The 122,130-nt window shown below is 38.8% G+C and overlaps 1 protein-coding gene across 1 annotated transcript; it reads left to right on the forward strand.

The window, feature by feature from the left end:
- Positions 1-32,274: 32,274 nt before the first annotated feature.
- LOC118837130 (solute carrier family 15 member 2-like) lies at positions 32,275-103,669 on the forward strand (the record flags this gene model as incomplete). Its single annotated transcript, XM_036744105.1, is given in 23 exon segments — positions 32,275-32,338; positions 40,343-40,484; positions 42,084-42,176; positions 44,662-44,761; positions 48,376-48,488; positions 57,214-57,224; positions 58,478-58,531; positions 58,534-58,556; positions 59,210-59,296; positions 60,152-60,241; positions 61,696-61,731; positions 64,841-64,873; positions 65,753-65,841; positions 68,739-68,820; positions 78,739-78,979; positions 83,588-83,592; positions 90,100-90,264; positions 93,520-93,566; positions 97,613-97,723; positions 97,932-98,028; positions 99,658-99,792; positions 100,097-100,201; positions 103,508-103,669. Coding segments are annotated over 23 exon segments (2,085 nt in total), but the record flags the coding sequence as incomplete, so codon positions are not given.
- Between the last annotated feature and the right edge of the window lie 18,461 nt (positions 103,670-122,130).

Below are 122,130 nucleotides of genomic sequence, written 5' to 3' on the forward strand. Positions count from 1 at the left end.
GTGGGGACATGCTGATGTGTAAGAGTTCACTACATATAGCCAGTCAATCCCAGTCATTCCACTATGTTCCTGCCATTACTTCTGTGCTTTGGTTCCCCCAACTCCTCATACTTCCACCTCTGGTTCTGGGTACAGTAATCAAATCAATACTTCCACTGGTACTCAAAATCATACATCTTTCCATTGCCTTTGGCTCCACTCATTATCCCTGTGACTTCACTACTTCCTAGTCATAACTTCCCTATATGTATTGTCTGAGGGAATGCAAGTTCCTTGAAAGCCAGATCAGTCTCTCTTTTGTATTTGTATCTCCCAATGTTTAGCATGGGATTTTTTTCCATGTATTTGCTCATTCATTCAAACATGGTTGCATGGCAGTTTGTCTGAAAGAGATCTGGGTGTTTCACCGGACTGCAAGTTCAACACAAGTTTTTAGTGTTATTTGGGAGTTAAAAAAGCCGTTGTGATCTTGGGCATCAAGAAAAGCATAGCTTCAAGGTGTAAGGTGGAGATAACCACAATACAATGCCCTGGCATACTTCATCTGGAACATGGTATTTACTTCTCCGAGGCCATTGTTAGGAGGGACATTGAAAAGCTACCGAGTATTCAGAATACAGCAACCTTGATGGTGAACGCATGTCATATGAGTTCCGGTTGAAGGAAGTGGGGATGTTCAGACTACAGAAGATTAAAGTTAGAGGGGACATGATAGCTGCTTTCAGGGGTTTGAAGGGCTTTCATGTAGAAGAGAGATGAGACTTGTTCTCTGGCCCCAAAGGACAGAACAATGAATGGAAGTTACAAAGAGGTTTTATGTCAGGAAAAACTTCCTGACAAATAGAACCATTCATAAGTGGAATGGACTTCCTCAAGGGTTAACTGTTCATTTTTTCTCACAGTCTTTCAGTCCCCAAGCAGTCTCTCTCTTTGCATTTTATTCCAAATAACCCCACCACCACCCCTGGCCAATTCATGCTGCCTGATCTGAAAGACTGATCCTCCCTTTCCTAGACAACCTTCTAACAAAAACTATCTATACCTGATGCCTCTACTTCCTCACCACTTACTCCTTAATCCTTTGTGACTTGGATTTTGAACTTATCACTCTGCTGAAATTGCTCTCTCCAAATTTATCAACAATCTCCCCTGGCTGGCACAAGTCATGACCCCCCAGACACAGTGGAATAAATGGCACCTTGGGCTAACTTCCCTGGCGTCACTTTCCTCAGGCCCCTTAGCAAGCTTGTCCCCAAAGCTCTGAAAGAGACTCACTGGTAGAAGGAAGCACTGTGCTGTCAAGGTTGGGCCGGGCTTTTCTTGGGGTCTCCGGCCATGTCTAAATCTAGAAAGAGAGAAAAGGAGGGAGAGCAATCACAACCATGGGAAAGCAGGATTCCTCCATCTCTAGGGGCAACTTAATTGTTTCTGACTGGTGCATGTCTTCTTGTTGTTCAGTCATTTTTCAGTTACATATGTCCAACCCTTTGTGACCCCATTTTGGGTTTTCTTGGCAAAGATACTGGAGCGGTTTGCCATTTCCTTCTCCAACTCATTTGACAGATGAGGAAGTGAAGCAAACAGGGTCAAGTGACTTGCCCAGGGTCACACAGCTAATAAGGGTCTGAGGCCAGATTTGGACTCATCTTCCTGACTTCAGGCCCAGTGTTCCACAAAATTTAACTCCAACTCAACCAATCAAAGAACAAAATTTTTAAAGTACCAACCTTGTGCCAGGCATTCCTGCCCTCAAGGAACTCATTATCTAATGGAGGGAAGATTTATTGTTGATGGTGGTCATTTCAGTTATATCTCTTTGTGACCCCATTTTGGGGTTTTCTTAGCAATGATGCTGGAGTGTTTGCCATTTCCTTCTCTAGCTCATTCCACAGATGAGGAACTGAGGCAAAGAGGGTTAAAAGACTTGCCCAGAGTCACACAGCTGCTAAGTGTCTGAGGCCAGATATGAATTCATGAAAATGATTCCTCCTGATACCAAGCCCAGTGTTCTGTCCACTGTGCCACTTAGTTGTCTCATGGGGGAGAGAACATGCAAACCAATATACACAAACAAGCTATAGTCAGGATAAATAGAAAATAATGTAGGGAAGGCATGAGCATTAAGAGGGGGATTGGGAAAGTTTTCCTGTAAAACATGGGATTTTAGTTGGGACTTAAAGGAAGCCAGGGACATCAGAAGGCAAAGTTGAGGAGGAAAAGCATTGCAGGTATGACAGCCAGTCAAAGAAAATGCCTGGAGCCAAGAAATACAGTGTCTTGTTTATAGAATAGCCAGGAGACCAATGTCAATGATTTAAACAAAAATTGTAGTGGGGAGTAATAGATGAGAGGTCTGGAAAGACAGAAAGGAGCTAAGTTATAAAAAGCCTTGAATGCCAAAACAGAGGGTTTTGTAAGGCAATAGAGAGACTCAGAGCTTATTGAAGGGGGTGGGGGTGGGGTAGGGTGACAAGGTTGGACCTGAGATTACCTGAGGTAACGTTGGCAGCTGAATGGGGGATGGATTGGAATGGGGAGGGATCTGAGGCAGGCTGACAATAGGATAAATATTCTAAATAAAAGGTCACATCATAAAGGGGAAAAGAATAAGCATTTATATAGTGCCTTCTGTATGCCAGGCACTGTGCTGAGCACAAATATCTCAACAAAAACTCTTCGAGGTAGATGCTGTTACTCTTCCCTTTTTACAGTTGAGGAAACTGAGGCAGGGGTCACAAGGCTGATAAGTATATGAGGGAGGATTTGAACTCAAAGTCTTTCTGACTTGAAGCCCACTGCTCTGGTAACTGTGCCACCTACCAGCCTCCGTAAACAAATCATACACAAATCAGAGGAGCATAGAAGAGATTACCTTTCAGATCTATAAATAGGGGAAGAGTTCATAACAAAACAAGGATGCAGGAGATCACAGATAATTTTGATTATATTAAAGTAAAAGGTTTTAAACAAACAAATCCAATATAGCTAAGACTAGAAGTAAAGCATCTATAGACATATACAAATACGTATAAAGATTCTGTAGTTTTAGAGATCTTGTATATACATACATATACATATATGTAAAGAGAGAGAGAGAGAGAGAGAGAGAGAGAGTGAGAGAGAGAGAGAGCGAGAGAGAGAGAGAGAGAGAGAGGGAGAGAGAAAGAACTGATTCAAATATGAAACAAGGGCCAATTTCCAATAGGTAAATGATCAGAAAATGTGAGCAGCTGGTTTTCAAAGGTTGAAAATCAAGCTATCAACAAATATGAAAATATGTTCCACATAACTAAGAATCAGAGAAATAAAATAAAGACAACTCTGAACTTCTACCTCACAGCCATTAGATTGGCAAAACTAACAAAAAAGAAAAATGATAAATATTGGAGAACTAATTGTATCTATATCCTATTCTTCCTTTGTTAAGTATGAAGAGGTTCCACTGATGGAATTGTCAAGACAACTGGTCATTGGCTGACCAAAGATTGCCCATGTCCCTGAAGGCTTTTAAAATTATGCCTATGAAGGACATATAGAGGAAAACACTACCTGCACCCAGAGAAAGAATCTATAGAACGATTTTACATGTATACATTCTTCTATCTAATGGTAGCTATCTCTAGGGCTGTGGAGAGGGGAGGGAAGAAAAAAAAGAAAAAAAAAGAAAAAAATTTACATGGTAACTTTATTATATATTTAAAAGGAATAGCAAATTGTACACAATAGAGTTGCAGTTTCATGTGTATTCAGCTTTTTATTATACTAAGTTATGGAAATGCTTGTTTTATTCCATAAATTAAAAAAAAGTAAGCTGGCCAATCCTGATGGACAGAGTTGAATCACAGTCCAGATAGACAGCAGCTTTGTGTAGTGGGACCCTGGCAGTTCTACTAGCAGATAGCAGGTAGCAAAGAGGGGATAGCTCTCTTTCTCTCTCTCTACCTGCCTGCCCCGCCGCTCCCCCCATCAGCCTTGGTGTCTTACAATAGAGTTACTTGTTCAGTAGGAGACACCATATCCAGCAGGGAGCAGCAGACAGACCGACAGACAGACACATATACATAGAGTGAGGAGCAATTAAATAATTTCAATGAGTGTGACCTCTGGAAGCAGAGAAGGGAACCAACTATGGATTTAAAGGGGAACTAGCCCTGGAAATTGAAAATCAATCTGAAGAGAAGAACATACCTGGGGATCCCAGCAGAGACACTATGTCCATGAGGACACCACTTAACTAGAAAGGACATTGGGAACCTATAGTACTTGAGGAGTGTGTTGCCTTGGCCACATATGGTACCTACATAGGTACTTCACTACTAGTATTCTCTAAGTTGGTGCATGCTCTTCTCACTGGCGTGGTGTGTATTTATGTGAGATTGTTTCCTGGATTCATGGGAGAAATGCTTTGTGGCTACTGTTCCCACTGTGCCTTCAGAATAAATGCCTTTATTTGGAGCTAATTGTGTCTACTGGCTGTGGGGGTTTGTGACTTATAGTTTGGGGAATTTAGACCTATAGAATAATACTTGATCTTGGAAATATTTGCCCCTGGGGGACTCAATCTGCTAACTTGTGAGTGACAATTTGAAGGGATCATATCCTATATATTGTCTCGCTTGAGCGTCACAACATCCCTGTGAGGTAGGTATTATAAGTACCCTAACCCCCATTTTACAAATGAACCTCAGAGAGGTTAAGTGACTTGCTTATGATTATAGCTAGTCATCATCAAAGATAAAATTTAAATCTAGATCTCCTGGCTCCAAGTTTAGCATATGTGATTCATTATATCACCTTGCCTCTCAATAATAATTCCCTGAATAAATGCATCAAGTATTTTTTAGATTTTCCTCCCCATTAAAACACTGGGCTTTATCATTATTAATATCAGAAGGGGCACCTATGAAGTAATTTAGCAAGATTAAAAAAAACACCTTAAGGTGCATCCAAGACTGGCTATGCCTTTTGAAACAGTTCCTTTAGAAGGTTATACTTAACTAGTATAGGGCATTCTAGGAGAATCACTTGCTATGACAGATTAGAAATTCAGATCAAAGTTCTTAAGACATTTTTTTGGCAGAAGTGAACAAATACTTAGAAGAGCTCTGCAAGTAAATTTCTCATGCAACAAGTAAGATAAGGGATATGTCTGAAACATATGATTCAAAATTCCAGTGTGGATCTTTAGTTTCTACCCTAAATCTTAGAAAATTGTTTCCTTAACTATTGGTACAAATTACTTTTAGATAACAAGATTGATTGTGTTCAGAAAATTTAAAGAAAATTGGTTATTATGTCCTAGGGAAATATGCAAGTATTTCCAATAATTCACCCCAAAAATGAGCAAACTAATAAATCTGGAATTTATTACATTAGAAAAAACATGTTCTTATTTTTACTTAAATTATTATTATAAATGTATCAGTGATCAATACAAACTTGCTTTGCATCTCTTTATATTTAAATAAATGAATTTCAACTCATAAAATGTCATAACTTTTCAAACACTCTTATTAATTCTCCATAAGATTTCTTAATTTGTCCACTCTTTCCCATTAATATTTTTTATACAAGGTATCTCAAAAGTCTTCATGTCCTCGTAAGCTATTAAAGCTATTAGAGCTTGAAACTGCAGGGAGACTTTTGGGATAGCCTGTATGGTTGTAGTTAGGATGTGCTTTATTCTTGGTTGGGGGAAGGAGGAATGTGTGTAGATTATATGTTTTTTTCTAATTAGAAATAATAAATTCTTAAAAACAGACATTTATATGGCCTTGACTATCATAAGGAACCAGATTTTTGTCCCCAAACTGTGCAGCAATGATACAGAACAGTTCGTTTGAAAAACTTGTGAGATGCTCAGAGGCATCCTTAGAAAGAAAACACAAAGAAATAGAAATTTGCATAAGGAGACTGGGCATTTCCAAGAATCTCCCCAAATGGGAGGTAGGCCCTGCAGTTACTATACCTGGGCACCAAATTAAGTGAATTAAAATGAACCCTGGAGCAAGGAGGACCCGAATTCAAATCCAGCCTCAGACACTTGACACGCTTACTAGCTGTGTGACCTTGGGCAATTCACTGAACCCTAATTGCCCTGCCTTCCCCCCTGCAAAAAAAAAAAAAACAAACTTCAATGCTCATATGTTTTGTGCAGGTGGAGCAGAAGTATTACATATCCTGGCACCAAAGCAAAAACAAAAAACCTGAGGTGAAGAACAAATAATTGGAGTAGAAATCCAAGTTGGGAATAAATGTCCACATCAGAAAAAGTGATAATTAGAACTAGATAGAGTAAGGTCCCATACAACTTTGAATAGGAGATTTCAAGAAATGAATGGTTTGAAAATTTACCACATCTAATTCGTACAAAACTATATGCCCCTCAAACTGAAGTTATCATTAAAATGGCAGTTAGAAAATGTAACCTCTTCGAGGTCAAGGACCATTTCTTGTTTCATCTTTATATCCTCAGAGCTTAGTATGGCGTCTTGCATATGGTAGGTACACCTTGAATGATTTTTGCATTGAATTAAATACTAAATCTCACATTCCCATTTCTAGGTACCTAATCTAGGTTCAGAATAGTGAATCCAAATACATATTGGATAGAACTAATTGTCCTATGGCAAGATGATAATCCAACTTCATTTTTTCTTTGGTCCGTCCTTCCTTCTTCTTGGTCTCTGGTTTGGAGCTTCAAGGTTTTTGACAAGGGAGAACACATCCTGAGGGCAACTAAGGTAGGAAGAGTCCTGGAGGCCATAGTGGAAAGATTAGCTGAGGACTAGAGGAGTTTAGCTTGAAGACAAGAAACCTGGGGGTGAGATAGTGGTAGTGAAAAAGGATTTAGCTTTGTCCTGCTGAACCTTGTAGGGTGAAGACTAGGACCAATGAGAGGCTGCCTATAAGTGGATAGACTCCACAGCTCAACAAAAGGAAAAATTCCCCAGCAATGAAAATTGTTCAGAAGTGGAATAAGCTGTTGGTTTCAATCAAGTATTTGTTGTGTTTACTTCAAGTGAACTAAGCACTTACTAGGGCAGTCAGGTGGCACAGTGGATACAGCGCTAGGCCTGAAGTCAGGAAGACTCTTCTTCCTGAGTTTAAATCCAGCCTCAGACACTTACTTACTGTACAACCCTGGGCTAGTCAACTAACCCTGTTTTCCTCAAAATGACCTGGAAGAGAAAATGGCAAACCACTCTAGTATCTCTACCAAGAAAACACCAAATGGGGTCATGAAGAGTTGGACACATCTGAAAAACTACTCAACAATAACAATATTCACCCTGTGCTATTTCACAATAGTGAATTCCTTTTCAGTGGAGATCTTTCAGAGATGCTAGATGACCACTTTTTGGAGATTAATGATTTGAATATTGGCTGTACTGGATGATCTCTGAGGCCCTTTCCAACCTTGTCTGTGACTCTTTCAGCAAGGTGACTATTGCCACAGTATTGTTAGGATAATAACTAAACCTGCTAGGTTGCTAAGTGGAGTAGTGGATAGAAGACTGCACCTAGAGTCAGAAAGACCTGGGTTCAAATTCAGCCTCAGTTAACAGCAATATTGTTCAACGAGTAACTGTGAATGACTAAGTTACTCTGAATAATATGATACATTTAGTTGTATGTCCTTGAACAAATCACAATCTTTGTCTACCTCAGTTTCTTTATTTGTAAAATCAACACAATAACCTACTTCCTAGGGTTGTTGTGAGGAAAAAATGGGATATTTAATATTTAAGCCTTACAGAAGCTTAAATATGAGCTATTATTATTATTATAAAACTGGAATTGGCTACTTTGATAATGGTCACTTAAGTGTTCAAGTAGTAACTGAATTATAACTTACTTGGGGATGATGTCCATGAGAACCATGCTTTAGATAATGACCTCTAAGTTTCTTTCCAACTCTCAGATTCTATTAAATTCTTTGGATTATTCTCAGCAGTAGAAAATATTGGTCCTTTGAGGAAAGCCTTTATTTTTTAAACAGCCAAAAATTATTTGGACCCAAGTCTGGTGAGTAAACTGCATGATCAAGTTGAATAATAGCATTTCTGATATGCCTTATAACTTGAGGAATTTGGTACAATTGCTATTAACAAGGAATGAATAAAAGGATTACTCAGCACAGAGAAAACCTAGTGCAAATGTGTATCAATTTGCAATGGGTCATATCTATGAGCATTTTTGGTGTTTTGTCTCTAGCAAAATAGGAACAGTAATGGAAAAAGTAGATGTTGGTACCCAGGGCTGGGGGCTGACATAAAGGGGATGGCTGAAGGTCACCAGGATGCTAGAAGAAGGCACAAATTAAATAGCTGACTATGAGGTCCAGGCTAAATAGGGAGACAAGTAAAGTCAGATTAGAAAAATATTCTCACACCATTAATGTGAATGTGTGTGAAGACTGTGTTCAGAGCACATCCTTCTCCTAAACCTATTCCTCTTTCTATCTTTCCTATTAGAATCAAGGACATCACCAGCTTCCCAGGCACTCTGGCTCCCAAAGTAGATATCATTCTCAACTTCTCAATCTCTTTCACCCTCATAGCCCGTTGCCAATGTCTATGAATCTTACCTTTGTAACATCTCTCACATATGCCCCTTTCTTTCCTCTGATACTGCCACCACCCTGGTGCAGGCCCTCCTGGATTACTGGAGATAACTGAAAATACCATATTCTCAAGGCTATAACCACAAGAAGGAACCCTAAGCCCTCAGGTGATGACAGCACAGGAAATAAACTCTGCTTTGCCATCAATAAATGCTATCAGTGAGGTATAGTCAAGGTAGATGCAAAGTTCCAAGGTTTTGCAAGCTAGTTGCTGACTATGCCCTGGCTGTCAGGAAGGGAGCGTGACTCCTCCATCTAACATGTTGTCTGTTCCAGTGTTTCTGTCCTCATTGTGTCAACTCTTATTACCCTTTCCAGATGGTCTTTCTCCAAAGAAAAAAAAAGAAATTCCACAGTTATGTACAGATTCACTGATGAGTAATTATTTGGGAGGCTAGAGATCAAACATAGGAGTTTCAAATACATGTTTTGATAAATACCTTTATAAGAACAGATCTCACCTTTTTTTTAAAAGAAATCCTGTAATAGTTTATTTGCCTGCAAAATGTGTGGAGATAGATGATATGTCTATATGGTCTTCCATTATGTACAGATGAATGCATTGTTCCAGCACAGTCCTAGCACACAATACACAGGCACTTGAATAATCTTAATGAACTTATTGTGAAAGTGTTATGGGAAAGGCACCCTCATGTCACCTCCAGACTTTCCCAGTTCCAGAAAACTAAAGACTGAGAACAGCCCAAAGTGAAGCCAGGCTACCACTATAGCAGCATCTTCCACAGCATCTCATTCAAACACCAAATAACTAATTGGTAAAGGTGATTGGATCAGAATGTTTTTGTGTCTTGTCTTCTTATCTTTTTCTGTACAACTTTATAGTTAACCAGAAGGCAATTTTACATATGTGAGCTCATTGCCTCCCAACTCTAGGAAAATAGGAAGAGTGATGGAAAAAGTGGGTGTTGGTGGAACAGAGTTGGAGACTGATATAATGTAGGGAATGTTTTAAAGTAAAAAGAAGGGGGTCTAGAATGCTAGGGAAATGGTGGGTCATGAAGCCCGGGCTAGGTATGAGGAAGTGAAGTCACTGAAGTAATTCAATACAATTCAACAGAACAAGTATTTATTAAGTGTCTACTATGTGCCCAGGGTCAGGCACTGTGCTAGAAGCTAGGGATACAAAGACAAAAACAAAAGTCCCTACCCCTAGGTCAAGAATCACTTATCAAGTACTTACTACGCTCCAGGCACTGTGCTTAAGCATTAAGCCCTCAAGGAACTTATACTGTACCAGAGGGAAAAAACATGGTAAGTAAATACAAAATATATGCTGTGTGAATCCAAATTCAAGATAATTTTGTGGATAGAAAGGAAGCATGAGGAGGAGGGGAAGGATAAAGTAGATATTATAAAATAGATTATTTACTCCTCCTTTTACTTACAGAAAAACCAAAGATCTGCTGAGAACAGATTTACTTCCTTTGGAATATTAGAAATCCTACCAAAGCACAGGAGGCAGGTCCTGAAATTCATTTAAGTGCATTTCCAATCAGTGAATCAATCAATAAACATTTATTAAGTGCATACTATGTGCCAAGCATTGTGCTAAGTGATGAGGATGCAAAAAGTGGCAAAAGATAACCCTCTGCCCTCAAGGAGCTTACAATCTAATGGGCGAGACAATGTGGAAACAAATATATCCCAAGTGAGCAATGTACAGGATAAATAGGAAATAATTAACAGAAGGAAGGCACTGGAATTCAGAGGAGTTGGGGAAGTCTTCCTGTAGAAGGTGGGACAGCATTCCAAGCATGGAGAGAAAATTGATAATAAAATAATCTCAAGCTAATCTTCTTAATGCCATTAATGGTCTAAAGATATTTCCCCAACCCATCAGTCTCCTTCTGAAGTGTGGCTTCACTTGACTCTCTACTTAGTCTGAACTCCCAATCTTCCTGCTCATGACCAGACTAGGGAAACACCCAAGGAAATTTATCTCAACATTTTCATTGATTTAAGAAATATATACATTCATTATTGACAATACAACATTATTGACAAAGTAACATTATTAACAAAACAAAACAATAAAGGCTTTGGCATTTTTGGTCCTTATCTGTGATTTTATCTTTGTAGGGAGCTTCTCTCTGAAGAATTCCCTCTACAAATACACCGTGTCTGAGACATCCTCTTAGAGAAGGAGGGATTGGTGTAGGGAGTGGTACATAAGAGTTTGTCTAACTTTCCAAGGATCACATCAATATATGTCAGAGGTGAGATTTGAATTCAAATATTGTTCATTTTCTCAGGCAAACAGAGCCCTGGGCTTGAAGTCTGGAAGAGTTCAAGTCTGTTCTCAGACACTTACTAGCTGTGTGACCCCAGGCAAGTCACTTAACTCTGTTTGCCTAAATCTGCTGGAGAAGGAAATGGCAAACCACACCAGTGGTTTCTTAGCCAAGAAAATGCCATGGACGGTATGGTTCATGGGGTCATGAAGAGTCAGACATGACTGAACTACTGAACAACAATTCTTCATTTCTGGGCTAGGCCAGTTCTCCATTCAGTTCACTGTATTGCTTTTCAAGGACTTCTGCATGGTGCCTGAAAAGTATGCATGCACACATCCACATTTCCACAGCAGGGAAGGTAAGTCAACCTTCATTATAGTCAAGAGGGAATCAACCCTATAGAGATGGCCTACAGCCTTTCTACAGTCTTCAAAATATTCCTGGGAATGGAGTCCTTTAAGGCAAAGAGTTTGCCAAGGTGGACCATGCACCATGTTGCTTCAGCCTCTGAAGTTGTGATTATAGCCATGTAAGCCCTTCTGATTTTTTTGCCTTTATTTATTTCTTATGTGGAAGATCTTTCAGAGAAGGCATTGGGTCTTTTTTTTCTCCTTTCCTTTAAATTCCTCATGCTGTGCCAGAAAAAATGCAGATCAATAGGTTTGCCAACGAGTGAATGAACGAATGAACTGCACTGCTATCTGCAGAGGTGTTTCTGTAACATATGGAATGCTGAAGACATGCCCCACAATTCCAGATTCTGTTTTCTTTAGCCTCTTTGATGACAAAACAATAATAAGTATTTAAGGACTTGCTGTGTGCAAAGGCATTGTACTAGGTAGGGGAGATGAAAACATAAAAAACGTGATATTGGATCCACTGACACATTGAAGAATATGGAAGAATAAGTCCTACCCTCTAGGAGCTTACAAATAATTAACAAGGGGAAGAAGGGAACTTACATTTATTAAGTATTTACTATGTACCAGCACTGTATTTAGCACTTTACAGATATTGTTTCATTTGATCGTTAAAATAGCTCCTTGAGGTAGGTGCTATTACAATCCCCATTTGACAATTGAGGAGCCTGAGGGAGACAGAGGTCACACACAGCTAGTAAGCATTTGAGGCTGGATTCGAACTCAAGTCTTCCTGATTCCAGGCCTATCGCTCTATCCACTGTGCCACCTAACTGCCTACCAAATAGTCAAATAAATATAAGATTGGATATGATAAGAGGAAAAGAGTGATGCAGACAAAGCACTCTAAGAAAATATGAGGAAAGTGTGATTGTGCTCTTCAAAGAAAAAAAAAACTACCAAAACCCATCAAACCAACCAGTAATTGTCATAGGTTTTTCCTAGAGGATCTCTGTCTATGGAAAGATCTGGGCCAGGCCACCAGGATTAACTACTGAGCAACTTTACCATCTATATAGTCCCGGAATTTTAATAATTCAATTTATTTTTAACACAAATGCATTAAACAACTATGTACTAGGTACCTGGGGATATGAAAATACAACAGTACCTTGTCCTCAAGGAACTTAATCACAACACCCTATAGCCAACAGGTGTTGTTATTGTCTTTTTACAAGGAAATAAATGAAGAATTCTAATATTGCTTTGACAGATCTCATAAAAGTGTTTCTTCCAGGACCAGATCTGGCCTCTTAGGGGTGCAACATACGTTTGAATAATTTTTTCTCTATTCTCACTAATAAGCCTAATCATCGACTGGGGTCAGAGTAGACGGTGTCCTTCTGACTCCATTCTGTTACCAGTGAAGTAAAGAGAAGTATATATTAATTTATTCCTTGAAACCATGCTTGAGAATATAGACTACAAACTGCTATCATTCACTTGTTTATTTTTTCCACATTTTAATTTATTTTTAAAATAAATTTTATTTTTTTTATTCTGAGGTTAACAAACACCAAAAAAGGAAAAAATTCCACATATAAATTTTATATTTACATATGTGGTTTTCTAAATCAATATGCAGTCTGCAGGGATCCATATGTACAGTTCAGTGGTTACTGTTTCTATTTGATTTTTACACCGCTGATATACAGCTTGTTTTTTAAAAAGTATATAATGATGTGATGGAATACTACTGTGCTATTAGAAATGATGAGCAGGTTCATTTTAGAAAAACATGGAAAGATTTGCCTGACATAATGCCAAGTGAAATGAGCAAAACCAAGAGAACATTGCATATAGTAACAGTAATATTGTTCAAAGAGTAACTGTGAATGACTAAGTTACTCTGAATAATATGATCATTCAAAATAACCCCTAAGGATTTATGGAGGAAAATACTATCCACCTCCAGAGAAAGAACTGATCTATGGAATATATATGGAATATATGGACATATTGTGTGGTTCCACATATCTATCTATATCAAATATTGGCCCTTTCTAATGTGGGCTTGGGAGGGAGGTTCAAAGGAGACAACTCAGGACTCAAAATGTAACCAAAAAAAAATTTTTAAGGTATGTAATAAATTTACCATGTTACTTTCATAGCTGTTCTGTTTGTACTCCTTGTCTGAATGTCTATTCTCTTTTATACATTTTTTAAAAATGCTTCCAGGTCCCTTTCATTTCTTTCTTTTTTTTGGCAATATTATCACTAGTTTCTCTCTCCTTTTCAAATCTTTCCTCTTCAAGTGAAAAAAAATACAAATCTTGTAACAAGCATAGTCAAGTAAAATGAATCCACGGTTTGCTGTATCCAAAAATATATGTCTCATTCTGTTATGTTAGGCCTATCTATCATTACTCTGCCAGGAGGTAGGTGTAATGTTTTATCATCAGTCCTCAGGAATTGTAGTTGGTTATTACTTTAATGAGAGTTCCGAAGTCCTTCAAAGTTTTCTTTATTTATAATGTCAACAAGAATTTATCAAGTATTTCCTTTGTCCCAAGCACTATGATAAGGGCTGGCAATAAAACAGCTCCTGACTTTAAGTAGCTTAGAATCTCTTGGGTAGAAATGACATGCACACATATAATAAAATATGTAGCATATACAAAGTAAATACAAAGGAATCTTGGGGTAACACACTTGGATATTGCATCCCAGATTACGTATGCTTGGAGAAATTCTTCCTGTTCATTGGGAATCCATACAATCCACAAAGGATTCTACTTTCTCTGATTTACATTTGGTCAGCATATGTCAGGCACCAGTGGGTAGTAAATGTTCTTTGATGTTGTTGTTGGGATTGTGTAATGGGACAGAGGCCTATTTCTTTGGGCTGAGTTTGGAGTCTGAGGCTGGATAAGATGAGCAACAGAAGACCCTTCCAGCTCTAGAATCCAATTACTTCAGAGTGTGGGGCTCTGGCAGTTAGAAGTTGTTAGGGACAGTCTCTAAGGGAAAGTCACAACAAGGCCACTGTTGTTGCCTCCAGTCCTGAAGGTCAATAAGAACAGAGACTGTCCAGGAATCATTTCCTAAGGTATTTCCAAACTGTTCTTTTGTGGGAAATTAAACTGGTAGAGTCAGGGGTAGGGGGGGATGCAGGGGCAGAAAGGCTAGTGACTAAGTGATGACAGCTTTCTGGCAAGTGAAGAGGCTGTTGAGGAGGTAGGGAGGGTGATGGATACTTCACAACATTTTATGTTTTTCCCATTGGGGTAAGTGTGGCTCTCTCTCAATACTAGAGGTTGAGGGGTAGTAGAGGAGAGAACTTTGGTCCTACCACCTCTTTTCCTGATCTTTCATATGCTTATCCAAAGAAGAAGATGAAGGGAAGGCTTGAGACAGGGTGAGGTGAGGCCAGATCATGGGTGTCTCTATTGTCTTTCTGTAGTGGCTCTTACAGCCTCTTCTAGTGTTTAGTGGGGAGTCCCTCCAAATGAAAAGTATTCCTGAAGAAAATGTTTAGGACTGTCCAATCCAACCTAATCCAATCCAACAAGCATTTAAGTGCTCACCATATGCAAGGTCAAAGAAGAGGCCCTGTCGTCAAAGAACTCATATTTTGTTGGAGGAATGTGAATAGATGGAGAGGGGAGATATTTTGAATATCAAATGGCTATGGGTCCCTTATGATCCCAGGGGGTGAAGAAAGGTCCAAGTTCAATTTTTATATGCATATGCACTAAGGAAATAAAGTCAGACTTCATTTTTGAAAGCTTCTTGCTCAATTCTGGATTCATACCTATAGCAGACCATATCATGACTTCTGAGCACATAGTACTTTCAAGTCAAAGCTGGTCTTAAGGGTTGTCTTAAGTCACTAATACGATTTGGGGGGTACCAAGAAGACAGTCACCAAATAGTAATCTCTGCTTCCCACTTGTCTATTATTTATGCCTGAAACTACACCATTAGGAATTTATGTGAGGAGCAACACATTCAGAATAGGGCTTTTAATGAGCTGATCATATAGAATACTCTGATGTTACAATATCACAGAACTCAGTTATAACATCACAGAATAAAACCCAAAATATGTTTAAATAGATGTGGGTAGGCAGGGGAAATATATTTGTCTCTTAAAAATGTTTTACTGTAGTTCTTGCTCTAATTTGAGTATCTTTGAAGTGAATTAGTCCATAGCACTGTGACAACATTCCCATCTGATACAAAATTTAGGTTTTGGTATTTCTGTCTCGTGCTTTGCCTGTAATTAGGGTAAGCTGAAGTTTCCTCTATGAACACATGGATCGTTAACATTCCCTTCCCCTTCCTCAGACTTACAGTCAACAGTTGATTCAGATATCAGAGGTATTCAATAGGATCTGAGCTCCCATTAGTCTTTGCATGGAAAAGAGAACACCCAAGGGATGGGCTACGAACATTTGAGCATGACTCTAAGTGAGTCTAGGTCAGGATTACCGATTTCCACAGTGGAGGCGGTTCCTTCTTCTGGCAGGATTGGTGTGGGCGGTACAGAATCTAGGCATCAACTGTGTCAACTCCAGGCTGTATTTGCACATTTGAGAACTCATAAAGAGGCAGAATCACCTGGGGACAAAGCTTTTATAGACCCTTTGAAATAATTTTTATATATGAATCACATTCATCAAAGGTCGTAAAGAACCATCCTGCTTGGAATTTTTCATTATCTCACAATGAGTCTCTAGGGATAAGATCATTCTTAGTTCTAAGTTCCATTCCAAAAGACAAACGGGAAACCCAATTGAAATGAATCAATAGAGAAATATTGGATCACACTCACCAAACCCTTCTTTCGCCTCTAAAGTCTGGATTATGGGTGGCAAGTGAATACCACAAGTTCAAAGTGGTGAGGCAGGATTGGGGAAGGTGGTGTAGAATCTGGAGGGGGTAGGAAAATAAAAGGATTCAGATAGGTATAGATGAATAATAAGTTCAGGACAAAGGTAGGTCAGAATTACATAGATTTGGAAAAAGTAAAGCAGTATTCGTAAATCAAGCAGGAAGGAGATACATCCAGGATACAGACAAAGGGTCAGGAACCAGGAGTGCAAGCGTAGGAGTGTGTCAGGGCCGCATGACCCCCAAGTGGGGACAGGCACACCTGAAAATAGAGGGAAAGGCTCACATAGTAGGTGCTTAATAAATGTTTACTGAATGAATAAATGAGAGCATGATCACTGATCTTGTGACAGTTGTCATCTCAGCCCCTGAAGTCCTTTGTTATGTGAGGTGCCCTAGGATCTTTAGAAGCCTCCAGAATAGCACTCTATGCAAGATTTCCAGAGGCATTACCACAGTGGAACACAAACACAAACACTGAGGAAAAGACATTCAGATAACTGGGCTCTCACAACTGAACTTTCTGCCACACAGGTTTTCTTCTGGCTCATTTGTCTTCTTCCTTGACAACACATTCTACTCTGGAGTATGAGGAACAGTTTAAAAGTCTGAGATGGCCTTAGGGATAATGCTTGTATAAGCTGGCTAGCAGCTGCCTTAGAGAAGGAAAAAGGCTGGTGCTCTAATCAGAGTTTTTTTGGCAACAGTTTATACTTTCTGTTCCAGACAGTAATTGTCCTGCTTCCTGGTTATGGTAACAGTGTTCCCACTCTGAGACCCAGTTTCCTCTACCTACTTATGTTGGGAAGGAAGCATTTGATTTAGTTTGTTTACATATACATTGGAGGAATTGGCACCCTTCTTGTGTATTGCTATCCTACGTATTTGCCTGGGTCTCTACTATCATCTGCTGTTGGTTGGCCCCTTCCTTTGTATCACAGCACAACTGAAAGCCAGCACCACACATCTCAGTGCACTGACATCCAGCATTCTCTTCCTCTGTCTTTTCCTTATTGCCTTTCTTGTGAGGTCTTGTTTAGTGCTAATGTTTTTACCCATCATTCCTTCTTTCCCTTTTGTTCTTTTAGGGTTGTCTGCCAAAAGTGCAAAACTGTTGGTCCTCACACCTTCCTTTTTTCTTGTTTCTTCCCAGTTTGTTGCAGAAGCTTAAATTTAAAATTCCTGTCTACCTAGACCAGGATTGGAGAACCTATGGCCTCGAGGCCACATGTGGCCTTCTAGGTCCTTGTGTGCAGCCTTTTGACTGAGTCCAAGTTTTATAGAAAAAATCCTTTTAAGGGTATTTGTTCTGTGAAGTTTGGATTCAGTCAAAGTGCTGCACCTGAGGAACTAGAGGGCAGGCTGCAGGTTCCCCAGGCCTAATCTAGACCTTCTCTTTAGAACAAGACTGTTCTCTTCATGCCAAGACAAGTTGAACAAACCCTCTCTTCAGTTTACTTTGTATCATAACCCCAACTATTATTTGAGAGGGTCTTTGAGGGAAGGTAAATTGACCAAGCTGTGGATGATAATAATTTCTTTTAGCCCCCAAATCAAAAAAGTGTTGTGTCTATCCAGTCTGCCCTAATTTCTGACCCTATGTAAATATTTCTAAAATGCAATAAAAGAGACTTGCATAGCCTTCCAAATATATATGTTGTTCCCTCTTTATCCCATTCTCATTAGACTCCCTTCTATACCCCCCATCCTATTCCCTCACCCTCTTATTTCTTTATAAATTTAGAAGATTTTTACTCTCTTCTGAATATATATGTTATTTCTTTAACCCAGATCTGACGTAAATTGGTTCCCTCTAAAAATCCCTTCCTTATCCTCTCCCCTCTCCCTATCCCCTTAGTCTTTTATTTTTTTTTAATTTAGAAGACTTTTATACCCATCTATCTATATCTATATCTAATCTATATCTATATCTATATCTATGTATTGTTCCCTCTTTAATTCATTCCCAATGAGAGTAGGGTTCCAGAACTACCTGCCCTCCTCCCCCACCCAATTACTCTATGTCAGTTCTTTTTCTCGCCAATCTTGTATAGGATAATTATTCTTTTTACCTTTTCCTAGATGGTATTACTTTTTAGAATCACATTATACTCACCTCTACCCCAATCTTTCTTCCAAACTACTCAATTACTAATTACAATCTTAGACATACAGCTTACATTTCCTTGTATAAAAAGTAAACAGTCTATCCTTATTCAGTCCCTTATAATTAGTCTTTGATGTTTACCTTATATATCTCTTAGATCTTGTATGTCAAATTTTCTATTGAGTTCAGGTCTTCTAAATTCAGATAGAAACAAGAGGGCCTGGGGAAAGAGTGGGGAGAAGAGGATAAGGGAGGAATCTTTGTGGGGGGCATGGTTAAGTAATAGGAGGGCAAGGTAGTGGGTAGAAATAAAGCAGAAGAGTCAGGAGAGATAGGAAATAAGAGATACATACAAACATAAAATACAGATCAGAAGTAGAATTTGTTAGGGAAAAAAACCAGGGGTAGTAATCATAATCTCAGACAAAATTAAAGCTAAAATAGATTTAATCAAAAGAGAAAATAGGGAAAATACACTACACATCAGCCACATTAATCAATATTGTTTTAGACTTTTTAAAATAACTAGACAGTATAAGGTTGGAATATGGCTGTGGTGTAGAAAATGATGAGTTGGTGGACTTAGAAAAATATGGAAAGACTTGGACATATGAAGGCAGATGTTATCCACCCTCAGAGAAACAGAGGACAAACAAGTATAGTATGGTCTTACATAGATGCATATGAATGTATGTCTATATATGAGTATGATTATAGATATCTAAGTCTGTGTGTGTACTTAATTGTAGCCTTCTTGGGGGAGGAAGGAGGTAAAAAGAACAAAGTAAAAAAGTGCACAGTAGAGAACAAAAGAAAACTCACAAGGAAGCAAAGGAAAGATGGACAGCTCTGTACATAATGTATAGTATTTATTATATGGGCTTTCTTGAGGAGGAAATTTATTGCTGCATATTTCGAATACTCTCTTATGTTCTGTTGTGCACATGGTGATGCTTTTTTCTTGTTTTGTATTTGTTTTAGTATTTAAATTTGTGTTTCTTTTTATTTTCTTATTGTGTATTTACATTTTAGTATTCAAATTTAAAATAAATTAATAAAAAGAAACCTTAAAAAATCTTTAAAAAAATAAAATGTGATAAAGGCAGAATCTTTCTCTCCTGTTAGTGGGACTCATCCCTTTGGTTTCTTTCAGCTGAGATCAAGTGAGTGGGACTTTCATATTGAAAACACCTACCCTGATGAGTCCATACTATTTGTCCAGACTATTTGAAGTCTCTGAATGGCCTCTTCACTGTCCAGTCTTAGGAATCCCTTGCCTTTATATGGACCTCTTCTTATTGTTCTTAGTCCAGACCACTATTCTGGTATAGCTAGATAATCAGAGGTACCATATCAGACGTATAGCATATGGTAGCCCCAGTAATGCTACACTTCAAGGGACTAAAATCTCCAATTGACCCCCAGAAACATAGAGAATTTATGCAATTCATGGACAAGAAACCCACAAGATAAGAAAACATGTATAATTTACAAGCTGCACAAGTGAGACAGTGCTTACATTTATGAGATCCCAGATTAGAGAGAGGATAAATTAGAAGCAAGAAGACTGTGGCTGGAGGGCTGGGGAACCTGTAGATTCAGTCAAAGGGCCTCACTTGAAGACCTAGAGAGCTACATGTGGCCTCAAGGCCACAGGTTCCCCTGTGGGACCCTGTGGTTTCCCTTGGGCATAGGAATAGTCCAGGAAAGAGGTAATACAGGACTGAGGTGGAGTATTGATAATGGGAACGGGGAGGAAGGAGTGTATTTTTGAGAGATATTCTGTAGATATACCAATCAGGTCATGGAACATTGTTGGATGTATGGGATAAGGAGAGAAAAGGGTCAAATATGTCAAGACTGGATGACTATTAACATTAATAGGAACACAAATGCTAGAAGTTTTGTTTTAGATATATTGAATTTAATGTCCAGTAAGTTATCTAAGAGGAAATGTCTGGTAGTCTATTAGAAATTTGGAACTGAAACACAGGACAAAAGTCAAGCTGGACATATAGATCTGGGAATCATCTCTATACAGGTCACTGTTGAAGCCAAGGAAGTGAGTACAATTGCCAAGGGAAAACATAACAAAAAAGGAAACTTTCCACAATTTATGGTAGTAAGAGGAAAAGAAGCCATCTAAGGAGACTGAGAAGGAGTGTTCAGACAGGCCATTGTTATAGAATCCAAGTTTTTAGATGCAATGGGAAAGACACTGAAGAAAAGTTGAGCAAGATAAATATTCAAAAAAGGATATAGAATTTGACAAGAAAAGATTATAATTGGAATGTTGTCACGTTTTGAAGGGTAGAAGATATATTTTTATATTAATTATATTTTTATCATATGGACTTAGAATTTACAGTTGAAAACTACATTTTTTTCTCCCATGTTACTCCCTGCTACATATAGGCATAGGAAGAGATAAAGAATGAAGATAAAGAAATATGTATTTGAATAGCTTCTGACTCAGGATAAACCACTTGAATATGAATAAAAAAGATTCATATGGTTTTCATTGATAGATATATTGACTTTGTCATTCTTAGCATTACTATTTTTAAAAAAATTATTTATTTTTAACAGTCATTTAAAAAAATTTTGAGTTCCAAATTTTCTTCCTCCCTCTAGCCTTTCCCACACCCATTGAGAAGGCAAGCAATACAATATCAATTATGCATGTGAAATCATTAGTGTTACTATCTCAAAGGATCTTGAATTACTCTGGCAATTGTCTAACTTCTTTTAGTGGCTAGAAACTTCTTTGCACTTTTCTAAATGTACAGCTGCAAATGTGTGACGTTAACACTGGGAAGAGTTGGGCTCTATGACTATTAACCTGCTTATAATGATTTTCTCCTCTTTCCTCACAGATTTTTATTGTTTTCATGTTGAACGATTTCTAATTTTTAAAGATTTGGATAACTTATAAAAAGTGCTTTCATTACTTTGTCATATACGTACCAAACTTACTTATATGCCTATATAACTAATACTTTATTCCACTTGACTTCTGAAATGCAGTTAGATGAAGTTTCCATCTTCCCAAGATTTCTGTTGTGGAAGTAATATGACTGACCTAGTATTTAACATTATTATGCATTAAGTACAGTACTGTATTTGCTTCTATTTCCCCCACCAGGAGAGAAAGTCAATTATTTATTTCTTTGATATGGTAATTTATTTGTCAACACATAGCACTTGCTGATGCAATTAGTGAGTAAAATTGTGTATTATAGTTATCTATATTGGGATCTTATTTCCCTACTTGACTACAGGTTTCTAGCGGACAGAGACTATGTCGGATCCAAACTTTCTATCTCTCTGAACACCTAGCAGGGTTATGCACATGGTTGGTGCTTCAGCGAATGTTTATTGTATTTATAATAGAGGGACATCAGGTTGCACACTATGAAGGAGTCCTCTTTGGCTTCCCATGACCACAGTAGCAAGGCAAGGGAAGTTCCAGGACTTCATAATCCCATGGGACCAGGGATTGTGTAAGGAGTTATGAATTTTGAAGAAAAGACGGTGAACTATATGGCCAAGGGAGTCTGGGTATGCTCTTGAGCTGCTATGGAGAGAGACCTAAAGTGGGGAAATCTGATGTTATGGAAGGGTGTCTAATGAATAGCAGTCATGGGCACTACAGATGGCACTCAGCACATCAGGGCTCCAGAAACTGTGGAGGGTGTGAAGCCTGAAGAATGAGTCCCCATAGAAGCTGACAGCCCAGAGCTGGAGCTGGAGTGAATTATGCCCCAAGGGACTACAGCAGATCTCCATGCTGGTCACTAAGAGCATGCTGCCATAATTTAGTTCATCTGTGTGCTTAAGCACGTCTAGAATAGATAGGAAGTTGGATTCAAGTACCAGCAATAGGCAAATTGAAGAAAAACCAGAACTAATAGGTATGTAAGTATAATAAAGGTGTTTCCAGGGTGCTTTTCATGTGTTAGTGTGCTGCCTAATTCTCAGCAATTTTTCCAGAGCATTGTTTCATCTCTAATCTCTAAATGCAGACCACCATAGCACCTGAAATTTTTTGCAACTACCCCTCTAGGAGTGGGGAGATGGGTTGAGGTTCCTGGAGTACTTATAGACTCTCATAGGCTTCAACTACTTTATCAGAACCCACCTGCAAAGTCTAGCATACCAACAGATGTCTCTCTCCAGTTTCATATTTCCAAATACCTATAAGACGTTTCCATTTAGATGCCTCCAAGACACTTGGTACTGAGCAAATAAAAAATGAACTCATCATTGCCCCTTCAAACTAGCATCTTCTTTCCAACCTCATTACTCTCAATGATGCCAGCAGCAATCCAGTGCCTGTTTTAATGAAGCATCAATATGGGCTTTGAGAGATTTAAGATAAACTGCTTTGTTTTCATAACCTAAGGTACAAATAGACAAAAATCACCTAAGAAGTGAGAGCATTTCCGAAGATCACTCTTGTTATTGGGAGTTGGAGAGTGTAGTGCATAGCACTATACTAGGTCACCAGAACTGGAGACAAATACAAAAAGAATTAAAAGATATAATCTTGAGCCTGAGAATTTTGTGATCTATTTACACATAAACTATATGAGAAACAGTTAGAGGATCATTAGGCAGGACCAATGATATCTTAGTACTATTGAATACAAAGCAAAGAAATAATTATGACAGGTTCAGACTGATTAAGTAAGATTGTTTGAAGGAAAAAGTGAGCACAGATTTTCAGAGAGGAAAGAATGCAGGGAAGACATTCCAGGCATGGATTAAGATAGGATTTCTAGCACTTAAGAAATAGCTTTGCTTTATACCCTGTTACAAAATCGTGTCCTTGATATACCAATGTGTATTTATCCAATGTAGGCAGTATATATACACAGAAACCCCATGAAACAAAACAACTGCAACATTAAGTAAATTTACATGGATAGATAGATTCCAGTCCTCCAACTCCATATGACTGGATATCCCCTCCTACATGTTCCATAGGCATCTCAAACATTTCTCAAAAGAGAAATTCATTTTTTTTCCTCTAAACCCAATGCCCCTCCTAATTTTTCTATTTCTGTTGATGCCATAACCCAAGGGTGGGGAACCTGTGGCCTTGAGACCACATGTGGCCATCTAGGTCCTTGGGGGTGGCCTTTTGACTGAGTCCAAGTATTACAGAGCAAATCCTTTTATTAAGGGAATTTTTTCTGTGAAGTTTGGAGTCAGCCAAGGGGCCACACTTGAGGACCTAGACGGCCGCACGCGGCCTCAAGGCCACAGGGTCCCCACACCATAACTAATCTTCTAGTCACCCCACCGGGGAGAAGGGGAGCTTACTAGCATCCAGCTTCCTAGAGCAATCATTCCATCTCACCCTCTGAGATGTCTTACAATTTCACCTCCATTTGTCACCTAGCCTGAGCATACCCTAGTCAATGGTATCTCCTCCCTCACCTCCCCTTGCAGCTTTCCAGTTGCACACAGCCTTATGAGGTCTTGGAAAGAGTCCGCCTCAAGGCCACACTCATAGTGATGATGATAACCTACCTGAACTCATTCTTCAATGTTTAACAAACTCCCATACCACCATACCTTCCCTTTCCCTGTAATTTTGAACTCCAGACTGTTATTATTCAAACCCCGTTCTCTATCTCCCACTGAACTCTTTTGTTCCCATCTGCCTCAACCTGACATCCTTAAGATCTGACTCTAAAGCTCCCCACCGCTTCCATTTTGCATTTTGAAGTGCCTGCTCTGTAGGAAACAAACTTGCTTTCATTGTAGACCTTTTCTTTTCTCATTCCCTCCATCTTCTTGGACTCACTGAGACCTGACTTCCCTAGCTATACTTTTTAGCACTGGTTGCATTTTCACTAATACTAATGATGTGGAGGAGTTGGAATATTCCTTGTTCCTCATTGCTACTGCCAAGCTCTCTCTCTACCACCACGCTCCTTCGAGGTTCACTCAATCCTTATTTATCACCCAATCAAGATTCTGGTATCTATTGTCCACCAACCTATAGGATACTGCCCTTCCTCAATGAGTTCAATGCCTGCCTGGCTCATAATCTTTTTCTCCTCCCCAGCTCCTTCTCTCATACTATGGGACATCTCCCCTCAAATATCCGAAATTCCTAGTTTCTCAAAGTATTTATTTCCTATTACCTACTCCTATATCCTATCTCAGCTTCCTACTGAGATGGTCATATCCCTGATCTTGCCATCTGTGTTAATGACTTCTAAAGTTCCTTTATCTGATCATAATCTTTTGTCATTCCATCTTTCCCTCTGTTTTACAATCTCTAACCCTGTTCTTCATTTTCATCACAACTTCTAAACCATCCACCTCTTATTTCTTTTCCCCATGTCATCCCTCTGTATTGGCTGTACTCTGCTCCCTTCCCTTCTTGACCCATTGGTGAACCAGTTCAACTCCAGAGTGTCCTCTTATGCCCAGTTTCTTAGTATACTTTTTAGGCTATTAAAGCTTTAAACTGTATACATGTACGTGTATGTGTTTGTGTGTGTATGTATATAAAATATGTGTATGCATGTGAATATATCTGTGTATACATACATGTATGTACACATTTATAAGTATATATATATACATATACATTTTTTTTACTAGACCCCTGCTTTCTTTAGTGTAGGGAGCTCTTGATATGGAACTTCTTTTACTAGTATAGATACATAAATAGGCATATTTACACATACACACACATATACATATTTGTATGTCAGGAAGTGGTCTTTGAAAGCCTGGGTTCTAATAGAAAAAGGAGGACAAAAATGTTTGTTTAAGCTAATTGTAAAAGATATACCCTGGCCAAGACAGATGATCTCTTTATGAGATGAAAATTAAACTCCTTGAATGAGTCAGGAAGTAAACAACAGAGTTGTTAAAAAGATGCCAACCTGTGTGGATAGAAGAAGTTTCAACAGCTGGGAAATTTCTGTTTCAATGAATTTGTTATTCCAGTCCTTGATCCCAATCCCTGAGTCCAGGACATACACTCAAAAATGAATACAGATGCATATATACATACATACATACAGATAGGTTGATAAAGCATTTATTAATAATAAGTTTGGCAGAGCACTTTACAGGATCTCATGTTCTCCATACAACAACCCTTAGAGGTAAGTGCTAACATTTATCTCCATTTTACAGCTGTGGAAGCCAGAATAAGACTTGCCCCGGGGTTTTAGGCTGGATTTGAATTTGTCTTCTTGACTCCAGTGCAGGCACCTAGCAGCCTCCTGTGGGATAGAAATATAAGGAAGCAAGACAATCTCATCCTCTCAAAGAATTTACATGGGAATGAGGAAAGACAACCCATGAAAGGGAATTAGGATGGGGTGGGGTACAGAGCTTAGAGACCCGGAGAGAGATGGACTGGAAATGGACTAAAAGCCTGAGGAAAAATTTAGCTCCTTTGGCTAAGAGACCCAAGGGTGGAGTTCTAAGGTTGCAGGTGCATGGGGGGTGGGGGTGGGGCGGGTTAGAGGGAGAAGAATGAAGGAAGGCCTGAATAAAAGCAGCATGGTGAGGAACTGAGTGGGAAGTGTTAGACCTGCATAATAGAGATGTAATTTATTTATTTTAATTTACAGTTCTAGCTGCTTTGTTTTATGGCTTTCGTATGGGCCTCCGATGAAGGGCAACAGTTTTTTGCAATTTTCCCGACAAAGACTGGGCTCACAGCAATGATATTTTCGTGGAGGGGGCGGGGCGCGGGGGTGCGTGGGAAGCTCGGAGAAGATGGTGGAGTGAAGGCTCCTCCTCGCTTCCACGCACCTACAAGTAAAAAGCCTTAAGGAGTTCGCAGACAACCAGAAGATAAGGGAGAGAACCTTCTTCCATAAGATAGTTTTAGCAATACAAACGGCCGGACCAGAGTGGTTGTGGTCGCCCGCGCTGCCCGCCTCTCCTGCTCCCTTCCCCTGCCTGACGCTTTCTTACCCTCATCCCTACCTCCAGCAGCCCTATGAATCAGACATTTGGCTTTTGGGGTGAAGCCCCTTTCAGTTTCTCAGAGAGGGTACGCGACGTGGCAGCTGGAGGAGAGGCGGGGCCGCTCTTCTGCGCAAACCTGAGATTGCAGACTACACTCCCTACCCCCCCAGTACTAATTCTGACCCTGGAGTGGCTGTCCGGGCTCAAGCCTAGTGCAGTGTGGGGGAGCCCCGCCCTCAGGGTGAGTGGAGGCCCCTAAGAAGGGATAGGTGAAGGAGGAGAGGGGATGGCCCAGGAGAGGACAGGCAGCCACCGCAGCCCCTCTTAACGGTGTCTGGGGAGGCCGTTCCCTGTCTTCTGGCATGAACATAACCCAGCACGATCCACCGCAGTGGAGGGCAGATGGCAAGCAGCGTGCTCTTTAAACCTCGGTAAGGTGGGAGCCTGGACAAGGGCGCAGAGGGCACGGGAAAGCGCGAGCTTGCTTCCAAAGGCAGCGTTACCCATCCTCATCTTGCTAGCTCAGAAGGAAAATCTGGATCTGGCTTGGCCCCAGGGCCAGAGATCCCCTGGAGCCGCAATGTGTACGATCACCTGTGAGGTGTTAGCCACAGTGAACACACACCCCTCCCACTTGTGACTGGGCCTCCCAGCTAAGTTTGAGGAAGAGTTAGCTATCTAGGGCTGCAGCTGAAAAAGTAGGCAGAAGATTTGGGGGGTGGGGTGGGAGGAGGCGTCATCTGCCTGGCCTAAAGTTGGGCAGATAGGGAGACTTCTACTCTGTGGTTTTCCATTTGTTTGGAGGTTCTGTCCTTTGGCTCCTCTCTGCTTGGGGCTGGACCTCACCATTAACAGGTCAGACATCTGGGCCAGCAGACAGAGATAGGGGTGATGAAGGGGATAGGTTGATAGGCGGAGAAGGATATGGACCCAACCCTCTTCCCATATCAGCCATCTCCTGGGATCCTATCTATCCTTGCACAGCATAACTAGCAACTAGTTAGCAAGAACTGGTTGAAATGGGAAGTTATTCTATAATTCTCCTCTGTCAGAAACTCCTAGGAAAATAACTCTTTGCTTCTCTACTTCCTTTCTTCCCACTCCTTACCCCAACCATCAAATTTCACTGAAACTGGTCTTTATCTATTACTTGTTAAATCCTATAGTGTTTTCTCAGTTGTCATCCTTCTTGATCTCTCTGCAGATTTTGATCACCCTTCTCTCTTGGAGGCTGCCTCTTCCCTTCATTTTGGTGACACTGCTCTCCTGGTTCTCTTACACAATTGACTTCTCACACTCTTTTATGACATCATCACCGAAAATCCAACTGTTGGTATCTACCAAAGGATATTTCCCAGGCCACTTTTATCTGGCTACACTATCTCTTGATGATTTTATCACCTCCCATGGGTCCAATTATCTTTCTTTGAAAAATGACTCCCAAGAATTTATGACCAAACAAGAGAGAAAGGATAATGGGAAGTAAAATGGATAATTTTGATTACATAAAATTAAAAAGGTTTTACACAAATAAAAGTAACATAGACAAAATTAGAAGGAAAACAGGAAACTGGGGAAAATTTTTGACAACAAATTTTTCTGATAAAGACCTCTTTTCTCAAATGTATACAGAACAAAACTGAGCAAATTTATAAAAATCAAACCATTCCCCCAATTGAAAAAATGGTCAAAGGATATGAACACACAGTTTTCAGAAGAAGAAATCAAAGCTATCAATAAACATATAGAAAAACCGCTCTATATCACTATTTTTAGGCTAGAGAAATTTTTAGATTAGAGAAATAGAAATTAAAACAACTTTGAGATACTACCTCACATCTCTCAGATTGGCTAACATGACAGAAAAGGAAAATGACAAATGCTGGAGGGAATGTGGAAAAATTGGGACATTAATGTGGAGAGAACAATTTGGAACTCTGCCCAAAGGGCTATAAAACTCTGCATGCCTTTTAACTCAGTTATGCCACTGTTAGATCTCTATCCCAAAGATATCGAAGAAAAGGGAAAAGGACCTACATGTACAAAACTATAGCAGCTCTTTTTGTAGTAGGAAAGAATTGAAAATTGAGGGGTTGCCCATCAATTGGGGGATGGTTAAACAAGTTGTGGTATATGATTGTGATAAAATACCTTTGTACTATAAGAAATGACAAGCAGGATGGTCTCAGAAAAACCAGGGAAGACATATATGAACTGATGCAAAGTGAAGTGAGCAGAACCAGGAGAACATTGGACACAGTAACAGCAATAGTTTAAGTCTGATCAACTGTCAAAGACTTCGGTACTCTTATTAAGACAATGATCCAAGATAATTCCAAAGGAGCCATGATGAAAAATGCTATCTACCTCCAGAGAGAGAACTGGTGAACTACTGAGTGTAGATAGAAGCATATTTTTTTAATTTTCTTTATTTTTCGTGTGTGTGTGTGTGTGTGTGTGTGTGTGTGTGTGTGTTTTCTTTTGCAATATGGCTAATATGGAAATATATTTTGCATGACTTCACATGTATCATCAATATCCTATCGCTTGCTTGCCTTCTCAGTGGGTGGGGAGGGGCTTAAGGGAAGGAGAGAATTTGGAACCAAAAATTTTCAAAAATGAATGTTAAAAATTTTTGACATGTAACTTGGAAATATTTACTGAAATTAAAAAATATTTTAAAAAAGAAAGACAATGACTCCCAGATCTTTAGAGACATCTATAATTCCTTTTACTTCAGCTCCAGTTCTACATTATCAACTGATTATTAGATATTTCCAACTAGATGTCTCAGGAAGATCTCAAATTTAACATATCTAGAAAGGAACTCATTATCTTCTATTCTAAACTCCACTGCTTCTTCATACTATCCTATTTCTGTTAGGGGAAATACCTTCTTTCTAGTGTCACAGGTTCATGACCTCAGAAGCATCCTCAACTTTTCCTTCTTCATTCCCCACATCGTCAGTTGCCAAATCTTTTTAATTTCATCTCAACATATCTTATATCTGTCCCGTTTTCTCCTTTAATGGAGCCACCATCTTAGATCAGAGTATTACCTCTTGACTACACTATTGCAACGGTTTCCTACATGGATTCCCCACCTTCTAATTTTCCCCTTTGTAATTCATCATCCACACAGCTGGCAAAATAATCTTCCTAAAGCACAAGTCTTGCCATGTCCCTTCCCCTACTCAGTAATTTTCAGTGGCCCCCTATTACTCTTGAATAACATATAAATTCTTTGCTTGGCATTTAAAGCCCTTCTCATTATGATTCCAGGCTACCTTTCAGGCTCGCTTGACATTATTCCTCTTCCTATACTCAACAATACATTCAAACTAGCTTACTTCCTTTTTTTCTTTTCTAAACTCAATATTCCATTTCTTGCCTGTGCAGCCTCTTTCTTCTCTGAACTTAATATGCCATCTCATAACTAGGTGGCACAGCGGATAGAGCACTGGGCTTGGAGTCAGGATGACCTCAGTTTAAATACAACCTCAGACGCTAACTCTGTGACCCAGGACAAGTCACTTAACTTTTCCTCAACTATAAAATGTGAATGATAATAACACCTATGTCTCCTAGTTATTGTGAGGATCAAATAAAATAATATTTGTAAAAGAATACTTAGTATAGTGCCTGGCACATAGTAGGTACCTAATAAATGCTTGTTCCCTTCCCCTCCTCTCTACCTTTGCACAGATTGTCCAGTGTGCCTTACTTCTTCCTTTGTCTCATCTTTAGTGCCTCCATCTATGGCAAGCCTTTCTTAATGCCCATGGTTGTAAGTGTTCTCCCCCTCCTCAAATTATCTTGCATTTATCTCTCTGTGTAAAGATTATATTCTTCTAGTACAATGTAAGCTCCCTAGTGGTAGAGACTGTTGCTTTTCCTTTTGATTTGTATGCAAAATGACTTGTGCCTTGCACATTGTAGTTATTTAATGTTTGTTGAATTCAACTGTTGGGTTTTTTTTGTAAATAATATTTTTTTTCCAATTACATGTAAAGATAGTTTTCAACATTCATTTTTTGGTAAGATTTCGAGTTCCAAATTTTTCTCCCTCTTTCCCTCCCTCCTTTGTCCCATCTTCAAGATGGCAAGCAATCTGACATAGGTTATACATGTGCAATCATGTTAAACATATTTCCACATTGGTTGCTATCCTTTGTTCTCAGAGAGGACCAAGACAACATCACTGTATTAGAGTCAAGTTGTAATGCCTCCTACTGTGGCTGATCAGACCAATATGAGCTTGAAATGCTCTACCACAGGTCAGGCACAAATAGTCCATGTGAACATTTGGGGTGGATTCTCTAAATTTCCACATCTTGCATTTCTTTTGAGTTATATATTTCTACATTAGTCAGGTTGTGAAAGAAGAAACAGAACAAAAGGGAAAAACCATGAAAACAAGAAAAAATGAAAATAGTGTGCTTCAATCTGCATTCAGACTCCACAGTTCTTTCTCTGGATGTGGATAGTATTTTCTGTCATGAGTCTTTTGGAATTGTCTTTGATCATTGTATTGCTGAGAAGAGCTAAGTCTATCATAGTTGATCATCCCACAATGTTGATGTTACTGTGTACTATGCTCTTCTGGTTCTGCTAATTTCACTCAGCATCAGTTCATATGTGTCTTTTCAGGTTTTTTTCTGAAATCCACCTGCTCATTGTTTCTTATAGCGTAATAGTGTTCCATGACATTCATATACTACGACATGTTCAACCATTCCCCAATTGATGGGCATTCCATCAATTTCCAATTCTTCTCCACCACAAAAAGAGCTGCTATAAATATTTTTGTACATATAGGTCCTTTTCTCTTTTTATGAAATCTTTGGTATACAGATCCAGTAGTGGCATTGCTGGATCAAAGGATATGCACAGTTTGATTGCCCTTTGAGTTACAAGTTTGTTTTTTAAAAGAAATCAACTGCCCAAGTCCAGGATGAGGGAGTCATAGCTAGATAACTTTATGTGGCAAAAAGCTGGGCATATACATGAACTACAAGTTCAAAATTAGTTAAAAAAAAGATATGCCATCCAAACAACCCTCAAACCCAATGTAATTTTAGACTGCATTCAGAGATGTATGGTATCCATAAGAAGGGAAAAGATAGTTGCCCTGAACTCTGCTCTGGTCAGGCCACATTTGGAGTACTGTGTTCAGTTCCGGGTGCCATATTTAGGAAGAATATTGTCAAGTTGGAGTGCATCCAGCTGAATGTAGTCAGGATGGTGAAGGGACTAAAAACCATACTATATGAGGAACAATAGAAGGAACTAGGGATATTTAACTTGGAGAAGAGAATACTTGAAGGCAACATGAACTTTTATTCAAATATTTGAAAGACTGTCATGTGGAAGAGAGATTTAACTTGTTTTTCTTGGCCCCAAAGGACTGAGCTAGAAAGAAGGGGTGTACATTTCAGAGACAAATTTAAGCTTAAATATTAATAAGTTGTATATTTAATAACTGCATACTAATTATGTGTAATTTATAAATTTTATATTACTAACTACATACAATTATATATTTAAGCTTAACGTAAGTCAAAATAACTCCTAACAATTAGAAAGTGGAATGGGCTGTCTTGGGAGACAGAGGCAGTCCCTTCTCCGGAGATCTTCAAGTAACACCTGGATAACCATTTGTTAGAGGTTTTGAAGTGGAGATTACTGTTCAGGGATGGGCTGCCCTACATGGCTTCTGAGCATCCTTCCAACCCTAAGATTCTGTGATTGTGTAGGATTGAAGATAAAATCTGAAGATCCTCACCATTACCTCTGTATTTCTGCTACCCAGAGAAGTTGTCATACCCAACACCTCTGTAAAAGGAAAAAAAAATCAATTGGCATATTTTCAAAATTCCATCACAATTTCATTTATCAATCATGACAGACTTTGAGGTGATGCCAGGATTTCCAAGTGGAGATGTGTTGTAATCAGTTGGAAACATAGAACTATAGTCAATAGAGAGGTATTAAAGTGAAAAGAAAAGATTATCTGTAACTTTCCCCAACCTCTCACCTTTTGTCCTTTTGTTTTCTACAGAAAATCTCTGACACCAACTACCAGTTGACTTCACCTTGATTAATGAGTTCTGTGAATGTTTCTTTACTGGTGGCACAACAGGTACTCCTGTTAAGGAAAGATGAGCTATTTTAGGGTCCTTATTCAAAACCTCTTTACATCATTTCCTTTCTGGTAATGGGCCGATTCTTCCATTCCTACCATGATACTCCTTCTCTGTGGGGCTATGCCTTCCCTCCATCTACTGAGGAGCCAGGCAAACACTTCTGAAGCTTTACATTTTCTTTGAAGCTTATGCCAATTAGCTCTGCCGATTAGTTCATGGTAGCTAGGAACTGCAGTGGATGAAGCGCCAGCCCTAGAGTCAGGAGGAGCTCTCTTCCACGTGACAGCTCTTCAAAATAGTGTTCTCTCTAAGTATTCTTTTCTCCAAGTTAAATATTCCTAGTTCCTGTATGGTTTCTTATGTGGCATGGATTTTAGTCTTTTCACCATACTGACTACATTCAGCTGGATGCACTCCAACTTGACAATATCCTTCCTAAATCAGCCTCAGACATTTACTAACTGTGTGACCCTGGGCGAGTCACTTAACCCTGTTTGTCTCAGTTCCTTCAGTTGTAAAATGGGGATAATGAAAACACCTGCCTCCCAGGGTTATTGTGAAGATAAAATGAGGTAGATTGTAAAGTACTTAGCACAGTGCCTGGGCAAGTCACTTAAAGCTGTTTGCCTTAGTTTCCTCATTTGTAAAATGAGCTGGAGAAAGGAGTGGTGAATCACTCTAGTATCTTTGCCAAGAAAACCCCAAAACGGGGTCAGGAAGAGTCAGATACGACTGAAACAACTGAATAACAACAAATTAGCTCGAAGGCCAAAGGCCTAAAGGAGATTAGGCTGTGCACATTTGAGTAAAATGGAAATTCCATCTTTCTTCTGTTGTGCTCCCTATTCCTTGGATTCATTTCACCTCCTTTTCTTCTCCCTTTTGATAAGTTATGGGCAAATTACTGTGCGCCAGTTCACTTTACGAACATTCTGCTCTTCTCAAAAAATAAAAGCATCATTATATAAATTTGTCAGCTCTGGAGATGCCTAGAGGGATTTGGAGAAATCTAAATCTCAAAACACTTAAATTAAGTATCCCTATCCCTGATAGGAAAATTGGTATCAATCAATCAGCAAGCATTGATTAAGAAAAATATAAGCCATTATATCAGCCATTCACCAATTGATGGGCATTCCATCAATTTCCAATTGTTTACCACCACAAAAAGCTGCTATAAATATTTTTGTACATATAGGTCTTTTTTCCTATGTGCTTGCCCTCAAATAGTTTGCATTCTGTAGGGAAAAGCAACATGTATGATGACATTATAAAATATAAAACCAACCAGAAGCCAGGAAAAAATAAAGCTATAACTAAAGGTAACCCAGCATATTAGACAGAGGGATGGCCTTATAGTGAGAAAGACCTGTATTCAAGCCCTGCCCCTGACACAGACTAGCTATGGGACCTGGACAATTCGATTACACTCTCATATATTGAGAAAATCTCTCTAAAATGATTGTTGATGTCTTGACTCTCAAGTGAAACAACAACAGCAATCTAAAATGATAAATATCAGCTGAATTGCTGATATGCCTCAGATTCCCTGTAACAAAGAAATCAAAGAATTATAGATCTGGAACTGAAAGGGACGCTGGGGCCTATCTAGTTGAGCCCCTTCATTTTACATGTGACTATAGTGGGTGGGGGGTGAATAAAGCTTTGGACTTGGAGTCAGGAAGAGCCTGTCTTGAATCTGTCCTCAATCATTTATTAACCGTGTGACCTTAGGCAAGTCACTTGACCTCATTGAGCCTCCGTTTCCCCATCTGTAAAATGGGGATAATAGCATCTACTACCTAGAGTGGTTTTAAGCACCAACTGAGATATAGAAAGCACTTTACAAACCTTAAAGTGCTATACAAATATAAGCTATCATCATCATCATCACCATCATCACCATCATCATCATCATCATCACCATCACCATCATCATCATCATCACCACCATCATTATCATCATCATCGTCACCACAGTCACTGAGTGAACACTGCGCTGGACCTAAGATCTGTACCTATCTTGACCTTTGGATAACTTTTGAGTCACTCAGCTAGCTTGTGTCAGAGGCAGGACTCTAACTATACCTTTGAACCCAATCTCACTTACCCCACCCCCTCCCTAATACCAAATCCAGTACTCTTTCTACCACTATACCATGCTCCTTCTAGACCAAAAAAGGTCACATTTTATTTTGGTTTTATTAGTACCAGAATAACTATGAAAACCTTATATGAGAGAGGTCATTGTAGGAGAAATATGGCTGTCCTTTATATATATATATGTATATATATATATATATATATATATGTATGTATGTATGTATGTGTGTGTGTGTGTGTGTGTGTGTGTGTGTGTGTGATATCACTGACCAAACATCAGTACCATTGCTAGGCTTTGAAACGTTTTAGTGTTGCAGTTTTTTGGGGTTTTTTTAGAAGTGGTAATGAAATCACAGGGCCAACTAGGTGGCATAGTGAATAGAATACCAGGCCTGGAGTCAGGAAGACTCATCTTCCTGAGTTCAAATCCGGCCTCAGACACTTACTAGCTGTGTGACCCTGGGCAAGTCACTTAACCCTGTTTGTCTCACTTTCCTCATTTGTAAATGAGCTGGAGAAGGAAATGGGGAACCACTCTGGTATTGTTGCCAAGAAAACCCCAAATGGGGTTACGTAGAGTTGGACACTATTGAACAACAAAACAACGATGAAATTACACATATCTACCTTTTGATTCTCCGAGTCACTCCTTATGACCAGAGAATATGCATTTTTAAGTGAGATGATCAGGTTTAAGCATAGTGTGTAGCTTAGGAAGAGGCCCATTTCTCAGAAGTGAGCTAAAGGAGGGAGAGCAGGGAAGTTCACGTTCAGTTCATAGTGTCTATGCTGAGCACAACAGCTAGGAGCATGGTGAAAAGATGGCAGAAAGAGAGAGCAAATACCTCCACCACATTACTTTTAAAGAGGCAGGCAGCCAGTCAAGGAAACTGCCCCCACCCCTCGAGGTGAGGACCCAGCAGGCTCTGGCAAACTAGGCATGCTCAAAAGCCAGGTCACAGATATAATAACGCAGTGAATTTGTGCACTGTCCTGATAGCTCAGTAGCAAAAAAAAAATACATTTAACCCCTTTGAGCTTTAGTTTCATCATTTGTAAAATGAGAAGGTGGGATTAAATAATCCCTGAATTCCTTTCTCTCTCTATCTTTAAGCCTATGATTCAATGCTTATACTTAAAGTATTTAAAATTCAATCACAAAATTCTTGCATTTTTTCATGGTTTCTTCAACTTAGATCAAATTATATCATTGTAAAAAGTTAGCTGAAATTCAGGCAGATCCAGTAAGCATTCATCATATACTAAATATTCTGTGCTTAGGATAAAGACAAATTAAAAAAAATATCTCCTCCCCTTAAGCAGCTTAGATCTCTATTGGGGTATTACAACATGCAAAGAGATAAGTTTATATGAAATAATTTGTAGAGGGAGAGACAACACTAACCTAGAAGAAGTTCAAGAAAAACTTCCTGGAGGAGGAGGCTCCTCAGCTAAGCTATGAAGGAAGGCAGAGATTCTATTCATTCTGTTAATTAGCCACAGTAAGAAACTTGTGGTGCCCCAGGGCCACCATGAGAGTGCTGGGCTTGTCAGTTAGCCAGTCAACATAATTTATTAAGTGTTATCCATGTGCCAGGCACTGTGCTAAGTGGTAGAGCTACAGACAGGAAAGAGTGTTTGCCCTCAAGGAATTTGCGGTGGGAGCGGGGAAGATAACACAAGACCAGATGACCCACATTAAATGGAGGTTTTAGGAAGAGCTCATCACTCTGGCTTCCAGCCAGCAATCAGAGGGACAGAGGGCACTGATGAGGCGTGAGTACCAAGGCTGATTGGATCTTGTAGCATGGTGAGATTTCTGATGAGGAGGTTCCTGGGGCCATGATGGAAAAGTTCCAGAGGAGTGCAGCTGGGTGCGAAATGAAGACTACCGGGATAGGGAGGTGGAGAGAAGAAAAAGGAGAATTAATAAGTGAAAGGGTGCGAAGACTTGGAATAGGACATAGAGATACAGCAATACCAAAGACAAGTTTGCTTATTTCAAAATGTTGCCTAGGTCTGGCCCTACCCCTCCAGCCAACTCATTCTCTCTTTCTTCCTTCCTCTCCGTCCTGACCTGGTAACCTGAATGATGAAGGTAGCTAGTGGTGAGACCTGGAGTCAAGAATACCTGAGTTCAAATCTTGCCTCAGACACTTAGTAGCTATGTGATCCTGGGGAAGTCACTTAACCCTTGTTTGTCTCAGTTTCTTCAGCTATAAAACGGGAATAATGATAACCCCTACCTCCCAGGGCTGTTGTGAGGATCCAATGAGATAATCATTGTAAAGTGCTCAGCACAGCACCTGGCATATAGTGAGTGCTACATATAGGTTAGCTGTAACTATTACCAAGAGGGGTAGAGACAGGGGTTAGATGCTTAGAAGTGAAAGGCCAGGACTGACTGACTATATGCGAACAGTTGTCTCCAGGCTATATTATTTTAATAATAACTTTTATGAAATTAAGACAATTTGTCGTTTCATCATTACAGTCATGTCTGACTCTTGGTGACATCATTTGGGGTTTTCTTGGAAAAGAAACTGGAGTGGTTTGTCATTTCCTTCTCCAGCTCATTTGACAGATGAGGGAACTAGGGCAAACAGGGTTAAGGGACTTGCTCAGGGCCTCACAGCTAGTAAGGGTCTGAGGCCAGATTCAAATTCAGGGAGATGGGTCTTCCTGACTTCAGGCCTGGCACACTATCCACTGCACCACTTAGCTACCCCCTTATCTGGGTTATTTTACACTATACCCAAGTGCAGCATAATGAGAACTACAGAAGAAATAGCCAGAGACCCTTAGGCAGTAAGATAGAGAAGGCAAATCTTCTCTTCTTGCTTAAAACTTCAGCCTGAAACTTGAAAGGTAGAGGAATTCTAAATGTAAACACCAACATTTCTCAGTCAATTGCACTTTAACCTTTCTGCCCTCGTTCCCTTCCTCACTTTTTCCTTTAAACACATATGCAATCTTGTGGTCTTGCTCCATTTATCGCTATCAAAAAGCAACGTCTTTTAAAAACAAAACAAGACACAGATTTACAAAGGTTAAATTCCATCATTTTCAGTTCCCCTGGGTTTTTCAAGGCATGCGGCGACTTGATCACATTAACCAGATACATACATGGATACCAAGCAGAAAAACCAAACTACATTGTGCCAGAGTTGCTCAAAATATGCACATTTGTCACTTGAGAACCTAAACGGAAAAACCAAGCAAACAAACAAAACCCCCATTAAACCTTCTGAAGAGAGTTCAAAACTTTTTCAGTCATTTCACAATGTTCTAAGGACTTGGGCCAGGCAGGAGTTATTGCCAATGGCTTATTTTAAAAAGTAGATTAAAAGTAACTGGAGATACCAGCCTATGGGTAGCTAGCTATCTCCTGTCCAAGAAATACTTTGGGGTGGATTGTTCAAAGTTTCTTTGGAGGGTTAAGAAAAAATGCTTTGGAATTATGGGATGAAAGAGGTTTGTTTTAGATTATATCGTGCAAAGAAAACTGATCTGTACTAGAAAACCCTCCTACCATCCCCCAAATGGATAATAAAGCTTTTCTTTCTTTTAAGATAAGACTTTAGCTCCTGACAGGGATTAATAAAACCGTCTGAAAGCGGAATAGAAGGAACTGAGTTTCAGCCATTGACTTGGAATGCTATGGAACTACATTTCCTTTGTAATTTAGAGAGGAAAGGAGTGAAGGGATGGGATAAGGTGTTAGTGGTGACAAGATACCCTTTGACAAACAACCAGACAAAAAAACTGCTAGCAGGGAAGAATGAAATCATTTGGCAATTGGAAGGGTAGACTGAAGCAATCTATTTCACTCTCCCACCCTGCTCCCATTTCTTTTTTAAAACTAGAAGGGATCTCAGAGGTCATCTAAGCCAACCCATTTATTTTATTTCTTTTAAAATTAAGCATTTTATGGAAAACTTGAACATCAGTACAAACAAATCATCTTGCTTTGTGGCTATTTATGTTGAAATGGCTAAATTTTAATGTGTAAAAGAACATTTTTTTTCTTCTACCTGAGTCTTCATCAGAATTCTTTATTTGCCTATTCTCATTTTCTTTTTCTCTTATATGATCATAGTTAGTGTATCCTACATACTCCTGTTTCTACTTTTGTTATTTTAGTAAAGCACATCTATCTTGTACCCACTAATTCCTTCTATTTGTTAAACTGGAAAAAATAATCTCCCTTCCACAATTGAGATCTTATGTTTAACTCTCTCATCCAGCTGGAATTCACTGAGACATATGGTTTAACATGTGGCTCTAAATCTCTTTTCTGCTTTCTCAGTCAATTGCCAAATAGTTTTCCCAAACTCATTGGCCAAATAATGAAGCCTCCTCATTTTCTATAGCTTTATCAAACAATAATATTTTGTCTACTTTTGAATGGATGTTCTATTCCATTCATCTATTTGGTCTACATCCCTTCCAGTACTATAAAGTTTTTTTTTAATTTTATTTTATGGTAACTCTTTTATAATATGTTTTAAAATTTAGGATTGTAAGACCATCCTCATCTATATTTTCTTTCAGTGTGACCCTTGATATTTTTAATATAAATTTCATTTAATTTGGTTCTATAAAGAAGCCCCACTGGTATTTTGGCTTATATTACATTAAATATATAAATTAATTTATAGAGTATTATTCTTTTTATTAATCTAGTCCATTCACAAACAATGAATTTTTCCCTAGTTGTTTAGGTTCTTGTTTATTTTGGTCATTATATAGTTTTATCATTCTTATACAAGTCCTGAGCATAAACATTAACTTAATTGTTGCTACTTTATAATAGGCAGGTAGGTTAATTCGCTATTTTCTGTTATTATTGCAAAAGAGGTTTTCAAATTATGTTTTCTTGGTCTTGGTTCTTAGTAGTTTATTTTTATGGGTTAATGTTGTGTCCTGCAACTTTACTAAGCTCATTTATTATCCCCATAAAGTTGTTTGTTGAGACATTTAGAATTTCTAGATAGACTATCATGTTTTATGAAATCTTCATTTCCAGTGTTAATCCCTCTAATACATTCTTCGGTCTTATTGCAGTTCCTAAAATATCCAACACCACTGATTCCAGACCCTCATCTACATTTAAATTGGAATTCAGTAAAGGATTGTAAGAGGATGACTGACATGTTCAAAATGAGCAGCTAAGAAGACACCTTAAAAGTATTAACAACCGATAAAAGCGGGATGTTGGCAGAGAAGGAAGGGCAAGTGACATAATGTTACAGTAGCCAGTATGAAAGATGGACAACCCCTGTATTAAATCCATGGCTACAAGAATTCAGAGGACGGGATAGATTTGAAAGATTCATAATGCAAGCTCCTGGAGGGCAGGGGCTGTCTCACTTTTGTAGGGTGTCTAGCACAATACTTGGCACGTAGTTGGTACTTAATAAATGCCTTTTGACTGATACATTTTTAAAAGTCAATAAGGTTAAAGTAATCTGGATGAGTGGAGTGAAGGGACATAATAAATTGACAGTCTCTTCAAGGTTTCTTGCTTGGGAAATTAATGATATGGCGGTATTTTGGCCTCATTGTTGAGTTGATTCAGTTGTGTCTGAATCGTCATGACCCCATTTGGGGTTTTCTTGGCAGAAAGATCGGAGTTGTTTGCCATTTCCTTCTCCAGATCATTTGACAGATGAGAAAACTCAGGCAAATCGGGTTAAGTGACTTGCCCAAGGTCTCACAGCTAGGAAGTGTCTGAGGTGGGATTTGAACTCAGGTCTTCCTGACTCCAAACCTGGTGCTCTCTCCACTGCGCCCCCTAGCTGCCCTTCTGTTATTGCCCACTCAGTGGAAAAGGTAGATGTGGGGAGGGTGTTACAGGCAAGTCGAATAGCTTTGTCTTTGTCTTTTTCCTCCAGCTGTGATCACCTTGTACATGGTCTACTTCCTCCAATGGAATGAAAACACCTCTACTGCCACTTACCATCTCTGTAATGGCTTAAACTTTTTAGTCAGCATCACAGAAGCTATCCTTGCTGACTCTTGGTTGGAACATTACAAGTAAGGAAGAAATGCCTTCCATTTCCATAAGGCCAGAATATGTAACCAAGGAAATTAGATAATATTTGATTCAAGAACTTGAAATTAAATAGTAAATGAAGTGGATTGGGATCAAAGTCCAAGGAAATTCTGTGTGCGGTTGACAAAGATGCTTGAGCATCTTTTACCGAGCAGGAAGTGAGGTTGTTCTATGATTTTGGGGGGTTTAGTTTTAGAACTTTCCCATTTGTCCTGAAAATATTGAGATCCCTCCAGTGTACCAAGACACATGGGGGCTCCCTCCAAAGTCTCTGGTAGTCATTTAGGAGAAAGTCAAATAGCAACAGCTAAGGTATCTCCTGCCCAGAAATCAGCCAGTGGTGGGAAGAGTCCAGGGGATTTCAGGTGCCAGATTCTCTTTGCTTTCCTCAGCTACTATTATTTAACTCTGCTCCTGCTTCATTTTTTTTCCAGTGGGGTTTGGAGATACTACATTGACATGCACTAAATTTACTGCAGCAATATTACTCTCATAATGGGAAGTTTTGTCAAGGCTGTGGACCAGTGCCCAACTGTCCTTCTGATCAGGCTCTTGGGGTTTTCAAGAGCAGCAATCTTGGACCCTATCAGAGCATCTGAATGCTTTTATAAGTATATCTGAAGAGTCTGGAGAAATGCAGTTCATAGAATGCCAATGCTTCATTAGAGCCATGAACTTTAGACCTCTCACCAAATCACCACATCTTTTAGCTAAGTTAACTAGGATCCCCTTTCCTGATCACTGGCTCTTGGTTAAAGTGCTGGTGAACAGGCACTCAGTCAAAAGCAGATAATAAGAGCTGGTTTGCATAATTGGCACTAGGTTAAAGAGATGATTTCTCATGATGTCCTTAATATGTTAATATTAGTTCTATTGCTTTAGTACAAAATCCTTATGAATTAGTTTGAATTTATGCATTCTCCTGAGGGGTTTTAGGTTCTATATTTATGTTCTCAAGTCTGACTCTCTGTGTGACCATGGACAAGTTACTCAACCTCCTTTGGCCTCAGGTGACACTCTGGGACTCATGTACTAAGTTATAAATGGTTTTGATTTCGGTCTGTGATGATGAACTTCCCACATATCACAATCCCAAACACCACAGATTACAGAAATTTGATGGATTGATATTGATAAGGTCACAGTTCCACACATATACAAATTGCCTCAAATTCTTTTCCAGCAGTTTCTATTTCTGGACCTTCCTTGGAAAGTTAGGGTGTGTTGTGATAGCTTTGGACTCATGAAGACCTGGGTTCAAAACTGGCCTCACACACTTACTACTTTGTGTGATATTGGACAAGTCAGTTTCCATGAGCCTTAATTTTCTCATCTGTAGAGTGAGGATAATGGTAGCACCAACGTCAAAGGACTATTGTGAAGATCACATTAGAATAATGTATGTGAAGCGCTTTTTTATCTCAAAATGCTACATAAATGGCAGCTGTTATTCCTTCTACTCTTTACACTCTTTGTTTGTATGTTTAAGGGCACCTAAGTATTTAGTTAATATTATGCCATTCACTGATAATTGCTTCCAGTGCTTAATTGAACATTGCCTTTTTCCCCTCCCTCTACAGCACAATCATGATGGGCCACATTTTGTGTATGATGGGTCACATGATCCTAATACTCAGTTCAGTGCCTGTGAAGGGAGAACAGTTGATTCATCTGTAAGTACTGGATATTGTCAACTAAACATATGCCCACATCATCCTACAGCTAGCTCTTCTCACAGCATCCCAGGAACATTGCCCTTGTCCTTTGGTTTGTAGATATCTGGTGATTTTAGGCATTTGCTCACTCATTTAGTTCGGCTTTGCAGCTGGATGAGTGAACAGTTTCTCACTTGAATTTTTTACATTACCCCTTGATGAACCTTTGGCACTGTAAGCATAAAGCAAGACTTCTCTCCCTTTTCCCAGTCCCTTTTTCTGACCTTATTATTCATCTTCTCCCTCTAGCTTAATTCTTACTTCTGGACTTTTCTATCTTCCCCTGGGAGCAGGAAAGGTGACCTACTGATCCATTAATTTTCTTCTCTGATGATCTCACTTATAAGGAGCATATTTCTGTCCTGAGCTGTGAAATGGAAGATGAGGGAGAAAGAGGGGGGCTAGGGAATGGAGAGGGAATTATGAGGATTTTTGGAGGTCTTAAAAGGTTGTGAAACCTTCATCCCTAACCCCCAGGAGGTCTATCATTTCCTTTGTGGATGGGAAGAAAGCTGGTATACTAGAGCACAGTCTCAAGCAAGAATTGAATGGTAGCACCTACATATCAGAAAAGGAAGCACTGAAAGAACTTTTAGAAATGGTGGAGACCAAGAGGGAAACTTCAGGTTGGAGGTCTGGTTAATGTCTGGCTAATGTGCTGATTTTCAGAAAGTTGAAGAAAGTGGATTCCTCAAATTATAGACTGGTTAGCTTGATTATAGTCTCCAGAGGCATCATTATAGGGAAGATTTGTGAGTGCTTAGAAAAGAAAACTTTAATCACCACCAGACAGCATAACTCACCAAGGACAAGCTGTGCCAGACTAACCACATTTCCTTTTTTGATAAGGTAACTAGTTTGGTAGATCAGGGGAATGTGGTATGCCTGGATTTTAGTGAGATATTTTACACAGTCTCTCATGATATCCTTATGGATGAATTGGAGAGATGTGAACTCGATGATAGTACAGCTAAGTAGGTTCAGAAGTGATGGAAGGAATGCTTAACAAGAGTATTGATCAATATCCTCCCTTAATTTGGTGTGGTACAGGGCTCCATACTTAGCTCTGTTCTGTTTAACATTTTCAATCAATGACTTGGATGAAGATGTAAATGCCATGCTTACCTGTATTTGCTGATGACCCTGAGATGAGAAGGAAAGATATACATTAGATGACACAATCAAGATTCAAGAATATCCAGGTCGGGACAATGGGCCAAATATAACAAAATGATTTTTAGTAGGGATTTAGATAAAGTTCTGTGGTTGGGTTCAAAAACTCAGCTACACAGAGAGAAGGGAGTTCAGAATGGGGGAGGCAAAGCTAGACAACATTTGTTTGCAAAAGACTGCAAGCTCATGAAAACCAGAGTAATGTGGTCACCCAATAGGTTAATTCAGTCTTGGGCTGCAGTAATAGAAGTATCCAGTGTACTGTACTGGAGAAACCAACTCTATTGTATTGTGTTTAGTTCTGGGCACCACGTTTTAGGAGAGACAATTAAAAATGAGTATGTTCATGGAAGGGCAGCTATGATGATGATGGAACTTTAAATGATACCATATGAAGAGCAGTTTAGAAGCTGGTGCTTTTTAGCCAGGAATAGAGAAGATTTAGAAGAGAGAAAGAAATTATTTGGAAATATTTGAAGGGTTGTCCTGTAGGAAATAGATTAGACTTATTCAAAGGGCAGAGCTAGGGGCCATTAGGTAGAATGGGAAGGAAGGTGTATTTGAGCTTAATCTAAGGAAGTCCTTCCTAATCATTAGGGCTGTTCAGAAGTGAAATATGAGGAACCTTCACAAGTAGTGAGTTCCCCATCCCTGTATATAGCCAAGAATAGAGTGGTCATTTGTGGTGGCTATTTTAGGGAGGAATTTTGCCTTGGGTGAGTGCTTAACTATATGGTCTTTAAGGTTTCTTTCTACTTGGAGACTCTTCTACGTAGCTTTCTCTGACCCATCCCTATGGGCTTGTGTAACTCATCTTTCAACCTTTCTACCGTATTTCTTCTGTTGAACTCATTCTTTCTCCTCACTTCAGCTTGGGCTAGAAATGTTTCATTTTACAGTATATACCTTTTCTTGACTGAAGGAAAGTAAGAATAGGAAATGGAAGGTTGAAGATGGCGGAAAGACTTTGGATTTGAGTATTTGGGAACTTGAGGGACAAAGGAATGAGAAGTAGGGCCACGATAGTCATGTTTTTTCTCAATGAAATAGAGAATCCCCTTCCTATTAATGAGCCCTTCAGTCTGTTCTTCACGAGCCAGTGCCCTTCCCTATTGTTTCTCCAAAGAGAAATCTATCATTGTCCCTTTGACCCCAAAGGGACTTTGATTGTCATGGATGAGGAATGGGAAAGAGGGGCCAATATACTTTTACTAGTATACTAAAGCAACGTGAAAGACCATCACTGACAGTCTTCATCTTTCCTTGGCAGGATCCTCTTTATGTCAGGATTCTCCCTGATTGCCTTAGGATCGGGCGTCATTAAACCCTGTGTTGTGGCTTTTATTGGAGACCAGTTTGAAGAAGAACATGTAAGAGCCATGAGTCTTTTTTATTATAATCACTTTTAGAAATTAAGTTTAACTGTGATGGTTTATGATCTGGTGGTTCTGTTGATTCAGCAATGGATTTTTGCAGCAAGGAATCTGTCACTTCATAAAATGCAGCATTTACATCTGATTCTGTCCTGAAGTCATGAGAGTATTAACCAGTCATAGAGCTTAACCTGAAACAGAAATAATACCTTTGATTCTCTAAACTGAAAGATAATGATTGAAAGTTATTTTCCTATGACATGAATGTATAGATCGTAATATAAAATCGCTTTATTTTCCATCTTGATTGGTCTACATGACAGATTACATGAAAGAGCAAATACATTTTGAATTACAGTTATTTAGATAATAAGGAAGGAACTAATTAATTCTGAGGGAAGAATAATAGGACTAGAAGGAACCCTGAAGAGATCATCTTTTTAAGCCCTTTATCTTCAGGCAGCTAAACCACCTAAGATTTATCCTATTCTCTTTTTGAAGGCCTCTAGGGATTTTCATATTTTTTCTCATTATGCTAGTAGTATCATTCTGACATTCAAAAAATTATTTTGTTCAATAGAATAATTATAATGAACCAATTGTCCATTCAGCTTAGTATTCTGGCTCTGACAGTGGGAGCAAAGGAGACCATGGTCATTTGCTCCCATGATTTTGACCTCAAAATCTTAAGGATATTTATTTTTAACTTCCTCACTTTGAGAATAATTTTTCTTAGACTATTTCAAATGTACAAACACACATTACCACAGTATACTGGTGATTTTTAGAATTTTAACTTCATTTTCATTTTTTTAAGTATAAGGCCGCCGGACCTCAGTCTGCTGTATGCTAGCTTTCTCGTCTCCTTGGCATTTCCCCATTGTGCTAACATCCCATGAAATATACCCACTTGTCTTTGAAGTGTCTACAAATCTTTCTTTAATTTGTCTTGCCGTGCCTTGAACAGTTGAAATTTTAAACAAAAACCTTTGCAAGCCTTTCTCCCCTTGTAGCCTGAAAGAACCTCTTATAAATTGCTGAAGGCAATTCACAGTGTTTCAATAGTAGACCCTGTCTACTTCATCCTTCTCCCTCATTGATTCAGCCCTAAACTTGGAAACCACTTCACAAAACTCTGGGATTACCCAACAATGGCTTCCTTTCAGAAGAAGCCTGTGAAAAGTGATCTGAGCTACTGAGCTGAGGGAATTTCCTAAGAAAATAACCCTTTACACCAGATAATCAGCTTCCCCAATCCCGAAAGGTCTTTGCACTATGTATTTATTATTATATATTAGAATATCTAAGTAGAAGAACCAAGGTTTGTCTAAAATCGTAGAGGAGATCACAGGAGGGGAAAAAAGTTAAAAAAAAAGAAGAGAAAAAATGTGTTTCAAAAGAAAATCATTATCTAGATAAAGAATATTCCTCCTCATTCCACCCTCCCCCTTTCACTAAAGGCATTCTTTCAGTAGAAAATTCTGACTAGAAAAGGCTGAATATAAAGTTTAAGGCAGCAGGGGGAACTGTGGCTTTTGAAAGTCATCTAGAGAGAACAGCATGCCTACTTAGAGAAAACTAGAGAAATCAATAGTCAGCAGAGTGGGTGATGAGTAGGGCAGTAGTCAGTTGAATTCATTGATCTGGGGTATTGAAGAGAGACCCAGCTGCTTTCTGATACATGCATTATGAATGGGAGTTGGGAATGGGGAGTGTCAGGGCCACCCGGGGCATTAGGGTCAGTGTGAGAGAAGTAGGCGAACTTTCAGAATAAAAAATTCTAAGCTTCTGGAAAGCAGCTCGAGTTCAGACAAAATGTTAACCTTTTTGGCTCTTTTGAACTCTCTATATTTTTTGGCTCCCTAATTTTTTTTTTTAGCAGATTCTATTAGCTTTGTTCTCTGACTGGCAGTTTACCTACTATAATGGTGCCCCAGTCTTTCTGGTAATGCCCTGATCAAGTTTTAGATTAAATCTTCTCACCTGTCATCCTTATCTTCATCCCCCCAGCCCCTTAGCAATAATTGTCTTGCTGAAGGATTCCCTAATTACTAGGGTGTGCAAATTTGGATGATACCTAACATCAGGAGTTTGACAATCAATCCCAAATTCTGGAATAGCACAGAGCCCCTCCCTCACAGAAAGCCAGAGGAACACAGATATTACATGAGCTTCTGACTACTTTTCCCAATTGGTCGGACTTGGAGGGCTATAGGAAACAATACAGAAATGCAAAGAATTACTAAGGCCCTGCATCTGAGCTCCTCTGAACCTTACCTGGCTGTTTCCTCATATACTCCCCCAACTCCCTTCACAGCATCAAAGGTTGGCCATTCAGACACTCACCCACCAGTGCTGTTCTTCAACACTAAGTACTCCTAAATACTTTTTCTCCACTAACATTCTTCTGATATCAAGCATATTGTTAACATTGGGATCTCATTCTTCTTCAGTTGTGTATTATGTTGATTAACCCCCTCCCCACCACACACACACAGAGGAACTAGTATCCACTGATTTAGCTATTATAGTTTGTTTTAAATCTAGGAAGTGGTTATAAAGTCAGAGTTATTAAGGTATATGAAAAAGGACATTGAAATGTCTTATGATCATATGATCAATAATGATAAATAATAAAAAATTAAAATTAAATAAATTTATTAAATAAATAAAATGAATTTAAAAATTTTAAAAATAAAATAAATAAAATAATGACAAAACAGTATAGGAAGCTAACCATATGATTATTAAAATTCTCCTTAAACCTGTCTGGTGAACAAGTTCGTGGTTCAATCTATGCATATCACTGAAAATTAAAAAAAAAAACTTCGTTATCCTCTCTCTTCTTTCTAACAGTTTCTATATACTTGGCCAATTAAAGGCTTTATTTTGCTTGACTATATAGGTTAGTAACAAGGGTTTTGTTTTTCTTTCTTTCTTTCTCACATGGGGAGGGGGGCAGAGAAGCCAGGTTTTTGTTAATTGTATTAAAAAATATATAAAAAACTCCAAACAGCTTCCATATGAATACTTCAAAGAACAGTAGTATTCATACGGAAAATACGTCATCATCTTAATTATTTATTTACTTATTCTGGATCTTTCCAAGCTCTATTATTTCATTCTGGAAAACAGTTGACAAGAATTATATCAAAGTATTCAGGATGTAAACATGTTGCAGTTTATTGTAAGGGTAAGATCAGGCCTTTTTGTTTGTTTTGTTTCCAAAAACCTTTTTTTTTTTTTGAGATTAGCTCATAATCATAGCTCAATTCCAAATATATAATCTTTTAAATATTTGGGTTCTGACTATTTTTCTTACAAATACTAATGTTGAAAGACCTTTCTTTATCTTGTCACATGTCTCACATATGTGATAGTATCTGTGACCTCTGCCTTGGTATATACTCTGAGGGAAAGAGTAAGATTTTAGAAATGTCAGCTCAAACACTCAGCAAAGCTGCCTCCTGGGGCACCAGTTATCACTAAGTTTCTCATTCATGTTTTAAATGCCAGGACCTTTGAGCAACTTGCCTCTGTAGACAAACCATATGTATGCAAGGGAATGCACTCAAAACAAACACTGTTGGCTATTGTTTCTGAATAACTAGTTTAGTAGCAGAGCACAAAGGCACCTGAAGGATAAGGCACCTCCAAACCCAGACCATAGTGACTTCCAGCCTCTTTGGCTGGAAGATCCTGCCTTCATTCTCTTTCCTCCATTGTACTTGTTTACTCTTTGATGCCAAAATTATAAGGCCAGTGTAAGACAACAGTGCTGTCATATACTAACTGCAGCTGCTGTTGAAATAGAAGCAAAAGGACAGCTTCCCAGGGCTATAGCTGAGATCCTTCTATCCTGGCAGGGCTACAGGTTGCAGCTTTAAGTACATCAAAGATGGCATTATAGTTCCTACATAAGGCAGATTAAATGAGATAATGGTTATGAGAATTCTCTGCACAGAGGTGACGCAACATCCCACCACTGAAAGGAACCATTAAACATCTATTGCCTACCCTGTCATCTAGACTTTTGTCTTGCCACTGGACTTTACTGACTCTGGAGGAGACAATGAGGCTGGCAGCTTTGCCCAGCTCTGCCTCACTTAAATCCAGTTCACCCTCATGATGTCATTGGTCCTCTTCAAGAATGAAGGACAAACAGCAATCCTCACAGTTTGAATTAGACTAATTTCTTTGCTTTACTAATAGTATCCTCATGTTGGATATAGGTCAGGAAGCAAACAGAACATCTCAATGCCTTCAAATTCTCTTTACTTGTTCCCATGTCCAGTCTTTTGAACTCACCTCTCCTCTCTCCACACAGTCTATCAGATAATATCATTGATCCTAGTTTTACTTATAGTCCAAAATATCTTGGATTTCATCTTCTTTATCCCTACTTAGACAGGAAATGATCCTTCTTGTTGCTGTAATGACCACTTTGGTGAACATACAGGCTTGAGGAAATAAATGTGGAATATGAGAAATGTGAATCTTTCACTGTAAAGAGCTCAGGATCCTGTGGTGTAGAGAGTGAAAGAGAAATGAGTTTTGCATATTCTAGGAAGATTTCCTTTCCATCTCCAAGGAGGAAACAAGTGATAGCAATTCTGGGGTGGGGGGGGGTAGTTCTTAGTGTCAGCAAGAAGTAACCAGAACAATGGTGCATTAGTCTGGAAGTTGTCCTGGGTTCTGTGAGCATGGCACCTTGGAAAAAGAGGCAGAGTGTACGTTTCTGATGTGTAGAAGCATGACACTTGAAAGGGAGAGGTGAGGACCAGTGGTTTCAAAGAGTATGTGTTCAGAATAAGCATGGATGAATGTGGATATCAAGTCATTTGTAGTATGTTTTAAAGAATGAATAGGTGAAATGATGAGATGAAATGCATAGATGAAGAAACAGATGAGATGAAATGCCTAGTTTAAAGCCATGGAAGTATATTTTGGGGGTGTTCTGAGGGAGTCAGGATACATAAGTTCAGAGGCTGAGGGCTTGAGACCAGTGGTACATTTCAGGAGTGATCACTGGGAGTTTACCATGCAGCTTCTTTGTATGAACACTGTGGCATGTGCGTGGTGGGAGCTCCACCCCCCCCACACCCATCTATCTCTTGCCTTATGTACCAGCATGGAGCAAATGCGGTAGAAAAGCTGAGAGATCAGATTTTATATAGTCTTACCTTATCTGGGCAGCTGAAATTTTTGCCTACAGCTTTCTGTTTTAAGGAAAGCACTCAGCAGGGTACTGGGCAATTTAGCATCCACTTCATGGAGATCCTAATACTTGGGTTAATTCTATTTGTTACTGTAAGTGGCCCTGAATAAGTGTTACATCTGTGCAAAGTTATGGAGGACATGGATAGGAGCCCCAGGATGAGCAGGAATGGGTGGGTTGTGACCTGTATCATTGAGGTAACAACCATATCAAGGAGATCACAAATCCATTTACATTTATCATGTAAATTCTGGGAAGGCCTTGGCATTAAATAGGTATGTGAGCATATTGTAGTCTTTCCTGATTTCCCATTTACAGTAGTGGGGCCCAGTTCTTTCTTGGTTTTTTTGCTACTTCCTCCCTCCACTCCATATTAAAGTTGATTTTGTCACCTGGACAACAGCCTGCAAATGTGTGTTTCTTCCTTACCCCTCATCCCACTGCCAATCCCCCAGCACAGTGGGTAGTTGCTGATTTTTTTCTGTTTATCTACCAATCAGACAGTCATATGGAGTAGAGCCATGTGCATCTTGGAATTACAACCTTGCTAGGTAGAATGAGTGGTGGTGGTTTTGGTAGACTCTATTTTGGACCAGTAGAGAGTGCAGTTCTACAAATGTGCCATGTGGTATCATAAAAACTGTTATCCTGGTTAATCCACTTCATGTACTTTTTTGCCTATAAGTGACCATCTGTCACGAGTAGGAGCTACATACTCTTTGGTTATTCTGTCTAAAATTTGGTTGAAATTGTGACTGCTGGTTTAATATGATCTACATAGGAAGTTCATGCGCTATTTTTCTTGGTAAATACCAGATACTTTGGGGAACAGGTGGCAAATGTGAGTAGGATATGAGCTAATATGCCACAGAAAAGTGATAAAGCAACCTTAGGATGGTAGTGTGGTGGAATGGGGATAGGTCTATTATAAAGTCTAAGCCCACAAGATACCGAGGTAATGGTGAGAATCAACAATAGCTATGGGAGACATATCATACAACTGAACACCTGAACATCAACATTCCTAACTCATCATTCACCTGAAATCTAGGTCTGGTCCTCATGGTCTATTGATATATCTTGAATTCTGGAATGAGTCATGATGTCAATACAGCCACCATAATGTTGGCATATGAGTCCCAATTTCTGCCAGGCATCCTGCCAGCATAAAGATTTAATATACTCATAAAACCTCCTTCCATCATTATGGTATGGCACTTTGCCCCTGGAAACATAACTAAGACCTCCTATATCTAGTCCTAAAGACTATGTATTCCTGTTACAATTTCATTCTCATACCATGCTTGAACCAGTCATTTTCATTAGCCCTACTAGCACACTGGACAACTCCACAACTGTTGTCTTTGCCCTCCCTCCCCACTACTAGCCTACTACCTACACACTGCTCTGATCTCTGAGAAAATTTCATCCCGAGGCCGTTCAATGATTGGTGAGTCTGCCTAGAATCTCCATATAGTGAAAAGGAGATGTAAATCTGCCTAGCTGATTGTTGAGTAATTAATATATTCCTACTTTATCATAGAATCCCCATCCCAGTAATCTTGAACTAACAACTGTCATTTGTACAAATCCTGTTCCCCATTTCATACTGCATGCTTCCTAGTACTTATCCCCCAGTGACAGTCCCATACAAGATTTACCTGACCTTTCTGCATGCTTTCTGGAGAATGCTGGCTCCATAGCTTGCTTTTATCTTTAAAATTTTCCTTTATCATTTTTCCCATCTTTTTGCACTCACTGACACCTGGCTCCCTCCTAATGACCACTCATTCTTGACCCCATTTTCAGCTTTGGTTGCACTTGTCATTCATTCCCTCAAATTATTGGTCAAGGTAGTGGAGTCAGAATACTCCTTGCTCCCATTGTCCCTTCCAGATATTCCCTCTACCACCATCATTCAGTAATATTTCTTTCTTTGAGATGCATTCAAACCATATTTATCATGTAATCAAAGTTCTTGTGGCTGTTATGTACTGACCTCCAGAATACTCTCCATTCTTCTTCATTGGGTTCAATGCTTGACTCATCTTTTCTCCTTGATTTCTTCCCTGATACTAGAGGATTTCAACATACATATTGATACTCAAACACCTTAACCTCCTAGTTCGTCAACTTATTCATTTTCCCATAACCTCCTCCTTCTCCCCCATCTCAACCATATAAAGAGACAGTCCTACTCTTGATCTTACCATCACCCATTAATCTTCCAATTCCATGTCCATGGACTCTGAAATTCCTCTAGCTAATCACAATCTTCTGTCATTCTACCATTCCCTCTGCCATACAACCTCTAACTCTGTTCTTTATCCTATGACCTTCAATTCCTCTGCCTCTCATTTCTCTCCCAGACAATTACACCTGCAGTAGCTACACTTTCCTATCTCCCTCTTGATACTTTGGTAAACGAGGTCAACTTTATACCATCCTCTTCTCTCCAGTTCCTTATCCCTTATTCTACCTGCTGATCTTGCTCAGCTGAGCCTTAACCTTGGATTACTCTATCTACCACTTTTACTCCCATTCATGTGCTGCTTAGAGAAGCTAGGAAAAAAAAATCATGAAACAGTGCCAACTGGACCCTTTTATTTTATATAATCTCAACTAGGCAACTAGGTGGCACAGTGTCCCGAAGTCAGGAAGACTCCTCTTTATGAGTTCAAATCTGACCTCAGACACTTCTTAGCTGGGCAAGTCAGTTAACCCTGTTTGCTTCACATCCTTATCTGTAAAATGAGCTGGAGAAGGAAATGGTAAACCAGTTCAGTATCTTTGCCAATAAAACCCCAAGTGAAGTCATGAAGAGCCAGACATGACTGAACAACAACAATAAAATAATCTCAACTGGACCCTGATTGTAGCAAAGCAATCCTTTCATCCTTCCTCAAACAAATCATAGCTTCCCCTTACCTCAACCCTCTCAGCTGAGACCTTTGCCTCACATTTCACTGAAAAATCAAGGCCATTCACTGAGAACTCTCTTCTCCTCTTCTCATCTCACATCTCCCAGTGCCTTCAGCTACGCTCTTTTCTTCACCCTTGATGCATATGAATATATGGTCCTTCTCTTTACCAAGAAAAATTCCATCCCATCCCATCTTCTCCAGAAGATTGCCTTGGCTATCATCTCTATTCTCTCACTACTTTGTAATTTTTCCCTGGCTACTGCCTGCTTCTTTGTGGCCAGCAAACACAACATATCTCCTCTTTCTTTAAAAAAAATCCTTATTTTATCCATTCATCCCCACTAGCCATCATCCTTTAGTTTTCTTCATTTTCATGACTACAGTACTTAAGAAGACCATCTACATTTGGGGCCTCCACTTCCTTTCCTCTCACTCTCTTAATTCTCTGCAGTTTAACTTCCTGTCTCACCATTCAACTGAAACTCATCTCAACAAAGTTACCATTGATCTCTTAATTGACAACGTTTTTAAAGACTTTTTCTTAATCCTCAACCTTTTATATCTTTTTGATCACACTCTTTTCCTTGATAATTTTTTCTTAGATTTTCCCAACACTACTCTCTCCTGATTCTCTTCCTACCAATCCGACCAGTTTTCCTCAGTCTCCTTTGTGGGATCTTCATAAAGGTCATACCCATTAACTGTGTATGACCCCCCAAGGCTATTTTTTGGCCCTCCTCTCTTCTCCTTCTGTACTATTTCTTTTGGTGAGCTCATCAGCTTCCATGGATTCAGTTGTTATCTCTGATCTGTTTACCCAACCTTAACCTCTCTCTTGACCTCCAGTCTCACATTTCCAAATGCTTATTGGACATTTTGACTAAGTATCCTATAGACATCTTAGACAGTATATATAAAGCTAAACTCATTTTCTTTTCCCATAAACCATCTCTTCTTCCCTAATTTCCTGATTATTATTTAGGGTACCACCGTCTTCCCAGGCACTCAAGCTCACAATCTGGGTATCATCTTCAACTCTTTACTCTCTCTAACCCTGCCCCCTCCCATATCCAATCTATTGCCAAGTTCTATTAATTGTACCTTCACAACATCTCTCATATATGACGTCTCTCTTCTGACACTTTTTCCACCCTGGTGTAGGCCCTCATCATCTCATGCCTGGTTGATCTCCGTGCTTGAAGTCTCCACTCCAGTCCATCTTTCATTTAGCCATCAAGTTGCTCTTTCTGAAGCACAGGACTGACAATATCATGTCCCTGTTCAATAAACTTCATTGGATCCCTACTATATCCAGGATCAAATACAAAATGCTCTGTTCGACTTGTAAAGCCCTTCATAACATGGGCTATTTCTACTTTTCTAATCTTCTTACCACTTATTCCTCCCTTCAAATACTTTGTAATCCAGTGACACATTACCATCCATTTCCTAAGTCTGAGCATTTTCACTGGATGTTTCTCCTGCCTGGAATACCCTCTTTCCTTACCTTCACCTCCTGACTTCCCTGGTTTCCTTCAAGTTTCAACTAAAATCTCACTTTCAGCAAGAAAGTGACTTCTCTCTGTTGATTATTTCCAGTTCATCCTATCTATATCTAGTTGTACATCATTCTTTGCAGGTTGTCTCTTCCATTAGGTTGTGGGCTCATTAAAGGCAGGGACTATTTTTGCCTTTCTTTATGCTTAGCCCAGTCCCTGGCACATGGACTTAGGACACCAGGCAACTGCCAGAAAAACCCCTCAAATCCCCATTAGGTCCCCATTGAAAGTAGAAACTCTCAAATAGTAAAGTCTTCTCAGTTGAAGGGAGGCTGTAGTGGAAGTATACATATTAGAAAATGTCACTTTTATGTCCTGTGCATCTATATCAACCACAAAGGGCTCATGGGGACCCAGATACATAAGCTCAGGAGCCAATGGAAGTATTTCTTGAGTTCACCAAAAGAAGCCTCCATTGCGGGTGTCTAGTAGGAGGACTTTGCCAACTTTATCAGGCTAGTTGGAGAGTGTCACACACTGTCATAGTTTACAGAAAACTTCAAGCATGTTGTTTAATTATAATGGAAGGGGATTGTGAGTACTAGCAAGACTTTGAGGCGGACAAGGCAGCTTTCCCATATTAAGGTGGCAATGTACAGTTATCCCTTCCACATCATAGAAGTTAGGGGTGTAGCACCCCTGTGATCTGGAAAATCGATATAAAATTTTTTGCCCCCCCGCTTTGTCAGAGAAGTCTGAATTATTATGCTATTAAAAGATAAAATATGTTGGTATTATATAATACCACATGTATATTTTATGCATTTTTGAGTTTCTAGACTTTTTCTGTGTTGTTTGCTAGCCTTCATGTGTTGTCTATGGCTTCCACAAAACTCCCCCCAAATTCCCATTTAGTTTTGTATGCTGACCTGTGATATATCAAAACTGTGATGGGGAAAGTCATCGTGTGGAAGGTATAACTGTATTTTACATCTGATCCTGGTTCTGCCACCAATTAGCTAAGCAGGTCTTAGCAAATTATTGAACTTTTCTCAGATTTAGTTTTCTATCTCCAAAATGAAGGGCTTGATCTCTAATATCCACAAGTGAGAGGTGTGGCCTTTTATGGTTCTGAAATCTTAGAACTAGGGGTTTTAAAATTTTCCCCCTGGTGAAGGAAGAGGAATGAAGTAGAACCTTGAGTCCTAGTTGGAGGTATATGACTGGGGGCTTGTGACCTGGTTCAGTTAGAGGTAGTAAGCACAGCATCAGGCTCCTTTTAGATCATTCCTCTCTCCCTCACTCTTTTCCCATCTGGTGGCTGAGGGAGAAGGAACCTTATGGCCTCACTCTGACTGGGCCACTCTTCTCTCAGTGACTAAAGAGATAAGAAACTTAGTGGATTTCCTCTAGCTTTTCCCTTTCCAAGGTGATAACTCTAAGAACCAGGTCCTGGCTTCACTCTAGTGTCTTTCTCTTTTTTGATCTTCCTTCTGGTTGGTAATAATAGTAACAGGAGCCCCTGGTCCCACTCTGTTCTTCTCAGTCTTCCTTCTGGTTGGTCATGATGTAGCAGAAACTTCTTGGGGTTCTAGTGCAAACTTGCTATCTGATCTCATTCTCTTCCTGTTTTGTTTTCCAATTTCTCCTCTCCTTTCCCTAGGTTGAACAGAAGACTTAGAGTATTAGACCCACTTCTATCTTCTCCCCATCATATCACCCTCAAATGCTGGAAAGTCACTGTGACTCCATTTCTAGGCAGACCTCACTGGGCTTAGTCCTTATTGACTGATTTGGATGCTCACCAGTAAACTAACAGGCTTCTTTACTAGTCCATATGCTTAATAGTTAAAATTAAATCATATTTGTATTTATTACCATTTTGATAGTTTTTTTCTATATACACAAAGTGATGGCAGAGCCTATACTTGCAAACCTGTGTAGTATTCTAATGCTTCCCAGGAAACTTCTCACTTTTCCAAACAAGATCATACATTTGTTTTCTGGGGTTCAGCTTTGTTAGTTCCCTATGTCCACTGCCCCAAGGATCCCCAGGTCACTAGCCCTCGGAAGACTTGGAGTACAAGCAGACTTTGATAAAAGTGGCAGAGGATTAGATTGACAATCTAATTCACCTGCACATCATGGCATCACCTCCATGATGTCATGGTCCTCTTTGAGAACAAGGTACAAACAAAAACAACAATGTAGAAGAAAACAACACCGAAAGATATCATCATTCTCATCAATGAAGTGACCAATCTTGATTCCAAAGGACTAATAATGAAACATATCCCCCCTCTTTTAGAGAAGCCTATTACCTAGCTGATCTACACATATTTGATATGATAGGACATGCCAGCTAAGATTGTGTCATAGGTGAGGGAGGGCTATGCAAAATCACCAGCCTCACTTGGCTGTTGTGTAGATGACTCTTTCCCTCTAAGATGACCTCCCAGATGCTCTGTATCTTGTATGTACCTATTTATTTATTGATTTATTTTCCAGATTACAATGTGAACTTCTCAGAGATGTAATCAAGTGCCTGGCCAATAGAAAGCACTTAATAAATATTATTGACTGTTTTGAATATTAATTGAAAGTTAATGTTAATTGAATATCAATTGTTCTGAATATTAATGTTTGAGTATTATTGATTGTTTTCTTGAAGCTGAAAGCTGAAAGGCTCTTTGCAAGGCACTCCTGACTAAACATTGTCCCCAATGTCTGCAGGCCTCTTTGTCTCTCTGTGCTGACCTGGGCTAGAGAAATTGACTCACTAATTTTTTTCTTTGATTTCTCAATCAGGTATCAATGTGGTGAGTTTTCTATATCTTTGTGGTGTAGAGTTAGGGTCTATTTTATCCTTTTGATCTGCCATCTTGACTTGTCTCTTTCCCTGAGTCTTAAAGACTTTAAGGAGAGTCATTGTGACCCAAATCCACTTTTCCTTATCTCCCAGATGAATAGGTCCAGTGAATTATTCACTAACAAGTATGGAAAATTCTCTAGAAATAAAAATAATGGTTTAGCCTGGAAAGACTTACATATACTGATGCAAAGTGAAATGAGTAGAACCAGGAGAACATTGTACACAGTAACAGCAATACTGTAAGATGATCAACTGTTAATGACTTAGCAATTCTCAGTAATACAATGATTCAAGGCAACTCTGAAGGACTTATGATGAAAAATGCTATCTATCCCCAGAGAAAGAACTGATGTAGTTGGAATATAGATTAAAGCACACTTTTTTATTGTCTTTATTTTGCTTGGGTTTTTTTTCTTGTCTATGTTTTTTTTTTACAACGTGACTAATATGGAAATATCTTTTACATGACTACACATGTATAATCTTTATCAAATTGCTTGCCTTCTCAATGATGTGGGGAGAGAGGGAGAGAATTTGGAACTCAAATTTTTAAAAAACTAATGTTAAAAATTGTTTTTACATGTAATTGGGGAGAAATAAAATACTAAATAAATAACTGAGAAAAGAATAATGACTTATAATTATATAGGACTTTAGAGTTTACCAAGCACTTTTGTCACAGTAAGCCTGAAAACTACTTACTTAGATCAAAACAAGGTGAATTTCTGAGGCCCATATAACTCATTTTTATAGAATCTCCCTAACATGTTTTCACTGGTATATATTCAACCTCAGTTATAATATCAAGGTTACAGATACCATCTAAATTTCAATGGGAAAGAACAAATCCCTCAGCATCAGAACACTTGAACCATGGGATGCTTTATAAATCTGAGTTGTTGTTATTATTATGGTTATTCTTATATAATTCTACTAAAAACTCATAGCTGTCCGAGGAGCCAAAGAACTATAACTTTGGCTCTGTAAATCCAAGTTAAGGGAGTAAAAACCAAGCCCTTCTCAAGAGAGTCGGCTAGATTCTTATTCAGTTGAAGCAAAGATGAATGCACAGAATGGGTATGTGGAGCTAATGGAAGGGATTTAATGTGTTTTCCATTTCACATGTGATGTGTCTGGAACTATCTACTTCAATTCCTGCTCTTCCAATAATTCTGAGAAATTCTATGTATTTCTTTTCAGTTGTGTTCTTATTTGGAAGTGAGATGTACAAAATAATTCTTCCAGAAGGAGACATCATAAAGTCTGCAAATGCATGTGGGTAAGTCACTAGATTTTTTTAACATCCTTTTTTCCTATTTTTAAATTGAAATGTATTAATTATAGTGGTTTGATTGATCCATATTTAAGATTTCATTAGTGTAGGAAACCCCTAGTAAGGAAATTCCTTCCATCAAAACAGAACCTCAACTATCTTCAATTTATAGTCTTAGAGATTAACCTAGAGTACTGAGAGGTTAGGACTTGTCCAAGGTCATGTTGCCAGTGTTAGAGACTTGAACAGCAATTTTCCAAACTCAGACTGACTCTTTTTCCATTACATGCTACCACTCAGTATTAAGATCAAAGAGCTGTAAACATCATTACAGATTTTATCTTTCACCTCATGATACTTGGGGATTGTTTCCTAGCTATCCCTTTTTGCCAAGTTAAAGTTGGTCTTACCTCTCTGCTTAAATATCTGTAAACAGGCAAAACTCTTTTGTCATATCCTGGTTGGACAAGATATCGTTCAGAGGAATAGGGATAAACATAATAACCCCTGGAAGATACTAAAATTCTATGACCAATCTGACTCAGGGAATCAAAGATAATATAGATCAATCATAAAATCATAGAAGAGAAAGGTATACTCTAGGGAGGAAGGGTAGATAAGGGGTAGGTCTCTTCTCATGACCCTCTGCTTTTTTCCAGTTTGCTATTTCAAACCGTCTGAAGAACCGCTCCAGTGATATTCCAAAGAGGGAGCATTGGCTGGACTGGGCAGCTGAAGAGTATCCAGTGAGTCATGGTTGTAGGTTTAAGTTGTCTACCAGCAGTGAAGACTATGTTGTGAGAGCTGAATTTCCTCTGTCCTTCATCTCAAGAAGCCATTTTCTGGTGCTAATAAGTAATGTAGCCTGGGATCAACTCTCTCTGTTCCCAGGGCTTTTTTTTTGGCCATAAATCCAGCTGCCTCACAATTTTCTCCACCTTCCCCCACCCCACCATGATAATTTAGTGTAGATCAAATCAAACAACTGCAGAATGATGGAGTTGGTATATGACTATTTATATGACCATTTGGTATGACTATATGACCTGATGCCTGAAGGGCTTCCCTAATCATTGTGGCCAAGTTGTAGAGCTGTAGAAAAAACATAGTCAGTTCCTAGCTGGTCCCCACAGGACAGGAAAATAGCAGAGTTACTGTGGGAAACCAAGGAGATTCAGATATAACAAGGCATGAGCATCTCAAAATGGAGTACAGATAAGTCTTTTCTGTGATGAATAGAAACCCACTCATCCTGGGGACAGCAGCCTGATAAATCCTTGGTTAAAAAAAGACTATTAGGGGAACAAGACCAAATCATCTTAGCTCATTTCTTCCCTGATTTCTGCATAGGATTGTCCCTCACTTCACCCAGAAGCAGAGAGTTCTTCCTGTTTAGAAAAGGTATCCAGAGGAGATTAAATAGACTTCCTTACTTCACTGCTTCCAATATCAGAGTTCTTCTCAATGTCCAACTCAAATTTTTTCTAACTGAAAATTTGATTCTGTTCTTTTACTACACCATAGTCCTTGCATTCTGTATACAGGTTCTTAAAGTAGAACTTTTGGGAGCTCATTTTTCTTCTTTCTCTTATTTCCTAAAGAAGCAGCTCATTTTGGAGGTGAAAGCGCTGACCCATGTACTGTTCCTGTACATCCCATTGCCGATGTTCTGGGCTCTTTTCCATCAGCAGGTAAGAAAGTTTCTGAAAGCGATTTCTGTCTAGACTTCACTCTTACTAGGGTGTGGAGAGTCATGGGGAGAGCTGGGTTCTTCAGAAGTTGGAGTAGATTACCCAAATTGACAGAATTGAGGGGAATCCAGTGCAGCACTTAGTTCCTAATAAAACCAGTCCCAAAGAAGAGCCCAATTCTGTGTGTATAGGCCTCCTTTCCATGAGGAGTGGGAATGACATAGCTTCCACAGCTTACTATTTGTTTACTTACCTCTGGTGACAGCCCTAAAGGTAAGTCAGAAGGACATCAGAAACTACCTCCCTAGGTATTGGGGAGTCATTGTGTTTCCTGTTTGGGATAAAAGAACTGCCCTAACCCTCAGCCTATCTTGGGCTGCCCTTAGTGCCTCTGGGACAACTCTCTATTGGAGAAGGACAGGGAATGGAATAATCCTGATGAAACAGAGAGCACACTATACAACACGTAAAAATAGGCTAGTCCACACATTCTCACAGAATACATCCCTTCCTTCTAGAAATAACCCTTGTCTTAGTTCCTATAGTGAAGCATTGGAAATGTAGGTGAATGGAGGACTTTTTTTTAGGAAAGGCATAATGCAGCTGGAAGCTTAAGGTTTGGGCTCAGCTGGAGCCTTTATTGATTAATGAGGTAGGCCACAGGATACAGTAGAAAGAGTACAGAGTCAGAGGATGTAGGTTCGGATCCTGACTCTGATACTTATTGCCTTCATGACGTTGAGCATGACACTTAATGCTCCTGACCCTTACTTTCCTCATAGACTAAATGACGGAGTTGGACTAGATGGACTCTGAGGTCCCTTTGAGCTCTATATGCCAATGACATGGTCTAGTACCCTGGAAAAGTCTTTGGTAATGATTACATGCCCTTTATATTATATAGATGAGGAAACTGAGGTATTAAACATTGAAATTTTATGCTGGAAATTCATTTATGAATCTTTGGCTGAACCTCGAAAGGCATCCAGACATCCTAAACCCAATTTAGTACTTTTCCTAGAAGATCAGACTGCTGGATTTCTTCATAGGAGCCCAGTGTTAACTTTCCAGATGATACCCATGTGACCAGGGTTTGAGTCCTATCAAAAGGGAGAAAGTGAGATGAAGCATTCACCCAAACCCACAGAGAGAGGCTCCAAACTTTGTGTAAGCCATCCCCCTCTAAAATATCCTTTCACCTTCAATGATTTTAATAAAGATTTTTCCTACCTATGAGGGAGGCACAATTTCTAATGATAAGGAAAAAATGAGATGAGGAAGAGGCCCAGGAGGAGACGGGGAATGGGGAAGTGAGGGGAGGAGAAAGAGGAGAAGCTGGGAGACATTCATGGAATGAGGGACTGATACCCTCTCCATCCTGTTTGTCTCCATGAAGCTTGTGCTTTCTCCCCACAATGTATGAAAGTTCTCATGCCAGCATCTCTCTGCCCTAGTGGACTCTGCAAGTGACCAGGTTGAATGGCAATATGGTGAGTAGTCAATTCTCAATATTTATTCTATAAACATTTCTAGGGGCAGCTAGATGGTGCAATGAATAGAGCACTGGCCCTGGAGTCAGGAGGACCTGAGTTCAAATACGGCCTCAGACACTTGACCTATGTACTAGCTGTGTGACCTTGGGCAAGTCACTTAACCCCAATTGCCCTACCCCCCCAAAACCATTTCTATCCATTTTTGGAGGGGGAAGGCAGGGCAAGTGGGTTAAGTGACTTGCCCATGGTTACACTGCTAGTAAGTGTGTCAATGTCTGAGGCCAGATTTGAACTCAGGTCCTCCTAACTCCAGGGCTGGTGCTCTACTCACTGTGCCACCTAGCTGCTCCTTGTTTTTGTTTTATTTTTTAAATTGTTATTTTTATTTTTCAACTAATATATATTTTTAAATTAACCTGACCCTCCTACCACCCCTGTCCCTGACTGAACAAAATTTTTAAATCCCTCAATACATATCTACATAGTCCAACAAAACAAATCTCTATATTAAACCATGTCTGAAAATGTATGTCTGTATTTTAAGTTCATCATCTCTCAGAATGTGGGTAACATGTTTTATCTTTATTCTTTTGGACTCATGGTTTGTCACCGTGTTGGTTAGAGTGCTAAAGTTTTTCTCCTAGCTCTGCTCACTTGGCTTTGAGAAGTTCATAAAAGTCTTTCCACTTTCCTTTGAAATTGTCTCTTTCATTATTTCTTATGACACAATGATATTCTACTACATTCATTTACTACAATTTGTTTAACCATTCATCAATAGGAGGATAACCTCTAGTTTCCCATTTTGGGTTTACTTATTCAATGTTTTCTTCCACTACTACCTAATATGAACTCCCCTATTCTAGGTCCTCTGTTGTGCAGTCAGTAAGCAGAATACATACTGACTCTGGGCACAGCTGCTGTCTATGGTACTGACATGCATACCCCATCAAGCTTCCATTCTTCTGGATGCAACAAGAAGGAAACACTTCTGTCCCAACCTCATTTCACCCCAGGTCCTGTAACAAACAGTTAAGTGGTTCAAGAGTCCTGCCTGTCCTGTTAATGCAGGAAGAATAAATGGATAAAAGGGAGAGGTGGTCCTGGAAGATTATCTAGTCCTGTTCTATCATTTAAAGATGAGAAAAAAGACCCAATAAAATAAAGTGATTTATCCAAAGTCACATAACTATTTAGGGGCACAGATAATGCTGGAACCTATTTCTGCTTACTCTTAATGCAGTGGTTTTTTCCTATACACTATGGCACTGCATCCTGAAGTCCATTTGCATGTATTGTCTTGACTCATTTTGATACTCTGTCCTATTGTATCTTGTGTTGTTCCCTGTCTCATTCCCATGTCTCTTGTCTTCCCAATGATATTGGTAAGTTTTTGGGATTGGGAGCCATAGTTTAGACATCTTTTGTTTATTCCCAAGCACTCAGCATGGTTCTGAGTATTCAATATGTATTTGTTTAATTGAAGTTAATTTCCTCTCACTTAAAGACACTTAAGCAGATCAGTTCAATAATTTTCCCTGAACACAGAAGACTATTGATCCATCCCATTCATCTATCTCCAGGATCATGTATTTACACCATAAATGTCTGTAAAATATACTACTGTAGCAGTCTCAGAAGCAACCTCATTGGTGTAATGACAGAATATAGGCCCCTGGAAAAGCAATGTATTTCTTAATGTTCATAGTTAAATTGAATCAGATATCACTTCTTCTGAGTTTGCCTCAAGCATGTTCACAAGCTACTCTTGGTCTCGTTCACATTGATCAGCGCGCTAATCCCTTGCTAAGTGTGTGTTGTACTGCCCTATTAGATTGTGATATTCATGAAGGTAGAAGCCTTTTATTATGCAAACTTGGTATGTCCCTCTGCTTCTAAGTACAGTGCTCTGTATAACACAAGCGCTCAGTAACAATAGCTAGCATTTACATAGGGTCTTAAGATTTAGAAAATACTCTCCATCTATTATTTTATTTGATTCTCACCGCAACCTCGTAAGGTGGGTACTTTTTGTTATTCCTGTTTTATAAATGAGGAGACTAAGGTCCAGAGAAGTTGTGACATGCTCAGGGTCACACAGCTGATAAGAATTTGAAACAGGTTTCAAATTCAATTCTTCCTGATTCTAAATCCAGAATTCTATGTACTACACTGCTTAGGTGCCTCTTAATGAAGCTTAACAGTTGCTGAATTGAGATACAGTAGTGCTTTCTTTATGCTTCCAATATTAGTGTTATCTTCCTACATCAAAGATCCTTAGAGCCCTGTACAAATACAAAAGGAATAGAACAGAAAAATTGATTCGTATCTTTAAATACTACTTGATTTCTTCCTTCATTCAATTAATGAACATTTAGGGCCTGCCATGTGGCAGCTAGTAGGCCAATATGGCTGGACTGCAGAGTATAAGAAGAGCAAAGTGTAAGAAAACTGGAAAGAAGGCACCAGGTTGTAAGAAGCTTTAAATGTCAAGTAGAGGAGTTTATACTTGAGTATAGAAGTAGCAGGGAACCACTGGAGTTTAGTGAGGAAAGAGGTAATATGATCAGACTTTTACTTTTGAAAAATCGGTATGGGGAGTCTTGAGGTCAGAAGAATAGATAGGATGCTATTGCAATAATTCTAGCAAGAGATGATGAGATTCCTGAATTAGGGAGACAGCTATGTGAGTAGAGACTAAAAGGCATATGCAAGGATGTTGTGGATATAGAAATGACAAGATTTGGATACTAATTTGATATGCAAGATTATTAAGAATAAGGCATTGAGGATAAAACCTTTCAAATGGGGGTGACTAGAAGGATGATGATGATGATGATGCCATTAATAGTAATAGGAAAGTTAGGAAGAAGGGTATAATTGAGCGAAGACAAGAAAACACCTTCTGTTTTAGATATATAGAGATTTGAAATACCTATGTTTGAAATACGTCTTGTTGGAAGTGTCCAGTAGGCAGGATATGATGTTGATTGTAGCTCGTGATTTTTTAAGGGAATCAGCATATCCTAATTCACTTGCTAATATTAATGGATAGTGTAGGTTATTGGTTTGGTAATACCTAATTAGCTGTTTCATTCTGTTTCAGGGATTTTTTGTAATTCAGCCTAATCAAGTTCAGGTAAGAATTTGTACTATCATGGTGTTCTACATTCTTGCCCTCTCTAAATTTACTTTGCTCAGCATTTTATAACCCAAACTAAATGACACATGGTAAGTTTAGAGTAGGAAGACAAGGTTCAGGGAGAAGATGTTTATGAATGGGATTAGAAGGACATTGGGACCTTTAGCATTCCCTTTCTGTCTTGCTATAGGAAGTTCCAGGGTGATTTGCATGGACCCAGTCTGGTGATGAGGGGTATAATGGAAGTTTAAAGGAATGTACTTGCCCCCTGCTCAAATAGCAGATTGAGTTCAAAGGAATGGCAGGTAGTAGGGGGAAAAATCAGTTCAAAAGACAGATATAACCTAAGCCCAGTGGGTTTTTTTTTTGAGTGCGGGTGGTGGCGGAGGTGACAGCTTGTTGCAGCTATGGGTTTGACTTCTAAAATGTCCTAAGGTTATGGGCTAAAAATGCTGAAAACACCCTCTCTGTAGAGAAGAGGTGATATATATATATGCTAAATTTAAAAATAGGGGTAATTTCTCAATTATTCCCTAGTTTCAAAGTATCTGAGGATTGAGAGGAAAATCAATATGAATTGGAGAACTTTTACGCATCTCCAAATAGCTGAATGTAATGGCTTTTTACTTAAAAGGAACAAAACTCCAAAAGAGCCATTCAGACAGACACAGGATAGTTCTCTCCAGCTGTCTCTTTGCTGCTTTCTTTTACAAATCTTTGTGCTCAAAACGACTTGTCATAACTCTTTCCAGCCAAACTAGTGTTTTCTCTCTTCCCAAATTACCAGGGGTTAAAAGAAGCATACAGAGAGCGACTAATTATCTGAAAGTCTCTGAATATGGGCTTATCACTGATTTTTCTTATCTGGTGTCACAGCTGTTGAATCCCTTCTTGATTCTCATCCTCATCCCAACATTTGACTTGGTCCTCTACCCACTAATCCAGAGGTGCCGAATCAATTTAAAGTAAGTCTTTTTCGCATCCCTCCCCTAGAAGGTCCTTCTGACATATCTCTATTTCCAGGAAAGTCTGTTCCTCCCAAGTCCATACAGGGTGATGTGTTTTGTATTGCTAAAATACTTTAGGGAAAGAGATACTACAGATTATTTATATTTTGTACAAGGTTTTTTGTGTTTATTTTAATTCTATAAATTGGGAAATAGAAATGGAAAAACGGATCCAAATCATCCAGGCAATTAAAAAAGGATAATCAGGTATATACCCTAGGTCCACTGCTATGCTCCTTGCATGATTGATCTGAGGCAAAACCAAGAAATAGGAAAAGTTCATCTTTGGGCTCCTTCCTTGCAGTGTCTCTCTTTCCTCTCTCCCTCTCTCCCTCATGCCAATCAAAATTTGATTTCAGAATATGATTTATGCCAGCTACTTGTGCCTTAGTATCAACTTAAGGAAGGAAGGAAACAAGCATCTATTAAGCACTTACTATGTGTCAGGCACTATGCTAAGCACTTTACAAATATTACCGCATTTTAGACTCCTATCACTCCTAGGAGGTAAATGCTATTATTATCTCCATTTTACAGTTGAGGAAACTGAGGCAGAAAGATGAAGCAACTTGCCCAAGGTCACATAGTAAGTTTTTGAGCATTAGGTCTTCTGGGGGTTATTTTCATTTATTATCTCTAGCTGAAGAAAGAAAGGCTTTGTTCTTTCTTAAAAGAATTTCCAGCATCCAGAAATAATGAGAGACATGTGGCATAATGAAGCGTACTGGACTTGAAATCAGTGAGACCTAGCTTCAAATCCTGCCTCACTAGCTTTCTCACCCTCAGTTTCCTCATCTGTAAAATATGGGGTTGGATTCAGTGACCTTTAAAGTCTCTTTGAGCTCTAGATCTATTCTCATGTGAAATTTTCAGGGGAAGATATTTTAAGGCAAAGGGACATTCTTTGAGGAGGTGGTCATGGATAAAAATGAGGGCACTTTCTGATCACACCATATCTGAAGCACTGTCTATGAGTATGATTAGCTCTTGCTTCATTTTCTGACTCATCAAGCTTCTCTGCTGTGTGAAGACCTTTTATTTCTGGGACCCAAAAATTTTGAGGATTCCCCCAAACAATTGATTTACTAGTTATACATCCTTGGGCAATCGCTTCATTTCTCTATAACTTCTTATCTATAAAATTAGGTGGAAGGAGTAAAATGGTCATCCCTTCCAGCACTAAAGCTCTTTTTCATTTCCCAAGAGTTCCATGATTACATAGGTAATAAATACTCCCAGAATTCCCCTAACACAAAATCACAGAACTAAGAGAGTTTTATGCCTTTTATTTTAAGATCTTGAACATAGAAGTACCTCCATTTATTATACAATAATAGCTAACATTTATATAGCTCTTTAAAGTTTGCAAAGAGCTTTACATATATTATCCCATGATCACAGTGAAACCTCAACTGAACAATCCATTTTTTCTGTTTGGCCGAGGATAAGGGAGAGGGTTCATATAGAGCAGTTTCTTTGTGCATGCCAGCCTCTGGCAAAAGCAAACTGAAGAATACTCTCAGGCTAAGGATACTATCTAAGACTCAAGCAGCTTCAGTTGTGGGTTCTAGATTTGTTAAAGGGAAAAAATTCAAGGGTAACTTCCAGTGGTACACATCTTTCTCTCTCAAGCTTCTCAGCAGTTTCTCCCCTCCACCAGGAGTAATCTCCCCAAGAACTGGGTTATTTGCTAGGTATTTCCCCCTTATTAAACAGGGAGAAACAATTATTCAGCAGATATTTTGAAAGTCTTTCCTTTCTTCCTCATGTCTTCCTGTATTTAAGAGATTGCCCAATTTAGTGCCAGTCATGAAAGAAGCTGGAAATGTGTTAATGGAGACCAGACCTACTCCAATTAAGTGCCAAGGTCATGAAAGAAGCTGGGAATGTGTTAATGGAGACCAGACCTACAAATTCCAACCTATGTTAATTTACCATTTTACTATCACTAATAATATACTACAAAATGATATGGCAGTATAACATTGCATAACATAGTTGGGGGAGAGGGGATCTGGACCTGTGATTTCATTTGTGTGGGCAACTAACTAACAGTGTTGGCAGTTGGGAGCTTCCTAAGGCACTAACAATAGCTTGCCATGCTTACCCAGCTACTGTAAATCAGAGGCAAGAATAAAATTTAGGTGTTTCTGATTCCAAGTCTGAACATCTAATAAATATAACAGTCTGCCTCTCAATACAACAACACAGTAGGAACAACAATGTCAAAAACAAGAATAACGCATTGCCTCAGAGATATCATCCTGTGAAAAAATATAAGTAATGGGAGGAAGGCTGGTATGCAGAAACATCCTGTTTGGTTAGAGAGCCAGGCATAGCCCCTCTCTATGCATACACATATACACATGTGCATGTGTACAAACACACATTCAACATTTTTGTCCTAGAGCAGTTGAAAAGCCTGTGTTTTAGGAGTTGATGGAAGTCATTTGAAATAAGTTAGTATAAAGAAATGTAATTAAAATGATTATGTTAAATGGTTTAACCATATTGACCTATTGTAATTTTGATGCAATTCTAAAAAAGTCAGATTGCTGAACCATGCTAAGTTATACACTCAACAATACTTAGGATATAGTCCATTGGAACCAAATGAGACAGATACAATGATATCTAATACCTCTCCTTTTAAAAGCAGGAGGTCAGAGAAATCTGGGCAAAACAGGGTTCAGTAGGAAGGGTATTTTAGGATATTGTTTGATTGATGTGGAAGATTCACTTTTCCTGATGTGGCCTAGGCAAAATCTATGTCACGTTAAGTGTAACTGCTTTCTCATGGGCCATTCATTCTATGGGCTTTTGTCCCATGGTTTCTTTTCTCCATCCCTCTGCAGACCCATTACTAAGATGGTTATTGGAACAATACTGACAGCCTTGGCATTTGTTGCTGCAGCCATTCTACAGTTTAATGTGGATGTAAGTATAGACTATCATAGTGCCCAGAACCGCAGGGGTTATGGGTATTAGAGGGGTATCAACCCATATCTTTGAGTTTAGAATTTATTCAACTAATTGTGGAAAAATAGTTCCTTTAGTAGTACATTGTAAAGTGCCAATTAGCATATTCAGGTTGTTAGATTACGTAGTAAATTGTTTTGTATCAGCTGGGCACAAAATGAAAGCATCTCATATAATCACTCAAGTCACAAGTCTGTGAATTATCCATCTGGCCCATCCACACCTCATTGTTTAAGGTAACCCTTTTGTGAGAAAATCTATTTAAATAGGGGTTATTTAATGATTTACTTGGAGTCTGTAAGAGGAAGCCTGTTGTGCTGGATTGATTGATTGCATCTGCTAATCTTTATTTGTGAGTTTTCTATGTCCTTTTCATGTATGTGTTCCTTTTCCCACATTATATATCTAAGCTCCACATGGGTAGGAATTACGTCTTCTCTATGTACTCACTATGTCTAGTACAGTTTTCTACATAAAGCATTAATTATAAGAAACATTTCAGTTATTTGGAGATTGGCCTTCCAGCAGCCCAAAGATTCTGAACAGTTGTGAATATTGAAGTAAAACTAAATTTCTGTCAGTGAAGACGGAACCTATAAAGAGTGAAGATAGATAAGGACAGCCTGAGTACCAATTGTTTGAATAGTCTATGCAACACAGTGAGATTGGTCAGTTTGTTGATCAGAAAAGAAGTATTCTAATTGGCTAGTAATGGCTGTAAAAGTCAGTCCTATCTATTTCAAAGCCAAGAAGACCAGGAAAAACAGCAGAGGAAGGAAGATTTTATGTTGAAAAAAAGACAAAGAAAAAAAAACAGGGAAAAAGTGAAATGGCATAGAAAAACCTTGATGGAGATTAGGCATACCACTGCTGGTGGGAGTGGGGGGAATAGACTACAGATACTGACAATATGAAGAAGTAAACCAACTATGAGGAAAGTCCTAGACCAGCTCTGAAGTACAAGGACAAACACTCAGCAAGACAGTGATGGTTGAAACAGCATCATGGGACCAAAATAACTGAGTTTAAATCCTGACTCTTCTACTTAGTATCTGTGTGACCTTGGGCAAGACACTTCAGTTAAGACAATTTAGACACTGGGCTTCAGTTATCATATATATAAAATGAGGGTGTTGGAATCTTTTATCACTAAGGTTCCTTCCCATTTGGAATCCTATGGAATCATTTGCATTTCTAAAGCATTTGAAGGGTTATAAGAAGTTCTGTTCCCAACTCTCTGAGATAGGTAGTGATAGCAACATCATTCAATAACTCCTTAGAAGCATCTTTAGGTAATGCTAAAGACACATCAACCTTAGGACACTTCTGTAATCTTGTGCAAGGGGCTGTTAGGCATCTAATGAAAAGGTAGGCTAAATCCTTTAATAGCTTCATAGGGCATCTTTAAAGTAGTGCCATATGATAGGCACTAGGACTGTTCTGAAATTGGGACAGGAAGGGTGAGGAGGGAGGGAAGATTGTACCATAGAATTCACCTGTGGTATAGTGATAAACAAAGTCATAATATAATAGGACACTTTAGATTGGAGGTAGCATATATGCAAGAATGAAGATAGAGATAAGTGATTCATAAAAAACATATTATAACATGGATTTGCAAAATTCCTCCTGCATCCTTTAGAAAAGACAAAAGTCTGAATGAGCTATGGCTTAAAAAACAAAATGGAGTCATGTATAGGATGTGTATGATTTGAAAAAATTGAGCAGAGGAAATATTGGATAGCTTGTCAAAATATTTTCCCCCCAATTCTGAGTGAAATAGTTTTTTGGATACTTCATCCCAATGCATCTGGCTAAATTTTCTCTTATCTTTTTCCATTTTTCCCTCAGACATTTTGTCCTCTTTAGTGCTTAGAACATTACTTCAGAGTAAGCACTCGATAAATATTTGTTTAATTTATTAGATCTCCAAGATATCTTAAATGGCACATGGTATATCTATATCCATATATATTTTATCTGTTGTTATAAGGTATCTTCTATGAGTAAAAAGATCAGAGGATGTTTTGCTCCCTATTTTTTGATACAAATCGAGACCGCTAGGGATGGATCCAGGTAGATGGAAAGATGACAGATGATTAAAATATAGAATTGCTCAAATATCATTTTGCTTGTGTTTTCTGTGAATGCTCTTTAGACTGGGAAGGATAAACCAAAAAGTTAGCAGGGAGCAGAGTCCAAAGATTAGTGAGACATCTAGATTGCCTTAATATGTTCAAGGTAACATAAAGAACTATCTCCTTGGATTCTGAATGACCTGGAAGATATAATTGTTGCAAGATCTTGAAGAAGTGTACAGGAATGGAAAAAGACAAATGTCCTCATTTTTAAAGAAAGCAAGAGGAGAGAGTTTGCAAACGATAGAGCAGTAAGCTCAACTATTTTTGGCAAAATTATAGAACAGAATTATAGGAAATTATCAATGCAATAGTTTGTAAGTACTTAGAAGAAAGAATTGGTGGTGATAGAATAAAGGGCAGATTGGGGTAGGGAGTAGTCAAAAGCAAAACACTTTTTTTTCCCTTTTTTTATTTTTGGCAAAACATTTTTGAGAAGGGACAGGGTGAAAGGAGAGAGAGAACTGAAGAAATGTGGGGTGGGGGAATAGGATGGAGGGAAATATAGTTAGTAACTGTGGAAAAATTTTTGAAGAAAGTTTCTCTGATAAAGGCCTCATTTCTCAAACATATAGACAACTGAGTCAATTTTTTTTAAAAAAAGAGCCATTCTCCAATTGATAAATGATCAAAGGATATGATCAATTTCCAGATGAAGTAGTCAAGCTATTGATAGTAATATGAAAAAATACTCTAATGCAGTATTGATTGGAGAAATACAAATCAAAACAATTCTGTCTACTGCCTCATACCTATTAGTTTGGCTAATAGGACAGAAAAGGAAAATGACAAATGTTGGAGGGGATGTGGGAAAAATGACACATTAATGCATTATTGGTGGAGTTGTGAACTGATTTAGCCATTCTGTAGAGCAATTTGGAATTATGCCCAAAGGGCTATAAAACCAAGCATACTCTTTGAGCTAGTAATACCACCACTAGGTCTGTATCCCAAAAGAGATGAAAAGAAAAAAGGAAAAGGAAAAGGACCTATATGTACAAAAATATTTATAACAGCTCTTTCCTGGGGACAAGGAATTAGAAATTGATGGGATGCCCACCAACTGGGGAATTCTGAACAAATTGTGGTATGTGATTATGATGGAATACTATTGTGCTGTAAGAAATGATGAGCAGGATGCTCTCAGAAAAACCTGGAAAGACTTGCATGGGCTGATGCAAAGTGAAATGTACTGTGTACAAAGTAACAGCAATCATGTAAGATGAGCAGCTGTGAATGACTCAGCTGTTCTCAGCGACACAATGATCTAAGACAACTCTGAAGGATTTATGATGAAAAATGCTATCCATCCCCAGAGAAAGAACTAATGGCATCTGAATACAAATTGAGGCATACTTTTTTCCGCTTTATTTTTCTTGAGTTTTTCTTTGTCTATGCTTTCTTTCACATGACTATTATGGAAATATTTTACATGACTACACATGCATAACTTATGTATTGCTTGCCTTCTCAGTGGGGGAGGGGTTGGGAAGGGAGGAAGGGAGAGAATTAGGACCCCAAAGTTTTAAAAACAAATGTTAAAAATTGTTTTTACATGTAACTGGGGAAAATTAAAATACCAAATATTTTAAAAATTATGTAGAAAATTGTAAAAAAAAAACCATAAGAATAGAAAGACCATTTTTAATATGATAAAAAAAATCTAAACCCCAAAGGGGTTTTGATTTGCAGTGGAAAAACACTAGAAGCTTTCTCAGCCAAGATGAGTTCATCTCTCTCTAATATCACTGAATATATCTAGAAATGTCAGTGTTAACAAAAGGCATAAAAATTGGCAAAGAGGAGACAACTATTGCCATTTGGAAATGATATGATATTTACTTTGAAGATGCCAGAGAGTCTGTAAAGAAACTGATGGAGACAATTAATAGCTTTAGTCAAATATCAGGATACAAAATAAATCCTCGAAAATTACCAGCACTTCTATAAAGCAATGACAGAATCAAAGAAGTAAAAATGCATAAAATATCTATGAGACATATTCAAGAGCTGTATAAATATAATTATAAAATACTCTTTACAGAAATGAAAGTCTCATCATGACTCTTCTTTTCTCCTCAAGTTTCTTTCTACCCTATTATTCCTTCAGCCTTTGTTTCCTTTGTCCTAAGTATCAATGGCCCATTGGGAAGAGGAAAGCATTGGCTCCAGGCCAAGGGTCTTTTCAGTAGATGAGGACTGGGCGCTGGGGGGAAATGGGGAGGAGCTAGAAGGAAGGGTGACAGAAGATAACTATAAAGAAGAAAATGTCACCTTCTTTCTCTGAGGTAGTATGATCAATATGTCACTTCCCTAATATTCTTCAGTTGCTTCCGAAGAATATCGTATTCACTCTTACTTCAGAGGACTATTCAGAGTGGGGAACTATGCCAAGAGGTACACATTCTGACACTGTAGGAAACTTAAATGGTAGTGTATACATTTTCTTGATATTTTTTCACTGGTTTGTGGACCAGCTTTATCAAGCCAGATCTTAATCTTTATCCACCATGACCCTGAGCTGTAAGGAAGGCTCATGTCCCAGATCTCACACTGGCTGTCATGACTACATTAGATCACCACCCAGCTGTAGGTTTATTATACTTCTTCCACATCTATTGCTGACCAACTCTAGAGAGCCCTGGGTTCCTCATCTCTACTTCCTGGCTTCTTTGAAGGCCCAGATCAATCTCATCTTTAACAAGAAGGCTTTCCTGATCTCCCTTAATGCCAGCACCTTCCCTCTGTTGATTATCTCCAATTTATCATCTATCTATCTATCTATCTAGTTTGTACATAGTTGCATGGTTGCTTGCAGATTGTCTCTCCCAGTAGACTGTGAACTCCCTGAAAGAAGGAATTGTCTTTTGCCTTTTTTTTTTTGTATCCCTGGGCTTAGGTGTTGTTTCAACAATCAGGCTAGCAGCTGTTGTGGTGGTGAAAGCCCAACAACAAGAACGCTACCAGCACGCTGCAAAAGCACAGGTTCTTTTGATCTGCTTAACTAAGGAAAGCTACGTTAAGGGGTTAACAAGCTTACTTTTATTCAGCGTACAAATATCATTCACTTAGTTCAGGGGAAAAAGCCAGAACCCTGAACTTCAGAACAAATACAAACAAATTACAAACATCAACAGACAGACCTTGTCTGATTCAAATCCCAATATTACCAGAGTTTAACAAAGTCCCAGCAGCTGGGTTACAAGCTGGAGGGCTCCTTAGCTACAGCTGCCCAGAGTCTCTACATTAGCACCATCATGAGTGAGAGCCCTGCACAAATGGCCCTGTCCTCTCTTCTTATAGGGCTTCAGATGTCATCAAATGTCATCTGAATGACCAGAACTTAAGCTGCTATGATTGGCTCTTGAGTGAGCCCCTCCCCTTAGGACCCCGGGAGGTTCACATCCACATAGGTTAGGTTAACACCTAATACGGATTAGAGCCTGAGGCTTAGCACGTAGTAAGACTCAATGAAATACACTGTGAATTACTCAAAGGAAACGAAAGCCAAACTCTTCAAGGGCACTTGTTGAACTAAGTGCTAAGAGCCCATTTTGCTTACCAACACAGGTGTGGCCAGAATAGGAAGGATCTTTGATTTGTACCTTAGTTTAAACTTTACCTATTTTTAACCTGAAGGCAACAGGTTGCTGCAGGGAAAGAATTTGGTACATCTTAACAAAGTCATTCATTTATTCCCTTGTGTTTATGAGTCAGGAATTGTGTTGAAATGGTGGAATAAAAAGACAAAAAATATGTAAAACTAAATGATGATTTCCATTACTGTTAATCGTTCGGCTCTGAATACCCAGTCTGCATGTAAGTAAACAGCTGATGCATTAACATAGTGGTCAAAATTCACATTTGTGCTGGTGAAAACCTTGTACCTGGTGTCAAGTCCAGAGGTATGTGGACCTGTGAGAGAAGAGGAATATGTGTCACAACTAATTTAGACAACTCTACTTTCCTTGAACTAGTTACAAAATGTCTAACACACTGTCACCAATTTCTTTTCACAGTGAGCAGGCACAAATTAGTAGTCAGCTTGAGTCCAGCATTGTGTGCATTGCTCAGCTTGAGGTTTAGCTTGGTTTGGCATTTTACCCAGTACTGCATACCAATGTGAGTTAACCATTATGAGCTATAAACTAAGTTTTCCCCTCGTCTTAAGCACTTAAAGGGATTTTGAAATGAATAATTTCAAGATTGACAAAAAAAGTCAGCAGAGTATCACCAAATGTTCTTTAGGGGGAAAAATGGGGGTCTATTTGGGGGTATTTCATCTGAGCTGAGTAGAGAATAAATCCTGGTCCACTAGAATGACTGGAATACAGATCTCTCCCTTGGATAGAGCTGGACAAACACTGACATTGTTAAGCAAAGATTCCTATTAATGGTGTACGTGCAGACCACTACTTCTATTTGTTTTGTGTTCATGACAAATGTAATTTCCAGGATACTGATTGGTTTTCTATTAGTTACATTTTTATTAGTGTCAGGAGATACCCTAATCTTATAAGCATCATTTTTACACATTGTTTTTTGGTGGGGTGTGACCAGTTATTTCAGCAGATGGCTAACGTTAACCACATTTTTGTTGGCATCCAGTTTTACTGTGTAACGTTTGCTGACCTCTCCCCCAGATTCTGAGCTGTACTCCATTATAGGCATGTCGATCTTTGTGAATAGAATGGGCTGTATCACTAATAGAAGGAAACATTTCCCATTGCAATTTATTGAACTGCCTTTCTTATACAAATCTACTTTTTGTTCATTCATTCAATTTATATTTACTGAGTGCCTTCTCAGTTAAAGGGACTGGGACAAAGATGAATGATATGTCCCTATTTTCTAGGCATTTACAATGCTGTTGTTCAGCCATTTCTCAGTTGTGTCAGACTCTTAGTGTCCCTATTTGGAGTTTTCTTGGCAGACGCTGGAGCAGTTTGCCATTTCCTTCTCCAGATCATTTGACAGATGAGGAAACTGAGGTAAACAGGGTTAAGTGACTTGCTCAGGGTCATGTAGCTAGGCAGTGTCTGAGGCATGATTTGACCTCAGTAAGATTGGGTCTTACTGACTCCAGGCCCAGCACTCTATCCACTTCACCACCCAGCTGTTACACTTTAGGCCTGGGAATTTGCACCTACAAAACTAGGGTAGTTGGCCAATATCACACCAGGGCAGCTCACCTGGTAGGGCAATTATAAAAAAAAAGAAAAAGAAAAAAAGCAATCATAAATCCATTTGAGTATCCATCTCAGTCATAGATAATAGCGGCCAGCTCCTCTCTCCCTCACTCTTACTTCTTCAAATAAGTAGACCCCAGTAATATGCCCGGCTGTCCCAAAAGATGAGAGGCAGAAGTCAGTCTGTTAATAAGCATTTATTAAGCACCTGCTGTGTGCCAAGCACTGGCAAATGGGTAAAAAAAAAAAACTCCTAAAACTTGAGACCTTTTGGAACGCCCAAAAGACAATGAAGATAGGAATACTGAGCAGGAAGCACACTGTTTGAACACTGTTGGAAGGAGGCAATAAATAAACTAGATTAGACTTATCCTGAGGCAAAAAGGGTAAGGAGGTAGGAAATGGAGACTGGTTCTAATAAGCTGACTAGAAAGTACACCTTATGTATAGGGTGTGACCAGTGTATAAAAATTTTTAAAAATGAACGAATGAGTCAACTAGAATTCATTAAATACCTACTATGGGCCAAGCACAGAGCTAGGCACTGGGAATACTCAAACAGATCTGTAACCTCGTCTATTTGGGAGTTCCCTCCAACAATGCAACCCATCAATGCCTCCTAACTCAGGTTCTTCCAAAAGTCTACCACAGGACATCCCCCGAATGTACAGGAGGCCTGTCTCCGGGTGCTAGTGGAGAACTCTGGCTGTTGTTGACCTGTCATCCCTTACCCTTGATGGAATCATCTTCTCCTCCTGTGTGTGATGATTCCTTAATGTCACCCACCACTCTTGTTTAGAGTTCCTTCTTGGTTATGAGTATGTAGCCTGTTTACACCCACCACTGCCTCTCCATCCTGCTCTGACTGATAAGTAATCTTTAGTTCTTCAGAGGTAGTAATGCATAGAACAACAATAAACTTAGTACTGAAAAGATGGGCCTTCAATTGCATGGGGAGGTAGGGGTCAGGAAAAGAGCTTTGCAAATTTCCCAAAGCAATTCAGCCAGTTCTCCTCCTCCCCTTCATTAGGGTAACCTTGTCCCAGTCTAAAGATGCAGACAGGCTATGGAATCATGGACAATTCACCTTCTCAGGGCCTCACTTCCCTCAGCTGTAAAACAGGGATAACAATTCTTGTACTATTTTAGTGCTGTGTTGAGGAAAGTACCTCGGAGACTTGAAAGTAAGAAGGATCATGATTAGATTTGGGGTAATCTGACTTCAAATCCAGGGGTCTACACCTCCTTTGAGTATATTGAGAGGAGAGAAAGGAAAACGTTGTCAAAGTCTCTTCAGCTCAATTGATAAACCCCTTTGTTACTGCGATTAAAAGGTTATTCTTAGGTCCTTAACTCACCTGTGCTCACGGGGCGGGGGGGAGGAAGTATAGATCTGGGATTAGTCACTGGCTTTTCCTGGGGCAATTCTGTTAATGAAAAGTAGTTTAAAACGGGCCTGGGGCAAGTAGCTCTCTAACTAAACTCTCTAACTTGTAATGACAAACTAGGTTTCAGTTGAGAAAAGGGGTATAGGGAGGGACCCGAGGCCATTTGAAGAGAGACTGTGGACTATGTGAAAGATTGGGAGACTATGATATTGCTGGCAGCTCGGGCATTTTCTCTGGCCATGCCCCAAGACTGGCACGCTCTCCCACCACCGCCCCGGCTTCCTTTAAGTCCCAACTAAAATCCCACCTTTGACAGCAAGCTTCCCCCAACCCCTTTTCAGTGCCTTCCTTTAATTATTTCCTATTTAGCTAGCATATTTCTCACCTTTATATATTTGTTTGCACGTTGTCTACCCCATTAGATTGCAAGCTTCTTAAAGGCTGGTACTGTCTTTTGACTCTTTTTGCATCCACAGCGCTTCGAACAGTGCCTGGCGCTATGTGCCTTCGCACATAGTAGGTGCTTATTCACAGGTGAAGAAACTGAGGCAGCTTCGAGAGGTGACCTACTTGCACAGAGCTCCAAAGGCTGCAGAGCCAGTCTAGACAGATCACCTCAGGGTGCTGAGTAAGTTAAGGACAAAAGTTACCTTTTCAATAGCGTTTTATGGTTTGCGAAGCGCTCTACAAAAATTTTATCTTCACAATAACCCTGAGGGGTAAGTGCAACAGCATTTTACAGAGCAAGAAACTGAAGCCGACAATAAAGACTTTGGGTCAGCTGATGTCTGAAGTTGGATTTGAACTTAAGATATCCAGACTGCAGGTCCAGCCCTCTCTTCACGTAACGTCAGGGAAGCGAAGTGAGGCGCTAGAGCAAGGGAACCTCCTTCTAAAAGGCTTCTAGGAATCGAACGAACCCTCAGAGGCCGCTCTAGCCACCTCCTCTCCGCCTCTCCCAAGTCAAAAAGAGTTTCTCCTCTATGGTCTCTGAGGTCATTCCGTCCGCTGAACTCTATGGTTCCGGGGCCGTCTGGGAGACCTAGATTTGAAACCAGTGGCGGGAAGATGGCGGCGGCCGCCGCGCCGGAGCCTGGGAGTCTCTGGCTTCTCCTCCAGTATCTGGACCGCCAGAGCTGATGAGGAGCTGGGACGATGAAGCCCACGAGTCGGAGTGGGAAGCGGCGACGCTCGTCGTCGCCCGGCTCGGACTCTTTCTTGGGATGCGGTAGCAGAAGCGGCGGCAGGAGAAGGGACAGAAGTAGCGAAGGTGTCGGTGTCAGTCCGCGGGAACCAGTGAGACCCGTGCTGAGCCCGCCCCCGGGCCTGGCGAGTAGCCTGCGGAGGGGCAGGCTCGGCTCGCCAGGTACGGCGGCCAACGGCCCTCGGAGGCCCGGGGAAGGCGGGGGCGGAGGGGACTGACCCGGGCCGGGTGTGCGTTCGGTCCCTCGCGGATGTCAGTTACTCCCCTGGCGGATGTCAGTTACTCCTCTCGGCATCCCGGCTTCTCCGGGGCTGTCAGTCACACACACGTGGAAGGTCATTTCTGACACTGCCTCTCTCTTCCCTCTCCTTTCCCCCTCCCTTTTCCCTCACTCTCATTTTTCCCTTCTCTTTTTCTTTCTGTTTCTCTCCCTTTTCCCCTTCTATAAGAGATTTTCTAAGTCTCCTCCTTTTCTTCCTCTCTCTTTCCCCTCTCCCCTGTTTTCCTCTCTCCCTTCCCTCCCTTTCCCCATCTCTTGTCTCCTTTCTTCTCCCACTCCCTCCTCTCCTTTCCTCTCCCTATCTCTTTTTTTGTTGATAGTTTTTATTTTTGTCCTTTCCCCATTTTAAATTTTACAGTTTATTTTTAAAAATTTTATTTTAGTTTTCAAAATTCACTTCCATAAGATTTTGAGCTCCCAGTTTTCTCCCTATCCTTCCTCTCCCCTCTCCTCAAGACGGTGCGCAATCTGATATAGGCTCTACATATACTTAAATATTAAGCATTTTCGCAATAGTCATGTTGTAAAGAAGAATTAGAACCAATGGGAGGAACCACAGGAAAAAAGAAACAATCAAAAAACACAACCTTTATGAATCAGCATGTGATCAGATATGAAAGGAAGCAGTAACTATTCTAATGGGACACTGACTGCTGAAGTGACATCAGGCATTTCTGCACCTACTAGCATGACATAGTTCTGTAAAGGACTACTGTCTTGATTATTTTTCTCCAGATACACCAAATTATGTATTGTGGCATTTTTTTTATAGTAGCAAAGAAGTAGAAACAAAGCAGATGCCTATCTAATGTGTAATGGCTGCACAAATTGTGATACATGAAGGCAATTAGATTATTACTGAATTGAATAAATTAATGAATATAAAATGCAGACAAACATGGGAAGATTTACGTGAACTGATGCAGAATAAAGTAGGCAGGACCAGGAAAACAATCTATACAATGATTACAACAGTGTAAATGCAAAGAACAAAAATTTTTTTTAACTCAATGGAAGCAATCACTGCCACTGCTGCTGCTGATTGAGCCACTCCCAAGGCCTACTCCTGGTTAGTTGGGGCTGGGGCTGTGCTGGCATGGCCTGTACTCCACTCTCACTCAGGTGGACAGATCTTTCCTGCGGACCTTCTAAGTTGTCTTTGATGCCTGTGGGCTGAGAGGTCTGGAAACCACCAGTGCCACAAGTGATTCAGTTGTTCCAAGGCCTGCTGGGGCTGTGCTGGTGGCTTGTGCTGGATTGCCCTCCTCTCTCACCCTGGTGCAACAGAATTTTCCTACAGACCTTTCAAGTTGTCTTGGGCTGGAAATTTGTTTCACTGGCCTTTTGTGGGTTCCCCTGCTCTAGACTTTGCTTAGAGTCATTTTTTAAAGGTATTAGGAGGGATTTGGGGGAGAGCTCAGGTGAGTCCTTGCCTTTACTCTGCCATCTTGGCTCCACCCTCCTTGTGTCTTGATTATTAAAAGCATATTAACCGTGAGGAGCAGAAGAAAGGAAAGATGTGTTCCCTTCTTTGTACAACAGGCACGAGTATGGTTTGCCATCAAACAATATCCTGATAGGGATTGCGATTACTTTTGAGTTCCTGTTTTTTTCATTCCATCTGAGTGTTCATAGTTGTAAACTACAGTGATTTTTCAGAGTAGGCTTTTTTGAAAATTTATATTTTTTCAAATTACATTTAAAAACAATTTCTAACATTGCTTTTTTAAAAAATTTGAGTAGCAAATTCTCTCCCTCCCTTCCCTACCCCTCATTGAGAGCAATTTGCAGTCATGCAAAACATATTTCCATATTAGCCGTGTTACAAAAGAAAAGACCTGCCCCCCCCAAAAAAAAACAAAAGAAAAATAAAGTTTAAAAAGTATGCTTTGATCTGTATTCAGATGCCATCAATTCTTTTTCTGGAAGTAGATTGCATTTTTCATCATGAATCCTTTGTAACTGTCTTGGATCATAGTATTGCTGAAAATAGACAAGTCATTTACAGTTGATCATTATACAATAATGCTGTTACTGTGTATAATGTTCTACTGTTTCTGCTCACTTCACTTTGCATCAGTTCTTATAAGTCTTTCCCAGTTTTTCTGAGAGCATCCTACTTGTCATGTCTTATAGCATAATAGTATTCCATCACAATAATATACCACATAGCTGTGTGACCCTGGGAAAGTCTCTTAACCTCAAGTGCCTCCAAACAACAAAACAAAAGCAAAAAAGCCCCCCAAAAACAATCATATCCACAACTTGGTCAGCCATTCCCCAATTGATGGGCATCCCCTCAATTTCCAATTCTTTGCCACCACAAAAAGGACTACTACAAGTATTATTGTACATACAAGACCTTCCCCCAGCTCTGTTTTAAAGCTCTTGGGGATACAGACCTAGTAGTGGTATTGATTGGTCAAAGGGTATGCACAGTTTTATAGCCCTTTGGGCATAGTTCCAAATTGCTCTCCAGAATAGTTGGGTCAGCTTACAACTCTACCAACAGGGCATTAGTGTCCCAATTTTCCCACATCCCCTCCAACATTTATCATTTTTCTTTTTTGTCATATTAGCTAATCTGATAGGTGTGAGGTGGTATCTGTGTTGTTTTAATTGGCATTTCTCTAATCAATAATGATTTAGAGCCACTATAGATAGCTTTGCTTTCTTCTGAAAACTGCCTGTTTGTATACCTTGATCATTTATCAATTGAATAATAATTCATATTCTTATAAATTCAACTCAATTCTCTATATATTTAGGAAATGAGGTCTTTATCAGAGAAATTTGCTATAAAATTCCCCTCCCCCTCCTCATTTTGTGCTTTTCTTCTAATCTTAGCTATATTGGTTTTATTTGTGCAAAACCTTTTTAATTTAATGTAATCAAAATTATCCATTTTAAATCCCATAATGCTCTCTATCTCTTGTTTCATCATAAATTCTTCCCTTGTCCATAGATCTGACAAGTAAGATATTCCATGGTCCCTTATGCCTAAATCATGTACCCATTTTGACCTTATCTTTTTATATGGTGTGAGATGTTGGGCTATACCTCATTTCTGCCATGCTGTTCTCTAGTTTTCTCAGCAATTTTTGTCAAATAGTGAGTTCTTGTCCCAAAAGCTTGGATCTTTGCATTTATCAAACCCTAGATTACTATGGTCACTTATTATTATGCATTGTGTGCAAAATCTGTTCCACTGATTTACCACTCTATTTCTTATCCAGCACCAGATTATTCTGATGATTACTGCTTTGTAATACAGTTTGAGATCTGGTATGGCTAGGCTACCTTATTTCACATTTTTGGTTTCATTTGATTCCCTTGATATTCTTGACCTTTTATTCTTCCAGATGAATTTTGTTACTGTTTTTTCTAGCTCTATAAAATAATTTCTAGCTCTACAAAATAATAGTTTGATTGCTATGGCACTAAATAAATAAGTTAATTTAGGTAGAATTGTCATTTTTATTATATTGGCTCAGCTTATGCATGGGCTATTAATATTTCTCCAATTATTTAGATCTGATTTTATTTGTGTGAAAAGTGTTTTGTAATTGTGTTCATATACTTCCTGGGTTTATCTTGGCAGGTAGACTCCCAAGTATTTTATCCTGTCTCTTATAATTTTATTTTATTTTATTTTTAATTTTTTGGAGGGGGGAAGGCAGGGCAATTGGGGTTAAGTGACTTGCCCAAGGTCACGCAGCTAGTGTGTCAAGTGTCTGAGGCTGGATTTGAACTCAGATCCTTCTGACTCCAGGGCCCATGCTCCACTCATTGTGCCTAGCTGCCCCTCTCATAATTTTAAATGGAATTTTTCTTTCTATTTCATGGTGCTGTACTTTATTGGTAATATATAGAAATGCTGATGATTTATATCCTGCAACTTTGTTATAGTTGTTAATAATTTAAACTAGCTTTTTAGTTGATTCTCTAGGATTCTCTAAGTATACCATCATGTCATCTGCAAAGACGGATAGTTTTGTTTCCTCGTTGCCTATTCTAATTCCTTTAATTTATTTTTCTAATCTTACTGTTATACCTAGCATTTCTAGAATAGTATTGAATAATATGGTGATAGTTGGCATCCTTGCTTCACCTCTGATCTTATTGGGACAGCTTCTAGCTTATCCTCATTATAGAGAATGCTTTGTGATAGTTTTAGATAGATACTACATATCATTTTAAGGAAAGCTCCATTTATTTCTGTGCTCTGTAATGTTTTTTTTAAATAGGAATGAGTGTTGTATTTTGTCAAAAGCATTTTCTGCATCTATTGAGATAATCATATGATTGTCGTTGCTTTTGTTATTGATATGGTCAATTATGCTGATAGTTTTCCTAATATTGAACCAGCCCTGCATTCCTGATATAAATCCCATCTGATCATAGCATATGATTTTTGTGATACATTACTGTAATCTCCTTGCTAGTGTTTTATTTACAATTTTTGCATCAATGTTCATTGGGGAAATGGGTCTATAGTTTTCTTTCTCTGTTTTTGCTCTTACCAGTTCAGGTATCAGCACCATATTTTTGTCATAAAATGAATTTGGCAGAACTCCTTCTTTGCCTATTTTCCCAAATAGTTTATATGGTATTGGAATTAATTGTTCTTTAAATATTTGGTAGAATTCGTTTGTGAATCAATCCATCTGGTCCTGGGGACTTTTTCTTAGGGAGCTCATTGATGGCTTGTTCAATTTTTTTTTCTAAGAGGGAGTTATTTAAGGATTTTATTTTCTATTCTGTCAATTTTGGTAATTCATGTTTTTGTAAATATTCAAACATTTCACTTAGATTGTCAGGTTTATTGGCATAAAATTGGGTCAAATAGCTTCTAATGATTGCTTTAATTTCCTCTTCATTGGTGGTGAATTCACTTGTTTCATTTTTGATACTGGTAATTCAGTTTTCCTCTTTGTTTTGTTTTGTTTTGAAGTCAAATTAAGCAGTTTGGGGGCAGCTAAGTGGTGCAGTGGACAGAGTGCTGGACCTGGAATCAAAAAAGATTCATCTTCTTGAATTCAAATCTGACCTCAGACACTTACTAGCTCTATGATCCTGGACAAGTCATTTAATCCTTTTTTTGCCTCAGTTTCCTCATCTGTAAAAAATGACCTGAAGAAGTAAATGGAAACCATTCCAGTATGTCTGCCAAGAAAATCCCAAATGGAGTCTCAAAGAGTTGAACATGACTGATGATTGAATTTCAACAACAAAAACCAATATTTAATCTATTTTTATTAGTTTTTCTATAAAATTAGCTCTTAGTTTTATTTACTGTATCAATGGTTTTCTTTACTTTCAATTTTATTAATCCTTTGATTTTCAGGATTTCCAATTTGGTGTTTAATTGGGGTTTTTAAATTTATTCCTTTTCCAATTTTTTTTAGTCGCATGCTCAATTTATTGATTTGCTCTTTTCCTATTTTATTGATGTTAAGTGTTTAGAGATATAAACTTTCCCCTAAGTACTGCTTTGGCTGTATCCCATAAATTTTGGTATATTGTCTCATTGTTGTCGTTCTCTTTAGTGAAATTATTTATTGTTTCTGTGATTTGTTTTTTGACCCACTCTTCTTTAGGATTAGATTATTTAATTTCCAATTAACTTTTAATCTATATTTCCACAGTCCCTTATTAAATATAATTTTATTGTATTGTGATATGAAAAGGATGCACTTAATATTTCTGCTTTTTCTGCATTTCGTTGTGAGGTTTTATGCCCTAACACATGGTCAAATTTTGTGTAGATGCCATGTACTCCTGAGAAAAAGGCATATTACTTTCTATTCCCATTCAGTTTTCTCCAGAGGTCTACCATATCTAACTTTTCTGACATTCTATTTGTCTCATCTTCTTTCTTGTTTATTTTATAGTTAGATTTATCTAGTGTGGAGAGGGAAAAGTTGAGGTGCCCCACTAGTATAGTTTTATTGTCTATTTTCTCCTGTAACTCACTTTGCTTTTCCTTTAAGAATTTGGATGCTATACCATTTGGTGCATATATATGTTTAATATAGATATTACTTCATTGTCTGTGGTAGCTTTTAGCATAGCACAATATGGTTTTCCTGATTATCTCTTTTAGTTAGATCAAATTTTGCTTTTACTTTGTCTGAGATCATGATTGCTGCCCTTGCTTTTTTTAGTTGAATGAAGAAAAATAGATCTAGCCCCTTCCCTTTACCCTGCGTGTGCCTCTGTGCTTCAAGTATGTTTCTTGTAAAGAACATATTGTAGGATTTTGGTTTTTAATCCGCTGCTATCTGCTTCCATTTTATGGGTGAGGTCATCTCATTCACATTCACAGTTATGATTATAAACTGTGTATTTCCCTCCATCCTATTTTCCCCATTTATCCTTTTCTCTCTCTTCTTTCATCCTGTCCCTCTTCAAAAGTGTTTTGCTTCTAACCATCTCTCCCAATTAACTGTCCCTTCTATCAGTTTTCTCCTTATATTGCCCTTCTTCCCTTCCTCTTTCCCTGTAGTCAAGTTAGATTTCTACATCCAACTGAATGTGCATGTATTCTAATGAGAGAAGGTCCAAGAGTTGCCCACAAATCCCACTCCCAAACATCTTCCCTTCCATTGTAAAAGCTCTTTCTTACCTCTTTTATGTGAGATAAGTTACCCCATTCTATCTCTCCCTTTCCCCTTCTCCCAATGCATCGCTTTTTCTCATCCCTTATTTTTATCTAATTTTTTTGATATCATCCTAACATAGTCAACTCACACCTGTGTCCTCTGTCTACATATATTCCTTCTAACTGCCATAATAATTATAAAATTCTTTGCAGTTATAAGTATCATCTTCCCATGTAAAAATGTCAACAATTTATCCTTATTGAATTCCTTATGATTTCTCTTTCATGTTTACCTTTTTATGTTTCTCTTAAGTTTTCTGTTTGAATGTTATATTTTCTGTGTAGCTCTGGTTCTTTCATCAGGAATACTTGAAAGTACATTTTTCCCCTAAAGGATTTTACTTGATTATGCTGAGTAGGTTCTTCTTGGTTGTAATCCCAGCTCCTTTGCCCTCCAGAATATCATATTCCAAGTCCTCTGCTTCTTTGATGTGGAAGCCACTAAATTTCATGTGATTCTGACTGACTCCATAATATTTGAATTGTTTCTCTCTGGCTGCTTGTTTATCTTTGACATAGGAACTCTAGAATTTGGTTTAAATTATCCCTGGAAATTTTCATTTGGGGATCTTTTTAAGGTAGTGATCAGTGGATTCTTTCAATATCTATTTTACCATGTGGATCTAAGATATCAGGGCACTTTTCCTGATAATTTCTTGAAATATGATGTCTTGGATCTTTTTTTGATTATGGCTTTCAGGTAGTCCAATAATTCTTAAATTATCTCTCCTCAATCTATTTCCAGGTTAGTAGTTTTTCTGATGAGACATGGCACATTTTCTTTTATTTATTTATTCTTTTCACTTTGTTTTATTGTTTCCTGATGTCTCATGGAGACATTACCTTTTACTTGCTAAATTCTAATTTTAAGGGATTATTTTCTTCAGTGAGATTTTGTACCTTTTTTCCCATTTGACCAATTCTGCTCTTCAAGGTGTTCTCTTCAGTGAATTTTTGTGCCTCTTTTGCCATTTGGCCAATTTTGGTTTTTAAGGTGCTAGTATTTTTTTTTTTGTCTCTCTTTACCAAGCTGTTAATTCTCTTTTCATAATCTTCTTATGCCACTCTCATTTCTTTTCCCAATTTTCCCTCTACCACTCATATCTTTCTCTAACTCTTCCAAGAATTCTTGTCTTGACTGGGTCCAAATAGCATTTTTCTTTGAGGCTTTTTGTACTGCCACTGCAGTAGGTTTTTATGGTCAAATTAGTTTTTTATTGTTTGCTCATCTTTCCAGTCTATTTCTTGACTTTAAACTTTATATTAAAGTTGGGCTCTGCTTTCCTGGGTCCAAGGAGGTTTTGTGCCAAGCTTCAGGCTTTTTCATGCTGCTTTTTTCAGAGTGAGTATGGGGTCTACAATTTTTCCGTGCTTCCTCTCTACCTTGGAACTCTGACCTAAAACTGTGTATGGACAGTAGAGTTGCCAGTCAATGCCAACTGTACACAGTGCCAACAAAGGATCCCCCATTATCTCTTTCTGACCAGTTGTCTGACATCCATGCCTGTCACTGAGCTAAGAGCTCCCAAAGCGGTTGCTACTGTTGTGGCTACTTTTTGCCACTGCTACATGTGTGCAGTCCAGGGAGGCCTGTACCTCAGTGTCACAGATTTCTCCTGTGCCTCTGTTCAGTTAAGCTAAGTTAGGTTTGGATTCGGATTCGCACTGGCAATAAAGCACACTCCTGAGAGAACATGGTTTTTATTGAAAGACAGGGGAGATACTCTAACAAACACAGTTAATACAACAAAGACAAAGACACAAACAACATAGATTCATCACCTCTCAGGGGAACTCCAGCACTTGATGCTCTCAAAGCTGAGGGGGTGTCCCGGTTTACACAGCCCAGCTCGATCAAGGCCTGAAAGGGAAACTGATCCCAGGAAGCTTCCTCTCCACAGTGAGATCCCCACTAGCTTGTTCCACGTGGGGACTTTTATAGCTTCCTCAACAAGGAGGGCCTACTGCTAACTGTCCCAGATGTTACCCTCCAGAAGGGGCAGCCACTCCCCTCAGGAGGGGAAGATCTTGTCAATCATTTTGTTTTTGAGAACTGGCTAGGTCCTCCAGAAGCAGCTTTGGAATTTCCTGTCCTTTGTCCCAAGAGTGACCTGTTCCTTGCTTGGGCCTATCTCCTAGTGGATTACATTGTCTGGGCCCATCAGCCAGAGGGCAGATGTCTGAGAGGTTAATGTCTGATTCCCCATTCCAAGCTGGAAAGTCTAAAGGTCTTTGCAAGAAAGAAAGGGGGAAAGGAATGTCTGATATTCCAAACCAGAGAGTCTTGCAGGGAGGGGAATGGGGGGAAGGAAGAAAAGCTGGGCTTACACTATAATATGGAAGATCTTCTATAATGATTTATCATTCAGCCTCTTAAGTTTTCTTAAGCCAGAAAAATGTTTCACCCTGATCTTTTTTTGGCTCTGCCACTTCAAAATTTGACTTGAGGCTTTATTTTAAATTTGTTTGGAGGGGAATGTTGGGAGAGTTTGGCTATTTGGCTCCCCCAATCCACCATCTCGGCTCTGCCCCTTTCATAACTCAGAGTAGTTTTGATAAAGTAAAGTTCAGTCCCTTTGAAGGTCTGTTTTTCTGTTGCCTGTTTATTGAAATTTTGGAGGCAGTTTTGAGTAGATATCAAATTGGATTTGCCTGTAATTGGAATAAAAAAGTGATTACTTTTGCCCAGAAAACATAGGATTCCTTTTTAGGATATAGGTTTGAAAGTCTGAATGTAAAGCTCAAAAAAGAAAAATAAATTTATATAATAATAATAACTAGCATTTATATATTGTTTTAAGGTTTATATAGAACTTTATATATGTTTTTCTTTTGGTCTTCACACTTCTGTTGAGGGCCATTATTATCCTCATTTTACAGATGGAGAAACTGAGGCCAAGAGAGGTTAAGTGATTTACCCAAGGTCATATAGCTAATAAGTGTCTGAGGCAGGATTCTAATGTGATGCCTGAGCAGCCAGCTATTGCTAAAAAAAAAACCCTGCCCCCAGCCCCTGACTAAAAAAACCCAGTTTGCATAAGAAAAACAGACATAGTTCCTGCCATTTGGCATTCAGTGGGTATCCTTGGCCCCCATGACTGTTCTGGGAGTATGGACTGATTGGCCAGGGGAGGGGCCTGATGCGAGCAATCTCTGTTTGTTTCCTGAGCGGGCTAAGAGACGACTCTCTCTTGCTTCAACAAACCCAGCTGGAGCGTCCCTTGGTCTGCCTATGACCTTGAAGGATGAAGGCCTCAGCCCCAGACGTTCTCTTACGTGACTGTTCCTAGCTCTTATCTCATGAGTCATGTTGCGGGATGTATGGCAAATTGGACACAGAGATCCTGGGTTGTAATTCAGTTGACACTTTGTCAGCTGTCTGATATGCTGTATTTACAATCTATTCAGGAGGTTCCTCTTCATGTATCATGATCATAAAAGTGAAGTAGCAAAGGCTTGCCGAGCCTGCTAAAAATAACATATGTAAGTTTCAAGAGATAATTAACCACTGTACCTAGATTTTTTTTGTATAAATACTACTTCTTCACCCCAACTCGAGGCCATTTTGATTTGGGCTGTCAATTGCCCCTGAATGGACACCGGCTAATAAAATTCTCCGTTTAAAACTTTTACTCTGTGGAGTGTCTCTCTCAGATCATCCAGACTCCAAGTATAGCACTCTAATCCCTGTACCACCTAGCTGTCTCTATGTTTAGCTTTTAAGGAATGAATAAAAAAAGCACTTATTAAGCACTTACTATGCACTAAGGACCCTCCTTAGCATTTGGAATGAGGAGAAAAAGATGATGATACCTGCTCTCAAGGAGCCTATCTGCTAATGGAGTACAAGAACACATGTAGGAGGGCTCAGATGCAGAGCAGAAGGTCTTTGGAGTTCAGTGACAGGACTGATGGCAAGCCCCCAAGAGTTCTAAGGGTGCATTGGGGTATCTACCCTGAAGAGCTAGGAGTGCTCTACCAACAATGGGAAAGAGAGAGAAATGGAGATTCTGGGTTTCTACTGGGGATGGAGGTTAAGAGAAAGTATCTGATGAAGAGGCCAAAAGGGGAAGGGAGAATTTGCAGGAAGGTTGTGTCATCCCAGGGTGGGGAAATGGGAGGGTAGTCCTATTTTATAGCAGCTCTGGCTGGGGCCCTCAAGGTGCCCTGGGGGTGGAGGAAGGGCGGGTCTGGAGATAGGAAGGACTGAATTTATGGAAAGGAGATCACAAACTGCCTTTGCCATTTGTGCAAATCTATGCACCCCACTCCATATATCCCTGTACCCTGTCTCCTCATCCTTTCATACTCACATGAAACCCAGAAGAGAATAAAGGTAGAAAACCTATGAGTTGATGGTTGTTTTCTCTACAGCAAACACCAAAATATTCCAAACTCCTTCTGAACACTGAAAGCCAACATTTCCAGTTTCAGCTACAGTCCAGTAGTTTATCTGTCAGAAATGAGCATGTGGTAGAGGAGAAGAGCCGATATAGCTTGGTCATTCATAGAGATGGAAACAGAGTGTCCAGCATCCTGGTGAGGGCTGAGACATTCAGTATGCCCTCCCTTATGGGCATGCTGAAGTCCTAGAGATATGGGATGACTAGTGTATTAATGCATTGGCAGGGGCAGCTGACAGGCATTGTGTCTCTTGGGAGGCTGGCTTCTTACGGCCTGGGAAGTTTTATGCATGAATTGATTGGTTCATTGTTGATGGAATCAACAATGTGTATATCCTCTACACTGACAAGTTTGCATTGGTAAGTCTGCACAACACAGAGTGAATGAAAGGATTGGACAGTTATCTGGGTAATTGAGACAGTTAACCCACCTCCCTGAAAACCATAATCAAATAAAAAAAACCTGAATACTCTATGTAAAGAAATCGTAAGTGAAAACTGCCCAAAACAAAGTGAAAATAGAATGAATACACCAATTGCCTCCGGAAAGAAACCCCAAAATGAAAACACCCAGGAATGCTATAACCTAAATCTAATGCTTCCAAAAAAATACTCTAAGCAGGCAAAAGGAAAGAATTCAAGAATTCAGTTAGGATCACACAAGACTACTGCAACTATGGTAAAGAAAAATCTTTAAGAAAAGAAAAATTTTAAGAAAATCTTTAAATATAATTTAAATAAAATCTTCAAATATAACACATTTAAAGAAAATCTCTAAATATGTTAAATTTAAAGAAAAAACTTACAACAAAGACTAACTTACCATGAAAAACTGAATATACTCCCATAGGGGAAAATAAACCTTTAATAGACCAGAGGAATTTTAAGCATTACTATTTAAAAGACCAGAGCTAAAGTAGATTCTTTTACATGCAAACCTAGAAGTCAAAAGTAACCTAGAAAACTTTGGGGATGCAACTATAGCAGTTTTTAGGGGAAATTTTATAGCTCAATACTTTCGTCAACAAAAGAAAGACCATATCAATGAATTTTTGCATATAACTAAAACAAAACAAAACTGTGGGAGAAAATTTCAAATCAACAACACCAAAAACTCCAACCAAACGTAAAATAGAAATTCTAAAATCAAAGAAAAAATAAAATTGAAAACAGGAAAATCCTTGAATTTGTAACTTAGAATTTGAATTGAAAACTAAGAGCTCCTTTTAAAAAACTAATAAAATAGGGAAACCATTAGCTAATCTGTTTTTTTCTTTAAAAGAGATAAAACCAAATTTCTAATCAGAAATAGAAAAAGGAGAATTAAGAACAAATGAATGAGAAACAAATGGAAATCATTAGAAACTACCTTGCCTAATTATATGCCACCAAAACAGATAAGATGAATGAATATATACAAAAACATAAATTACCTGCATTAGAAGAACAAAAAATGACCCCAAACCAAACAAAAACAATGAACAAGTCATAAAGATAATACAAGAGAAAAAAATCCCAAGGCCAGATAGATATACGTGAATTCTATCAAACATTCAAAGAACAACTAAATCTAGTATTCTATAATTTTTTAAGTGAACTCTTGAAACTCCTTCCATGAGACAAATATGGTCTTGGTAGCTAAATCAAGGAGAAATAAAGCACAGAAAGAAAATCAGACCAATTTCCCTAATGCATATGGATTCAAAAATATTGAAAAATATCAAAAAGTTACATAATATGACCAGATTATATTTATATAGGAAGGCAGGGTCAGTTCAGTATTAGGAAAATTATAAACATAATGGAAAATATTAAAAACAATAACTAATAAAAATTGCATGATTATATCAATAGATGCAAAAAAGCTTTTGAAAAATACAATACCTTTTTCTATTAAAAAAAAATTTAAAAGTATAGGAAAAAATGGGCTGCTCCTTAAAATAGTATATGTCTAAAACTTAAGGGCTAGCATTATCTATAATGGAGAAATACAAAAAGTCTGTCTAATCAAATCAGAAGTAAAGCATATATGTTCACTCTATCACTATTATTTGATATCATTTCTAGATATTACTAAGTATGGCAATAAGACAAGAAAAATAATTTGAAAAAATAAGCACAAAGCACAAAAAAATTATCACTTTTTGCAGATGATATGATGATTTGCTTAAAGAACCCTAGAGTTGACTCTACATTAATTGAAACAATTAAAAACCAACAAAACCTAGCAGGAAAAAATAATTCCACTCAAAACAACAATAGAATGTATAAAATATCCAGAAGTCTAACTACCAAGACATGTAGAGGAGTTACATGACTATAACTGAAATCTTTGCAGAAATAAAAAAAGGACTTAAATAATTAGAGAGATACTGAGCTTTCATGGTTTGATAGAACCAATAAAATAGAAATGACAGTATTACCTAAACTAATTAACTTGTTCAGTGCTATACCAATCAAAGTACCAAAGTAATACAATTCAGCTTGAGGTATATACAGCCAAGAATCTCAAGGGAAATAATATTTTTTAAAATGGGAATGAAGGGGGAGCCAAAGCAGCACCAAAATATACTACAAAGCATTAATCATAAAAAACTATTTGATACTGGTTTAAAAAATATAACCATTGATCAGTGGAACAGATAAGTACCCAGAAGCAATCAAACATAGTGGCATAATCTTCAATAAACCCAAAGAATTGACTATTGGGGTAAGAATTGAATATTTAACAAAAGCTACTGAAAAACCTGTCAAGTAGACTAGTTGAAATTGGGTTCAGACCAAAATAATACACCATTTATCACAATAAGCCCTAAATGGTTACCTGACCTAGATATATTGATGCAGAGTGAAGTGAATAGAACAAGGAGAACAATTTAAATACTGACTACTACAGCATTATAAAGAAAAACAACCTTGAAAGAATTAAGAATTTTGATCAATGACCAATCAGAACTTCAGAAGGTTGATGATGAATCATGTTTCCCATCTCTTGTTAGAGAGGTGTTGGACTATAAGTGCAGAGTAACACATATATTTTCAGATGAGGCCAATGTGCAGGGTTTTTGGTTTTTTGTTTGGCTAGTGTTATTTATTGCAAGAAAGGGCTTTTCTTTTTTAGTTGAAGGAGTGCTTCAGTCTTGTGAGTGCAGATTTGCCTGCCTAAACTCTTATTATGGATTCTATTATAATAGTTTTATTATAAGGCACCCTCCTTCTGGATTTCTTTGCAAGACACTCCTTTACTATATATACAGGTGTGGACTACTGCATGTCAAGCTTTTCCTTATATTTTGGTTAGTTTTGCTAAACCATTAAAAAAAATCCTCACCTCACTATAGTTTGAAGATCGTACCCACCTAAATGAACTTATATTTTTTATTTGTTATAGATGAAAGACATGGGAACCAGACCAACGAATGGAATGGCAGCTGTGAGGTGTGTATGATGGAATTCTGGCTCCCAGGGGCGCATTCTGAGTCTCATGTGTAGGGGCGCAGGAGGACAAGCTGCAGGGTTCCATGCTGAGCAGGTGTAGTCTCCTCTGAAGTGTCTGCAGCATAATAATCAACAGACATATCCCTGGGAAATGATAGGACAGGAAGGGCAGAACTAAAAGGCAGGTTGGCTTAGGATCATAGGAGGCAGAGTTGGAAGAGGCCTCAGAGGTTGTGTAATTCAGCTGCCTTGTTTTGCAGGTGAGGAAGCCCCAAACGTTCAAATGGCTTACCCAAGATCCCACAGACAATACAGAGTAGAGCAGAGATCTGATTGCTTAAACCAGTGCTGGTTTCTGCTATACCATACTGTGTCCCTAAAACACTTTGCTTATAAAAACTGTAGTGCACATATTATTATCCTCACTTTTTCGTAGTTGTTCAATTGTTTCATTCATGTCCAATTCTTTATAACCTCATTCAGCAAATGATATTGGAGTGGTTCACCATTTCATTATCCAACTAATTTTACAGATGAAGAAACTGAGGCAAATAGGGTCAAGGGACTTGCCTAGGGTCACACAGCTAGTGTCTGAGGCCAGATTTGAACTCATTTTCCTGACTCCAGGCCTGTGGCCCAGCACTCTATCCACTGAACCACTTAGCTGCACCCTCACTTTATATAAAGGAAACCAAGCCTCTGAATACTTCTTAAGTGACTTATCCACTAAGTGACTTATTCCACCAGTTTGTGGTAGAATTTGAACCTAAGTCTCCTTAACCTTGAGTCCAACACTACCTTTCTACATTAAATGTCCTATAAAGGTCATGGCAGAGCCCAATCCTGTAGTGATTGGCCTCCCCATCCTGGAGGCTCCTGTGCCCTGCTGCCTAAATCCTTCCTTTCTCACTTTGTCTATTTCTCATTAAAAAGAGAGAGCAACTGAGAAGTATCCTGGAGATGTACATCAAGGGCCTTTGTCAGCATCATAGAGTCCAAGAGTTAAAAAAGAGGTCATCAAGTCCAACATATACCCCAGGCTTGAATCTTTTCTATAACATCTCTTCCAAGTGATAATCCAGTCTTTGTTTAAACACTTCTAGTAAAGGGAAATTCACTAATTCCTTATTCATTCAGAAAGGCCTATTTGGAAATTTTTTCTTATGTCTAACTGAAATCTCCCTTCTAAGTTTCACTCATTGCCCTGGGAGAATCAGTGTGGTGCAGCAGAAATGGTCCTGAAGTCATCTCAAATTCTGCCTTGGTTGCTACCTGTGTGAGGTTGAGCAAAAATCATTTTACCCCTCAAGGTTTCATTTTTCTCTTCTGCAAGATAAGGGTATTGGACTAGGTGGTCTTATGGTCTTGAACATCTAAATCTAAGATCCCTATAATCCTAGTTTGGATCTCTGAAGTCAATCAGAATGGTGCGTCAACTGTAACCACAGCAATTATTTGTTGAACAATGACTATGAAACTATGCTATGCAGATCAGATTTTATATGTATATATATATATATATGCATGCATATGTGTGTTTATATATGTATGTATATATATATATATATGTATACACACCAAAAAAATCTGGTCTGCCTAGCACAGTGTTCTGTTACATTTGTATATATGTATGTATGTATGTATGTATGTATGTGTGTGTGTGTATGCAGGGCATTACACTTGTTCAATCTCTTCCTCCCAACTTGCAAAGACCCTAATCTCTCTTCCAATTAGAAATCAGAATACCTAATTTTGTATCCTGGTTAATTGTTTTCTTTTAATTAATTAATCTTGTTTGAATGTTTTTAATGCATAAAAATCTGTCTCCTCCTGTATTCAGGCTTCAACCCTAAGCTGAGGAAATCTGGTCCCGATTTATTATGCAGTTGTCATGCATTGCTTAATAAACTGAGATACTCAGAAGCTTGAACCTTTGTTTCCTCAGTGTTTTCATCTTTCATATGCCACACGTGTGTGTTACATATATGTTATACGTATGAAGCTATATACACATAAAACTACTTCATACAGAATGCTATTCTAGCACAGTGTTGTGTTATATGCATATATGCACATTGCATGTCTATATACATGCTACCCACATCTTCACACACACAACTGTGTGCAAACACTCTGCTAGGCTGGTCAGATTTTATGTGTAGACACATATAATTTACATATACATATATGTGTTATATATGCATATAGTATATATGTGCATGTGTGTTTGTGTGTGTGTGAGTACATACATAAATCTATCTAAAATAAAATACAGTCCATGTCTTCATGGAGCTCACAATCTATTAAAGGAATATGGTAATGCATCAATAAAAATAATTCAAAATAATTTATAATTAGTAACGAAAAAAGGTGCAAAGAAGGTGCTATGTAAGGTCCAATGAGGGTGGAGTGGAATTGAAGGATGTGGAAATCTTCATGGAAGGATGGCATAGGACAGAAATATGTAGCCTAGTCTTATTGATACATAGTGTGTGTCAAAGAGAGTAGTAGTTATGATACTGGAAAGATAGAATGTAGGCAGACTATGGAGGGTCCCGAATGGAAATAGCCATTGAAGGGATTTGAGCAGAGAATGGTCAAATTCATGCTTGAGGAAGGTTAATCTAGCAGTAGTGTGAAGCAGGAAGATTGGTTGGGAGACATCAATGAGACATCATAAGTATGTCTTAAATTTAGTCTGAGATGCAGATAGGAAATTTAGGAAAGGAGGAGGTTAGCTACATAGGGATAATAATTGTAGTTGTTTGAATGAATGAGATCAACAAGAGACAATGCAGAGGCATGAGGGCCTAGGACAGAACATGACAAATAGCAATATTAGGGGGTCAGTTAAGAAGAGGAACCAGCAAAGAAGTCAGAGAAATAGATTAGAGAAGTAAGAGGAACATCAGTATAATGCAATGTCTTGGAGCCAAGGAAAGGGAGCATATTCAGGAAGGAGGCACTGATCAATACAGTCAAAAGTATCAAAGAAGTGAAGGGGACTGAGAAAAGGCCCTTGGACTTGGTGATAAGGGAGTCACTGGCATCCTCTGAGGGAGCAGTGGACAGAGCCCTCTAGCTCATCCACATTATAGTAGTTCAACTCTTTGAAGACAGGTATCATCAGCCTTGTAAATTTTCTCTTTCCCAATGCAAAGTGTCACCAATCCTCATGACCAGTCCTCAATGAAATGGTTTCACATTTCCTCACCACCCTGGTTGTCTTCCTCTTGACATACTCCAGCTTGTTATTGTTCCTTCCAAACTGTAAGTGCATAGAACCAAACACCACTGGGGAAGAGGTCTGATCAGCACAAAGCATAGGGTCATGTTTCCTTCCTTATTCTGTTCATTATACTTGTGCTAAAGCAACCTAACATTGCATTAACTTTTTTGGCAAACACATCACACCACTCATATAGAGATCATAGTCCACTAAACCTCCAAGTTCTTTTTTCCCCACATTACATTTTATCCTGTGCCTGTACAGCTGATTTTTTTTAAAACCAAAGTGCAGAGTTCTGTTATTTTTGTGCTTTATATTTAAATTTCATCTTGTTAGATTTAGCCTATGCTGTATTTCCAAACTGTTGATCTCTTTGAATTCACATCTGTTAACCAACATATTTGCTATATACCAGGGAGCTAGGCAGCACAATGGATAGGGTGCTAGACCTGTAGACAGGAAGACCTCAGTTCAAATCCAGCCTGAGACATTTACTAGCTGTGTGACTCTGGGCAAATCACTTGATCCCTGCCTCAGTTTCCATAATTATAAAATGTGGATACCAATAGCACCTGCCTCCCAGGATTGTTGTGAAGATTAAAGGAGGTACTGTTTGTAAATTACTTAGCACAGTGCCTGGCACATAGTAGGTGTTAAATGTGTGCTTTTTTTCCTTCCTTCCTTTAAAAAATATAAGTGAGATTGCACTGGCATCACTTAGCAAATCAGGTTGGTTCCTTAGAGGATCACAAATTCTATTTCTGTGTTGGTGAGAGTATTTGATGCCATAACTCACTGCTGCTCTCCCCATTTACAGATTTGTTAACACTTTGGACAAGGAAGTGAATATCTCTCTAGGCAAAGGCAACATTGTCACTGTCAGTGAAAACTATAGTGTCTCTTCTTACAGGACTTTGGAAAGGGGAGAGTAAGTACCTAAACCTCAAAGGTATTTATATGAGGGGCAGGATATTTGTATAATGCTTCACAGGTTTCACTGTATGGCCAGCTTCCAGTTTTCCAGGCAGTTGCTGGCTCTGTTCACCACCATTCTGATAACCATGTGGATACTATTCTCCCTGGAGAGCAGAGTATGGTTTGTCTAATCCTATGTTCTCCTTCCCCCCACTCCTTAGATACCATTATGTGCCATGCAGGACAGATGATGAGAAGTTCTTCCTAGACCTGGGCCTGCTGGACTTTGGTGCAGCATATAGAGTATTCATTGTTAAGGTGAGTTGCCAATTCCCTAGTAGTGAGGGCACTGGGTGTTGAAGACATTATCATTGGTCCTTGAGTTGTGGTCAGCTAAGGCTGAATGTGGGATACACAGCTACACATCTTCACACAGCTTTCCCAGTCCCACCCGCAAGCAGTCATAGAAGGTCCAGAAACAAAAGAGGAACACTCTCCTTAGTCCCCATGGTGTGCTTGTGATTTTTTTCCCTTTTTATCTAGGGGGTGGGGAGGATTCCCTATTGTGCCTCACTGTGACTCAGTGAGGCAATATGGTATAGTGGAAAGAATACTGGATTTGGAGTCAGAGGACCTGGCTTTAGGCACTATCTCTGCTGCTTTTTACCTTTGAGACCTAGGACAAATTTCTTTTTTGGTCTCTGGACATCAGTTTCCTCATCTAGAGAAGAAGAATTGGACAAGGTGATCTCTGAGATCCTTTCAAGCTTTAAATTCCATTAGAAAATCTAAAAGAAAGAGGTTGGGGGTGGTGCATCTTAAAATAAATAAGTCTAAGCTCCTTAGCATGAGGAAGCGCCATGGAGCAGCTAGGTGGCACGTGGATAGAGTGCTGGGTCTGAAGTAAAGAAGACTCGTCTTCCTGAGTTCAAATCCAGCCTTAGACATGTGCTAGTTATGTGACCCTGGGTAATTCACAACCCCTGTTGTTTCAGTTCCCCAACCGTAAAATGAGCAGGAGAAGGAAATGGCAAACCAATCCAGTATCTTTGCTAAGAAAACCCCAAGTGGGGTCACAAAGAGTAGGACATGACTGAAAACAACTGAACTCCCCCTGAAAATAACCTCACCATGACCAGACTGACGGGAATAGGACTAGAGTTAGCAACCTAGCGACATGGTACCCCTGTACCTTCAACATATGGCATTCAATCAATATACTTGGAGAGACATCAGGGGATAGTGGGAAGAGCAATGGATGGATTCTAGATATATTTGAGTTTGAATCCCAGCTCTGACACATTACCTGGGAGTGTCACTTTGCAAGACTATAAATTGAACATTGGAGTAGATAATTTTCCTCTATTCTTGCCACATTATTGCTTTGCCTACATTATATAACTAAGTGCTTCCTTGTAAGGGATGGATGGAACTACTCAGGGGCCATTGTAGGACTGCCTTAACTGAGCCGGAACTAATGGCGCCTTGAGGAAGGACCTCCACCCTTGTTTGTCCCTTCTTTGTCTTCCTGGACAGGAGAGCAGGTGAACAGCACAAGCGGTGCACAAGCACGGAAAAACATGTGGATTGGGTCAGGCAATAATGACCTGTAAAGACTATGGTGCACAGAAGTACTTCTGCTTTTGAACATGCATAGCTAGCCCTATGAAATGAAGCTGCCTTCCCTGATAAATTGGAGTTGCTTCCACCTTGCCTCCCGCCTCATTCATTGCGTACTGAGACCTGTCCTTGCTGGTTAAGGACCCCAACACAGACTGGAACACTTCCTCTATCTGATTCATCATCACTGTGACCCTGGAGAAGATATTTGATACATTAAAAACTATCTCCTCTACAAAGTTGTAGCAAAACACTATCCATTGATGCTGGATAGATGTGTGTTATTGGGATAGTTAATTGAGGTATCTCCCTTCTCTTCTTTTGTAGAAGTCTGGAAAAGGCCCCTGGGCCTGGAAAACCAAGAATATTCCAGCCAATAAGGTGTCTGTCTTGTGGCAGATGCTTATCACAGCTGGGGAGGTCATGTTCTCTGTCACCAACCTTGAATTCACATACACTGAGGTAAGCATTTCTGGCAGCTGACTCATGGAAATTGAGAGGAACAAATTGGGAATTCAGAGTTGATTTGGAGACCTGAAACTTCCCCAACCAAATCCCCCTTCTCTTATCTGTGACCCTGCACAGAAAGCCAGCTCTGTATGCAGATATACCTTAATGCAGCATATAGAGTCTGGCTTTGGAGAGTGTTCACCAAATACGAGGCCAAAACCAAATCAAGGCAGCCATTTATCCAGTCTATTTGATACAGAGGCCCCATGAGCCTTGGAGCTTCCTTGTTTACCTCGGTTCCTTATGTCCTTTCCAGGCTCCTCCCAGCATGAAGTCGGTCCTACAGGCAGCCCGGCTGCTGATGGTCTCCATAGGAAACTTTATTGTGCTCATTGTGGCAAAGTCTGTTTTTCTGATACAGGTAAAATTTCTACTTCTGGATCATGGGTCTTGTGGTTAAAATTATAGTATTGTTTTCTAATGTTTAAGCCTCACCAGAGACATAGGATTGCACACAGAAGTCTCTACTGAGTGATGTGGTCTTCCATGGGTTCATCCTAGTCAGGTGAATTTGCCTAAACAAGGCTGTGGGGTGGGCATCAGGGTATAGAAACCTGAGAGTTGCATCACCCATACATTGCCATCACTCACAGAGGCCAGAGGGGAAATGGCTCGGCAACAGAGAGGGGAGTCTTTCTCATGAGATGGAGATCAGTTTGTCCTTCCCTCTGTGAGCAGATGTAAAAATAGAAGAGTCATGTGTAACATGGGCAAAGGGCTGAGGGGCCACACTCTGGAGATAAGCCTTCACTTATGTGATAAGAATAGAATTCATGATTTTCTTGTAGTAACCCTGCAAAGTAGGTAGTACAACTATCCTCATTTTATAGATGACAAAACCTAGGCACAGAGTGGAACCTTATCCAAGGTCAAATAGTTCATGACTGACAGAACCAGGATTTTAACTCAGGTCTTCTGACTCCAAATCCTACAAATCTTTCCACTTACACTGTATTACTTCCCACTATGCCAGGTTCTTGTATGTGTCTAGGTAGGTGTCCTATCTTCTATCTATCCTGCAAAATCCAAACTGAGTATAAAATTGTCAAATTCATGTACACACATATATATGTATATATAAATATATGCGCATTTATATACATGTATATACACATATAAACATATACATATGTATATACATATGTGCATGCATATATATTTACACATGCATAATCTGAGTTAGGGACGAAGCCAAAGAAGGATATTGTTGTGTTGAAGGGTGTGTTAAAGGGTCATGGGCATCATCTCAACATTCTTGTCTCATGGGGAGGGAAGATAGGGATTTTAAAGTGTTCTCTACAACTGCAGCTGTTCTGTAAAATTAGGACAGCCATGAAACAGAAGTGTGGAAACTCTAGGATTCTCGTACCTCTTTTTCTACCCATCACTACATGAATCTAGATAAGCTATTTGCTCCCTAAGGGCAGAAAATAGGAACGTCGGTGTGATAGTTTTAGATGTCTTTGTGATAGAATAGAAAAACAGAATCCAAGAACCACAAGGGCCCAACTTCTCCTATCCCATGGCTCTAGCAGGGATTTCCTCTCTCTAAGCACAAAGACATGAGTCTTCCTGGTTTTAGAAAACCTCCATTAAGGTTATTTTTCCTTCTCACCTATTCCCTATCAAAGATGAGTGACTCTCATGATCGGTGAACTTGCTGTATCCAAATTGTAGTTCAGTTATTTCAGTCACGTCCGACTCTTCGTGCTCCCATTTGGAGTTTGCTTGGCAAAGATACTGGAATGGTTTGCCATTTCCTTCTCCAGCTCATTTTACAGATGAGGAAACTGAGGCAATCAGGTTTAAGTGACTTGCCCAGGGTCACACAGCTACTAAGTATCTGAAGCCAGACTTGAAGTCACCAAGATGAATCTTCTCGACTCCAGGCCCAGCACTCTATCCACTGTACCACTTAGCTGCCCTATCTCTAAATTAGGTGCTTCCAAATTGATTTTAATCTCATTTTTTCTTATTTTTAACCAAGTAAAGGCAACTAATATTACGGGGGCTTTTTCTGAGACTTCATAGCACTTGCATCTTCCCAGATATTGGCCAACATGATCATGATGGTCTGAGGCTTCCATATTGTGGTGACGGGGTATAGGCTCTGGAAACCCCCTTGAATCTTCCTTCCTTGAAACTCCTTGAATCTTCCCACTTGACTTGGCATTTGCCTGAGGCTATAATCACCTCACTTTCATCATAGCCCTGGGTTCAATTCCAGGTCAGCTTTAGGGGTGCTGGGACCCCAAAGTAGCAGCACAGATCTCACCCAAATGAATTCAACCCAAGCTTTCTTTCAGCCAAAGACAAGGTTTATCAGAATACCAATAGATGGTGGGCTTGATTCTAAAAATCCACCATATTGGCCAGACTCTTAAGAAATCTCAGCATTGGTATTGCTAATGCAAGTAGGCCAGATTGAATTTGAGCCGCTTAATGGAGGCTGAGATGGATTTTATATACAAAAAGACTGTGGGAGGGATCTAAGTTTGGCCAAGTAGTCTGGGGTGATTAAAGGAGGGGTCTAGGGAAGACTTTGATGAGAATGGCCAGTAGGCTGGGGTGACTAGAGGTCAGAGGCCAGGAACCAAGAGAATGGGATTTAGATAGGATCAAGGGTGGGAAGGAGCAGGAGGCACTCCAGAGGTAACAGACAATGAATGCCTGGGCTAGGTTAAGGGTGACAGATAATTGGGCTTATCGATAATGAAAGGCCAGTTGAGGGAATGATAGCCTCAGTTGAAGCCTAGATCAAATGGGAAGATTCAAGTAGAGTTCAAGGGCATTTCCAGAGCTTGCACTGGTCAGTGGTATCTCTCCTTTGGAGGGAGAAGTAGCATAATAAAGAAAAATGTCTCTTCTAGGATTATATTTGTCTATTACATTTAGCTTGCTTTAGAAAAAAGTTATTAATTCAATGTTACTGTCAAAGCTTAACCTATATGTATTTCCCTCTGAACTTCTTTCTGTTCCTTTCTACACCTTTTAAAGAAGGCTTCAATGACCTTCCTTTATTTCTTTTATCTTTTTAAAAATAATATGGGTATTACTGTATGAACTGTTCTGTTGGTTCTCTTCCCAACATCCCTATCAGAGGGAGGGACAAATTTTTACTCATGAAAAAACTGGAGCAGAGACAGAAAACCAACATAGCTTCTAAGAAGTGCCTAGAAAGTGCCTCCAGAGCAGGAGAGCAGAAAGCCTGCTGATGGAGAAGAGCTGGTCTCTTTTTCAGACAGATGTTTTCTGTCAGGGAAATGAGCTGGTAGTACTAGTCTTTTCAGTTACCACTTTGAGAACGATTCTCTGTTTAAAAATTAAAAAATAGAAAAAAAATTTCTTATTTATTTTAATTCTGAACTTAACAAACATGAAATAAAATGGGCATTTCCATATACATAGAAAAGGAGAAGATTGCAGATCTCTGTTGTGCACAACTATGAGAACCATTCTCATTGAATCTTCCCTGTGACCTCCAGGTTGGGGTTCTTGGAATCATTCGTTTCCCAGATGTCTACTTGGTTTCCTATGGAACCCAGCTGGGAATTAGTTTGTTTCCTGGGCTACCTCCATTTTCCTTAATTATGACCCTCATGCATTTCACCACAATGCCTATTACGGCTGTGTTTTCTAATCTGTTTCTATCCTTCTCTTTTCTTAGTGGATTGAATTCATCTCCTTTTCTGGCCTCCTGTTTGTCGTCTGCTTCATCTTCTCCATTATGGGCCACTATTACATCCCCACAAATCAGGGAAAGAAGAAAAGCCAAAAGGAATTTCCTGAAGTAGAATCTGGAGATCTCCTTGTGACCCAGCAGCTCTAATACCTCCTGGACCTTTTTCCTGTTCTCCGAACCTATTCTGTCAGTCCCATATGGCATTCCTAGATGGAAACTCTCTCTCTCCAGTTGAAGGCTTGGTACAGCCTTCCCTCTGCCAGTGGCATGAGAGGGAATCAGCTCCCATGGAGGGATGAACCCCAAGGCTTCCAGAAGTGAGCACCCAAACAAGTCTGAGGAGTCAGCTGGACTTATCCTCACCTCATTGTTCAACTCTGGTAAATGCCCTGGCCACTCTGTGACTCAGTCTTTTAGTTTGTACACTAATACAATATGTGGCTGAATTTTGGACAGATAATGACTGTTTTGCTGTCTAAAGGAACATGAAGAATGCAGTGAAGTGCCATTAATGGGTTTGTAACTGGCTTTGGAGATTTGAGGAGTTGTGGGGTGAGAGATGTATGGGATTCAAACACAGTTGAGTGGGGACACTTTCATGTGTATCTGTCCTTTGCTGAATTTTAATATTAGTTGAGTCTGTGGCTGAGGGGTTATTGTTACAGAGAACAGTCTCAGAAAACTGCAGACCTAGTGTTACAATAACCAGGTGAGCAGCAAGTGCTATGTGCCTAAAGTTTTGGTAGGCCCTTTGGGGAATACAGAATGGGACAGAAGGCTTGCCTTCTGGGAGCTTAAAATCTAGGTAGGCATTCAAAACAAATATATGTGTGTGACCTTAGCCATCACTCTATGCATTTGGGTTAGCACAGCTGGCTCTTCACAAGCTATTTATTCCTAAACACTATGCCTTTAGTTTGGATGGCTTTTACTATATGAATAATGGTAGCTGGTTACGGTTAGGTGAACCAATTTGCCTGGCTTGTTTAAGCATGAAGTTGTAAAACGTGGAACATATCAGTATTCATACCAACCAATTAGGTTTTTTATTTAAAAAAAAAACTATTAAAATAAATATCAACTAATCACTAAATTCCAGCATTTGCATGAAAAATTTTTAAAAAGGTACAATTTAGAGTAATATTAAAATTAACTATAACATGGTACTTTTCTCCCTAAACTCCGACTCTTGAACATGACTTTTTCTAAAAGGAAGGCTACATAAAAACTTTCTTGGAATTGAAATACTCAACACCAGAGTTCCACAGAACATAGTTTCAGAAATCCTGATTTAGAGAACCATGTAGGGACTGACTATGGGTGCATTAGGAATTCAGAGAAAGGAATGATCAACGTAGGCTGGAATAGCCAAAAAAGTCTTCTTAGAAGAAGTGGGATATAAACTTAAGCCACTGACAAGGCTGAGCTTATAGGGATTCATCAATGGTTTGCAGCCAATCTTCAAATTCTGGAAAAGTGAGTATGTATGCCTTGAGGTTCCTTTTGGGGGTACCTATGAATACTAGGTTTGGGGTATTCTGGACTCATAAGCTGTTGATTCCTCAGCGACCCTGTTTCTAGGGTCCACAAAAGAGTCAGACTAGGAGTGAAAAGGAAATGAGCTTGGATATATGTGGAAAACAATCAGAATATTTCTCTGATATTAGCTAGAAAAGTTCTCTTTGAAACTCTTTCTAGAATACTCAGGTGGTACCGTCTGGCTTATTATACCAAATCCTTAAACAATGGGATAGCAATAACTTTACTGGAATGAATACTGCAGCTCTAGGAAAAATGTGTTCAAATGAAAAGATCACTAGGCCAAAAATCAGGAGAATTTGTCTCCAGGCCCATTTTTACCACTGACCAGCATTGTGATCTTAGGCAAGTAATTTAGTGCCTCAGTTTTCCTATCCATCAAGAGGCAATAGTCATGCCTGCCTTGGCTACTTAAACATTCATTCTTTATACATTTCTTCCCTCAACCCCCTAAAAATGCAACCACCACCACTCCTAAACCTCTGAGTCATATTTCATTTCTCCCTCTTCTGCAACCCTCTGTCATCCAGTCTCACAAGGTTTCTCAATTCTTCCTTAGTTATCTCTCTTTAATTTGATCTATCCAATTCTCATTCCTTCTATGAACAGGCAGGCTCACATGACCACATGCCTGGACCCTTCTGCTCCCAACAGCATTCTACCAGATTTCTCTGCTCCTAGTCCTTCGCCATTCCAATAAATCATGCATATTTCAGAGTAATTTTCCTAACTCTTTTGCTTGTCATCTATAATAACTTCCCATTGCCCATGATTTCAAATCTTAAAACCATCTTAGTATTGAAGGTGCTCAAGAATTAGGCCCCACTCTACCTAATCAACATAGTGCCTGGCTCATAGTAAGCTCTTTAAAAATGTTTGTTAACCACCACTGACCCTGGAGTCAGGAGGACCTGAGTTCAAATCCAGCCTCAGACACTTACTAGCTGTATAACCCTGGGCAAGTCACTCACTTAACCCAGATTCTCACACACACACACACACACTGCTTGTTAAATGACTAAACTTTATTTCAAAATATCCTCTAACATGAACACTTTGCCTTTCCTCCTACCCTAGACCAGAACAATCTCCTCCATACCCCCTTCACTCACTGTGGGCATTTACACACCTTTCCTCATGCTATTACTCTTCCTAAGATGACCACCTGCTCACACCTCCAATGAAACTGCTCCTTGGGGGAGGGTGAGGCATCACTTAAAGAGTGACTTTGTTTAAGATGTTCTTCACTTACATAGACATATCATTCATACTGCAGGCCTTTATTCAAGCTACCCTTATTCAAGGAAGCCTTTTCTAATTACTCATTGTTCTCTCCTCTACCAGAGCACCCAAACCACTTTCAGTGCACATTGTTTATCTTGCATTTGTCACTTTATTATTCGATTGCTTCTTGTGCATAGGTTATCTCAACAGGACAATAAACTACTGGAGAGGGGGCTTCTTTCTACCTTCCACAGTGCTACTACAGCACAATGCACATACTAAATCCTCTTTCTTTTTTTTTTTTTTTAAACTAAAGAAAATCTGAGTTATCCCTGGTAAGAGTCAATAAGAGTCAATGCGAAGTTATACGTGGTAGTTATATGAGATTCCATGCTGTCCTGGAGAGGGAGGGGGGAGGGAGGGGAGAAAATCTGGAACGCAAAATTATGTAGAACTGTGTGTTGTAAACTAAAAATAAAAAAAAATAAAAAAAAAGAGTCAATAAGACTGGATAAAATCAGCAGTAGAAAGCCTTTCTATTTCTAGATTTGAGTGGCATCAGGGTGGAGGTTCTTAAATTTCAGGAGTCACCAAGGACAGTCTCCCCTGAGGAATAGTCATGGGCAAAGCTGTCATTGAGCCTCCAGGCCTGAGAGTGAATGAGGATGCATTCTAGTAGTCCTTAAGGTATTTCTAAATTGTTAATTTGAAGGAAAATTAACCTAGGTGGGGATGGAGATGGGGATAATAGAGGAAAAGGGCTGGGTGGCTTAGTAAAGTTAGATTTCTGACCAGTAGGATTTAGATTAGGCTATTAATAATTGTGTTGGACATTAGGAGATCAGAGGACCAGAAAATTATGAGTGTCTATTCAGTATTTCTTTAGGGAGCACAGTTCCACTTAAACATTTATTAAGCATATTCTAAGGCTATGAAAACAAACATGAAAATCTCTGTCCTTGAGGAGATCACAATGCAACATATACACAAATAAATACAAGATAATTTGAGGAGAGAAAAAACATGAACTACTATAGGGAACATAACTCTTCAAATCAATTCAATTAAACCTTTATGTAGCACGTACAATTTTCAGAGCACTGTGCTAAATGTTGGAAAATACACTGATAAATAACACGGTGCGTACCTTGGAGGAGTTTTCAATTTGGTGTATGTTTCTGTGTGTGTGTGTGTGTGTGTGTGTGTGTGTGTGTGTGTGTGTGTGTAATACATATATTAGTAACATACAAAATGAAACAAATGTTCAAGAAAAGTATAGAGTCTTATGGGAGAAATGAAGGGGAAATTTTACACACAGCTGTGGGGAGTAGGAAAGACTTCATGAAGACATAACCTTTGAATTACTGTCTTGAAGGACAAATAGAATTCAATATACAGAGGTGTGGGGATGGGGGGGGGTAGGGGTGTTTCGGTTGTGTTTTAAAGGGAAGTGTGAGTCTTTCCTTACCTTGTGCTTAGGAATGATAGTTAAAAGTCCTATCCTCTCTTTTACATCTAAGGTGCGAAAACAATTGGCAGATTTGATTGCTGGGCCAGTCTCGGTGATCTTTGAAAAACCATGGAAGACCAAGAGAGGTAGGTACCAGAACACTGTAGAAGGGCAAATGTCCCAATTTTCAAAAAAGAGAAAAAAATAGTCTTTGTATTGTAGGCCAGGCTCGTGAACCTCATTTTGATTCCTCACAAAATTCAAGATTGTACTATTAAAGGGGTGGTTAATAAATAGTTAAAAGAGGAAGCAGTGAACACAAAGAATGAGGTTAATCTAATTTTCTTTTTTTCCCCGTTTTTACTAAATCAGGGAAATGCTGTATAGTTTACCTAGATGTTGGCAAAGCAAAGCAAAGTTCCTAATGCTATTCTTGTGGAAAGAATTGGGGAAGTGGGGACTAGGTGATACTATAATTAAATGTATTCCGAAGTAGTTGAATAGCCTCATTGAAAGAGTAGTCATTAATGGTTCAATGCTGACTAGAAAGGAGCTTTCCAATGGAATATTCAAGGAATCTATGGCAGGGCCATAAAAACACACATATCTGTAAATCTGTACACACGCACACACATACACATATGTGCATGCATAAACGGCTATACACATACATAGAATATATGCATACACACAAACACATACATACACATATATCTATACATATATATATGGGCAGCTAAGTGGGTGGATAGAGTGCCAGGACTGGAGTAAGGACGACCTCAGCTCAAATCTGGCCTCAGATACTTCCTAGGTCACTTAACCCATTTTGCCTCAGTTTCCTCATCTGTAAAGTGAGCTGGAGAAGGAAATGGCAAACTACTTCAGTAAATTTGCCAAGAAAACCCCAAATGGGGTCATAAAAAGTTTGACAGGACTGAGAACAACCAAACAATATATACATATGGATATAATTGCTATTGCATGGCACACAGTAGGCTCTTAATAAAAGCTTATTATCTTGGCTTGTTGACTTTTATCTGCAAGTGCCAAGCTTCTTTCCTACATGTGAATGAATTCATATTGCTTGACTGAGAATTAGGCATTTGTAGGTAGATAATATTGGTAGACTGAGGCCCTTTTCTTCTTAACATTAGAATCTTTGTAAAAGTTTTCCACTACTTCCAACCCTTCAAGTCCTATCTAAATCAGCATTCATACGTAAAATCCAAAGGAGAAAGTTGCTCCAAAAAGCCATTGTTCTCAGCTGAGAAGCAAGCTTCAAGGCCATCGCCCTAGGCAGTGGTCAAATTTGAGACAAGAAAAGTTCCTTAGAATACTTTGTCCTTACATTCCTAAACTGATTAGAAGATACCTCCCCATTTCAAAAACTGTGATAATGGTCAGCTCAACCCAAAAGATTTTGCATACTATAGGAGACATAGGAAGAATGAGCCTTGAATACCACTTTCACCATTCCATTTAGCTGATCACTGTCTTAGAATCCCATGGAACTAGAAGAATTGAAACATCTCTAATATAATATGCCTCAGATGGGACCCATTTTGTGCAAAAAGGGAAAACTTATAATCTATCTGTTGACCCCCAACCCCTCTTTCATCTTCACCCCCAAGCCTCCTCTCTTGTGTGCCCAAAAGCTGACATTAGACCGCAGGTCTCTGCCCTTGTGAAAAGTTATTTCTCGTCTTCTAATCCTCCAGAAATCCAGAAGCCCTTTGGGAACTATTGCTTCTTCCCTTCTCCCATCCCCTTTTCTGGCTGATCTGAGACAACAAGCCCTTGCCCTTCTGGATAGGTGGATAGGATAGGATAGGATAGACTGCTGCCTGGGGGATGGCCTTGGATAGGACAATTTAAGAAATAGATCTATGCAGCATCTCATTTCACTACCATCTGTGTTGGAACCTCTACTGCCTACAAAGACTATCCTTCACTCATGATGGAAAATGCCATCCACATCCAGAGAAACAACTATGGAGCTGGAATGCAGAGCGAAGCAGACTATTTTCTTTTTTGTTTTGTTTTTCTTTCTCATGGTTTCTCCCATTCATTATAATTCTTCTATGCAACATGACTAATGTGAAAATGTGTTTAATAGGAATGTATGTGTAGAGCCCATAGCAGATTGCATGCCATCTTGGGGAGAGAGGGAGAAGGAGGGGGAGAAAATTTAAAAATTATGGAAGTGAATGGTGAAAACTAAGAATAAATAAATTTTTTAAAAACGAATTCACTTCCAAAAATAAGACTATCCTTCAATAAACCCATTAGATTTCTAAGTTTTATTCATGTAGGCGGTTTTTTCCCCTACTTATGTTGGTGAGTTTATTGCAAAACCCTCATTTACAGGGCAATTCCAACTAAATGTAGAAAGTATCATGAAGAGGAGAAGTCAATCAATCAACTTTATTTTCTCTCGATTCTCTACCTTACCTTTCTACAAACGTCAAGAGTGACCGTAGGGGAGAAAAAGTAGGGCCCTAAAATAGCCATTTAACATTCTTCTCGATGTTTTAGCAAGTCCCTTGGCCTCTCAGAGTCCCAGGTAATTCTATAAAACTGTCAGCTGTAGAGTAGTTGGAGGTGCAGAGCCTAGAGTACAGAAGCAGAAAAACTCATGATGGGGGGCGGGGTAGAGAGGGAGGTGGAAAAAGAATAGGTAATATGTCTCTTAAAATCTGGCTGGAAGAAGATGAGGATAGTGGTGATAGCATTTACAAAGTTCTTTAAAAATGTCATCTACTTTTATCCTCACAATAACTCTTGGAGTTAAATGCTATTATAACCCCCATTTTGCAAATGAGGAAACTGAGGTTAAGTGATTTGCCCGGGTTATATAACCAACTAGTAAGTATTTGAAACAAGATGTAAATTCAGGTCTTCCTTATTCCAGGACCAGCAGTGAGGAAGACACAAATCACATGCCAAGGAACCACAGGCAGGATCATAAAAGTTTATGAAGGAAATAGGAAAAAGGAAAGAAACACTTAAAATGAAATATGCCAAAAAAGCATATGATCTACAACCAAAAATAACTTATTCCAAAAGTCTGAGAAAAATACTAATGAAAAAAAAATGGATCTTTAATAGAATAAATTACTTCTAAGCCTTCCTGGTGAGAAAGACAGAGTTGAGTAGAATCTTTGAAATACAAATGCAGGAGTCTAGAGAAACTAGAAAGGTAAACACATTTGAGTAACTAAATGGCTAAATGATGAGCAAGTACTTACATCCTAAAAGAAGAATAAGACTATTATCTTTTTATATGACTCCCATCATTTTTAAAGGTCAAAGAAGGAAGAAATAATAACAAACTTAGGGGTTACATACTTATTTTAGTTCTGTTTCATTTAAAGAGAAAAGCAAAAAGGGAGATAAAGGAATACACAATGAGGAAAAGGGAGGAAAAAAGAACTTATTTCCTGTAATTGGGGTTCTGCAACAGAAGATAATACAAGTATGGGGTAGAGGGAGTGGATGTTTCTTGAACCTCACTCTTATGAGTCAAGTAAGGGTATGTTGGGCGGGGGAGGGAAGTATAGTGTAGAAATACAACAAAGTAATAACAAAATTCATCTGGAAGAACAAAAGGTTCAGAATATCAAGGGAATTAATGAAAAGAAATGCTAGGGAAGGTAGCCTAGCCATATCAGATATTAAACTGTACTATAAAACAGCAGTCATCAAAACTGCTTGGTATTGGCTAAGAAACAGAGTGGTGCATCAGTGGAATAGGTTAGGTATACAAGTTGCAGTAGTCAATGACTATAGCAATCTAATCTTTGATAAACCCAAAGAATCCAGCTTCTGGGCTAAGAATTCACTATTTCACAAAAACTGCTGGGAAAATTGGAAATAGGTATGGTAGAAACTGGGCATAAACCAATATCTTACACTGTATAACAAAATAAAGTTGAAATGGGTTCATGATTTAGGAATAAAGGCTGATACTATAAGCAATTTGGGAGAGCAAGGAATAGTTTACCTGTCAGATTTATGGGAAAGGGAAGAATTCATGACCCAACAAGAGATAGAGAGCATTACAAAATGCAAAATGGATACTTTTGATTATGTTAAATTGAAAAGTATTTGTATAAACAAAGTGAATGCAATAAAGATAAGGTGAGAAGCAGAAAATTGGGAGAAAATCTTTACAACTAGTATCTCTAATAAAGGCCTCATATCTAAAATATACAGGGAACTGAGCCAAATTTATAGGAATACAAGTCATTCCCCAATTGAGAAACGATCAAAGGATATGAACAGGCAGTTTTCAGAGGAAGAAATTAAAGATGTCTATAGGCATATGAAAAAATGCTCTAAATCACTATTGATAAGAGAAATGCAAATCAAAACAGCTCTTAGGTATCACATCTCTCCTGTTAGACTGGCTAACATGACAAAACAGGAAAATGCTAAATGTTGGAGAGGATGTGGGAAAATTGGAACAATGTTACAGTGTTGGTGGAGTTGTGTACTGATCCAGCCATTCTGGAGAGTGATTTGGAACTATGGCCAAAGGGCTATAAAAATGTGCATACCCTTTGACCCAGCAATACCACTTCTAGGGCTGTATCCCAAAGAGATCACACAAGGGGGAAAGGGACCCATATATGCAAAAATATTTATAGCAGCTCTTTTTGTGGTAGCAAAGAATTGGAAATCAAGGGGATGTCAGTCAATTGGGGAATGGCTAAACAGGTTGTAGTATATGCATGTAATGGAATATTATTGTGCTATAAGAAATGGGGAAGATACGGAATTCATAATAACCTGGAAAGAACTACATGATATGATGCTGAATGAGAGGAACAGAACCAGGAGAACATTGTACACAACCACAGACCTACTGATTCTATGATGACTAACTTTGATAGACTTGGCTCTTCTCAGCAATACAAAGTTCAAAGACAGCCCCAAAGGTCTCGTGATGGAAAGAGCTAGCTACATCCAGAGAAAGAACTATGGAGTATGAATGCAGATTGAAGGAAACTAACTGCTCTCTCTCTCTTTCTCTCTCTCTCTCTCTCTCTCTCTCTCTCTCTCTCTCTCTCTCTCCCTCTCCCTCTTCCTCTCCCTCTCTCCTTTTTCTTTTTCCAATTTTTTTTTGGTTTTGTTTCTTCTTTCTCATGACTCACTCCATTGATCATGGTTCTTCTTTACAACTTGACTATTGTATAAATATGTTTAATGTGAAGATATATGTAGAACATATATTGGATTCTATGCCCTCTTGGGCGGGGAGGGGAAAAAAATTTGGAACTTAAAAACCTGTGGAACTGAGTGTTGTAAACTAAAAATAAATAACTGGAAGACTACCAATGACATCAGGAGGGTGATGTCTAGATTTGCAAGTGAATTGGATTTAAGTGAGACAGAGCTGTGCAAAGCCATCAGCCCCACTCTCCTGCAGTCATTGAAGTCCACTGGCAGAAAAAGGTCAGGATGACAGGTGATGGCCCTGGATGCAGTGGGAGATGCCCAGTCTCAGTTTGTTTGAGGCAACACCCATTTAGTAGTTAAAGGCTAGGTAAGAATTGAGGTAAAAGATGGTCTACTTTGCCTTCACAAAGTCAGGAAGGGGAAGACCCTCAGTTTCTGGGAACTGGCTAGGACAAGCAGAAAGAAGAGAGGCATTTAAGAATAGGGTAGATTCGAGGAAGGATTAGTAACAAGCAAAATAAGCTTCATCTAAGGAGAGCTGACTATGAGGAGATAAAATAAAAGAGCAAAACCAATGACCTATGCATGGGTTAGTTAAAGAAGGTGAAGAGAAGATTGGGATTCTATGGTACAACTACAAATTACTACTGTTTATTTCATTTCCTTTCGTTTAATGTCTTCTTTTTCCTTTGGGAAGGAGGGACAAAGAGATGAAATATTATAATAAGATATGATGGTGGGAAAAACAAACATAATAACCATAACCTTGAATGTGAATAGGACATAAAAAGAGTAAGGGAACGAAAATCAATGAAGGAAAAACCAAACCAGACATTCATACAATTAAATATGAATGGGTTAAACTATCCAGTAAATTCAAAGAGATGAGCAGAATTGATGAAAAAAAAAAACTCGACAAGTATACCTAAAAATAAAGATACAGCATAATATGAAAATCTGGAAACAAATTTGCAATTTCTCATTGATTCCAAAAAAGCAGGCATTATAATCATGCTATCAGATTAAACAAAAATAAAAATTTGCATTATCAAGATAAATAGAGAAATTCCATCATGCTCAAACTTATCACAATGAATATACATATTAAACATATACAACAAATGTCACAGTATATAAATTATAAAGCCAAGGTTAACTAAGTTGCAAAGATACATAGAAAGCAATATAACAATTTTAGGAGACTTTAATTTTCCTCCCTCAGAACTAGATAATTATAACAGAAGGATAAATAAAAAATAACATATAGACCTGAACGTGAAATTTTTGAAGAAACTGGACGGGTTTCTCTTAAACAGGATCATTAAAGAAAGCATATTTCTCAACATTATGTTGTACCTTAAAAATAAATCATGGACAGAGCACAGGAAAATAATAGATAATTTTTATATCACAGAAATATTACTAACTGTGACACAATACACATCATTCATGGGACATAAGCAAAAAATACAAGCCTAAATGAAGATTTAATAAGGAATCCTTAAAAAAATGAGTGGGTTAAAAAACAAATCATAGAAATAATTGGAAAGAAAGGTGAGATGAAAGATATAATTTTATCTAATGCAGCTAAAGCAGCCCTCAGAAAAAAGAGCATATGTTAACAACACCAGATAAAGGGAATTAATGAACTGGATATACAATTTCAAAAACCAGAGAATCAACAAGTGAATAATCACAACAGAAGCACCAAGAAGAAATCTTGAAAATTATAGAAGAAATAGTTTAAAAGGAAAACAGATTATAGTAATGACAAAGTTAAAAATTAGGTTTTTTGGGGAAAACTAACAAAATTAATAAACCTTTAATTATCCAAAAAAGGGGGTAAATTAAAAATGAACAGAGAAGAAATAAAAGAAATTTTCAGAATCTACTATATTCAATTATATGCTAGCAACAGTGAGAACATAAAAGTTCAGGTATACATATATATATATATATATATACATATATATACATATATACACAGACACAGTGTGTATGTGTGTGTACATGTATGTACATCTATAATCTATCTCTGTGGAAAGGGATTATAACCGCAAAAAATATAAAAGTACCCAAACTGACAGAACTTGAAATAGATATCCCAATCAACCTAATCTCAAAAAATAAATTGAATTAGCTATATGGAAATTATCAAAGAAAAGACCCCTAATCCAGGTGTGTTTAAAGATGAATTTTAGTAAAATAAAAAAACTAAAGAACAATTTATATATATTCTATACAATTTACTCTCAATAACTAAGAAACTAAATGTTCTACCAAATTCTTTTTATGAGATAAATATGGTCCTAATACCTAAACTATAAGGGATAAAGCTGATAAAGAAAACTATAGACCAGAGATTCCTAGCCTTTTTTGTTTCATAAACCCTTTTGACAGATTGGTAAAACCTATAGATTCCATCTCAGAAAAATATTTTTTTTTTGCTTAAAATAAAAGAAATGCTAAGTTTCAGTTAGAGGTTAATGAAAATCAAGATGTAATTTTTTTTTTCCCATCTAAGTTCACAGACCTGGAAATCTTTGTTATCCCCACATTAAGGACATCTTCTATGATCATTATCTCTAATGAATATTGACGCAAAAATGTTAAATAAGAGCCTAATAAAAGATATTATAGCAATATATCCAAAAAATGTTTTCTACGACCAAGTTGGATTTATATCAGGCATTCAAGAATATTCGACATTTGCAAAATAATTAATATGTTTACTAATATTAATCAAATCAATAAATGTAGAAAATGTTCAATACAAAATAAAGGATCAATTTATGTGAAAAATGGGAGCCAAGATGGTGAAATAAAGGCAGGGATTCACTGGAGCTCTCCCCTGAATCATTCTCAGCAGTGGCAGTTTTCAGACCTCTCAGCCTACAGACACCAAAGACAACTTAGATCTCAGAAGGTCAGAAGGAAGGGTCTGTCACACTTGGGTGAGAGAGGAACACAGTCCAGCACAGGCCATGGCAGTACAGCCCCTGCCACGGCAAACCAGGAGCAGAACTTGGGAGTGATTGAATCAGTAGTGGCAGCAGCTGCTTCTGGAGCTCTCAGCCCACAAGACAGTAAGGGGGTTGAACAACTGATCAGAAGAAGATTACAGGGGGTGGAGCCAAGATGGCAGCTGGAAAGCAGGGACTTGCTTAAGCACCCCCTCAGGTCCCTCCAAACACCTATAAAAATGGCTCTGAACAAATTCTAGAACTACAGAACCCACAAAGTAGCAAAGGGAAGCACAGCTCCAGCCCAGGACAGCCTGCATGGTCGCTGGGAATGGTCTATCGCACAGACCTGGGAGCAGAATGGAGCAGAGCCCAGCGTGGGCCACACCAGGACCAACCAGACCGGGAGTTGGCCGGAAGAGGTGTAGTGCCCTGAATCAGGGAGCTGTGACAGTTACCAGACTTCTCAACCCACAAACGCCAAAGACAACAGAGAAGTTTAGTGGGAAAAGCTGCTGGGACAGAGTGAAAGGAGTTCACTGTCAACCACTGCTCCAGGGGTGGCGGAGGTGGTGCAGCTCTGAGGCTGCTTCCAGAGCTACAGCTGCAGTTGCCTCTGGCCCCAGGCTCATCTGGTGGGAGTAATTAAGCTGTGGATTAGAGCAGGAGTGCAAAGCCTGCTTGCATCTGGGTCGCAGTCCAGGTTGGCAGTTCTTGGGAGAGGAAGAGCACTGGTGTGGCAGAGCTTGCTGTGTAGAAGTAGCTCTGAAAATAGCAGCACAGCCCCTCAAGCTTGGGACAAAGGACTCTCTACAAGCAGCTGTACCCCGACAAAAAGCTCAAAGGTCAAGTAGTTGGCTGGGAACGTGAATAGGCAGCGAAAATGGTCTCAGATTCTGACTCAGACTTTGGAATCTTTTTTTGGTGACAAAGAAGACCAAAACATACAGCCAGAAGAAGTCAACAAAGTCAAAGAGCCTACATTAAAAGCCTCCAAGAAAAATATGAACTGGTCTCAGGCCATGGAAGAGCTCAAAAAGGATTTGGACAAGCAAGTAAGAGAAGCAGAGGAAAAATTGAGAAGAGAAATGAGAGTGATGCGAGAAAACCATGAAAAACAAGTCAATGACTTGCTAAATGAGACCCAAAAAATACTGAAGAAAATAACACCTTAAAAAATAGATTAACTCAAATGGCAAAAGAGCTCCAAAAAAGCCATTGAGGAGAAGAATGCCTTGAAAGGCAGAATTAGTCAAATGGAAAAGGAGGTCCAAAAGACCACTGAAGAAAATACTACTTTAAAAATTAGATTGGATCAAGTGCAAGCTAGTGACTGACCATGAGAAATCAAGATATTATAAAACAGAACCAAAGGAATGAAAAAATGGAAGACAATGTGAAATATCTCACTGGAAAAACCACTGACCTGGAAAATAGATTCAGGAGAGATAATTTAAAAATTATTGGACTACCTGAAAGCCACGATCAAAAAAAGAGCCTAGATATCATCTTTCAAGAAATTATCAAGGACAACTGCCCTAATATTCTAGAGCCAGAGGGTAAAATAGAAATGGAAAGAATCCACAGATCACCTCCTGAAAAAGATCCCCAAAACAAAACTCCTAAAAATATTGTTGCCAAATTCCAGAGCTCCCAGATCAAGGAGAAAATACTGCAAGCAGCCATAAAGAAACAATTTGAGTATTGTGGAAACACAATCAGGATAACACAAGATCTAGCAGCTTCTACATTAAAGGACTGAAGGGCTTGGAGAATGATATTTCCGGAGATCAATGGAGCTAGGATTAAAACCAAGAATCACCTACCCAGCAAAACTGAATATAATGTTCCAAGGCAAAATATGAATTTTCAATAAAATAGAGGACTTTCAATTTTTCTCAGTGAAAAGACCAGAGCTGAATAGAAAATTTGACTTTTCAAACACAAGAATCAAGAGAAGCATGAAAAGGTAAACAAGAAAGAGAAATCATAAAGGACTTACTGAAGTTGAACTGTTTTGTTTACATTTCTACATGGAAAGATGATGCGTATAATTCATGAAACCTCAGCATTAGGGTAGCTGAAGGGAATATACATACATATATATATATATATATATATATATATATATAGACAGAGGGCACAAGGTGAGTTGAATATGAAGGGATGATATCTAAAAAAATAAAATCAAATTAAGGGATGAGAGAGGAATATATTGAGAGAGGGAGAAAGGGAGAGATAGAATGGGGTAAATTATCTCACATAAAAAGTGGCAAGAAAAAGCAGTTTGTTGGAAGGGAAGAGGGGGCAGGTGAGGGGGAATGAGTGAATCTTGCTCTCATCGGATTTGACTTGAGGAGGGAATAACATACACACTCAATTGAGTATCTTACCTCATAGGAAAGAAGGAGGAAGAGGATAAAAAAGGGGGGAATGATAGAAGGGAGGGCAGATGGGGGAGGAGGTAATCAAAAGCAAACACTTTCGAAAAGGGACAGGGTCAAGGGAGAAAATTGAATAAAGGGGGACTGGATAGGAAGGAGCAAAATATAGTTAGTCTTTCACAACATGAGTATTGTGGAAGGGTTTTACATAATGATGCACATATGATATATGTTGAATTGCTTGCCTTTTTAGGGAGGGTGGGTGGGGAGGATAGAGGGGAGAGAATTTGGAGCTCAAAGTTTTAAAAGCAGATGTCCAAAACAAAAAAGTTGTTTTTGCATGTAACTGGGAAATAAGATATACAGGCAATGGGGCATAGAAATCTATCTTGCCCTACAAGAAAGTAAGGGAAAAGGGGATGGGGGGGAGTGGGGTGACAGAAGGGAGGGCTGACTGGGGAATGGGGCAATCAGAATATATGCCATCTTGGAGTGGGGGGAAAGGTAGAAATGGGGACAAAATTTGTAATTCAAAATTTTCTGGAAATCAATGCTGAAAACTAAAAATATTAAATAAAAATACACTTATGTAAAAAAAAAAAGATTACAGGGGTGTTCTAGCTAGCACTAAGGCACAACTCTGTTGCTTTGCCCATGCTCAAATCCAGGTCATAGTCCTGGGTGGCATTTCCAGGGTGAGGAGGAGCACTAGCATAGCAGAGCTTGCAGCCACAGTGAAGAGGTGGCCATCATCACAGTTCCATGGCAGAAAATAGTGTTTGTGGGTACTCATAGACCAGAGCACAGTCTCAGAGAGGAGTAAACACCTCTCCTTACATCATACCACCTTGGAAGAACTGAAAACTTACAGGTCCCTAGAAGGATCTCTGAAAACAGCTGCACAAAACCCCTGAAGCTTAGGACAATACACCCTTCAAGCTGGAAGAAGAGCCCTACTTGTTAAAAGTCAAGTAATAGGATAGGAGAACAAGCAATCAATGGAAAACAAGTCTGAGTATAGAAAGTTATTATGGTGACAAGGAAGATCAAAACATACTGAGAAGAAGACAACAAAGTCAAGGCTCCTATAACCAAAGCCTCTAAGAAAACTATGAATTGGTCTCAGGCAATGAAAGAACCCCAAAAAGATTTTGAAAATCAAGGAAGAGAGGTAGAGGAAAAATTGGGAAGAAAAATGAGACTGATGCAAGAAAATCATGAAAAACAAGTCAACACCTTGGTAAAGGAAATTAAAAAAAAATACTGAAGAAAATAACACCTTAAAAAAAGATCAGGTCAAATGGTAAAAGAGGTCCAAAAAGCCAATGAGAAGAAGAATGCCTTAAAAAGCAGAATGGGCCAAATGGAAAAGGAACTCCATAAGCTCACTGGAGAAAATAATTCCTTAAAAATTAGAATGGAGTAAATGGAAACTAATGATTTTATAAGTAATCAAGAAACAATAAAACAAAACCAAAAGAATGAAAAAAATAGAAGACAATCTGAAATATCTCATTGGAAAAACAACTGACCTAGAAAACAGTTCCAGGAGAGATAATTCAAAAATTATTGTACTACATGAAAGCCATGATAAAAAAAAAAGAGCCTAAATAACATCTTTCAAGAAATTATCAAGGAAAACTGCCCCGATATGCTAAAACCAGAGGATAAAATAGATATTGAAAGAATCCATCAATCACCTCCTAACAAAGATCCCAAAATGAAAACTGCCAGGAATATTTTAGCCAAATTCCAGAGTTCCCAGGTCAAGGAGAAAACATTACAAGCAGCCAGAAAGAAACAGTTCAAGTACCATGGAGCCACAGTCAGGATAACACAGGATTTAACCTAGCCAGCAAAACTGAGTAAAATCCTTCCGGGGAAAAAATGATTATTCAGTGAGATAGAGAACTTTCAAGTTTTCTTGATGAAAAGACCGGAGCTGAATAGAAAATTTGACTTTCAGATATAAGACTAAAGAGAAGCATAAAAAAGTAAACGGGAAAGGGAAATCATAAGAGACTTAATAAGGTTAAACTGTTTACATTCCTTTGGGGGAAGATGATATTTGTAACTCATAAGACCTTTCTCAGCATTAGGTTAGTTAGAAGGAGTATGTAGTATAGTATATATAGTATATAGAGACAGAGGGCACAGGAGTAAGTTGAATATCAAGGGATGATATCTAAAAATAAAATTAAGGGGCGAGAGAGGAATATACTGGGGAAAAGAGAAAGGGAGAGGTAGAATGGGGTAAATTATTTCACATAAAAGAGGTAAGAAAAAGCTTTTACAGTGGAAGAGAAGAAGGGGTACGTAAAAGGGAATGAGTGAACCTTACTCTCATTGGATTTGACTTAAGGAGGGAATAACATACACATTTAAGGAACATACAGGACAGTAGGCAGGGAAGGGGATAGAAGAAGAGGTGGTGGTGATAGAATAAAGGGCAGATTGGGGTAGGGAGTAGTCAAAAGCAAAACACTTTTTTTTCCTTTTTTTATTTTTTGCAAAACACTTTTGAGAAGGGACAGGGTGAAAGGAGAGAGAGAATAGAAGAAATGTGGGGAGGGGGAATAGGATGGAGGGAAATATAACTGCAGAAAAGTAACTGCAGAAAAATTTTTGAAGAAAGTTTCTCTGATAAAGGCCTCATTTCTCAAACATATAGAGAACTGAGTCAAATTTTTTTTTTTAAAAAGAGAGCCATTCTACAATTGGTAAATGATCAAAGGATATGATCAATTTCCAGATGAAGTCGTCAAGCTATTGATAGCCATATGAAAAAATACTCTAATGCACTATTGATTGGAGAAACACAAATCAAAACAATTATGTGTACTGCCTCATACCTATTAGTTTGGCTGATAGGACAGAAAAGGAAAATGACAAATGTTGGAGGAGATGTGGGAAAAATGACACATTAATGCATTATTGGTGGAGTTGTGAACTGATTTAGTGATTCTGTAGAGCAATTTGGAATTATGCCCAAAGGGCTATAAAACCAGGCATACTCTTTGAGCTAGTAATACCACTACTAGGTCTGTATCCCAAAAGAGATAAAAAGAAAAAAGGAAAAGGAAAAGGACCTATATGTACAAAAATATTTATAACAGCTCTTTCCTGGGGACAAGGAATTAGAAATTGAGGGGATGCCCACCAACTGGGGAATTCTGAACAAATTGTGGTATGTGATTATGACGGAATACTATTGTGCTGTAAGAAATGATGAGCAGGATGCTCTCAGAAAAACCTGGAAAGACTTGCATGGGCTGATGCAAAGTGAAATGTACTGTGTACAAAGTAACAGCAATCATGTAAGATGAGCAGCTGTGAATGACTTAGCTGTTCTCAGCGACACAATGATCTAAGACAACTCTGAAGGATTTATGATGAAAAATGCTATCCATCCCCAGAGAAAGAACTAATGGCATCTGAATACAAATTGAGGCATACTTTTTTCCGCTTTATTTTTCTTGAGTTTTTCTTTGTCTATGCTTTCTTTCACATGACTATTATGGAAATATTTTACATGACTACACATGCATAACTTATGTATTGCTTGCCTTCTCAGTGGGGGAGGGGTTGGGAAGGGAGGAAGGGAGAGAATTAGGACCCCAAAGTTTTAAAAACAAATGTTAAAAATTGTTTTTACATGTAACTGGGGAAAATTAAAATACCAAATATTTTAAAAATTATGTAGAAAATTGTAAAAAAAAACCATAAGAATAGAAAGACCATTTTTAGTATGATAAAAAAAAATCTAAACCCCAAAGGGGTTTTGATTTGCAGTGGAAAAACACTAGACGCTTTCTCAGCCAAGACAAGGATGAAGTCATCTCTCTCTAATATCACTGAATATATCTA

Source organism: Trichosurus vulpecula, chromosome 2, assembly GCF_011100635.1.
Source record: "Trichosurus vulpecula isolate mTriVul1 chromosome 2, mTriVul1.pri, whole genome shotgun sequence".
In the NCBI taxonomy this organism is placed as follows: Eukaryota; Metazoa; Chordata; class Mammalia; order Diprotodontia; family Phalangeridae; genus Trichosurus; species Trichosurus vulpecula.